Here is a 144,179-nt window from a genome sequence, read left to right as displayed (position 1 = left end):
TCGGGGTCTGAAAAATTGAGCACAACACAGTCCCCCTTGAATTTTTTTACCCTATTCCCAATCCACTCAACCCTTCTTGCATTCACCAGTTCTTCGGCTAGTTGCTCTTTGCCCCAAGGAGTTATGGCCATGTTGTTGGTTAGCCATGATAATGATTTGTTTAGCAAAGATGAAGTTGATTCAGCATCACCTGGGGCTAATGGAGGTACATTAGCAAGAACAAGAACTAATGGTGAAGCTTCCACAACAAGCTCGGATGATCCTTTCAAGGATATAGGTGCCACGTGAGATGAAGCAGACAATACTTCTCCGGAGGGCCTGTCAGTTGAGATTGTCAGAAAAGGCAGTGGGGGGTTTGGTACAACTGCAGGAGTCGGTCCGATAGATTTGCCAGATTGGATTTCACTCATCAATGGCTGGACACTTGTTGTAATAACTTCTGGAAGTTTCCTTACTTCCCCCAGAGCTTTTCCTAATAAACCCTCCAGTTTGCTTACCTCAGCAGTTAATTTGTCTATTTTGCTGATCAGTGGTTTTACCATCCCTTTAATTTTTGTGTCCATCAGACAGCAAAATTTCTGGAGTAGATCATCGGTCAGAGTTACATAAGTTTCCCCAGTTAAATCTTCCTCTTCATCATCGGTAGTTTTCCTTGGTGGCGTAGCAGTTTTATTTTTGGCTGATCTAAGACCTCCTCGCTTTTGAATGGCTTTTTTTTTACCCCCTGAGACCCTTGGTGCGGGAATAGGGGGAGCAGTGGAGATGATAAACTCACTGTTTGTAGGAAGCACAGTCAAAGCGTCGATGTCGCTATTGTCTTCGGCACTGGCTACTATGCCACTGGGCTGGATGCTATTTATGTCCTGGATGGAGTCGTGTGCCTCACCCAGGAGGCTGTTGTTTAGCAGAGCGAATGAATCCTCAGTCCCGATATCTACCAGTGGTGATTGTAAAGGGGATTCCAATCCCAAAGAAGCCCTTCTTTCTGTGTTAATTTTCGTCACAACTTGAACTAAATAGTTCTCCATTGTGTTTGAGACAGAGGGTGTTTTTTTAGCAGGCATTTGCCCAAGCAGTAGTACACTTGAAACAAAGCGTTGTAGGTGGCAAACAAAATAAAATGTGTATTTTACCTGGAAGTCAGTGCCCCTGTCGAGCTGTATCCAACAATGGGTGTTTAGAAGGAAAGGGCAGAATCCCTGGCCCAACCCAACCTTGGCCAACCTCGGACGGCCTCAGACGGCCCGCCCTTTGCCCGGGCTTCGCCCGGCGTCCCGCGAGACGGGGGTTGCAGCGGATTTATGCGCCTCCTGGCGCGCGATTGACGCGGCTGACGCCGCTGAGGCTGCTGGGACCTGTAGTCCTGAACCCTCGACCGCGCTCCGCTCTGCAGCCCGACTCCGGGATGGTGTTTGGAGTCCGGCAGCGGGAGGCGGGAGGGCAGGAATGCAGAAGTAGTGGCAACAAAAAGCTGTCGAGCAGGAGCCACTTTCTCAACAAACCAGGTGATTATTGCCATAACCACCAGAGCAACAACAAACCCTACAGCACAAATGATTCTTTTGTTATGCATTTTAGCAACAGCGATAATTGATCTTTCTACAAACTCGTTGAAACAATCATTTGAGCTCTTATTACTGGGCAGCCGTTGATTTCTTCACCACGGGCCAAGACGGGTGTCACTACACAACGCAGGTCTGATCCCCCCCCTTGCCACATCGGCGTTCCGTTTCACTAACCCAGGGCGGTAGCTCAACCAGTCTTTTTCGGCAAAGCAGATTCTTTCCTTGGTCTCAGCTGATAGCGGGATTCTCCAGCGATGGTGTGGTCCGGGAAGACTTCCGCAGATTCGTCAGGTTAGCTAGCTTGACCTTTCTCCATCTCCAGAATTTCTCGATTGTCGGTCAACACAGCAGGTTCCACCAAGGCAGGCGACACACGTTTGCAGTGTGTGCTATGGACCCAGTTCTTCTTGTTCGTCACTCGAACTGCTGTCCTTGTTGCTAGGAGCAGCTGCTCCGGTCCTCGCCACCTCGGTTCCAAACTCTTCGATCTGTCGAAGACCTTGACCATCACGTGGTCGCCAGGACGGAGTTCATGGGCCTCACCTGTAGATCTGTCAGGAAGAGCTTCTCGAACCAGTTGATGAATAGAGATCAAACTGTCGGTTAACTGTGCCAAATATTAATTCATCAGAACACATGGAACATCATGTATGGGGCGTGGCTTAGGAACTTCCTAAATGTCCATTGGTCTCCCAAAGACCACTTCATATGGGATAAGGCCAGATCATGAATGTGGCACCGATCTTATGGACAACAATGCCAAGGGTAGTGCATCTGGCCTCTTCAAAGACGTGGAAGCCAGTATTTTCGCCAACTTCAATTTCAAAGTAGCGTTGTACCTCTCCACTAATCCTGGTGATTATGGGTGGAAGACTGCATGGAATTTCTGCTTGATCCCTAATCCTTTCAGGACATGCTCAATAACTTGCCCAATAAAATGAGGTCCGTTGTCACCACAAAAGTTTACAAACACCATATCTAGGGAAAAACTCCTTTAGAAGGACCTTCGCTGTGGTGAGAGCAGTATTATCCTTTGTAGGGTATGCCTCTGTCCATTTACTGAAGGCACATACCACCACTAGGACGTATTTCAGATTATTGCAGCATTCAAGTTGGATGTAATCCATCTGCAAAACTTCAAAAGGTGCGGTTGGTGTAGCAACCCCTCCTGTAGGAGTCCGTGTCCCTTTACCAGGATTATACTGCCAACAGATCAAACGGGACTGTACTACTCTTTTAGTTGTGCTGGCAATTTCAGGATGCTCCCAAACTTGCGTAAGCAATTTAGTTATTGCTAGAGCTCCAACATGTGCCAGCCCATGTGCCATTTGAACCATAGGTTGTAAATAGGCTGCAGGCAATTTCCATTTATCCATGTCTTTGTTGCGCCAGCAACCCTCATCGTCCAATATTCCTTCTTTAGCCCATTGCTCAAGTTCTGCTACAGAAGCAGATCTCTGTACATCTAACACTTCCTGTCTAGCATCATGCCATCGCTCACCTTGAGACTTCACTACATACATAGAAGTAGTGCTTCCTTGCATTGCAGTCTCACGAGCTATGCGTTCAGCAAAAGCATTTCCTTGTCCTATCTTGTCAGTCACTTTCTTGTGTGCGCTACACTTCACTATCGCTATCTTCTTCGGATATGTCTGTGCAATCAAAAGGTTATGCACTAATTCTCCATGCATTATCTGCATCCCGTGGGATGTAAGAAAGCCTCTTTCCTTCCAAAGCAGGCCAAAATCATGGGCCACTCCAAAAGCATAGCGGCTGTCTGTATAGATGTTCACACGCAAGTCAGTGCTAAGTTCACACTCTCGTGTCAGAGCTATTAGTTCAGCTGCTTGAGCTGACTTCTGTGGTATGCGAGCTGTTTCCACTACTGTCTGAAGTGTCATAATTGCATATGCAGCTGAGGTCGTACCATTTGGTAACTTCAAACAGGACCCATCAACCCACAGTTCCCCATCTACATCTGGAAGGGGCGTATCTTGCAAATCAATGCAACCCTTTGTCTGTTCCCCAGTAAGGAATATACAATCGTGAGGCTCCTTTGACTGAGACTGAGTTGCAGGATATGGCAGCAAAGTGGCTGGGTTCAGTGTCGCGCATCTCTTCAAGGTAATATGAGATGCTAACCTTGTCAATTCATATCCTGTCAGGCGAGCACTAGTCAAGTGTTGTGTCTTAGTCTGATTCAAAAGGGCATCATCTACTGCATTGGGTACTAGCACCAACAGTTTGTGTGACAAAACTATCCCTGCATTCTGACGTATGGACACAGCTGTTGCTGCAACTGAACGAAAACACCCAGGCAATGCACGAGCAACAGGTTCAAGGACGGCTGAAAAATATGCACAGGGACGCTGCTTGTCACCGTGTGTCTGTACTAGAACTGACAATGCATATCCATCTTTTTCGTGTACAAAGAGTGTAAAAGGCTTCGTGTAATCTGGAGTGCCTAACACTGGTGCAGAACAAAGAGCTTGACGTAACTGTCGAAAAGCATTCTCACGTTCATCTGTCCATGGAAGGGGCACTGGAGTGTCTTTCGTCAAAAGCGCTAGCAGAGGTATAACAATGTGTGAAAAACCTAATATCCATTGCCTACAAAACGAGGTCAGACCAATGAATGCACGGACATCTTTCTGAGTGGAAGGTACTGGGGTGTCTAAAATTGCTTGAATGCGATCTGGTGTCAGTGCACAGCCCTCCTTAGACAGAAGGTGACCTAAGAAGGTTACCTTCGGTCTACAATATTGCAATTTCTTTCGTGGTACTTTATGATGGTGTGTAGCAAGAAAAGAAAGCAAAGACAAAGTACACTCTTCACACAGTTCAGGCGTATCGGCTGCCAACAAGATGTCATCGACATATTGTATGAGAGCCACTTCTTTAGGCAAAATGAAAGAATCAAGCTGCCTTTTCAGTGCTTAGCTATAGATACTAGAACTCTCAGTGTACCCTTGAGGAATTCTACAAAATCTGTATGATCGATTATTTAAAGTGAAACCAAGCAAATATCTGCTATCAGGATGAATAGGGATCGTGAAGAAAGCATTCTTCAAATCAATCACGCTAAATGTAGACGCTGTCGGGGGAACCAAAGTAAGTAGTGTCGTTATGTCAGAAACCACTGGGTATTGTGGTACTACAATATTATTAACTTCGCAAATCAATAATGAATCTGTAAATCCTAGTATCAGTATCCTTTTTCAAAATGGGCAGAATAGGACGTTTACAAACATTGTAAGGGACTTCCTCCACAACCCCCACTTTAATCAAATCATGGACAATGCGAATGAGTGCTTCTTCGCCTTCCTGAGAAATTTTATATTGAGGGAAGCGCGGCAATGAAGCGCCCTCCTTGACACTAATATGCACTGGTGGAATAACCATTTGTCCTAAATCAGTGTCTGAAGTAGCCCACAAAGCACTAGGGAGTGAAGCTAATGCAGTATCTTCTTTAACCAACCAAGATCTCTCAGTCATGGGGTAGTTGTCATTCAAAATAACACGCACTCCTTCAGGAGAACATCGTATCGTAGCCCTGAAATACTTGAGCATATCAAGACCCACAATATTGTCTGGTGTGTTCGGAGAGAGCAAAAATGGACATGGAGCAGTAAACTTATCAACATGGAATGCAAGTGGTTGTGACAATGTGCTAAGAGAAGGTGTTCCATCGAACCCTATCGATATAATTGTTGAGCCAGACAGGGGAGCTCTTGGAACCAATTGTTTAGATAAGGTGCTATGAGTAGCTCCTGTATCTCCCAGAAACTGATCAGTAGAACCCAAAACATGTGCTGTAACATAGGGACCCCTCTGATCTACTGGAACATCAATTGATTCCTTACCCCATCCTAGGCAATCCTATGCATACGCATAATCTTGAAAATCAGATGGCACATAGTCAGACATTTCATATTGGTTCCTTCTATCAAAAGTGTTAAACCCATCCTGCCCACCTGTATTTGCATCAAACCTAACGCAATCATTCGTGCTTCCTCCTAGGCCCTGAATATCCTGAGCGACTTCTCATTTGTCCCCGACCACGTGGACACTGCTGAGCATGGAGCACTGGACAATTAGAAATCCAATGTCCAAATTTCTTGCAGTACGCACACTGGTCAACAGACAAATTCGAACGAGTATAGGAAGGAAAGGACAAACCATAAGATCCATGTCCACCTCTATCATTACCTCGAGAAGGCGGACCATAAGCCTGAGCCAACATAACCTTCGTTTTCAACTCTTTAGTCTTTTTATCCTCATTACCATTCGCTTCTAATTCCTGGCGTTCATAATATTGAGCCATAGTCAAAAGAGAAACCGGAGAAGAGGTAGTCCATGAACTCTCACTGGCCTTTAGGCGACTAGCTATTCCTGGCAAAAGGTTTGCGACATATTTATCGACAAACAGATGCCTACCCGTGTCATCTGTCAATGACTGGCCACTAAAATCGTGGAATGCCTCTTCAAAGCGCGTAAAGAAATCTGAAACTGATTCATCTGCCTTTTGCTTACATGACGCTAATACAGTCCAATCTATCTTTTTAGGGGGAATAATCGTCTTTAACTTAAATAATATAGCTGTAGGGGGTTTCTAAAATCAATTTACATGGTTTCTGTGCAGGCTCCCGCTCTACATCCATTTGTTCTAACACTTTCCATAATTCCCCAAAAGTTGCACGATCATCAACTTTACACACAGTTCTCCACATGTCAGGCAGCAATATCAATCCGAAAAACAAATCAATATCAGGCAAAGTCATGGTACAAGAGCTAATAGCACCCTCAACTTCCTCATAAAAAGCTGCTGGATTTTTGCGCGGATCAGGCAATGCATTTTTAAGGGCCATAACATCCGCTCTATTCCCAGGAGTATAGACCCAATTATAAATAAAGTAACCCTTTGCATCAGCAGACCTTTTATCATCATCTGTTCCCTCGCCTCTAGGAGGAACATACAAAGGTGCGGCTTCCCGCATAGGTTTCGCATGAACTATCATAGTCTTATCTGTTCCGACGATAGAAGCTTGTACCATGCCGGTCTGAGATGTTAGTGCAGCTGCTGCTGCCTTTTTCTCCTCTCGCAAACGGACTGCATCAGCATGCAGTTTAACCAAACGCCTGATAGAGTCAGCCACCTGAAAAAAGAGAAAAAGACAATCACGCGTTTGCTTACAGTCATTTGCTATATCAACAGGCTCCAATTCCTCAGAATGTTTCCTAAACCGTTCAACTACTTCTGCGGCAAACACCTCTGTAAAATATACTTGCTCCCTTTCCTGCCAATTCTTCATGTCATCTTAAAGCTCAGAGGCAGAAGCAGTATTATGGGCGGCTTTGCGAGCAGCAGATCTAAGCATAGCAGAACGCGCAGTGGGCAACATAGAACGAGTTTCTCGCGCTTTATCCTGATCTGTAGAATATTCCTCATCGGACTTATGAGGAGGGGAAGGGAAAATATACGGAGGTGGAGAACGATCTAATAACATGAAATCATCTTGCGGTTTATGAAGGATAGGATAAAGAGGTTGCCTAACAGCGTATTGGCCAGTTACCTGTAAATGGCGCTCCCTGTCCTCTCTCTCTTTTAGTTCTTTTATGTCCTTGTTTTTCAACTCTAATGCTTTTGCATAAGTGTTCTTTCGCTGTTTCAATCAAGACTTGCTCACGCTTCATTCTTTCACGCACTTCTTTCTCCCACATTCATGCACTGTCAAACATATCTTGCCTAGTCTTTCGCTTAAACATACATTGTTCCACATACTGAATCTTTCGCAAATCAAATGACCCATGCATAGGCCAACGCAACTCAGGATCCTTACGAGTGTATTTATTCCATAATGTGCTGTACATTATAGAAGAAATACCATACTTAATATACATGTCCCTATTAGGCATCCTCTCCGGGGGGGCGGTTTTGCTTCATCGAGTCTCAAACTGGTACCTCTACAAATGCAACACATCCTACGAAGTGTGATAGAAACAGGCATGCCAAAAATAGTGCAAAATATACAGTATTATAATCAAAGTAGCGCTTAAGGTACTCTTCGTACGTTGCGCCGTTCAAACAAATTCAAATAGAGAAAAATCTCCTCATTACCTGCCTATATAAATTGCAATTTATATATACCTTACAAACAAATATACATATTGGCCAATCATTCAAATCAAAAGCCACAGTAAGTGTTACTAAATACCTTACCAATCCAAGGCATCAAAAACCAACAGCAAGTGCCGCAGAACGACTCTTACCAATCAAATGGTATCCAGGTTCCAACTGCCAAGTTCTCAAATCAACCAAATGGTCACTGCAAGGCGAATCAACAGAAGAGATCTCAGTCGGGGACCGGATGGTCAGATTAGAAAGAAAGGAAAAAAGTGGTTGCAAAGACTCAGGTATCCTCAGGCAGCGATCGCGTCCAAACCGAGATTCCAATCCTTCGTTTCAACCAGTCCTTCGGGCATCCGAGTCGCCGATGAGCCCCGCGTTGGAAGCGCCAATTTGTAGTAGTGGGCCTCAGCAAGGCCAACCAGTGTAAGGGGTTCTCCCTTCTCTGCACAGAGTTCTCAGACCATAGAATAGAAGTTGGCTCAGAAACTGGAATAGAAAATACAAGATGTATTAAAGCTCATGATGTAGAACTACATTCACACAGCACCCTTCGGTAATGTATGAAGTAGCACACTGAATGGAAGGAGCGTGGTCCTTTTATACCCACACAGGGGCTCAAATGAAGGCGGTACAAGTACAAAATGCTGGTTTTAGGTACATATAGGGTCATACAGAAAATGCAGAGTCAACAAGTGGGAGGAGCTAACTGGCTGTTTGTGGCAAACACATCCTGACAGTTACATTCTAGTGGCAGCTGCAAAGACAGCTGCAAGGTCAACTGAGCATGTGCGAGGGTGGAAGATGCTAAATATATCTTGTCTGTAGGCAGATTTCAAGAGCAGTTAACAGAAAGGTAGGACAGAGCACATGGCGAGCACATGGTAGCACATGGCAAACAAAATGGCTGACAGAAATACAAAATGGATTCCACAAAACGGACAAGATAGTCTCTAAATAAAGGATGGCTTCTGCTAATGCTAACCTAATCGCTGCCAAATTACAACAACAGTATCAGAAAGGAACACACAGCATCAGAGCCCACACCACTGGGAGGAACAAGCCTTGCCAAATCCAGTGGGTCACACATTATTGGCTCTGTCTATGTTGTTTGCTGATGCTGTGCTGCATTGGCAAAAAGATGCTTTTTGTCAATGCTTTGCAGTATTGTAAAAAAAAAGTACGAATAAATATGGTACGAAATATGGCACATGTGCATGTATCCCTCATAACGCTGTGGCAGCCTAGAGTGGTGAGGTATGCACACGCATTCATCACCATGCGTAAGCATATGGTTCTAAAACGGCAGACAACCTATGGAGCGGTAAATAAAAATATTTAAAAAAATAACATGCAAAAGTGATTTTCAGAAATTGAGAGGCCTGGCAGCAAATGATGACAGCTGCTGGCCCTTGATAACATTTAAAACTATTTTTTTTCAAGGACAACGCTGGGAGAAGTGGGAAGCAACAGAGGAGCGGATGAGGAGTGCACGGGGAGCAGTCACAATGGGGCGCAACGGGGGGTGTTGGGACCAACTCAGGAGCTCAAGGCAGGTATAGAATAAAAAATAAATAATCATAAAAGATCGCATGAGGAAGCAATGGATGCGCTGGGGAAAGAAGGACCAACACAAGGAGCGCACAGGAGCGGTGGATGAGGCGGGAAGCAGCACACGAGAGACAGCAAAACAACACATGCATTCTAAAAGAAACAAGCAGTCTTCAATTTTCAAGCACTCATGCTTGTGGCGGCACCCACCTTGTGGGAGCGAGCAGCGGCGCACAGGGGCCATCTGTTTGTAATTAACATGGCTGTGCTGCTGCTCGCTCCCGCAAGGAGGATGCCGCCACAAGCACGAGTGCTTGAAAAGTGAAGACCGATTCCTTAAGGCCCTTTCCTAGAGCAACGCATGCGCGCTGCCTAGGCAAGACCTGAAAAGCACAGCAAATAAATAAGATAACATTTTACTTAGTGATTGGAAGCAGCGTAAAGGCCAGAACTGCTGACCTTGTAACTGATTCTCGAGTCTGAACGTCAGCTAAACATCAGCTCAACAGCCGGGAATTCTGTGCAACTCACACAATCTGCCTGTGCTTACAAAAAATGGAATGTATGACATAATATCGACCACAAAAATATCGCAATACAAAAATATCGCAACAAAAATATCGAGGACAATAATATCGGGATCCTATCTTCATAAAGGTAAGGACAAAAATATCGAAAAATTAATATCGTAGTACAAAAATATCGAAATTAAAAATATCTTATTTTTGTATCTCATATACCTTTCATTGATTGAGTGTATTACATTCTGTATTTTTTGCTATGTTTTTGGTTTCAATAAACTTGAACTTAAAAAAAAATATATATATCGTTTTTTTAAATGTATTAATAATAATGTAAAAATAATGTTAAAATACATATAGTTTAACAAATATTAAATAAAAACATTAAAACATAATTAAAAAATTAAAAGTAATACATATACATTTAAAATAAATTAAAAACTTAATAATTTAATGTAATTTTATTTTTTTAATTTCATTTAATTGATTTAAATTAAATTTAAAAGTATTTTATTTTTACCCTGTACGCCTGTACCCCAAAAACCCAAAACTGACCCTGAACCCTAAAAATACCCCTGTACCCCAAAAACCCAAAACTGACCCTGAACCCTAAAAATACCCCTTTACCCAAAAACTGAAAACTGACCCTGAACTAGCCACTAGCCTTCATCCACACAGGCCAGTGATGTTGCCTGTCTGCAGTAAGGCTCGTGCTAACACTAGCCCAAGTATGATTATGGTGATGTTGTGATGCTGCATTCTAATATTTGATTTGTGATTTCATCAGCCCAAGTATAATTATTGTGATGTCAGCTCCCTGCATTTGCACATTAGTGATTGCCTCAGCCCGCATCTCTAGACTTGTGATATTGTCAGCCTGCATTCCCTGTTCCCATGCACATGCTGTCATCGGCCTCCATCCCCATTTCGTTTATGCCATTATTCGAAGTAGGATTCTTCTAGTGTCATCACCCAAGTAAAAGTTTGATGTCATCATTTTGCTTTAACACATGAGTGATGTCATCCTCGTTCCCTGCTTCCCTAAAATTCTCGTGCCATTAGCCGCATCCTATAAGTGTAAAGAGGGGTTGGCCTAACGGCTAAGGCGCTCGACCTCGGACCTGGGGAACTTGGTTCGAGTCTCGGTAACGACGCCAAAAAAAAAACCCCTGTGATTCTGGGCAAATCACTTAATCTGCCCGTGCCTAAAAAAAAATGAAAGTGTGTCCTCATGTAACGTAACTGGTGCTCTGTAAAGCGCTCTGATAACTGATTCGGTTCGGTTCAAGTTCGCGCTATATAAAACTCTCTAAAAAAAAAATTTAAAAAAAAAAACCCTAAAAATACCCCTTTACCCAAGAACTGAAAACTGACCCTGAACCCTAAAAATACCCCTTTACCCAAAAACTGAAAACTGACCCTGAACCCTAAAAATACCCCTTTACCCAAGAACTGAAAACTGACCCTGAACCCTAAAAATACCCCTTTACCCAAAAACTGAAAACTGACCCTGAACCCTAAAAATACCCTTTTACCCAAAAACTGAAAACTGACCCTGAACCCTAAAAATACCCCTTTACCCAAAAACAGAAAACTGACCCTGAACCCTAAAAATACCCCTTTACCCAAAATTAATTAACATTATTTAATTACCAATTAATTATTAATTAACAATAACAATAAAGTAAATATATTAGCACATTAGCTATAATTAATTTAATGTACTAATTAATATTAATTTTTCCCAAATAATTAATTAACAATAACAAAAAATTATATATATTAAAAAAGTAATCTAATTAATGTAATTAACTAATTAATAATAATTAATTACCAATTAATTATTAATTAAAAATATGTACAAAATTATATTAATTAATTAACTAATTAATATTAATTAATTACCAATTAATTATTAAATAAAAATATGTACAAATTTATATTAATTAATTAACTAATTAATATTAATTAATTACCAATTAATTATTATTTAAAAATACTTACAAACATATATTAATTAATTAACTAATTAATATTAATTAATTACCAATTAATTATTAATTAAAAATATTTACAAACATATATTAATTAATTAATTATTATTAAATTACTTCCCACCCTATTCCCCTATAAACCCACAACCCGCTCTAATACTAAAACGCAAAATGTTAACAAAATTACTAATTTTCAAACATACATTTCTAAACATATTTAGCAAACATATAAACAATAAAATAAAATACATAACACTAAACAACAAAATTTCGATATTACTAACATACATACCTTAATCTCGATATTCTGTCTGTCGATATTATGGCACATCGATATTCTATACCATCGATATTAAAACCTCGATATTATTGTATATCGATATTTTAATTTCGATATTTTGTCTGACTACCCAAAAAATGATTGGTGCTCGGGAAAAGCACTGAGTTACCGCTATAGAAAACTAAAATAAGTTTCAACCTACAAAACTGAAAACTTTGAACACAGACCTTGAACCTCTTCAGAAAAAGCCAAACAAAGGCGCTTTTACATTAGAGACTTTTAAGCTTTTAGAATTGCACTTCTCTTGTGTTAATTCATATGAAATCTTTTTAACATGTACTTTTGAAATGGTTTTAATTAACCAAAAACAATAAAATAGCATTCGTTCTTTCTAGAGATGCAGCCCGCTGGTTAATATCACTACACTTCCTCATTACACCATTGTGTCACACTAATTAATTGCTGAATTTAAACAAAGCCACTTTAAGGCAATAAACATTTTCTAATTTAGTGGCTCTTCACAGTCTTGCTTGCGCTGAACACTTGAGTATTAACACTTTTATTGCGCCCTGGACCACATCACTTTGCAAAATCCTTTCTCAAAGTGGTACTTCTCATTCACACCCCATGCAGACTCTTGTAATCAAATGAAGCTCGCAGTCATGAATGATAAAGACATGTTTATTCATCGCAGAGGATAAACTGCACTTGGTGATCCCTCTCCAGCCAGCAGACAACTGACTCAAGAGGAATCCACCTGGGTCATCGAACGTCATGACTCCAGATCTCTGGAGATAGTGCATTCTCTGTTAAAGATATATACATACTTATAACTCATTAAGCTAAAGACAACAGATCTTCTCCCTTTTAATCAAACACAGTATTTTCCTTTTGCTAACCCAACTAGAACTAATGACGCCATGCCCAGCCAAAACGTCTATACATCTAACTATACATTAAATCTTACCACTCATGGAATGAGCATTGAAACTCTTTTGCATCATGGTCTTGCAATACACACATAATCTTCAAGATATCTGGGCAGAAATCTGTGTCTTTGCAAAACCGTACTCTCGCATACACCTTCAGGCATCCTTGTTCCATTTGCATTACTACCATTGACCCATGTACTCCAAAACCTACAACCTAACATCCTCATCACTCATCAGCATGGACCTACTGCATCCTAGCCCTTTTTTTCACATACAATTTTGTCCCACTCAGACCGCTTTTTCCCATACAGTGCCACTCTCCTCAAATTCCACTTCTCACCATTGTCCAAGACTACAAATCCTTGATGCACACTCTTCACTTTGTACGGACCATAAAACTTTGAAAGACTACTTTCAATGTGTCCTGGCTTGACCTTCACCCAATCAGCTTTCTCTATCCTATTCCCTTTTTTTGTCTCCACCGCCCTTACTTTGCAAACCTGACATCGCCGTCATCCATGCTAGCAACATCTTGGTACTGGCTCTGCACCCTCCTCATCACACAGAAGGGTATTGCCTTCCTGACTCCATTCTCCGTGGTGCGATATGCCCAGACCAAATCATCAACCATATCCTTGACACTCTTCCTACTTTCCACTGCCATCTGGATCTCCCCTTTCACCATGTGGTTGGCCCTCTCAACTATACCATTCCCTTGTGTGTTATAAAATGAGGTTTGTGAGTGCACAATGCCACAACTCTTCAAATAATTGGTAATTTCAGCAGATGTCAACTGTGTCCCATTACATGTAATCAATTTGACTGGATACCTTTCTTCCCCTAATATCTCCTCCAACACAATGATGGTATTGTTTGTGCTAATTTCCCACATGAACTTCACAATGAGCCACTTGGAGAAGACATCGACCATAACCATACCAATCCTCAACTCCGTGGCTACACTTTCCAAAGGTCCTATGAAATCCATGCACACTGTATACCAAGGTAGCCCCAGATGATCTATTTCACCTATTTCTGATTGATTCCCGACTCTTAATCTTTTTCCACCTTCTCTGCAATCTACACACCGTTCCACCCATTCTGTGACGTGTTGATCCATCCCACGCCACCAAAAGTGTTCTTGTATCCTTTTTTTTTGTAAGTGACTGTCACCCTCATGGGCCAATTTAAACATATCAAATCTTTATTCTTGCGGAGGAACAAATTTGTTACCTCTGACAATCTTTTTTCTCCACATATGGACAACTCAGGGCTCAAGAAATCATAAAAATGTTACTAGACCTGCAGGTCTAGTAACTTTACTAATCTACTCAACCTATTTCTAATGTAGTTGCCCATGAACTGGTCTCAAATTGTGTGATCCTAGGCAAATATTTTGTCTTATGGAGCCGCCTTTTAGTTTATTATCACATAAGATAGCACCTTCAAATATGCACGTTGACTATTTTTGCTGTACAAAAAAACTATTTAATTACTATACTAAATGTTTGATCCATGTATAACAAGAATCGAGTCCATAAATCGGGTACACATGATTCCGGGCTTGCCTCTTAGTTCACTAATAGTATTGTCATCTGGGGAGGAGCAGTAATAATTCCCAGTTCATGTTAAAAAACTCACTTTTCATAAATATATTACCGAAGCATGATGTGGTAGTGCATTGTCATTTACAGATAGCATATTTTGCATTGAAATGGCCACAAAACCTTCCCACTAACATGTAGATTTACTGACATTAGCGCCTAAACAATTTTGGGAAATTGGGTTTCATCAAAAATATTTAGAATTTGCACATCAAGTAAAGTGTTCTAATTTGTTTTGATCCTATAAAAATATTTTTTTCATGACAGAATTACAAAAATGGGTCTTCATAACGAGTGAAATGTATTTGAAAATTTTGAACAGCGACCTAGCTATTTCAGTTTTGTGTTAAAAAAAAGCCTGATATCTTACAGTCTTTAATTTAACATACTTTGCACAGTTCAATTGTCACAGGGTTCACTTTACAAAATCCTCTAACTTAAGACATAGTAAGAAAAATAAATGTAATAAGATAAGCTGACTTTTGACCTCTTTCTTTGAAAGCCAGTAAATATGGCAAGATAAGATTTAATGGCATTTATAATTGCTCTTTCACTTTGTGGGCAACAAAGATGCCTTCAAATCTTGTCACGTTAGCTCTGCTTTCAGAAGTCAAAAGACAGTTTGTCTTCCCCGAAGTTGGAAGATTTTCAACTTGCCTGAAAGGGCGAGTAATCCCTAAAAATATCTTGTCAAATGTGAGTGAGCAAGTAGATTTTTCAAGCCCTGCAACTCATCCAAAACTTTCACAAAGGGTCTCACCGGAACTGTACTTTCACGCCTGTCTCCCTTCACCACCATCTCCAGTACCTGTTGCAAAACAGCATCCTTGGACCTAATTTCCTGCCATCGTTCCTTGCTCATTTCTCCACTGCTTACTTCTACCAAACCATCCACACTGGCAACAATCCTTCACTGTCAAACGATTCCACACTCTGCTTGTCTACCTCTTGCCATGGTAACGGCAACCTGGACAACCCATCAGCCTATCCATTTCTCCACTCAGGTATGTATTCAATCTTGTACTGATACTCCTGCAAACGAACTGCCAACCTTGCTCGTCTCGCAGATCCCTTTCCTGCTCCTCCTGGGGACAGGATCTTTATCAACCGCTCATGAGCCGTAAGTAACACAAAGTAAACCCCCACAAATACATCCTGAAATACTCTGCAGCCCATGCGGCAGCCAAAGCTTCGCACTCTATGACTGAATAATTCCTTTCTGATTTAGTCATAGAGGATGAAGCAAAGGCTACAGTCTTCTCCCATGTCTTATGGAATTGGTCTAGAACTGCTCCTACTGCATTATTGTCCACAGTAAGAATAGACATCAATTTTGTATCAAACGGAGTTAATACAGTTGCTTCAGATTTATCTTTCTTTATGCTCTCAAAAGCTTTGTCTTGATCCTCTGACCAGACATACTTGCAACCTTTCCTTAGAAGTCTATTAATTTGTTCTGTTTTATCTGCAAAGTTTTTAACAATTTTGAGTAGTACTCAATAAGCCCAAGAAAGGATCTTAACTGCTTGTTATCCATAGGTGTGGGTGCCTTCCTTATAGCTTCCAAGAGATCTTTAGTCTAAGTCTATTAATTTGTTCTGTTTTATCTGCAAAGTTTTTAACAATTTTGAGTAGTACTCAATAAGCCCAAGAAAGGATCTTAACTGCTTGTTATCCATAGGTGTGGGTGCCTTCCTTATAGCTTCCAAGAGATCTTTCTTAGGTCTGACCCCTGCTGCTGATAGAGTATACCCCAGTTACTCCAATTCCTCCACACAAGATATATGGATACTTATACCTCATTAAACTAAATACAACGCAGACTTTCTGTAATTTCTACATATTTCCCAGGAATGTAAGGAGACATTTCGAGGAAACCAATAGTAGGTCATAAGAGTACCTATCTTGCATCGGTAACACTAATTCTTTTCTCTGAAGTGCCCATGAGTTCATGTCTTTCATACAGCCTCATGATTTAATATTTACTAGCATTTTATCCCCTTATCCTTTTTATTTCCTACATCCACTGCTCGGAAATCCTTTATTACTTCATAACCTGGCCTGGGAATTGAAGGACATAAGGTGTAGAAAAACCTTCCTGAACCACAGGTAGAGGTGCTTAGGTGAGAACAGGAGAGACTGTTGACAGCTGTGTCTTACCTCAACTAAGTTTAGGGTTATGTTTTTGCTGTACTTTCAACAACTGATTTTTTGATCCACTTTCCTTTATAACAGTTATGTAGCACTTTATTGCAAGATGTTAGTTTTTTCCATAGGTGTGCTGCTAGGCCAGAGAATCGTTTGCCAAACTATAGATGGGCAATCTTGAAGACTAGGCTCCATCTCATTCATAAGGGTGGCTCAGATTGGTGAATTTGGATCTCTTTCAGTTGTGAATTCTGTAAATGATGCTGGAGCATTCATTTTGCCTCAGTGGTTTATTGGAAGCCACTCTATGACAAGTACTGCAGGAGAGATCTTGTGGTGAGCTCATTTAGACATTCAAGAAGATCCACAGAATCATGAGAAGTAATTTGTTTATTTTTTGTCGTAGGCATAATCATATGCCTGCATGCATTTTCCCCTATGTGCCCCTGCTCTGCTCCAACTGTGGTGTTCTTGGCCTATCATCACCATATTAAGTTGTTTTCCTTGGCTCAGTCAGTGCCTAGTGGTCTCTGGCCAATCTGGATTCGTTTCCCCTCTTCCCCATGTGCTCAGAGGGATTGCTTGGACTGGGGCCCTTGGGGCAGCCTGTGGCTAGGCAGTCAATGGCGGCCGATGCATGTAAACAGTGGTGGGTGGATGGTGGGAGAAGCACAGGATTAAAAATAAAGAAACAAAACTTAACTGATGCTGCTTCTGTCGTCTCGCACCTTGGAGCTCTTCTGCTTCCTGGTCCAAGCAGCCTCTGGGACAGCATCAGAGACTCCCTGTGCTTTCCCCGCGCTGCTCTCATGTAGCAAGAGAGCAGCACTGGGATTGGCCTGACCTGGCTTGTTTAACGCTTCATCAGGCACAGGGAGTCTGTGCCATTTCTCCAACCCAGCTGTGAAATGCAGCTAGTTTGGAGAAACCCAACTGCGCATGTCTGTTTGGCCAACCTAAGATGGCCAGCCAAACAGATATGCATAGTTAGCAGTGCCCATCACTCCGCCCCATCTACCATGGCCCCTGCCCCACCCATCTCCACACACGCTGGCTCAGCCAGCAGCTGGACAATAAATTATAAATTTAATTTTTCAGCTGCTGGCTCTGAGTCAGTGCGGTGACGCTCCTCTGCCATTGTGGAGGAGCTGCTACTGTAGGTAATGCTTTGGTGTGACCATAAGAAATGTTGTCTCTAAAGGTATAAGTTCCTATGGCTGAGTATTGGGCAGGGGCTTTCTGTGTGTTCTGGCATACTCTGTAGTCTTGTGCCTATTCTTGGCACCAATCTCTGCCTTATGGAGCCCATCCATCCAACTCCTGCTTTCTTTTCATGTTCCTTATATGGCATATTTCCTCACTTACACAGTATGGGTAACTGGTGTTTGGGAGTGGTATCAACATCCATTAAACTCACATTGTAGGTCAAGTACAACACATTTGCAGCAAGGGCAACAGTTGTGAAAATGCCCATTGTGCTTGATCACCTTCAGTTTCTCGTTTAGGGGCCCTCAGACCACCAAAGCCTCACCTGCTAAATCGCTGTCCCTCTCTTCTGCAGGCACAAGCTCCCAGAGTGCACTGCAGCCAATCCTGATGCTGCTTTCATGCTGCTGAAAACCCTGTCAGGATTTGTCTGAGTCCCGATGATTTGTGCTCCAACTTAGACTGGGAGCCTGTGCCTGCTCTCTCCAACCCGGCTACGCAGCTCATGTTGGAGAGAGCTTCAGTGCGCATGACGGTATGGCTGGCCTGAGACAGCCGGCCAGACCATCAAGCGCACTGTATAGCAGTGCAACCACTCCTCCACCAGCCTGTCATCACCTTGGCCCCACCACCAAGCCTCAGCTTAGCATAATTTTCATCTTTTTGGATGCCGGCAGGTGGTGCGACGCATTTTTCGCTATAGCGAAGTAGCCGCCGCTGGGAAAGCCACCCCTCATTACTACACCTAGCTGCAGAGGTGTACCTTTGGGCAGTTGTGGCTGCTGCCTGTAAGCAGCAGTGGGGTGGGTGATCACTTTAAAAAAAAGGAAAATGCTACTTACCACAGTATGCATCTGTTCTCGGCATGTAGAGCTGTAGATTCACAAGCTGTGCATAGCTCATCATCTAGTGTTGGTCCGGATGTATGCACTTTGTTTTTCTTTGAAGAAGTCTTTCCAGTCACGAGGTAGGTGACTCCTCCTTTCGGTGATTGTATGCATGGCCATCAACTGCATTTTTAGATTGTTTTACCACAGAGGGTGATGAAGTTGGTAAGAGTAGTAAAGAGAGATGTCCATGTATATTGTATCTAAGTAAGATAGTACTGCAACAGGTATAGGTACCCGGGGAGGTGGGTGGGCGCATGTGAATCTACAGCTCTGCATGCCGAGACCAGATGAATACTGTGGAAAGTAGCATTTTCTGTTTGAGGCATGTGAGCTGTAGATCACATGCTGTGCATAGAGTATATTGCAGTTATCTCCCAAAGCGGTGGCAAACCTGTAGCTGTTGCAGCTGTTTGAAATAGTGTACGTAAAACTGCTTGGTCCACCCTAGCTTGCTGTCTAGCTAATACATCTACACAATAGTGTTTTGTAAATGGTGTGGTGTAGACCAAGTTGCAGCTTTGCAAATGTCATCTATGGGTATATTTCCTAAGAATGCCATAGAGGCCCCTAGTTTGTGAGTGGGGTGCGCACTAGGGGGGATTGTTAATCTGTGCTTTGCTTTAATATAGGATGTTTGAATGCACTTGACTATCCACCATACAATACCTACTTTTGATATAGTTTTGCCTTTATGTGGTGTAGCAAAAGCAATAAATAGTTGCTTGGTCTTACGGAAAGGTTTTTTCCTTTCAATGTAGTGGAGTAATGCTCTTTTCACATCTAAGGTGTGTAGAGCACGTGCTACCACAGAATCTGGTTGAGGGAAGAACACAGGCAACTCGACAGATTGGTTGATATGAAAGGCAGAAATGACTTTAGGTAGGAACTTTGGGTTGGTCCGAAGAACCACTTTATTTTGGTGTATTTGTAAAAAGGGTTCTTCTATGGTTAGTGCCTGAAGCTCACCAACTTTCCTCAGTGATGTGATAGCTATGTGGAAAGCTACCTTCCAAGTGAGAAATTGCAGTTCACATCTATGCAATGGCTCAAAAGGTGAACCCATTAGTCTGGTAAGGACAATGTTCAGATTCCACACTGGAGCAGGTGGAATACTTGGGGGGGAATGATTCTTGTAAGTCCCTCCATAAATGCTTTAATAGCAGTCACTCTAAAAAGAGATTGATGTTGCAGCAAGATGCAAGCGTATGGATGTGTCATGTGTACGCTAAATTGGTACGCTTTTGATATAATAGATAGCAAATTATGTTTTGTACTGAAGCATCAAGCGGGTTTATTTGATTGTTATTACAGTAGATCACTAACCTCTTCCACTTTGCTGCATAGCGTGCTCTTGTGGTAGAGGCCTAGCCTCTTTGATTATATTCATGCAGTCTGGCGGAAGATTGAGGTAGACAAACTCTAAGATTTCGAGTGCCAGATCAAAAGGTTGAGGTGACCGAGATCTGGATGCCGTATATCTCCATGGCTCTGAGTGAGGAGCTTGAGAGTAAGATGAAGTTTTTGGTGAGGAACTACTGATAACTCCAACAGGGTTGTGAACCAGAGTTGACGCGCCAATGTGGGACCAACTAGGATTAGTGTCAGGTACTGTTGTCTGACCTTCAAACCATTGATGGAATGAGTGGGAGAGGAGGAAAAGTGTAGGCATATATCCCTGACCAAATCATCCATAGTGCATTGCCTTTGGACAATGGGCGTGGATACCTCGATGCCAAGCTTGGGCATTTTGCGTTTAGGTGTGTGGTGAAGAGATCTATCTCTGGGAAGCCCCACATTTGAATGGGAGGAGAACCTAAGGGTGGAGTTACCATTTGTGGATCTGTTGTCATTGACGACTGAGCAGATTTGCAATCTGGTTGTTTACTCCTGGAAGGTGTTCTGCAAGGAGGTACATTTTGTGACTAATAGCCCATCTCCAGGTGGTCTGAGCTAGTAGTGACAGCGGGAGAGTGTGTCCCTCCCTGTTTTTGTACGTAGTACATTGCTGTCATGTTGTCCATACGAATTAGGACAGCCTTGCCTACTAGATGAAGTTGAAACGCTTTGAGCTCTAGAAAAAGAGCTAGCAGCTCTAGATGGTTTATGTGGAGCTGCTTTTGTTGCAGAGTCCACATGCCTTGAATGGTAGGTTTTTGGAGATGAGCTCCGCAGCCAGTGAGCAATGCGTCTGCTGTTAGCACTTCATGTGGAACAGGGTCAACGAAGGGCCATCATTTTAAAAGGTTTTGTGTATTCCACCACTGCAGAGAGAGATGGGTGCGGCCGTCCACCAACACTAGATCTGATAACCGACCGTTAGCTTGGTTCCACTGACGTGCTAAGCATCCCTGGAGGGGACGCATTTGAAGTCTTGAGTAAGGTAGGATTAGGATGCAAGACACCATCATTCCTAGTAACTGCATGAGCACTCGAGCTGGTAATGAGTGTTGGGCCGAAATGGAGAGATTAGAGTCTGCATGTTGTGGATGCTGGCTGGGTTGGGGGCACGCTAGAACTTTTTGAGTGTTTACTGTGGCTACTAGATACACCTGTATGTTAGATGGTTGTAGATGAGTCTTGGTCAGGTATACTGTGAACCCAAGGTCATGGAGCAGTTGCACTGTTTTTTGAATGTGACATAGGCAGCTTTGTTGCAAGCTGGCTTTTATGAGCCAGTCTTCCAGGTATGGGAAGACGTGAATGTGGTGACTTCGTAGATGAGCTGCAACTACTGCCAAGCACTTTGTGAATACTCTGGGTGCAGTAGTAACTCCGAATGGGAGGAACTTGAATTGGTAGTGCTGGCCCTCTACCACAAACCTGAGGTATTTGCAGTGAGCAGGGTGTATGGGAATATGGAAATAGGCGTCCTTTAAGTCCAGAGTGGATAGAAAGTTGCATTGTTGAAGTAGAGGGAGCACTTGCTGGAGTGTGACCATTTGAAAGTGGTCCGACTCAATGTATGGATTTAGTTCTCTGAGGTCTAGTATAGGTCTGAGAGAACCGTCCTTTTTGGGAATTAAGAAGTACAGGGAGTATACCCCATCCTTTGGTATTGTAAAGGGCCCGGTTCTATAGCATGTTTTTCCAAGAGAGAGAGAACATCCTGCCTTAGGAGGGTGATATGTTCTTGTGACATTGTTTGTAATCTTGGAGGAATACTTTGGGGAATGTCTGTAAGTTCAACCCACAGCCGCTGACAGATCGAGGTAAGCACGGAGATGGCTGCCGCGATGCCCTTACATGCTGACTCTTTATTCAGATTCTTCCGCCGGCAATGTGAGATTGATTCCTCATACCTCCGCATTACCCTATTTAATTGAACCAGGTGCTCCCTAGAAGCCCGCTTAGGATTTAACTGTGCCAGTTCATCCTACAGAAAAGTGCTCCACTGTCCTGAGGAAGACCCCGCTGAGAGGCCATCAATGACCCTCGTGTACATAGGTGTCGAAACGTAGACCGTCTTTTACGAACCTCTACATGCTCATGGATCAGAATGTACTTACTAAAGATGTACCCATGAGCAATGTATTATGGAACTAATTGACCTTGACAGGCTGGAAAGGCTTATTTGTATATAGAGTGTATTGTATCTATGTCACAAACACCTTTCCCCTGTCCCTCACTATCACTTCCCCATTTCTTCGTTGTGTCACTCCCCACACCCATGAGCACTATTTTTTGACGAATGAGACACAACTACCCTTTCAATGCTTTGAATTACGTTTAATTGTTTTTGGATCTCTTGGTGATCTGTCTTTTCGTATTATGTTCACATTTTTGATGTATATTTGAATGTTTTGCAACTACTCCGACCACCTACATAAACGTACCATCTGTAAGCTTTAGGCAGTAACAATATTGGATAATTTGTAGTACCCACTTGTCTGAGGTGATTGAATTCCAGACAAGTAGGAATTGAGAGAGACTTCCCCTGACAGGAGTGGAATGATCGGGATAACGGAAGGAAGTCACTGTTTTGTTTGCAGGGAAAGTGCATGTCGAGTTGCCTCTGCCTCTTCCCTTACCATTGTTTCCTAAAGAAAACCCTCTAAAATAGCCCTTTTGATGAGGGCGATTGGTTGTTCCCTTGTAAGAGGAGGAGGGAGTTTCAGTGGATACATTTTTGGAGCCACCCCTGTAAAAGGAGCGACAAAAGGAACCCCTATTTGTAGATGACTGCAAAGCCCCCATGGACTTTGTGATCTCTGTGTCTTTTTTCATTTTCTCCAGTGAGGCTTCGGGCCGAGGCTCTTTAGACAGAATATCTTTGTCCTTATTTTGGTGCCAAATGTGAATTCTTCTGTAACAATTGGATTGTCACCGAGAGATGTTTCGGCGCCAAAGGTGTTGGTTGGGCACCGATATGGGACTGGCACGAGCCCAAGCCGGAAGGCTTTCCTTTGTGTTTCGGTGCTGGGTCCGAGGGCAGGGCGTCTGAAACCTTTTGTCGGTGCCGACCTTGGTCCAAAGGCAGAGGAAGGACCGGAGCCTTTTTCTTTGTTTGTTGAGGGGGCAAGGGGATATCTTTACTCACGGTACACTGACCTGGAATAGCCTGCTCCTTTTCTTCCATGTCGGAGTTGACTTTGGACACAGAGATATGCTGTTCTTCTTCCTCGGCTCCCTGAGCGTGATGTTCTATGTCAGAATCTTCACCGAGGATATCCAGTGTGGAGACACAGCACTCAGCCAGGGGCAGTAGGGGTGGGCATTTTCTCCATGCAGGCTGTAATGCAGCCTGCATATAGAATAGGGAAAGTGTGCATGCCTCTTTTGGGTGGGCCGCCCAGTTATTGCGCACTTAGGAGGGTTGTATCACTCCTCCCCTGCTCTTCAGCCCCGCTCCCTCACGCAAGCTACCACAGCAGGAGGACAAAATAAAATGATAATAACATTAGTTATTATAATTTTATTTGTTCCTTTTATTTTGCTGCTTCGAGGCAGTGGGGGTTATGCTCCTCCACCTTAGCAAAGGAGCCGCCACTGCCTGTGGGGTTCCTCTGACCACTGTGCCTCTCTCCTTAGGAGTGATTTCTGAGGGACACTTATTGTACACCACTTATATGTGGCAGTCAGTGTGTCGCCAGATAGCTTCTTTGACTATGCCCAGGTCTGTAATATGGAGCGGGCACAAAGTAAAGTGCTATCCTAATATGCATGGGGCAAGTTCGAAGGCAAATAAGGAAACAGCCTGTGCTCACACAAACCTTTTAGATTACAGAAGAGGCCACACAAGCATCTACGCCCCGTCTATAATACGAAAGAGCCCAGGGACACAAGAAACAGTGCTCTGAGGGCCCAATTGGCATTTGTACCCATCTGTAATACAGCCCCAGAATGGGAAACAGCATAACAAGATCGCTGGGAAAGCAGGAGGCATTTTTGCTGCATAGGCACAAAAGATTAAAAACAGAAAATATAATTATGCTTTTTGTGTATACATCACTAGTAAGACCTTATCTGGAGTCATGTGCACATCTCTGAAGGGGTCCTAGATACCTCATCTGGAACACTGCTGTCACATAAGAGACCATCGCTGGCAAACCATAAGCCATTCTGGTAGTTGTTACTGCTGTGCCCAGTTCTGTAGAACCCATTTTGAGTAAGATGGCAAGTGTTTGAAGCCCCACTACGAGTGACATATCTAGTTCTCGATGCCTCATCAAACATACTGCTGCCTTCTTAGGAGCCCATACCAGGCATAATACCTCAAAATGTGAAGCTGAACCACACATCTGACTGATTGTGACTGATACTGGACTGTTGGCCTGTGGTTTTTATGCCCATTTTGTGTCCGGTTTTGATAGCATCATGAGTGTTCAGTACCGTGTTTCAAAGACCATCGCTGGACTCTGGATATTAGCTTTGTCAGCCACTTGTGGATTGTTACATTACACTTGGGGGTGGAGGGAAAAATTAATGGGGCATTGCGTTTGGTTCTGAAGACCTGTCATATTGTCTCCATCGCTGGTATGTTACACATGGCAGCATGACCATTTTGGTAGTACTGGCTTTCAAGTACATTTGAGACCTTACTCCATGTCTGCCTCTCTCTCAATCACATCCAGTGGCAGCCATAGCCACAGGACTATGCTTGCCAATCCCTCCCTTCGACCTGACATGTGTTTCACCTCATTCGACATCCAGTGCACCCTCTTCCCAACTCAGTACTTTCCCTCCATTCTATATGATGCACCGCTTGACTGGCTCTGATAAGATGTAGTATTTAATAAGACTGCAAAGTCGCAGTAAATTTGATTTTGGAATGATCGCAGGGAAGTTTGGGGCAGGGGGATGATTGGGTCTCTAGTGGGAGAAGTGGGGAGGCAATAGTGACTATAGTACATAATGGCATTTCATGAGGGGGTGGGCTCATGGTGGGTCAGGAGTGAGTGTTTTGAATAACAGAAGCACATTAAGAGGATTGATTGATATGCAAGTGTCTCAGAGAGGGGCAAGTGTTCTTCCGACGAGTGGACACTGAGAGGATTGCGTGCTGGTGGATCTTCGAGTTAATTTCCTCCAAAGAAATGACTTGTGTAGAGGGTGTAAGAAATGTTAACACGTCATCCAGGTCCTCGACCAATTTCCAGACCGCAGTGTGGGAGATGAATGGGGTGACATGAGAAGAATTCTACTCAAAAAATGATGGTAAATATAGAGTGTGTGGCTGTGAACATTTTGTTGAGGAAGCCTGCTCCTCCAGCCTTTTTTTGTTTCAGGGTGTATCAGAAAAGGTTGCTGATTGGGTATCGAGAGGAAGAGGAGGTGTTGCAGTGTCTTTAGGACAGATCAAAGTCCCAGGTTTGGCGGGGTGGAGGGTCAGGTTCGTGCCACAAAACTCTTATAGATTGATAGAACATTCCATAAAAAGAATGATACATACGGAGTTATGATTTTTGGGTTCGAGAGCTTACTTAGTGTTTGAATAAGGGGTGTCGACAGGGTGGGGGTGTAGCACCTGGGGAATGCTAGAGGTGCCTACGAAAACAGCCTTCACCTGAGCTTGGTCTTTATCTAATTCAGAAAGTTGCAACAGATCTAGAATGCTGCAACACATTTGTTGATGCATGTGAAAATAGAAGCGGCATATTTGCTTCACGGCCGTTAGGTGCACATATCTATAGGTTCTACCTTTTTTGTTTCCTTGAGACACTACGGTGCATCATACGGATCACATAGTTGCCAACATTTGAAAACATTTTTCAGGACACTGTGCAGCACAGCTATCAATTACATACTTGAAAATTGACCACACCCACTGCCCCAAAGCCTCGCTCTCTCTGCCCAACCCACATAATTAGCATACTTTAACTCCGCCTACTTAAACATTAGGTTCTGTGATATGCATGATACACATTCTTTGCAGGAGGCACAATTAACCCTCTGCACTACTGGGGCATATTATGCATTGGCATTGTTTGCGCTGGGCGCAAACAATGCGCCCTATGATGATCTATGAGTTGCCCCAAGGGCAGCCGCGAACTCGTGCTGCACTGGAGGCAGCGCATTTATATGAAAATACAGAGCAGCCGCTCCATGTTTTCACAGTGCAGGCGGCACCCTCCTGCACTTTCAAAGAAGATTAGAGATACGCTTGCAGGCAGGTGCAGTCAGTGACTGCACCCGCCTGCAAGGGTATGTCTGGTGGGTCCATTGGACCCCCTTTACCCCCTGCAGAGGGCTGCTGTCAGGAGGGGCACTGACAGTGCGCCACCTTTTAAATGGCGCACTGTCAGTGCGCCTCCCGAGGGCTTCTTTGACTGCACCCGTGTCTGTAATATGGCGCGGGCGCAAAGTCAAAGGTTTTCCTCATTTGCATAGGGCTCACCACTATGTAAATGAGGGAACACCCTCTGAAGGTAGCGCTGGCGCATTAAGTGCCGCTGCCCTATCGATATTATACAAGCGTCTGCACCCTCTTCTATAATCCCAAGGTGCTCCGGGTATGAGTAAAGCAGGCGCAAACGGCTGTGGTGCCCCCGCGGCACCTTCTGTAATACAGCCCCTGGTGAGTCAAAACTTGCACTAGACAAAATCCTTCTCCAGCAAGAACATTAAAAAACCCTAACTACTGGTGCCACACTTACCTGAGGAGACGACGCTTCTCTTGCCGCCCACCGCAGGACGAGTCATCTCGGCAGTCTTGTCGTGCCGGTCCCATTTGGAAGTGGAGAGCGCCAGCCGGGACCACATATCCCAGCATTCCAAGTGGTAGCACCAGGAAACGTCGCCCACTCTACGCCACAGCGCCAGGAGGCACTTAAAATCAATGCAGGGCTCCCGCAGCGCGGGAGTCCCTTTTAACCCTTACTACTGGTGCCACACTTACCGGAGGAGACACCGCTTCTCTTGCCGCCCACCGACTGAGGAGTCATCTGGGCAGTCTTGTCGTGCCAGCCCCGGTTGGAAGTGGAGAGCGTCAACCGGGACCACATATCCCAGCATTCCAAGCGGTAGCGGCAGGAAACACCGCCCACGCTACGCCACAGCGCCAGGAGGGACTTAATATCAACGCAGGGCTCCCGCAGCGCGGGACGTGCGCGGGCGTGCCCGGGAGAAGCCCGGGCCAAGGGCGTGCCGTCAGGGTCCAGAAGAGGCCGGGCTGGGCCACCCCTCTAACTTCACCAGAACTCTGAATGACTGCTCTGTTGTACAGCTACTTACTTGCCACTTACTGGAAGAGGAGGTGAGGACAAGGCAAAGGTGTCTAATTGCTGTCTCTTGTTTTACTAACAAACGTTTGGTGGTGGCCAAAAGGCCAGTTCAGACACTTTAGGCCCGGGAAAATACAGAGGGCCTCGGGACAGAACTCACCCTGTTTCTTTTAAGGTTCTGGACTGCCTGGACTGTTCCCTTTCCATTAGGTCAGCCAAAACGGTTATCTGGTGGGATGAGTAAGCGGAAGGCGAAGGATTCCATGGTGGGGGGGAGTGTAAAGGGGACCCTTGATGCCTTCTTATTGAGGGCAGAGTCTCTATTAGTGCATGAGATCCAGTTGGCCGAGAAGAGACTCTCATTGGACTCACTTGTGTCACAAAAGACGTCTTCAATGGGGTGTTTAGCCACAGCTAGGTCACCCAATGTCGGTAACACAGCAGTACAAGATAAATCAAAAAGTGGTCACATTGTAAATATCTCGATTCCTGCGGCTTCATCACCACAGTCGAAGGGACCGCCAATCCAAACCCTCGAGTTATCACATGATGATTTGTGTCCGACAGAGATTGATGTAGAAGATAATGAGGTGGGCTGTGATCCAAACCCTGTACTAGCATTTGGGGCAGGTCAGGTAGAGGGAGTCTCCGCAGCGGCCACGGCCCCGACCAGGGGCGAAATTGCCCTGAGGGAAGGCGGGGAGGTGGTAACCCGATCCAAAAGGGCGTTATTAGACAGAAGCGTTACAAACAGTGCTGTCACCCCTGCAGTTTGTCCCACGGCAGCAGTAAAGCGAACCCGGGGGTGGGGCGTCATATTGTTAATTGTAAAGCCAAGCAGAATGGTGCACCAAAATCGTCCCGGTCTAAAGACACAGAAGGTCCCGCAGTTAGACAACAGTGTCTAAATTGCGGAGAGGCAGAAAAGGCTCGGGCGGATTTGGAATTGTGGTTTAGGTTGGAAACAATGTTAACTACCCACCTAGGGCCGAGGGGCGTGGCATGGCCGAGCAGCAGAATGGCCGACTGCTAAAGCGGCTCTGCCGGCCAAGCGCATCAATCCACAATTAACCCGGCACAGAAGCGACTGAACACGGCCTCAAGCCCGGGCATCTGAGGCTGATATCACATGGCACCCACGGGCTAAATCTGGTGTCGCTGCCCAGCCTGGACGATGCCGCGACAGTGGACGGCCCTCAGGCGTGATCGCGGCCTGCCTGGAGATCTGGAGCCGGGCCCCCACGTGGCATCTGACTGTGCGGGAGGCCTCCGAGCCATCGAGAGCGGGGACGGGAGAGCCCGGGAGAGGAGCAGCTGTAAACCGAGGTGCCCGACCACAGAGACAGGTACGAGATGAGACCCCCGCTAACGCCCCCGGAGGAGGCGCAAATAGTCCCGGAGGAGGGGGGGGCTGTGCGGAGAGCGGGGCAGGAGGCTCGCACTGGGCGCTCTCTACCCCGCGGCAGCGGGATTCACCACCCCAACCCTCGGCAGCGGAGGCACGAATAACAGAGTCCCGACAGTGCCCAGCGTGGGAGGGACCGGAGGCCGCCCAACAACCGACGACCATGGGGCACAACCGGACCGCCGCTGCGCAGACACGGCGAAGCTAGCTGCACGAGCTGCCATTCTGCGTTAAACCAGAGGTGCGGCGCCTGCCCGCGGATTCGGAGGCGAGTCGAGATCCCCCCTACTACACCCCCGGAGGGGACAAGAAGAGACCTGGAGGCCTAGGAGGCAGATTTATTGAGAGCGGAAGTGGGCTCATTCAGAGCGATTCCTATCCCGCGGTGGCGGGTTGGCCACAACTGCGCCCTGCGGAGGAGGTGTGCAATACTGATTATTGGCAGGGCCCGGCGTGGAGGAGGTCGGATGCCATACAATTGCTGTTGGCCTCAGAGGTGGGGGGAGAGATAGACCCGCTTAACTTTGGACACAGCGCTGCTAATTGGGAAGGCGGTAATCCTGCATCGGATAGGAAGTGTGCGCCCCCACATAGCACGCCGCAGACTTGGAGGATATTGAAAGGCACGGCGCGACAGATTGCTAAAGAGTGCCCCTGCTCCTGGGGGACCGAGGAATCGCCGAAGTGGCCAATAGCTGCCGAGCCTGGGAATGGGCGTGAATATACATAGGCACAGCGCGGCACCTGAACCACAGCTTGAGAGTCCATGCAGTGTATCCTGCCCCCCCTCCACCTTCCCCCATCGCGGAGCTGATCAAGGTGGTCGGTAATCGAGCTTGCCGCTCCCGCTGGCCATAGAGGACACAGGGTACAGAGGTGAACACCTGTAGCTCCTCAGGGTAACGTCTGGAACCATTGACATACTGCTGAATCTCCATTTTGACGCCCTTGCTGTTGTGGGCGGAGGTCGCAAGGGCCTACTCTGCCGGACCAACTCCAACAGTGAACACTGAGAGGCGGTAACGATGGGAAAACCTGACACGCGCCAGCCCCGTATCAACTTCGAGGGGAAAAGAGGGAACAAGCCAGGAGAGACGGAAGATGGGGAACATTACCAAGCCGAGGGGGGCGCGGCGAGCCAACTCCCAGCGGATGACGTAAAGGCAATATTCCTGGAACTCAAAAATGGTTTGAAGGGAATAGATACCAAAATGGATGCCCTGGCTGACAGGATGGACAAAATAACCCAACGTATGGACAAACAAGTAGGCCGGGTGAGTGTCCTGGAGACGAGGGCAACCGAGACAGAAGAAGAACAGACGGAGGTTGAAAAAAAGATCAGAGGCACGGACAAGGTGCTGGACCTCATACGTCAAAAGAACGAGGATTTGGAAGCGCGCTCGCGCAGGAATAATATACGCATCACGGGAGTGGCAGAATCGCCGGATATGGCGAACATGGAACTCTTTGTGGAAGATATGATGAAGGAACTGTTTGGCCCCGGTCTCTCGTCCATGTTCCTCATCAAGCGAGCGCATAGAACACTAGGCCCGTGGCCTAAACCTGAAGCGCCGGCGAGACCAATCCTAGCCCGAGTTTTGAACTATAGAGACCACGATACGATACTACGCATGGCCCGGGAGAAAGGAAATAGACAATACAAAGGCAACGAGATTGCCCTGTACCCGGACTTCACTTTACAGGTCCAGGCGGCGAGAAGGGAATTCGTCCCTGCTAAAAAAATCTTTCAGCAAATTGGAACGAGATATGCCCTAATTTATCCAGCTAAGCTGAGGGTGCAAGGTCCGGGAAAGCCAACGTTTTTCACCGACGCCAAAGCCGCACTGAAATATGCAAAGCAACTGGCTAAAGATCAACGTTTGCTCCAGACGCAGGATGATGGCCAATCGCAGGATAGACTAAGTGATAATGACTGAGACTGAACATCAAAGATTGGCATGAACGAACTCAGTGGACGTCTTGGGTTGCTAAAGGCCTGTAGATAGCAAGGTTGGGGTAAGGCGACCGCCAGGCGGTGTTATATAGATGTGTTTTGATAGACTCTGGGTGCCGGGGGTTGCCTTATACAAATGCTTGTACACGTTGTTGGCGGACGGGAGGTTTGTGCCAGTTCGCCTGTTGCAGCTTGGCCACCCTGCCATGAGTGCAGGGGTTGTCGCCGGCAACCAGACGTACCCTCTAGGATGATTCCTCATGTTGGGTTATATCTTTTGATTTTGGGATATGTATGGGTGGGGGGTGGCAGGGGATCACAACCTGATTGGGGGGTTGGTGTGGGTAGGGGGAGGGCGGAGGGGTTGTTTTGGTTGCAGAAGTTGTCGTCAAAGGTCCAGACATTATTCCAGAAGTATTATGTTGAGATTGTATTATGTACACATATGCTATTGTGGTGCTGCCTGGGAGCGCCGAGGTGTGAACATGTTCAGGGTGCCGTACAGAATTCAGCATTAATAACGCCTCATGGCGGCTTCTCCAATGACGGAGATGGGTAATCCAGACACCGCCACATCTTTAAAATGTATGACATGGAATGTGCGAGGTCTCAATGACCGCAGAAAGACCAGACTTATACACTCATACCTCACTAGACACAAGGTAGACATCTGTTTTTTACAGGAAACCCACCTTATTGGCTCTGCGGCGGCTGCGCTGGTGAATGGACGCTGGGAGGTGGTCGTCACTTCCAATTACTCTAATTACTCCAGAGGGGTCGCTATCATGTTGCGAAAGGGCTTGCACTGGCGCTCGTACAACACATTGACGGACTGGGAAGGCAGGTATATAATACTAGTGGGGGCACTCTGTAACACACCCATAGCACTGGTGAACACATATGGCCCAAACACTGACAGCCCAGAATTCTTCCAAAGCTTATGGTATGAACTCAAAAAGCTGGGGAAGGAGTAGTTTCTGTCCTGTAACTCCAGTTCTGTAGTAGGGGTATCTCTGTTATAGTCATAATCTAGTGAATAGTCCCGCCCATGTGCGTGGACCCCGGAGCAATCAAAAATAATCTCTTAGAGTGTCGAAAAATGCAGAAATGCACAGACACTTAAGAGAGAATTTAAAGACAGATAATGCAGCCTAAAAAAGGCTACACTGTCCAGTACTTCAACTAGAAATTCCACCAAAAAAATCCACAAAACAGCAAAGTCTGTACAGATTTCCCTTGTTTAACAGCAAAAACCCTCTGGAATGATAGAGAGAAGGACCTGGACAGACAAGCCCCATAGGCTGCCATTATGTGGCTCAGAACAGGATACTGTGCCTTTAAGAGAACTTTCCAGAACTTCACAGTATCCCAGAATGCACTGCAGGTCCCAGTTACTTTCAGTTCTTTTTGAAGGCGTAACACGCCAGACCTGTAGCATTCCTTACATCAGAGGTCTTCAATCTGTGGGGCGCGACCCCCAGGGGGGTCGTGGAGTCCTGGGAAGGGGGTCGCAGATTCTGCCAGAGTGCAGTTCCTGGCGTCGGGCTGATCGAGGGTGCTCAAGGCGGAGGCCGCCTAATTCACACCGAGGTGTGAAAAACATCAAAGCCTCGTTAACAAGTAAAGGTCTTTTAAAGACCTGTGATAGTACTCTGGTGTGCCTTTGTGTGTGTCCAAGCTGTTTCAGCCAGGCTGACATACAGGAGCTGGGGGGGGGGGGGGGGGGTGGGAGGGGGGGGAGGAGGCTGTAGCCCTTTGAGTTCAATGGACTTAGCTGTGGGTTTATTTTTACTTTTAACGTTTTATATAGCGCTAGTTTAACCCGTAGGTATCAGAGCGCTTTACAAATACACAGTAAACAGCAGAAGGACATTACAATCATATCATTGGTTCAAGTCCCACGAGCCCTCATACCTGGCGCCTGTGCAGGAGAAATGTGGCTGAGAGTCTGTTCTTCATGGCTGCCCCCCCAAGCAGGGAGGCACAGAGATGCCCTCCCATGAGAGAGGAAGACGAAGCAGAGAGATACTGACCCCCCATGAGAGAGGCACAGACAAGATGGGTGAATGAATGATGGGAGGATGGATGGATGAAAGGGTGGACGGATGAAGAATGTATGGATGAAAGGGTGGATGGCTGTATGGATGGACGGATGGAAGGATGAAAGGGTGGACGGATGTGTGAAAAGGTGGGTGGATGAATGATGAGTGGATGGATGTAAAGATGAAAGGGTGGATGGATGAAGGATGGATGGATGTGTGAAAAGGTGGGTGGATGGAGGATGGATGGATGAAAGGGTGGATGGAAGGATGAAAGGGTAGATGGATGAGGGATGGATGGATGTATGGATGGATAAAAGGTTGCATGGATGAATGATGGATGGATTTGTGAAAAGGTGGGTGGATGAGTGATGGGTGAATGGATGGATGTAAGGGTGGATGGATGAAGGATGGATGGAAGGATGGAAGGATGAAAGTGTGGATGGATGGATGAAGGATGGATGTATGGATGGATAAAAGGTTGCATGGATGGATGTGTGAAAAGGTGGGGGATGAATGATGGATGGGTGTGTGGATGGATGGATGAAAGGGTGGGTGGATGAAGTATGGATGTATAGATGAAAGGGTGGATGGATATATGGATGGAATAATGAAAGGGTGGATGGATTAATGAAAGGTTGGATGGATGAAGGATGGATGTATGGATGGAAGGATGAAAGGGTGGATGGATGAAGGATGGATGTATGGATGGATGGATGGATAAAAGGTTGCATGGATGAATGATGGATGGATGTGTGAAAAGGTGGGTGGAAGAATGATGGGTGGATGGATGGACGGGTGGATAGGTAAAGGATGGATGTATGGATGGAAGGATGAAAAGGTGGATGGATGAAGGATGGATGTATGGATGGATGGATGGATAAAAGGTTGCATGGATGAATGATGGATGGATGTGTGAAAAGGTGGGTGGAAGAATGATGGGTGGATGGATGGACGGGTGGATAGGTAAAGGATGGATGTATGGATGGAAGGATGAAAGGGTGGATGGATGATGGATGTATGGATGGATAAAAGGTTGCATGGATGAATGATGGATGGATGGATGTGTGAAAAGGTGGGGGATGAATGATGGATGGGTGGATGGATGGATGAAAGGGTGGGTGGATGAAGGATGGATGTATGGATGAAAGGGTGGATGGATATATGGATGGAATAATGAAAGGGAGGATGGATGAAGGATGGATGAATGGATGGAAGGATGAAAGGGTGGATGGATGAAGGATGGATGTATGGGTGGATGGATAAAAGGTTGCATGGATGAATGATGGATGGATGTGTGAAAAGGTGGGTGGAAGAAAGATCGATGGATGGACGGACGGGTGGATAGGTAAAGGATGGATGTATGGATGGAAGGATGAAAGGGTGGATGGATGATGGATGTATGGATGGATAAAAGGTTGCATGGATGAATGATGGATGGATGGATGGATGTGTGAAAAGGTGGGTGTGTGGATGGACGGGTGGATAGGTAAAGGATGGATGTATGGATGGAAGGATGAAAGGGTGGATGGATGAAGGATGGATGGATGTGTGGAAGTGTGGGTGGATGAATGATGGATGAATGGATGTGATGAGGTCTAACAGGCGCATTTATGGTTGTCGATAGTTGTTTATGATGAGGAGTACCAGTTTCTAGAATCTTTTGTCGGAAGGGGGTCCTTACACCTAAAAAGGTTTTACAAGGGGGTCTCGGCATCAAAAAGTTTGAAGACCTCTGCCTTACATGAATATCTCTCTCCACCGGGGAGGAGGGCGGGCGCTTATGACTATAACAGAGATACCCCTACTACAGAACTGGAGTTACAGGACAGAAACTACTCCTTCTGTAGTAGGGGATCTCTGTGTATAGTCATAATCTAGTGAATAGAATGGCAAGCCCATCCCCACACCAAAGCGGCGGTGGAGAAACGAGAAATAACACCACTATTGTGCGAACAGATTTCGCAGCGAAGCCTGCCCAACCTGAGCGTCTCCCCTGGCATCAGAGTCCAGGCAGTAATGCTTAGCAAAGGTATGAACTGACTTCCAAGTGGCCGCCTTGCAGATTTCAGCAATAGGCACGTTACGAAGCAAAGCTGTCGTGGCAGCTTTACCCCTGGTGGAATGAGCCTTAGGTTTGACCCCTAAGGTCTTATTAGCTTTTTGGTAACACAATTGTATACAGGACACAATCCACCTAGAGATGGACTGTTTAGAGGTAGCAAGACCCGTCCTGACTGATCCGTAATTGATGAACAATTGGTCTGACCTACGAATATCTTTGGTTTTATCCAGATAAAACTTCAGTACCCTCCTAACATCCAGGGAATGCAAAGACCTTTCCGCTGGAGATGAAGGATTCTGAAAGAACGTAGGTAAAGTTATAGTCTGGTTGATATCAAAATCAGAAATAACCTTGGGAAGAAACTTAGGGTGAGTACACATAACAACCTTAGCAGCATGAAACACAGTATAAGGTTCTTGGCAACACAACGCCTGAATTTCACTCACCCTGCGGGCCGATGTAATGGCCACGAGGAACGCCGCCTTCCAGGACAGGTGCTGCAACGAAGCCTTATGGATAGGTTCAAAAGGCTCCTTCATCAACCTGGACAGCACCACATTCAAGTCCCATGAAGGCGAAGGAAGCCTGACAGGAGGGAACACTTTCTTCAAGCCTTCCAGAAAATCTTTGATCACAGGGATCTGGAAGAAGGAAGTCTGTGAAGGGCATTTCCTGTAGGCAGTCAAAGCAGCCAGATGAACCTTAATGGAATGGACATTAAGGCCAGACTGCGCCAGATGTAGCAGATAAGGAAGGATGACATCCTCCTTGCATGTCGTAGGGTCATATTTCTTAGACTTGCACCAGATGCAAAACCTCTCCCACTTGTAAGCATAAGAAGTCCTAGTGGAAGGTCGCTTAGCCTCCTTCAGTATGTCCATACAATCCTCTGGGAGATTCAGATGGCCATATTGCACTATTTCAGGAGCCATGCCGCCAAACTCAAAGACGAGAGGTTGGGGTGCACCATTCGCCCCCCGAACTTCGTGAGAAGGTCCGGCTTGCACGGCAGCTTCATGTGAGGAAGGAGAGACCGGTGAAGCAGGCAGTGGCGGCTGGTGACATTTGAAAGTGGTGGGCGTAAAATTCTGGTGAAGCATTTTTGTGCACATGCCCAGCCTCTGTGCAGCTTTGTGCACAAGGCCAACCTCGATACAGTATCCTACACACAGAAGGATGTTTGACAATGCTGGTGTAGGGCCTTCTAGGGCAGAGTAGACTGCCACTCCTTACACAGTACCGTGCACAGTCACCAGAGATACCACTGTAAGCATCAATCCCGAAACATCATTGCATGCACGACAGTGCAACACTGTGCACTTTTAATCTTCTCACAACACATGTGTATGCTATCAGACCCCTCACACCACCGGGCATACAGCACACCCCCACAGCGCTGTTCACTCCCCTCACAGCACTATGCTCAAAAGCAGCCCGGGACACCCTAGCATCTTTGGAACAACTGCGTATGCATTTTGTCACTGAACATACAAGTTCACACTCAACACTGCACACTTTCAACGCTGATGCAGCACTGGCAGTGTACACAATGTCTCCTCTCCTACTGCACACCTGGACTGTCAGTACAGCACTGCCTTGTACAGTCCGTGTACATTTTCATTGGCACACCATTGTAGAGATCGTTTACAAAACTGTGCATAGCGAGCCCACAGAATCTGCTACAAAATATATCGACCAGTCGCCAGAATACATACTACCAAACCACAATAGGACTACTAATAAAACAATCTTAAAGTATGTATGGATATGCACAGTAGACGAGGACCTCCAGAGTAATCAGCTGCTCATTTTTATATTTCACTTTTCCCTTTCTAGCTAGTTTAATCATTTGCTAACACGGGTAACAGGAAGCTTTAATAAAATACAATGCAGCGACTATAACATGAAGGTAGCCAGATCCATGCTGTCAGATTATAAATCCTACATCGGACATCGCATTCATTTAAAACAATTTTACAATTTCAGCTGGTTTACTGGTAACATCTTTCATTTTGAGTTAACCTGTATTAAATGAAAATAGCTTTATTTTGGCATGTATGGCAGCATCATTTTTCAAACATATTTTTCATGTATAATAATTAAGCCAGACTAGACGTCCCCGGCCCTGTGATACAAGCACGCAGCAAGTATTCACAGCTAACGGTTGTCCTCTGTTAAACAAACACAAGGATAAACCTGCATAAGAAATCTGCAGTGAAGCCCTTTGACCTTGATTATTTCTTCCCTTTCAGATTCTAACCGTGGGTCTTGATTTGCTTTTGCTGAAAGATGACTCAAATAGGGATGCGGGAGCAGCTACAACACCCTCTGGTAACACTGAAAGAGTTCAGACTTCAGAGGCAGAGTAAACACACACCAAACAAACAAGAGGCCCAGGAGAATTTTGTTTTTTCCAAAGACGGGAAAATATCACGCAAACTCTTTTGGCAAACTGCTGGCCTTAATTAAACACAGAACTCTGCATTTTATTTACCTTTCTCTGACTGCAAAGTGCACCTTGAAGTTCGAACACAGCCGTGCTCTAGAGCAGTGTGCGGAAGGGGAATGCCAGAGCATACCGCAGATTTCGAAACAAGTAATAAAGCCATAAATTAGATTTTCATTTGCAAACTAGACTTCACACAGTCGCGGCCGGCATTACGTGCGGGTGGGGGGGGTTGGAAATGGGGTCCCACTCGCGAGGGGATGAGGGGGAGGCGGGAGGGGTATGGAAACGAAAAATAAATATATAAAATAAAATACAGTACTCTCACCGTCCGAGACTTCATCCCGAATCCCGCCGTCCTCGATTTGAAGTCCTGCAGCAGCACGTCATCAGGAAGGCGGCGCTGCAGGCAGCCTCCCGCCCCTCCACCGCCTCGTTCTTGATTGGTGCGGCCGGCTGCCCCAGGCTAAGTAATTTTCTCGCTGAGAGAACAGGGAGAGTGAGTGGGTGGTGTTACTCAAGGGCAGGGGGAGTGGCTTGGGGGAGTGGCTTTCCCACTATTGTTAATACTGTCTGTGTGGGCGGCCTCAGGCAGCCCACACAGTCAGTATTAACAACAGTGGGCAAGCCACTCCCCCAAGCCACTCCCCCTGCCCTCGAGTAACACCCACTCTAAACCAGGAAGTTAGTTCTGCTTTCTCGCCGTGCGAGAAGGCAGAAACAAATGGTAGTTATAAATAACTACCATTTGTTTCTGCCTTCTCGCACGGCGAGAAAGCAGGGGGGGGCGGCGCCCTAACGCCCCCATGGGAAAACCGCCACTGGAAGCAGGTCAGTGAACCACCACTGTCTGGGCCATTCCGGGGCAATCAGAATCATCTTCGCCCTGGATTGGGACAGCTTGATGAGAACCGCCGGGATCAGGGGAATGGGTGGAAAAGCGTACAGAAAGCTGTTCGACCAGTTGATCCATAAGGCGTTCCCCAGCGTCCCTGTCTGGTAGTACCTGGAGGCGAAGTCTCGGCATTTGCTGTTTTCGGCGGTGGCGAACAGATCGACGTCTGGAGTTCCCCACCTTGCGAAGACTTCTCCTAGTACTTCGTCGTTTATGACCCATTCGTGGTTTTCCTGGAGCAGTCTGCTCAGCTCGTCTGCCTGAACATTCTGCACACCTGGCAGATGAGTGGCCGTTATCGACAGTCCTCGGGCCAGAAGCCAGTGCCAGATCGCTTGCGCCTCCTGCGACAGAGTGCGCGATCTCGAGCCCCCCTGCTTGTTGAGGTAATACATCGTAGTCGTATAGTCCGTCTGTACAAGCAGAGAGTTGGTCCGGAAGGACGGGTGAAAAGCCTTCAGTGCCAAGTGAACGGCTCTGAGTTCCAGGAAATTGATGTGGTACGTGGACTCTGTCGGGGACCACGTCCCTTGAATCTGTAAGTCTTCGGAGTGCGCTCCCCATCCCTGGAGAGACGCATCCGTCACGATAGTCTGTGTGGGAATGTCCTTGTGGAAGGGAACCCCTCTGAGGAGATTCTCCGCTGAACACCACCACTTCAGAGACTGAAGAGCATGTAGAGACAGTCGGATTTTGTCGTCCCAAGATCCTCTCCTCTGGTCCCACTGATCTTCCAAGCACTCCTGCAGCGGTCTCATGTGCAGCCGCGCATGTGGCGTCAGGAAGATACAAGAGGCCATCGATCCCAGTAGAGAAGACACCGTCCTCACAGTCGTAGATGGAGAGGACATGAGAGCCTGAGCCTTCCGAAGGAGTGATAATCGTCGTTCCTCCGAAGGAGACACGCTTGCCGAAAGCGTATTGATGGAGGCTCCCAAGTACTGAATGCACTGGACCGGAGTCGGGACAGACTTGGACATGTTGATGTGCAACCCCAGCTTGTTCAAAAGAACGCACGTCTTCTGGAAATGTGCTTGAGCTTCCGAGAAGGAGGAGGCCTTGATCAACCAATCGTCCAGGTACGGGTAGACAAACACCTTGTTCTTCCGTAGGTGTGCCCCTACCACTGCCATGCACTTCGAGAACGTCCTGAGCGCAGACTTCAGCCCGAATGAAGTACCGTGTACTGATAGTGATTGGCGCCGACTTGAAATCGCAGGAACTTCCTGTGTTTGTGTGCAATGGGCACATGGAAGTATGCATCCTGTAGGTCTATGGCGCAAAGCCAGTCCCCCTGTTGCAGCTGAGGATAAATCTGATGCAACGACAGCATGCAAAACTTTTCTCTGCGAATCCACTTGTTTGCCTGTCGCAAGTCCAGAATGGGCCTGAACTCGTTCTTGTCCTTCTTGCGAACCAGAAAGAACCGGGAGTACAGACCTCTTCCCCTTTGAGACAGAGGTACATCTTCAATCGCCCTTTACCTTAACAGGATATCGGCCTCCGCCTGGAGCTCGCGCAGCTGATACAGCGAGCTAACCAGATGAATCGATGGAGGAGGGCTGATGAACCGAAGACTGTATCCATTGCAAACAATATTCAGCACCCACTTGTCCTGAGTAATTTTTCTCCACTCTGCCAGAAAAAATTGAACGCTTCCCCCCACCGGAGCGGGTAATGGATGAAGGGGAAGTAACCGCTCAGGGGCGAGACCCGGCCGGGCCTTTGGTCGCGGTAGAGGACTGCTGTCCACCTCTACCCCTCTGATGTTTTTGGAAGGGTCTTCGGAACTGCTGCTGTTGTTGCTGCTGCTGTTGTCCAGAAGACTGTCCTCTTCCTTACCCCTGCGAGCCGAACCGCCGTTGGAACTGGCGGTAAGGCTTTTTGTCCTTGGGTTTCTCCAGACCCACAGCCATCAGGGTTTCAGCCTCGGCCTTCATCCGGGCCATTTCGTCGTCGGCATGTTTCCCGAAGAGTGTTTCACCGGAAAACGGCAGATTGGCCACCCGCTGTTGCGCCTCAGGCTTGAGTGACGTAAGCCTGAGCCAAGCATGGCGGCGCTGGTTGACCCCGTGACAGTAGCCATGTGCGGCCAACAGCGCTATGTCTGCAGCGGCACTGATGGCCTGGTTGGAAACCAGAATCCCTTCCGAGACCATTTCCAGGAAGTCCTCCCTCCTGTCGCGTGGTACAAGGTCCGCAAACTGTTCCAGGGAGTCCCATAGCGCACGGTTGTACCGCCACAGCAAAGACGAATCGCTGGAGGCTTTCATAGTGGTGGAAGAAGTCCCACAGGCTTTCCTACCAGCCGAATCAATCCAGCGGCTCTCTTTATCCTGTGGCACCGTGGAGGACGGGGAGGTAGAATGCAACTTCCTGGCCGCCGTCACTATCACCGAGTCGGGCACCGGGTCCGCACGTAGGAAGGCCGGGTCCGAGTCAGGAGCTCGGTACTTTTTCAGGAGTCTTGAGGGAGCAGCCTTCACCACCGCCGGTGTAAGGAACAGCACTTCCGCCGGTTCGACCAGTCCTGGGACCAACGGCAGAAGAGGGCGAGACAGGTGCTTCTTGTGAAGCGTCTCGAATATCACGGATGTCGTAGGTGTAGGAGCCGTCACCGTGATACCCAACTTCGCAGCCCCCCTCAGGAGCACCTCCTGGAACGTGCCAATGTCGTCGACCGGGGACACCCTAGTCTCCGGAGAATCCGATAGAGTAGGCGAATAGGAACAGGTCCTAGATGATGTTGTACGGGACCTGGACCTATGCCTCCTGTGGCGATGTCTAGATCTGGTGGAGGACCTGTGTCTGCTCCTCGATCTGTCTCTCCGTCTGGAGCGCGACCTTGACCGCCTAGGTCTGGGACGTTCTGCCGGTTTCCCCGGGGCGGACGTCTTGGGTTTGGGCGGTTCCTTAGACTTAGGAGTCTTCTTGGGAGGGGTCGGAAGCCTGGGCAACGGGACCGACCTCGGTGGAACCGGTGGCGGCTTGTCTGGCACAGGGGTCCTAGGTCCTGTTGGAAGTGGAGGCAGAGGAGGCAACGGAGGAGGGGTTGGAGCCCTCGGAGGTAGACCTCCTGGCAACGGAAGAGGAGGTGGAACAGCCTTCTTCGGGGTATACACCTCCGAGTACACCGATCCCGGTGACCCGCCATCCTGTCCGGACTGAGGGGAGCCCCCCACAGTCCTAGGCCTGTCAGCACGACCCCTCGACGCCGAAGAACGGTGACCAGGCGTCGAACGTAGGTTCCTCGACGTCGAGCGCCCCTTCGGCGTCGACCGTCTTCTATGCTTCGGCGTCGAACGGCCTCCATGCCTCGACGTCGAGCCCGACCATCTCGACGACGATCCTTTATGCCTCGAAGGCGATCTCTTGTGCCTCGACGGCGACCTCGACCGCCTCGACGGCGACCTCTTCGAACGCCTCGACGGCGACCTTGTCCACCTCGACGGCGGCCTCGACGGCGACTTCTTCCTCGCCGGAGATCTCTTCTGCCTCGACGGCGACCTCTTCCGTTTCGACGGCGGCCTCGACGACGAGGAACCCTTGACGACGACAATGTCCTGTTCGTCGACGGCGATCGGCGGTGTCGCCTCGAAGGCGAGCGCCGACGCCGGGCCCGTTGACGCCGATCACTCGACGTCGACGCCAAAGATGATGACGATGAAATCGTCACTGGGTTCGACGGCGGCCTGTGTAAGTCCCTCGACGTCGACGGGCGACGTTTTCTCGACCCAGAGCCCTGGAGAGACTGGGAGCTGGCCGTGGACCTCCCTCTCGATGTCGTGGTCAGTGCTACTGACCCAGACGGAGAATGTGGACGTTTGCTGGACTTCCTGCCCCTGGGGAGCCCCCCAGAGGCCTCAGCATGGGCAGATGAAGCCCCTCCAGACCCACCTTGCGCCTTCAGCCTCCTTTCCTCGAGGCCCTGAAGTCTGATCTTCATTCTGTCCTTCAGGGTCCTGCCAGAGAAGCCTTGACAGATCTCACACTCCTCTGGAATATGGGAAGAGAGCAGGCAGAGGATACACACCTCATGAGGGTCTGACTTTGCCTTCTTCCTGGAGCACTCCGGGCATTTGTCAAATAATGCAGGCATATTTGACATCAAAAGAGTGCAAACACCCAAGAAGAAAAGCCTAAAAGTACTTAGAAAGTACTCAAATCGATTTTACAGTGAAAAAACACCAATAAACCCTTGAAAAGGGAGAGCTCAATGCTCCAGGGTCCTGATTGCAGGAGCCGGAAAAAAGAACTGAAAGTAACTGGGACCTGCAGTGCATTCTGGGATACTGTGAAGTTCTGGAAAGTTCTCTTAAAGGCACAGTATCCTGTTCTGAGCCACATAATGGCAGCCTATGGGGCTTGTCTGTCCAGGTCCTTCTCTCTATCATTCCAGAGGGGTTTTGCTGTTAAGCAAGGGAAATCGGTACAGACTTTGCTGTTTTGTTGATTTTTTTGGTGGAATTTCTAGTTGAAGTACTGGACAGTGTAGCCTTTTTTAGGCTGCATTATCTGTCTTTAAATTCTCTCTTAAGTGTCTGTGCATTTCTGCATTTTTCTACATTCTAAGAGATTACTTTTGATTGCTCCGGGGTCCACGCACATGGGCGGGACTATTCACTAGATTATGACTATACACAGAGATCCCCTACTACAGAACATCGCGATTCTTTGGGGCGGAGATTTCAATGTTACTTTATCCACTGATCTGGATCGACAGGAAGCCTCTCGCGTGCACCACCCGCAGTCGGCGGATCTCCTCAGGGAGATCATGACAGATCTTCATCTGGTTGACTCCTGGAGGGCAATACACCCTGCGGACAGAGAGGGGACATGTGTAACACACCATAGAAATGCCTGGTCCAGACTCGACTACTGGCTGCTTTCGAACGATCTCCATGCCTGGGTGGTGGACGGGGTCCACCTTCCTCGCACCATGTCTGATCACGCCCCTGCACAGATAGACCTTGCTCTTCCACAAGAGTACATACAACCTTTTTCGTGGCGATTCCCTTCGGGAGCCCTGCGATACCAAGTCTTTAGGGAGGAGCTTCGGGGTCGGATTGAAGAATACTTCACTTTAAATGAGGGCTCGGTGGAATCCCCCGGAACTCTCTGGGAGGCTTTCAAGGCGGTCACGAGGGGAGATTGTATCGCCCTGAAAACGGGAGTACCGAGAGACATTCGCAGCACGCTAGAACGTCTGGAACGGGAAATTAGGGACCTTGAGAGACAACAGATTAACTGCCCATCACCAGACACGACAGCTAGCATTAGGTTGAAACTCACTGAATTCCAAACTGAGGCAGAGAGAGAGATTGCTTATATGCATAAACATGCTCAAGCTCGGCGTTATGGCGAAAGCGAAAGGCCCGGCAGGACACTGGCGAGCCTACTAAACGCGCCCAGAGGCGCCAACTATGTCTCTGAAATCCATACTGCAGAGGGAGAGGTGCTACAGGCCCCTCCTGATATATTGAGGGAATTCACCCATTACTATTCCAGGCTCTATACTTCTAGTGTAACACCGTCGCAAACAGATCTCGCTGATTATTTAGATGACATCGGACTGGCGTGGTTCAATGATGGGGCCCGTAAATATATGGAACTACCCATTACGGTGGAGGACGTAAAACAAGTTATAGGCGCCATGCCGGGAGATAAAGCCCCCGGGGCAGATGGTCTCACGGTGGCGTTTTACAAAGAGTATGTAGATATGCTGGCACCTAGACTGCTGCGAAAGTATCTAGAAGCCATGGAGACAGAGGAATTACCGCCAACATTACGCAAAGCTACCATTATCACCCTCCTGAAGCCAGAAAAGGATCCAACCAGAGCGGATTCCTACTGCCCTCTCTCGCTCATCAACCTAGATGCGAAGATATATGCAAAATTAATAGCGAATAGGTTACAACCTATGCTACCGCAAATTGCACTAACAGACCAGTCGGGTTTTATACCAGGCCGCTCCACAGCCCACAACCTGCGCACCATTTTTGGGGTTCTCCATTATTTGGCGCCCCACGTACAGGCCGTGGCAGCTCTACTTGATGCCACAAAAGCGTTTGACTCTTTAGAGTGGAAATTCCTCTTTACTTTGTTTACTCGCATGGGATTCAGCCCACTCTTCATTAAGCAAATTCAAATCCTCTACACAGACCCGTCCGCCAGAGTCCAAGTAAATGGCCAGGTGTCTCCACCCTTCCCCATAACAAGGGGTACAAGGCAGGGGTGCCCACTCTCTCCCCTTCTATTCGCCATTGCCACTGAGCCACTCGCGGCGAAGCTTCGACAACATCATACAGACAAAAGTATAGGCTTTACCACGAGAGGCATTCTCGTTTCGATGTACGCAGACAATATTACCATCTACCTCACCAACCCCTGTGAAAACTTCGATATCCTAATGCGGGAATTCATTAGATATGGCGGGCTGACAGGTATCCAAATAAATTGGACCAAATCGGCTCTGTTTCCATTGATTGATGAAACCACGCCATTTATCTCGGAGTTCCCGATCCAATGGGTAGATAGCGAGGTGCGCTATTTGGGCATTCGTATAAGTAGGACGATGCAGGACCTATGGACGGCTAATTATGGCAGGGTTATGGACTGGCTGGAAGTTAAGATAGCGAGATGGAGGGGTCTCCCCCTGTCCTTGACGGGACGAATAGCCATAGTCAAGATGGTAATCCTCCCCAAACTCCTTTATCTGTTTGTGAATATCCCCATGCCGCTAAATCAACATTTCTTCAGACGCTTGCGCACCAATATTTTGGATTTGATATGGGCTGGCAAACAACCTCGCGTTTCATGGAGGGTATTGACCCTACCTTTCACGCAGGGAGGCCTAGGCGCGCCCGATTTTGAGCTATTCGCATATAGCTCTCAGGCCCAATTATTACATTTTTGGCAACAACCTACCCCCTATCAGCCCCATGTGGCGATCGAAATTGACAGGATTACGCCACTTCCGCTCAATACAGCCGTATATCAGCCCTACAAACGCCCGAGAAACGAAATTGACACAGGAAATATCACTAAGAGAGCACATCAGGAGGTACTATACGCCCCGTCCATGACAATGAGTGGCAATCCACTGACTAGCCCCCTACTTGATAAGGCTATATCGCTAAGGGCAAATGCACATGAGTTACACAAAGGTAGTGACCTCTATCCAGCCGGAGAATTTTTAACGACACAAGACATGTGCAACTCACAGACCCCGACCGCCTCAGACATGCTACTTTACTTTCAGCTTAGAGCTGCATGCAAAGCCACATACCAGACCTTCCCACATGAGCCCCCCATACTGTCTAAGCCTTCGCCCCGCAAGCTCATCACTCGCTTCTACAGCACAACACAGAGGAAATCCCCAATCATCCTCACTACTTCCCGGGAGGCGTGGGAGGCCGAGGCAGAATTAACTATTACAGAGGAGCAATGGCTGTATTGTTGCACCCAGCTAGAATACCTGTCACCCAATTACCGACTAAGGCTTATACATTTTAACTATCTACACCGCTTATACCGCACTCAGACACAAATACACCGTATGGGTCTCAGGGAGGATGCAGGATGTTGGCGCTGTGGTGCACCAGATGCCACATTTACACATATGGCCTGGCTTTGCCCTTTTGTGGCACGTTATTGGCAGGATGTCTTTCAACACATTGGGACTATCACAGGGGAAGCATTGGAGGGTTCGGCTATGCTTGCTATGTTGGGATATGTACGAGATGTCCCCGTGAGGAGCCGCAAACTTACCGTAATGCTGCTGCTAATGGCTAAAAGACAGGTGGCCATCCACTGGAGAAAACAAAGACCACCGAAGGTGGCGGATTGGATAAGGGCTGTCACATACTGCAAAGACCAATTGGAGATGTTTTGGGAACAGATGCCTAGCAGATCCAGGCCGGTTGACATATGGGCCCCATTCACTGAATGGCTATGATTGGGGGGTGTCGATCGTCAATCCGAATAGGGATAGATGATGGTCGGAGTCAGGTACACCCATACGCTAGGGTGGCTACGCCGCGACAGAGTTGGCACCTGACGATAGTCCTATCGGGGCTGTGGAATACACTTCCGCACATTAGATGGCGCCATGTCTGCACTCTGAGACGACAAGGGGAGCGGGATTAGAGGGTTATTCTTTGGTACTAAGTTCATATTTGTATAACTTTATTTTGACGTAATGTTGATTTGTTATAAATATGTGCTGCTTTAACACTACGGATTGCCTAAATGTATCACTACACCTGCACCTGAGGTGGTTATGGAACTGTAAGCATAGAATAATTTTTGAATGATAGCCGCCGGCCCCCGGGTTGTAGGCATAAGGCAGTGTTCATCTTGAATTAACAATAAAACCTTTTAAAAAAAACAACAACAAAAAAAAAATACCCACCTAGGGCCCATACATGAGAAAATGTAATCGATAGAAGGGAAAGTGTCCCTGTTGATCGCTCAGAATAGCACCCAGACAAATGGGGTCACGGGGCACATAGCTCACAGCTTGAATGGTCCCATTCCTCCAAGGGTTGTAATGCCCCTAGAGAGAAAAGAGGGCGGGACGCACGCATGTGAACAGTTGGAGGGAACAAAGGAGGGTGTTGATAAAGAGCAAATGGTGGGGTCTAGGGACGCAAATGCCTCGAGACTAAGAGTTATTGTGGGAGACATTAGGCACACGAGGGGGGGAACCGCAGTACAAAACTAGAGCCCTAACTTAGGCCCCACAAATACAGGGGGCATTGCGGGTAGAGCACTAATTCCACAGGAAATCGCCCCGCGCAGGTGACTTCGTTAGGTGTACTGCGGGTTTGCCGATTCTAGATCTACCGCCGGCATCCTGCCCATACACAATAGTCTTGACAGGGGTTCCGGCCCTTAGTGGAAATAGAGAAGAAACCCTGCGAATGTTGATCAATAAGACGGCCCACCGGTTGAACAGAAATGCATATTTTAACTTCTCATACCATAGGCACATACTAATGGCGAGAAGGGTGTCCTGGATTGGATGTAGTAGGAAGAGCTTCCCGGGAGACACCGTGATATTAAATCTAAGGTTTCCAGGGCTGGTACATGATCTCCTCTCCCAGTGTAAGGGGTCCTTCCAGGAGGAGGGCGGATCGACTATTAGAATGTTACCACTGGGGTTTTTGTATAGGGACTCGATGGGAGCAAATAATCATGACAATCAGAGGAGAGATCTAGTAGGATTTGCTTGAGGGGGTCCCCCGGTCCCGCTAACTAACTGGTATGCCCCTCTTATTAACGTTTCAGCCCTAGACGACATAGATTGACGCGACAGGAGCATGTCAATCGGGGATGGCCACAGATTGGAGTGTGTGTCTCTCAATGCAGGCACGGGAGGGACACCCATGTCAAAGGTCAAGGAGTTTATCTCCCCTTCTTTTCCGGGAGACCCTGGCGGGCCCGCCATTGAAGGAAATACCCAAGTAACTACTGTATCTCCCAGGCCTAATATCTGCCCGATACTAGACAGCCCAGACGTCCTTAGACAGGGTAATACTGAGATAATCTCATGGAATATAGCTGGACTCTCATCGAAAATATCTATGTCGAATGGCTAGCTTACATAAAGAAATTCCGGGTTATCTGCCTCCAGGAAACATGGGAGATGGATAGTAGCATGTTCTCTTGAGGGTTACAAAATGTATTTTGTACCGGCACGTAAGGTAGCTGCGGGAAGAGCAAGGGGAGGCCTGATTACATATGTGGACCTGAGACTTCAGGGGAGGATGAACGATTTGGGTTGGGACTCAGATTTTATGCAGGGGATTAGACTGTGTAATAAGGGTTATAAGTTAATTTTTATTAATTTCTATAATGCTGTTTTAATGAGACAGCCCACAAGAAGATTGAACGAATTGGAGAGTAGGTTGGCAGGCAAACAAGATCACGGGGCACGGATGTCCCAGTTGGTGTTACCTGGCGACTTTAACTGCCACTTGTGCCCAAATGTGAAATTCAGAAGGGGGGATTGTTCTTCCTGCCCACTGGAAGGGGGTCCGCATTTAGAGCACACATGGGAGGGAAAAGAGTTAAATAAGGTGTTAGGTACTCATGCCCTCACACACACTATGGACCTGATTAAAGTAGGGGAGGATGGTTTGGTCCACCCAACCTTTAAAGGTAGAGGCTGTGATTCTTTTATTGACTTCATTTTTGTTTCTAATACGTTAAAGCAGTGGATTTTAGGTTTTGAGATACATTTAAGCATTTTTAGTGATCACAACCCTTTGGTCATGTCGCTTAGGGACCCAAATTTAATCAAGCACTCTGTCCGACAGGGGGAGAGTGGCACGATAAACGCCACTGATCAAGGTAGGAGGCTTAGATGGTCTAAGGTGAAGCCTTTTATAGAGCCTTAATGGCGGACAAGGAACAGTATGTGTGGAAGTGCCTAAACCCAACAGTGATGGGGCAGAACTGGTCAAATCCTTTGAGGGTGTCACCAAGCATATTGATGGTCTACTTAGGAGTAAACCTAACAAAAAGGGAAAGGAGGACCATAGGTGGTTTGACCATCACTGCTCCTTTGCTTTGAAGGAGTTGAAGTTAGCATTAAAAGCAGTCCCTACGGACAAGACAAGGGTGTCAACATGTAGGGCTCACTATAAACAGGCAGTAAAGTAACGCAAAACCTCTTTGCAACAGCAGGCATGGGATAATTTGAGGGAAGCGGTTGAGTCTAAGAACACGATCGCCCTTTGGAAGGTTATTAATGACCCCTGCTTCCAAGATGCTAATAAACCAAGGATAGTAAATCATATCCTGCTAGAATCTTGGTATGGGCATTTTAACGGCCTATACAATCATGGCATGCTAGAGGACCCACCAGTAGTGGAGGAAGGGGGCGAGTCTGCGGCACATACAATATTTTCCTTGGGCGAGATAAAGGCAGGTATTGAGGCCTCAACCGATTACTGGACTGGGCAAAGGAACACCATATAATCACTGACACGCAGTATGGGTTTAGGTCAGGACGATCAACTGCCGACCAATGTCTCAATTTATACCTACTGGTAGCCAAGTACACTATTGCTAGTCAAGAGACTGTGTACTTGGCTTTCATGGACTGGACGGCAGCTTTTGACTGGGTGAACCGCTGGAAATTGTGGGAACTCATGGGGCCTCTTGGGGTGGACCCTGGTCTAGTAAACATTTTAACATCGGAATACTTTCGCCCAAGTCAGATATAATGAGGAGGGTAGCACTACTGATCAATTTCTTTGCTCAAGGGGGGTAAGACAGGTCTGCATCTTGGCACCTTTCTTATTCACCCTGTATATAAATAGCCTGGAGCAGGCGTTAGACGCTCTTGGGGTGGACTCGCCAAGGAAAAGAACAAGAGGGATACCCGTTCTGCTTTAGGCGGAGGGTGTGGTGCTTCTCGCTGACCCCTCGAGGCCTACAATGCCTGATAGATGGCTTTGTCCATTTCATGGAGAGTTTAGACCTGTCTGCTAACCTCTCAAAATCATGTCATGGAGGTGGGGAAACCCCGAAAAGGAAATATAAATATATGATTGGCTCTCACTGCCTGGAAAAAGTACAGACTTTCTCATATCTGGGGATATTATTTGATACCCGTCTTAGTTTTAAAGCCCTGATAGACGAGAAATGTCGCACTTTAGTTAGCTGCTCCGGTGCAATTATGAATTTTGCGCGTAGGTTGGGCCGTTGGTCACCGGAACACATTTTGAGACTGTACAACTCGATGTGCTGTGCCAAAACCCTGTACGGCAGTGAGGTCTGGAGTTTTATTGACTAACAACATCTCCAAATTGAAGAGAATAAATACCTGCGGCGGCTGTGAAAGTCCCACATAGTACTTCGTCCCTTATTATTCACGAGGAATTGGGTGTCAGTCACATTAGAGACAGGCTAGAATTAAAACCCATTACATGTTGGATCAAAATTTGGACAACCCCTGAGGCCGTATTAACCAAGGATTGTATTGCTCGTGAACGGGGCAAGAACATCCCTTGGCTGAAGTATGTGAGGGAAAACCCTGACAGATTTGGGCTGCGCAGACTTTTTTAACCACCCCACAAAACTGTTACACCAGGATAAGGTTCATGTTAAGGTGGAATTCCAGAAGTATGTGGCCTCCAGTAGGAACACAGGGAGTTGATCAAACCCTCTGTGAGAGCACACCTTTTGACCAAATCTTGTCGGGGTATTGAGCCTTACTTGTCTTTTATCCACAATGCCCAAGACAGATTTTTAATGACACGCTTCAGGCTAAACCTATTACATCATAGTCTAGCGGTGCCGGCAGGTTACACAAAATCCTCAGAGTTGAAGGGCCCATGCGGCTGCGACCATCGGTCTCCGCAGGATACCCTTCACTTTGTTTTACTGTGTCCCTACTATGAGCACCCTAGGAAGCTATTTTTAAAAAGCATTTTAAAAAACGCTGGTTTTAAGCAGGCTAAGGTGGCCCTACTGTTTTTGAAATTGTCCACAGAGGTTTTAACACTTTGTTGCACCGTAAACTTTTTAAGGTCGGCACTGAGACTTGGAAATACAAGAGGAGAGGGGTGAATATACATGGTTGCAAAGGTCCCAGCAATGAATTGGGTGGGTGAGGGTATTTTTTATACAAGTGATTATTTATTTGTGTATCTTGATAGGAGGCTGTTTTTTTACATGTGTTATCCCCTTATTAATTCGCGTCGAACCTTTTGAACTCAGGATTATTTATTAATGACCTGCATAAGAATGATATAGGAGAAGGGGCTCTATTAGCGAACGGCTTGCATATGTATTTTTTGTCTTGGTCTTTGATATTGTGATATTTGTTTGTTTTTATAAATTGTACTTTTATGGTATTGTATTTTATGCCGAGTAAAGTATATATTGATTGATTTAACACGTTCTCTTTGACTTACCAACGGAGTCACTGACAGTGATTGAAAAATACCTCCTCCTACTCGGCCTGGCCTCTGTAGCTCAGCTGCATTCTGTGGAGTCACTATTGCAAAACATCTAATCTGCAGCTGAGCTGTAGACCCAAGTCAGGGTGAAGAGGGCGGCAAAGGTTGGAGACACTTGGTCTAGAGAGTGTCACCATGATTTAACCATCAGAATAGCTTTTGGTATGGACCTTCTTCAAATCTCATTCCTGTGAGCTTTAGAACCGTGTCATCTCTGCACCCATCAAATGTCCCTCTTCCCTTCCTGTATGCCCTTTGTAATTGGATCAGTGCCTGAAGCCGTCCCGCAATGCCCGCGGCATCCACGGGTCACTGCAACCGTCTGGAGCAAGCCAGTGGACATTAAGCTTCTGATTCTAATTTCTGACCCACACCTGGCCGGAAATAATTCTTTGGACAGAAGAAATCACCCGCCATCTTGGAATGGGTCTCGATAAGAACGCAACACGCAGGGACCAGAGGTGGAAAGCCTAAGCACTGTGAGCAAAATCGCAATCTCTGCCATCAGATTTTGAACCAGCATATTTTTTAAAGAATCATTTGCTATCAGGAAGCGCATTGTTAAAAAAATATATATTTAGCGAGATACAGTACCTGTTCGAAGATGTCGGCAGTATTAAAACAGAAAGTTATCGTCCAGGGCGCCTTTAGTGTGTATGGTTTGTGGCGCTTTGGGAATGTGTACTTGTTTTGTGGTGCTGAACTTATAGTTTCTGTTCTTTGGTGAGGAGCTGTTTTTTTTTTAAATAAACTAATAGAAGGCAAGAATAGACTTTCCTTTCCGGGCTTCATTACTAGGTTTGAATTGCCGGGACTGTCCCGGGATAGTGAATCACCCGGGACAGTGTCCAACTTGCCAGGACTGTCCCGATAAAAACTGGAAAGTTGGCAGCTATGGGATGACGTTTACATTTTCTCACTACTCATGTAACATAAGCAATATTTTGCCGGTATGGTATGGATGGTAGAGAGCAAGGTAAAAACACATTCATACATACAAACACACACCCCTCCCCCCCTCCCATGTAAAGGAGAAAAGATAATCAAGACACAGTACGCTTTTCTGACACTTCATTACTTCTGGATTCCCCCTCACTTAACTCTGACACCTTTTGGCAGACAAGGAAGCAAGACAGTCCAAAATAAAATGTTAGAAATAGCTTTGTCGATTTATTGATTTAAAAATACTCTCTACAAGGCGACAGGCGTACAACTGATTTTACTATACATTACACATTTCCCTTTGAAATATTGAAACATATCTACAATATAGAATTTCTAAACTTTAAAACAAACGTTGGCACCCTGAAAGAATAAAAAAGCCTAAAAATCCATTTGGACCTCAAGAAAAAAAAATCATTTATAAGGATCCAAAAGTTACTTTTGGACATCCGTGAGAATAAAAAAGCACAAGTATGTTCTTTAACTTTTTGATTCAAGCTCAGGTTGGCTTGGCAAGAGACAATGATGAACAGAAGCTGGTCTTGAGCTGCAAGCATCTGTCGTCTCACAGGAACGTTGTATACTGGACTTGTCCATACCAAAAACAAGATCACTTTCAAGCTGTTACGGGAATCTAATAGCAGGTTTATGATTTCTGCTAATCCATTCCTCCTAATCACCCTCAGAAAGTATAAGAACCTCATTCCAGACACCATCGGACTTTAGCAATCCATTTGTATTTTCTTTTGAGACAGTTACACCAAATATGTTTGCAAGGAAACAACAGTTATTATACCAAAGGTAACAACCCTGTATGCACAAGACAGCAAAGCACATTGACGTCTCTCATATGCACGTGCATGCACATTAGATTTTGGCAAACATTACTGGGGCTTTGTAAATGCTGCAGTGAATTGCAAAATACAATCTTTCACAGCAGGTCAAGCACTGGCACGTTTTAGTGCCAGTGTCACAACAAATGCTTTCCTAAGGTGGCTTGCACCTTATCTTATACTACCTGATACTAGAAATACTATGCAACGAAAACACAAAAAAGAAAACATGTTACTGTGAACATTATGCCTCAGCATTTTGGAAAAGGGCTTGAAAGATAAGTAGCCCAATTTAGAGGAGGAGGGTTCTCCTGTGGGATCGAAGTGTATGAGATGCTAAAATGACCACGCTAGGGCGGAACACAAACTGCGAGAACCTTTATCGTATGCAAGAACTCGTAGGCCAAACATGCCAGTATCTGCATCATCACCACCTTGGGTACGGAGAGCTTAAAGAATGCATAGTTTTTCCAAGCAAAGCTCTAGTTGAAGAAAAGCTCTTCAGGAATATTACAAATCATCAAGAAATAACAAACCAGGCTGAATTGGGTATAGACTGTTTTTCTGTTTGGTTCACTTCTTTTCGTAGTTATAGTACAACAGTAATTAGACCTGAAGGACCACACTCAGTCGTTGCACTGGCTTCATGATACAGTAATAACACCTTGGCTTTGGCTTACCAATGTAAGTATTAACAGCACATCTCTGAAGTCAAACAGTTTTGCTAAAAACACATAATCAATTGTCAAATGCATGTTATAAACATCACAAATTCTGACATTAAATTATCTTTACATCCTTTAAAATGTTGCCCACCTAAACAGCTCGTGCTTCACAAACCAAATTTTTGGTAGTGTTAACATGCAGATAACGCACAGAGGCTACCTCACTGGTCCAGCCAGTAAGTGGGTGGGGTCGGTAATGAGATCAACTTTAGCCTAGTAGCTGAAAGTCCATTGCTTTCACTTGTATCTTGGTGGGCTATGAGGCACTGGCATTGAAGGCAAGGTAGTAGAACACTCTCCCAAAGTAGGCTTGGATGACTGTTAGCCTTCAGCGCAGGATTCATTGCATCGCTGTACGAGTAGGCTAATCCCACAGCCATTTATTAGGTCGAGCCTAGGCACCGCCCATGTACTATCTGGAAGACCTGCAGTAATCACTATATGGAGTGTAATCCCGCCTGCTGCTTGCCATTGGTTCACTCAAGTCTCGCAAATAAGAGGAGACCTACTGCATTGCAAATGCTTTTTTATACTTTGCTGCTCGCCAACGGTTTATATTTCCTCCATGCAGGCCACATAGTTGAGGCCTAGCAAGAAGCATGGAAAGCACCATATAAATACAAAAACAATACAAGACATGAAAGCAGGAGACTACCCTGTCTGAACTGCTTTCTGGTAATTACTTACATAATGGTGCAGGTTCTGGCCAAGGGAAGAGAGAAGAAAACAACAGCCCTTGGGTCTTTAGCTATCTGGCATTTGCCACGTGTCAAGGAGGTACAAGGGGTCAGATGTCAGAAAATAAACCTACACCACGGTTCACCTCTCAGTCGTACAACAGAGTAGTAGTAGGGCACTGGTTCCAGTTTTAAATACAAGCATATGAAATACAATTTATCATCACTTTAAGGAATAAAAAACTCTGAAACATGTTGGACTATAAAGATGGCGCTCCCAACTGTACTGCAATATCTGATGCATCTAGGGGGACAACGCCTACCTGCTCAGTGGAATTATAGATAATGGAGCATGTACTGTGCTATATTGTCTGGGCTCTTGAAAGTATCAGGAGCAGTTGGTAAAAAGGAGAAGGCATGAGACAGTCATGACCTCAGGGTTCTGCCAAACTTCATATTATATGGATCTAAGCTATAGTTACAAAAAGCAGTTCCTAATTTGAGCCGGGAGTGCCAGGTGTTTCGCACCGCCATGTAATTGTCCACATCAGTACATATGACAGTCTATGACAAATATGAGAAATTAGACACATAGTGCCTAATTTTGATATGTCACAAGAGATGTTTATTACTAATTATACATTAAAAATTACTAATGCCTGCTGCCCAAAAGATTCTTGGGGCTTTGGGGGCCTGGTATAGTATGACTTGTCACACTTTTAGGAGTGGGATGGTCAATTGTTTTGTTTTGGCAGCGCTGGCAGGAGCAATGGGTGGTGCCAGCTCTAGTAGCATCCTGATGAGGGTCTGGCAATTGTTTTATTACAAGTTAAGCACTGGCAAGAAGGTATTTCATATGAATGTTTAATACAGAACTTTCTCAACTGCTAAAAGGAGCAAGTAAATTACATGATTTGAGAGTTAAGAATCCACCGCCTATTCGTCCTACTGAAAGTTGATCATAGCATTAACTGAAATATGTCAGGGAAACTGGTTAGCATAAATATTTCACAAGCGCAGTAACTAGAATGTTTCCCTGTAAAATACACAAAATACAAACATTGGTCTAAGCAAAAGAAATCTTCCAAAATCTATCAGCTTCAAAATAGGTATGTTTTAAAGCTGTATGGGGTTTGGGAGGTGCCAACCTAAGTGTCCTTCGTGAATATACATAGTCCCTACCATAGCTCCCTCGCCAGGGGTGTTTACGTAACTAATGTAGTCCCCGGTGAGGTTTAGAAGGGGTCTGGCTCTGCAGCTGGGGTTCTATCTACCTCCCTCTGCCCGGCGCCAAACTATTTTCAAGAAGCATTTTAAAATTACCAGAACCTAACAAATTTGAATTAAAAGTCTCAGCAAAGTCAAAAAGGCAGTGGTTGTCTTTATTTTTGTAATAAAGGATTGAGCTCCCCTTAAACTAATGTGAGAGCACAACACCAGAACGGCCCAGCTGTGTCTGCTGAAATTCCTATTCGAAAGTTACTCTGTAACTGTTGAACTTTACCCCTGCACCCCTCTACCCCCCAAAGCTATGCAAATTGTCATAATCCCACTGCGAACAGATTAAAGCCAACCAAGTATGTTTCCAAATACAATAACATTCTTAAATACCGAATAGGCATAATAAATAAAAAACAGACAAATGGTTATAAATGCTGGTGAAGGCTGAACAGGGGGCTGCAAAATTAAGTCGCAACATGCAGCCGACATTTTCTTAACCCGTTACAAAAATGGGTACTAATTTTCTGCAGGATTACACAGTCCTCAATTGTACGGTTGATGCAGTTACTATACAGTGAAGGATGCAAATTAATTTTGGGGCACTTGTGCCTCGGTGGTTTGTTTCTATTCGTTTTTGTCTCAACAAAAAAGCAAATGGTGTTCAAGCAAGACAGACAACATGCACACAAACCGGAATTATGCATAAAAATGAGGTTTGTGAAAGCAGAACCTTTGCCCCTTAAAAGATACACATAGGACAATAATCCTTGCAATCAGCAGATAATGAAAAGAGAATTACTTTCCCTTATGGTAAGGCATTCTTGGCCAACAGTACATGATTATGTAAGCAGGTGCATGTATAAGACCGACATGCATTGCTTACTCCTGTTACAGGATGCATATGTTTTAAGGTGCTTATTATTTGTGGGTGCCGTTATGGAATGTTACTGTATTACATAGGCTGTAGATACATATATATATTAAGGTAACATTTTCCCCAACCTATTTATTTCTTGGGCGTCTATATTATTTCGTAATTGATAAAAATGTAATAAAAATAATCCATATAGCATATATACAAAAATATATTATACAATTTACACACAATAAAAATATCGGCAGTATTTGTTTTTACAATGTTTCATTCAACCTAGCCCACTTCGATTGCTCAGGCGTGTTTCATAGAGATGCCATCTGTACCAGGGAGAGTTTGAACAACTGCGCGTGATTGGACAGTTCAGTCACTCGATCCACCATTTCCTGCGACGCCACTGTGCTGGGATAATGCAGGGCGGCCATTTTGGTAGCAGCCACAATAGTCTTGAGCAGTTCACAGAGTTGATTACTCGAGTTCATAACTCGGTTGCGAATGTCCTGGGTGACCACCTGCCTTGACAGCGTGTCCCCGATGAACACCAGTTTGTGGGCACTTAAAATGACAAACTTGCTGTGAGCGACGAAGATCCTGGGAGGCTGTGACGCGCGGACGCAGTTGAAAAAAGCGTCAATAGCGTTCAGGAGGCAGATGAAGTGAGTTTCACACTGGTTTGAGTAAAAGGAGAGCAGCTGCTTGTCTTGTGAGGCTAAAGCACTGCTGTTCGTGGGGTGCAAGCTCTCCGGAGACTCCCATTTTGAGATATGTTCAACGGGTGTGATGATTTCCTTCTCCAACTGCTGGATCTGGCTGACCTGAAATGGAGACAAAACAATCTCTTGAGATTTCTTGACACCATGTGGGTTTAAGAAACACTTGCTGGCAGAGAGCCCTACTTTTATCACTAAGTTCTCTGTTACAGTTCTATGTTCACTGATAAAAGGGCATTGTGCTCCAGATTCCTACACTCCACTCAGCCATTTCCAAGCACTGTCAGCAGCAGTTACATTCCACACGTTACAGCAATGCCACAGATGGAGACTCGACAGCTTAGCAAATTCACAGAGCTTTCAGAAGCGGTTTCGGCGATAACTTTGTACTTATGTTAATTTTACACCGTGTGCAGCCTGTGAATTCATGCGAAGATCCTTCACTAATAGAAAAACCCTGCAATTTTGCAAGTGGTCTACGGTTACCCAGCAACCCGATAGCAGGATTACTGCCTATTGGTGGAGACAGCTGTCTAAGACAAACTCCAGAAATTATTAAACAATGGAAGCAAAACACACCGCAAGAGGGTTTAGTCTGAATGTGAAGGAGTGGCCACAAGCAAGGTAAAAGGAGAGATTCTTTCTATTTGATAAAGAAAATTTGAAAGCGCCTGGTGCTGGTCCAATCAGAAGCACAGAAAGCCATATGGTAGTAGGAGAGTGTAACTATGCACCTAAAATATGGAAAAGACAGTGCTGTTCTAGAATGATACTGAAATAAAGGTGGACAGAAAAAATATCTATATTAATGTTATGCCCGAGTTTTATTTTATTGCATTAAGCAGCACACATAAAAGTTACAAAACACAATTTAACCCCTTCCGAGCGGCGCACATTCAGAGGATGTTGCGTGCACTACTTCGGTAGTGCTGCGCACGTCCGCTGAACGTTCCGGCACCGCCCGCGCAATAGAACGTTCCGCACCAGCGTGGAACGTTCGGCGCAGCGGAGGGGTTAAAGATTGTTTATGTGCAGGAAGGGTGACCTTCCTGCGCATAAACATTCTTCCCCTCAACGCAGACTACGGTGCAAGGGTGCATGCATTGGCTCTAGGCAGCTCAGTTTAGTGCCAGCGCAGATGGATACGCAGGGATGCACCATATTGCTGTAAATAAGGTGCAGCTTGCGTTTCTGATGTGGCGGATCATGGCGTAAAGCCAAGGAGGGGAACGCCCCACTTCGCTGTAAATATGCTCCTCTGTTCCTTCCCCTTTATAAAAGGTTGCTCTCGTCTGGACCTTTCTTCAAATTTGAGCACTGTGGAAGAAGATAATTTGCCTAAATGTTTCTGTTGTCACCAACAGGAAGTCGCCACCATGCCTTTCCTATGGTCCTTTTATCTGTTGCACTTGTCAGAGTGAGGCCCTAACTGCTGTTCTCTTCCTTTCTAGCACATACAAGGACTGCAGGGACGGGGCAACCAAGATGGTGCCACACGACTGCACAAGGGTCGAATAAAGGAGTGACTGCGCGGCTCGAAACAGCCCCAGCAGGCATATGGCAGCCAGATCTAAGGTGAACAATCTCCTTCTCACAACCTTGGAAAAAATCGCCCTGAGAGGGCACGGGAGAGGTGTTGTGAAGGATGTCATTTTTACATTTCTAGAGGTGACTTCTCGTTGAAGTTGCGGACAGTGGAGTTGCATTCGGACATTTTAGATTCTTCAAAACAATAGATGTCAATGTGCAGGCTAATCTTCTGTGTTCTGCTTTGATCTTTACAGAAGGTAGACGTTCTGCAGGCTACAACAGTGAAATACGTATATGTACGAGTGCAAAACCGAATGAGCAACTCTGTGTGAGCCATCAAGGTGGCTAGATAGCCTTCTTGTTAAAAACAAATCCACCAATGTTCTAATTTACTCTTCTGTGGTAACTGCATTCTGACGAGTACCAAAATACCATGCAAGCCCAGAGTCGTCACATGCATTTAACATGTAAGCGTTGCATTGGTAACATACAGTCCAAGACACCAAGAACATATTTACATCTACAAGTCCTTCTGAAAAAATGGCTATTTTTTTTCCATGCATGACACTCCACGTGAAACTGGTGGGTGGATGTTTTTTAATTAGGGTTCACTTATTCATTCGAGTTAGTCTCTCTGTTGGAAATCAAACACAAGTCGGTGCTTTTATGTGGAACTTAAATTACTTCTTGGAACGTTTACGTATTAAAAGGCTAGACTGTGCAATCATTGTTCGCAAGCTTACAAGTTCGCAGGTCAGACCTCTGTTCCATGAAAGACGAGGAGGCAACAGAGAAAGGGAGTGAAGCAGAAAGAGTTCTTTGCAGGCGACCTGTTCCAATTCTTTTCTTTTTAGCTTGTGGAAGATATGTGAATTAGCAGAACGAAAAGTTTCCTGCAACAAAGGTTTTGGGGCTTGAAGATGTCATACATTTGCATATTTCTGCCACTTTGTGGCTTCTACCATGCTACCTCCCAGCTGACGTTCACCAGTCTTTCATGATACCCCATATGTCTGTGCCATTTTAGGCAGTGCTGCTGCAGAAAAGTACACTTACATGGAAAGAACTGCTCTCTTTTGCCGTAATAATTCTTATAGAATAACGTATTGGGACGGAAGTAGTATTTCTGTTGGAGAGGCAATTGAGATGGAAGTATTAGGAGATAAGTTGTTCAATGCTGTGTGTCAATTCCTTTGAGTCCTGTTTAATAGTTTTGGCAAATGCATGCGTCAAATTTTAAGTTGTTCCCTTACAAATGTTGGAGTAATGTTCTACATAAAGGTTATGGTCAACTTTTAGATCGAGTGGAGGGTGTCAAAGGCTTGTAATGTGATGCCTGCCCCTTGTTCTTAGATAATATACAACCACTCTGTCTGGAGACATCCACAATGTGGTGAGTCCTTACTTCCATTGTCGGAAAATCCAAAACAACTGGCAATATTATACACCTGATTAACAGTGAATAAGGACTGACCTAAAATGTGAATCTGGGATCTGTGCATAGTTGGATATATTTTCCTTTATAATTTAAAGGAATTGGGCACCTACAACTCGCACTTGCAACGAGAAAAATCAACTTCCTTGATAGATGGTCCAACGCACATTTGGGCACTGGCTCAAAAGTACTTATTCTTATGAAGCCACAGGAGCTTTTATTATTTATCTTTCAAGAAAGACTTGAAAAATGGATTGTTGGACAGTGACCCGTTAAGCTTTTTTCTACACGTTGGAGAATTGCCCAAGAAAAGCAAATGCAGCATCTGAGTGCAAGAGGTGATGTGGAGTGGAGGAGGTAAAATAAAATACATGCATGAGAGTGAAAATACAGTGCAGGAGAGGACTGGGAGAGAAGGTGAAATATGCATTTGGAAGGATTTCTGAAAGATGTACGGGGAACATTCATTTTAAGTGACTAATGCAGGGAACGAGATTTCGGAGGAAATGAATGTAAGGGGAAGAATGTGAGCTGTTACTCAGTCAACTGATACTGAATGAAAATCAGTGCTGACCAACATTGGATCAGCTGATAGGTCTGTATTGTTTCAAGTGTACTTGCTTCTTGTTGTTGTGTAAAGTGTCTAAAGGCACTAACAAAAAACAGAGAAAGAGAGGCACAGGATTCTAAATCACATGTTTTGGGCTAGGTCCATAATTACAGAGGCTACACTTTAGTAACAGGATGCCAAGTTAAGCTTCTATGGCCGCACTTCTTGTTAAGTCTCCCCCTCACCCCCTTTTTCTTTGAACTTAATAGCAATGCTGCTGCGCCTGTGATGTGACCCGTGCTGCCTGCCATGCACAAACATCCAAGGCAAGCAACTCAATCAAGACTGCGGAGTGCTCTCAGACCGGCACCAGCCCCTTGTGTGACTGTTGTGAACATGCCTACCTGGTGCTGCTCCAAGAGGGCCTTGCTTTGCTTGACAAGATTTTCCTTTTCTAGGAGTTCTCTCTGTTGTCGTTCGAATTCTTCTTTACCCTGTGGGCAGAACACCAAAAAAGGCAAATCAGCAAAGCGTTATCAGACAGTCCATGGCTTCAGAGTGCACACTTGACATGAAATTATGGCAATGGAGGAGTCAAATATGTTTGGAGGTCGAATGCACTATTTCACACACTCCTCAGAGACAGCTACCCACTAAACTGAAGAAAGTAGAATCGTTTTGAGTGAATGTCCCACCACCAAAGTCTCCGTCAGTAAACTGATTGCTTCAGGCAAAAACACATCCCTCCCCATATTTCTTCCCAAAGGCTTTACATTGAATGGGGTATACATGAAGCTCTTTTTGGAATATGCCACTCAAAGCAATGCATCGATTTGTGTTTTTTGTGCTCCACATGTTAAATCCCCTGGCCTCTTGTGCACTCTAGATCCTCAGGACCCAAGTCCTCCCGACTTTGTAACAGAAGGCCGCTTAAAGGATCAGGATTTTAAAAGGTGGGGTGATTTCTTTTTTACCTCGCACCAACTTGTGCAAGTGTTAATCATGCCATGGTTTTCCTTTAGGGTCTTTCGGGTGCCGGGAGGGCCATGTTAAATGACCCCACACCTGATGACTGTCACTTATGGCATTAGTTTGCCCTGAGTTTGGAGTCCCTTCCATATGACCCAAGAGGATGCGTTTTTGTGATTTTGAAGTGCAAGGCTTGCGACTGTCACATTCTGGCCTGGGATGTTGGGTCATTTACATAGGTTAGATCAGATGTATGCCTGTTTCTTCTTGTTTACACAGCTCCCTGTGCTCAAGTCTGACCTGTCCTCGCTCATTCAGTCTGCTCCTGTTCACAGGTCCACTGTCCTACTTCTCTTGCATCTTCTGTTTTCCTGGTATGAAGCCACTCTGTCAGTCTCCCTGGCTCTGTCTCAACCCCTGCGTGTACTTCTCTGTGTTTCCATGTCTCAGAGACTCCTAGTCTTGACTACCAGTCCCTGAGGCTAGGGGTTCCCCGGCTCCATGTCTGGAGCTTCAAAGCACTGAGCGCTCCTTTATTCGAATCCTGGGCCTGCATCTTTCATTTCCCCTTGTCTCCCTGTTTCTGAGTCTCCATGGGCCTCTAACTCTTGTGGTTTAATTTGGCTGGTAGTGGATTATAGGATGACAGTACATTGGTGCAATGGTGGAAATCTCGGCATGCAATTCTCCATATAGGCCTCAAGACTAAACGTGGGCATGAAGCGTTTCCTGGCACATGGTGGAACTCCATGGGCAGAGGCTGTGAGACTAGCTTGCTGAAACGTGGCAAGGGAGAGTGGGACTAGGGTGCCTGGATGAAAATGGCCATTGGCATAAAGGTGAAACATGGGTGTAATAGGCAGCACTTCTGTCTTGGGGCGTGCTGCAATGACAAACTGATATATGGAGATTGCTACGTGATTTCGGCTATAAACCTGAATTCAGATCCCTGCAACAGGAGCATAAAGGGCAGAATGATCAGTTTTTGCATTTCTACTGCTGAATGTGGGCAATGAACTGACAGAGGTATTTTCTGGGGTCGTCAGAGGGAGACCTTTGTGAAGGTGCCTGGTATATAACTGAAGGGAGAGCGTCACCCATATCACAAAAGGGTAGAGGTCAGCAGGGGCAGCTCCTCCATTAGGGCAGAGGTGCGCCGCCCCACTGCTTTCTCGCAGTGCAAGAAGCAGAAACATAAAATGGTATTTTAAATACCACTTTATGTTTCTGCTTCTCGCGCTGCGAGAAAGCAGATCGGTATACCTGGTTCAGGACGGTGAGTGGGTCGGGGTGGAGTGGCTTGCCCAATGCTGTGGGCCGTGACTGATCGGCCCTCTGGGGCCGACCAAACCAGTCATGCACTTTATGCATTTTCTCTATGTAGGCTGCATGCAGTCTACATAGAGAAAATGGCCTCCACACCAATCACAACGCTGCCATTGCAGTGTTGTGATTGGTTTAGGGGAGGGGAGGGAGGATGCCTGTTCTTCTTCCTGGAGAGCAGCAGGAAAACACCAAATGCTGACTCGGCCAGGAGCAGAGGAGGCGCGAGATCCGGTCAGGTATGTTTTTTATTTTAAAGTGCCCCCTCTACGCAAACCTCCCTCCTGCGAGTCATGCGAGCCACGACTGGAGGTCAGTGCCTGCAGAAGTGTAATGGTGTACTCTGCTCCCACCCCTGGGCTAACATGAGATCACTGCATGCATATTATTCATGACAGTCAAGCTGGAAGGAATAGATCTACCAGAAGGGTAAGATCCTTGACAAATCCTTAATCCTATATCACATTGGCTTGAATGATCAAATGAAACTGCAGTTACGCCAGTGCTTAATGAGAAAAAAATAAGCGCAGTGGCCCAAAGTGTTTCTAGGGAACTTGCTGTGGTGCTACCGGATGGGGCCATCCAATAACAAGGCTTTCTTCTTATCTCTTTCTCCATTTTCACTGTTTTCCTGTCTTCCTCCTACTCCTCTTTTCTCTTTCCTGCTTTTTCTCTCTTACTCCAGGTCAAACTCTAATGATACTTTTATTTTTTCATTTTTTTTAAAGATAAAAATGAGTGGCGGTGCCCATCACGAGCAACCGCCACCACAAACTGAGCACTGATCTCAACACATGCATTTCTCAGAACAGAAATGCACACTATGTATACAGGTGTTCGGTCTCTTTACAAGCAGTCCCAATCTGTAAGGCAGGGGAGAGGCAGAGGCATGAACAGTTCTAAAGGTAGAAATGTTTGTGTGACTACTGACATGTTGCACAGTTCAACAATCAATAGATTGGAGTGATCTAATTTTACTCACAACCTCACAGAAATTAAAAAAAACAGCTATCTCCATGAAGAGACTGGTGGCAACAAGTGCAGGAAAAACCTGCAGCAACTTGGGTACCCTCTGGCTATTCACAATTTCTTTACAAAGAAAATAAAACCCAAAGTTAAGAGAATGCCTGGGCATAATTGCAGCTCTCAAGACACCTATTGGTGACACTGCTACTGCCATTAATTTGTAGTAAAGGAACAGATGGGATAACGTTTGGACAGCTTTCTTATACAATGAAGGGGTGAAAATGTGTTTTTCATAAATATAAAATGTATAGAATAAATTCCTAATTACATACCATGGCCACATGCTTACACCTACTCAATGTTGACTTACCTGCAAATGGACATAGTCGTAATCATCCATCCAGCTTGACTTTGAGCTGTCGCTACTGTTACCATTGGGATGCTGATGTTTATTTGATGTCCTGCAATGGCTCTGAGATGAGTCTGCATTTATTAGTGGGGCTTGAGGGCTGTTGTAAATATAGTCAACTGAACCTGTGGTGTTTTCCAATGTGCTCTTTAACCCCGAGCTTTCTTGGGTTCGTTTGAACAACAGTTCTGAATTTGCCGCGATTGTGGTGGTTAGCTGCTTAGCATCATCTGGGACAGTCCTCGCCACCATGACAGAGCGATCCAAATTGTCACTTTTTTTGTGCGTATTGGTGGCGACCAACACATTGAGGGACCAGTTGCGGGAGGTCACCTCCTGATTGGTCTGAGTCAGAATCTGGTGCGAGTCCTCCAGCCGCTGCAGTTCCCGCCTCATTTTGTTGTGGAGGCTGGAATCGGAAAGGCTGCAGGCATTCACTGTTGCTGCTTTTGCAAAATGGATGTAGTCAGTGAGGGATTGCTCCACCTTGTCCATTGCAACGTGGATCTCATTTACATGCTTTTCCATGTACACATAGGATCGCCATTCGGAGTTGACAAAGGCAATGAGCCTTGCGATGGAGGCCTCCACTGTCTGCTGGAGCCCATACAGTCTCACTAAGGCTGTGTCGGGGTCAAGCAAGAGCATTCTGTCGAGTGAGAGTGAAGCCGACACAGAGGACTCTTTTGAAGTTGTGGATGAAGTGGACATATTGCTGCGACTGCTCCCGGTACTGGAGAAAGACAATCGGTTCATCCCATCGGTTACATCCTGGAGCACTCCCTTGCCTTGAAAGATCTGCTGCGGTACGTCATACACCCCGTCATCTCTATCTGGTGTCAATCTTCCACTAGCACCACTTTGCTGACCAGGAAGTGGTGCCCCTCGAGGAAAATCATATACATCCTTCTGGAGAGACAAGTCTTGGTCATACAGTTGTTTTCGAGATGCCCAGTCAGCCGCTCCTCTTAGGTCACTGTTCGTTCTTTGGTTTTTCTCTGTCCCAAATCCTTTATTGGAAGCAGGAGGAGTGTTGTGAGCTTCTTCGAACCTTTGTGCCATTGAAGGCAGGAAGTCATAGGTCTCTCCTTTAATCCCTGCATCATCGCGGAATGTAGGTGGTGGGGCCGCATAGATCTACAAAAGATCAAATGGCAAACAGTTATAAAAACACAAAAAATTGTGGGTGTGGTCTAAACAACATTTATGCTCATTACAGATAAAAATAAGGAGCAGATGGTGTATCATACCAAATAGTCTAAGGAAAAGCGAGGTTCTAAATGGGTTCAAAGTGGAAGGATGCAGTATAATTTCAAACATATAACTGATGGTGAAAGGCAAATAAATTAACCCCAGGGGCCCTCGCCCCCTTGCTTTCAGTTTTGCCATCCATATGCTGCACCCTTGTGATACTTCCCCTCCCACACTGTAACTCCTGTTTGATTCAAACCATGCCCATTTTGTGTCTCCCTCCCCCCCCTTTGCAGTCCGAGGCTCTACAACAATCACAAAACTGCCCGTAGTGCACTTTTATTTCTGACGGGTGTGCGGAACCAACATGGGCGTGAGGCCGTCTGTTATTAACCACATGATGGATAGCAGGCCTAGTCTGAAGACTACATATTGAGCTCAACTCCATTTTTAAATAATACACCAGTCGTTCATCTCTTTTTCTAATTGGGGTGATCACAATGTGTATGTGAAAAGTTTAAATAAATAATAATTAAATAAATAGATCAATAATAAACAAATACATAAATGAACGAGGGCTCATATTGTCCCCTGCTGCACTTTTAATATGGCCTCCCTGAAAATATGAGCAAAGTTTTTGGGCAACCAAAGTCTTTCACACCCCTACAGGACAGAAAGCGAGCATTAAGAGAGTGCGACAAAAACCAAGACTGTTACCATATCTGCTACCTGACGGAACTTAATTCCCCTTGTGGTCGGGCTGTTACCCCAGTTAAAGAAAGAGCGTTCCTTAACTGATTACTTGGATGGATGCCTCGGCAAATTTCTAAAAATATTTTATCAAAATTTTCTTAATTTGAAAGGAACTATTGGATGAACACCTATTTCTGTGTTATTGTACAGATACACCGAACAAAGCTTTTCTATTCTAGGTTATTTTTTTAAAGCATGGTGGGGCGAAAAAACCCTTCTCCCAATACTGAAGCAATTGCATGTCCTTTATGTGCAAAAAGCTGGAAGTCAAAAAAAAAATATCAGGCATGTGAATGGTCTTCCTTAAATCTGAGCTGTCAGGGAGTATCTGAATCCACTTCTGCAGATGTACTCAATACCAGACTGGAAAGGTGAAACTGAAGACCTCGAAGCAACCTGCATCTGCTAATTCTTTCATCACTACAAAGATGGCACAACCTCACCTCACAGTATCTGATGGGGAATGCAGGGACTGAAGTTGGGGTGCATGGATCTAGCCTGCTCTTTTCATTCCTTTGTACAAAAAAATCCATTCCCCAGTTGTTGTTTACTAGTATATAATTTACCATGCTCATCGCCCCTCCCTTTCTAGACACCCGTCGTGGTGAGTCAAGGCACAGACTAAAAGAAAACACACCCAAAATATCTACCACGCAAAATGAACTCCTCGCACAAATGGTGGCCTTGCACCTAAATCCACAATAAGATTCAAACTCTCCAATGCACTCATTAAACCCTCATTACGAGTGGCCCGTAAATGTCAGTACCCAGTGGAAACCCCTGTCTGTGCAGGGTTTGTAATTATTCTAAGATATGCAGAATGTGTTGATAAAGATCGATCACCAGCAGGAATGGAACATCAGAAAAATGCATGCTAAGTACCTGAACATGTGATTTTTATGCACTAAGTACCAAAGCCTGCACGTTATTACCCACACATACGGAATAGGTTCTGTGCATCACAACCAATACATTCTGAGCCTCGCAGAGCTGAATATTATTGGGAGCACGAAATAGCACACCAAACACCTGGCCTCTCATAATGAGGGCCATAGATCAGTTACTGAACATGGTCATACAATATGTGAGGAGTTCGTTTACGGCGTTAACCAAGGCAATTACACATTTTCGATATTTTGATAGTCCATACTGTTGCACCATGTTTTTATCAGCCTACGATTGCACAGGGAACCCCTTTGTGCAGGTCAGCAATTTCTGTCATCTACATGCTCCCCATCATTCATCCGGGGGTAGCGGAGAGAAGACCGAGGGAGATGACAGTAACTATGACCTCTCTGTGTCTATACGACCCAACAATATGAACGTTGATGCAAAAGAGGGACACAGTAATTGGCAACTGGGTCTTCCATAAAGATGCAAGAAGACCCTCCAAATATACCAGATTTGGATCCTAAAGAGAGAGGGAGATAACCTAGAGAGGGACACTCCAAGGTATTGTGGTCATTCTTTTACCACAGGGTGTCTGTGTCCACCAAAACTGGGGAATACAAGACAGCCTCCACCACTTCAGCAGCCTACACACTGGAAATTCAGAGTCATCACATACACGACAACATCAACATCAAAAGCCTTTAAATCTTTTTTAAGACGGGATACAGACAAAAAATCCCTTGGAATGGAATTAAAAATAATGTGGTTGCACATGACTTACCCCTTGTGAAGGAGGGACGTCGTAAAGCTCCTGAGAGGGAGGGATATCATACACGCCTTGAGAAGGAGGGATATCGTATATGCCTTGAGAAGGAGGGATGTCGTACACTCCTTGTTGAGAAGGAGGGATGTCATAGACGCCTTGTGCTGTCGATTCATCAAGTGGACCTGAATACCGGGAGCCCAGAACTGGTGGGGTATCGTACACCTCCTGCAATCAGATAAACAGTCTTGTTAATACACGTTTTTTGCTGTAACTATTTTAGTGGAGATCATATTTGCAAACTAGTACACGTCAGGAGACTGTCCATACATATTTGTGATATAGATACTGTGGCAAAGTCGTAGTTTGGCAGTGAGACTTAACGAGTTACAAGATAACGAATATGGTGTTTATTCAGGGACCTAACATGCGAAAAGCCTGGCCTCTTAGAAGCCAATGATTAGCTGTCTTTAAATGAACCCAGATACTGATGTCTGGAGGCAAGGAGAGAGGATTTTGTTACGCGAACTCCAAGCACAATTCGAATTGACGGAGAGTCAATCCTTCGATGCAACCAGGTACAAAATATCCCACATGGTTACAGTGACCTTCTCTGCAACATTGTGGAGGAGAAGCAGTTTGAGTTACATTCTGGAAGCCCCGCTACATGAACTTGTGATCCGCAAATCTGTGCAACTTTGCCTGTGAATAGCGTTCTACTCCTTGATGCCCTATGAAGTAAATGGGAGAGTGATCTAGGGAGACTGGAGGATGACGCATGGGAAAAGGACATTACATAACACCGGGAGGTGGCTATCCGGTTGGGATTCTGGCTGGTCCAGCTGGAAATTCTTCATAGGGCATACAATGCAAGAACCGATCTATACAAAATGGGGAAACCGGTCAATGACCGCTGCCTAAGGGGCTGCAGACAAAGGAGAGCACTAATTCACATCTTGTGACAGTGCCCAAGCATACAGGAAATTGGTAAGAGGCAGGATATTCTCAGTTACGGAATGCTCCTTAATGCTTACCCAACAACTGGTGACACTGGGCATTTGGAGGAGCAGACGTTGGGCAGGTACACACTCCTCCGTAACATGGCACTATTGGTAGCTAGGAGAGATATAGTGCAATATTGTGGAGGGGCAAAGATTCCAATGGTGTCTGAATGGGCCTGCAATGTACAATGGAGCATGAAAGCGCTGGAGGTGGTTTATCAAGCTACAGGGTGTCCACGTAAGTTTGATAAGATTTGGAGAGCCTGGAAAGGGAGAGAGAATGGCTCAGACTGAGAGGCTCCAAATGACAGGAAAAAAGTGGACAGCAGAGGAGAGAACAGTCCCACTAGGATGCGTCACTAGGCTTGTGGCCCAAGAGTTTGGTCAAAGGAGAGCCGGAGCAGATCTCAGAACTTGGACGTGGTGGAAATACAGATAAGGGAATTACTGTAGGGTATTGTTTCCATGGGCCTTATTGCAATTACTGTATGTCTGCATGGTGTTGTATAACCCAATAAACAGATCTAAAAAAAACAAAATCCAACTATGTGAATTAGGAAAAATTCAAGCTCGTGCATGGCTTTAAATTCGGTTTAGAGCCCAAGAGTCAGGCGTTTAAATAATGAGAATAATTAACAGATTTTGTACAGGAATCAAGAGACACAACAGTTAAAAACAAAAGGAGCTCTCTGGTGGTAAAATGCTGCTTTCTTAAAATGAGGCTTCTAGTACATTTGATCTCTCTGCCATATACGTACTTGCTGGGGGCGCATGGGAGGGACGTCATATGTGTCTGATTGGTGCTTGGGCGGGAAGTCGTAGGTATAACCTTGGCCTACCCGGATGGGAGTCACCACCTGCATGTTCCGAGAGAATTAGGGAAGAAAAAACAAAGTAGGTATTAATTATTTGTATTTCATTGCTGAGAAGCCTTTTCTGTTCAGAACACAGGTTTTCACTGTTAAATAAAAAAAAAAGGAACATCAAAATCCGCAAACAAGTACCACTCGGTCAACTGTCGCTGTTCATCGGATTACAATTCAGGGATGACGTTTAGAAATCGGTTGGTTTTATACAATTCATTGCCCCCTCCCCCACATCAAGGCTGTGGCAGTGAAGGGAAATGTTCACACTATATTTTACATCAAATTACCTTCCTCGGACCTCTGCACGCCCTCCATTAAATTGTTTTCGATTATTGAGATTCCTGGGAAAGGAAAATTGTCCAATTATTCAGAAAGCAGAGGCTTGGCCCTGCTCGGCCGCCCCCGGCTCTCTTTGCTGCATTTGCAGATAAAAATAAAGGCGCCTCGTCGGTAATATGCACCTTAGGCAAACCCTACATACAAACGCCTCGAAGGGAGGGAGGCAGGCCGTCCCCTGCTGTCTGCCCCCCATGTTTTTATGTACAATGTCTACTGGTAATCGACTTCTTCCTGGCTCCTCGAAGGTCCTGGGAGGGTAAGAGGCAGGGGAGGGTAGGGACGTTTTGGTGTGAAAGTAACTTTGGGTGGGAGCTCCTGTATGGCCAGGTGTTTTACTCTGGGGCCTGAACATTTTCAAACTTCTTTTTGCCGGTTAAATCAGAACTGTCCACTGACTGCATTTCTGGTGTAAGACGTAATGGCAGACGCTAAGAGCCCCTCTAGTCTGAACCAGTGGTCCTCACTCGTCAGCACTACAGTTTGCACAAGTTCTACAGCGTTTGCGCTGAAATCTCAGGAAACAATGCCCTCTCAAGATGCCATGCCACAGTCCTCACAAATCCGTTCCAAAATGGCATCTGATTGGTCTCTAGTGCCAACGAGCTTGGGAGTTCTGCCACTGAACAATTTACTAGATACATTGGTATCAACGTACTGTACACTTCAGCTAGGAACCGACAGGGAGAATGGCGTGACCAGCCAGCACGCCTTGAAGGCAGTCATGATGGCAGCACACACTAGGAGTCTGCCTGGTCAGGACAAATGTTAGCTGCTCTTACTGGTAAGGCCTGCACTCCAGTAATATTAGAGGGTTCAGATTGAAGTGAACTGGGAATAACTATGGGGAAGCGAGTGAAGGGGCTGTGAATCTTTACCAGGCTGTCTCTTGCCTGGTTGATCCCACAAGTCTAAGGGCACTCAAGCCAACGGAGAGGAGAAGACAGGATGTGTCCAAATCAGAACCAGGCAGCAAAGTCAAAGCAGCTGCAGTCCCCTTCCTCTTCCTACATTGGGCTGAAAAGGTGACCCAAAAGGTGCAGCTAGAGGTGTAATAAAGAAAGTCTATTCTTAACGTTTGGAACCCCTCCACCTGCCCCTGGAATCACTGTGCCACATTCCTGTGGTGGCTGGCTCACAATGCGACATTCAACAAGGCCCCGATGAATGCCAAGAATGCGGCGCCAGAGACTGCATGCTCACAACAAGCAGAAGCATCGAGAACCGCTGGCGAGAAAATGGCCCCTTTGTACTAAAGTGATTATTCTACCAGGCCAGCGATGGGAGAAACGCGGAGCGACCGATGCTGCCGTGAGGGATCCATCCTCGGGAACATGGTGAATGAATGCGCTTAGAGAAGCTCGTCTGCTCTTGGGTTGAGAATATTGGTGCCTGCCATTGCAGTGGCACGTAGATATTAACTTCTTTCGGAGACTTCAGTGGTTACGGGAGTTCCAGCAGAGTCCTCCCTTCCGGAGAATAATTTACCACAACACAGCCCTTGCTCCATCGAAGGACGGGACATTGACCGACAGCTGGGCCACGCCGCCACAAACAGGCCCAATATGAATCCTCATTGAATTCCTTCCCACTAAACGTCCATGTAATCTAGAGTGAAAGCCATACTGGGGGGTTTATGTTGGCATCAACTTTCTGTTAAGGAATCAGACAAACTGGCAACAGAGGCTCAGGATTCCTGTGGTACAGCACCGCAGAGGATGGGCTATCGGCTGATCTTTAACCATTTCTTGCCAGCACCTGCCTTCTGACTTTTGGTGCTAATTTACCGCTAATTTACCGCAACACAAGGGGCTTGCGTCTCTGGCCAACAGGACATGTGAAGAATCGATACCTGTACTTTGCAGCCACCAGGCTGGCACAACTAGGTCTAAACTGAACTCTCATGATGTTCTTTACAAGCAAAGGATTGCTTCACCCACTTCTGGTGGTAAACAGATACAGATTCTATCAGAGATATTTAAGTGGGCCATTAATTGCTATTCCTGATGTATTTCTGGTTTGTATTTATCTGGTAGAACAGCATGCAGTGATGAACAGATACGTGCCGACACTTTGTTACCAACACTTTCCACTCTTCTGTACCACAATGGGATCTGCATCAGCTCTTACGGCAGTAATTCGCAGCTGGACTGCCCTCGCAAGAGCAGATCCAATATTAATGCTCTTCATGTTTTTCCCTACAACCCATTTAAACCAGCCTCGGAAAGGAGGTACATGGAGACTTTGCCAGAGACAATTAAGTAGCAGTGTACATTCTGAAACGCAAGATGGTGGAAAACTGCACGAGAGGCACTGGATCCCTGTGGTACCCAGCGCAGTGTCAGGATGTTTTTTTATGCTACCATGTATTTATAATTTGCCAGCACTTATCGGCCTTCAGGGACTAATTGTCCACAACACTTGGCATGCATCTTTGGCTAATAGGACATTGAAATGGCTATACCGAGGAGCTCAAACACTCCACCACAAATGGGTCCAATATGAATGTGTGATACCTTCCGACCCAAGTAATGGGTCAAGTATGAGCCCTCATTATGTTAATTCACAGAAACTGCCTTTTGAAACCAGTTCTGGGGAAAAGCTATACAGACTATTCAAAAGACAGTTAAGTCGGTGTAATCTTGCCATTTATGTGCTATGTAGGATGTCAGTGGCGAATGCTCAGAATTCCTGCACCTAGCCAGGATATGATCTCTGCTCATCCTTACCATGAATTCAAGAAAGTGCTATATAAGGATCTATGCACCAACTTAGTTCTTGCTAACAAGTAGGCTAATGGATCAGAACAGCAGAAAATGCTTAGTTTGAAGTGAGTAGTAATGCTAATGATACTCTGTGAATTTCTGCAAGTCTATTGATGCAGCTTCTTTGTAGGTGGGTAACAATAACACACTGCAGGTTTCCTGGGAAAACAACGCACTGTTACTTTAATTCCTCTGTGCCGTGTAAGGAGATACAGAGAAACCGGGTGGTTATTTGCGCACTGGTAAGATCGCTGGAGGTACAGCCAGGATCAAGGGCTCAGGATCAGCCCCTTTTACCTGAAAAGACCCAAAAGATGGTCAAATTTGGTGCCTCAATAGTTCTCTTTGCATTAAGAGCCATTCTCCCTAAGTAGTCTTTGTTTGGGCACCAAATAGAACAGTCGATAGATCTGCAGATGGTGTGGACAGGCGAGATGGCGGAACAGACATGGAAAAAAATGAGGGATAGAGAGAGTGTATCCATTGTTATGTTATGTTATTTTGAATTTGTAGCACGCACTGTTACTCTAGAGTGTCCTGGCGCGGGCATTGGAAGACACAGCCAGATTTGGCATGGTTTGGCGATACGAAGAGTCTCTCTTCTATCACAGTGAGAGACGGAATGGAGTGCAGATCGTAAGAGGAAATTGTGATTGGGCAAATCAGACCTCAGAAACGCCATTGAAGCTTCAGAGCACTGGTAATAGCCCGTTTTAAACCGCTGTCAGCGACGTGACATGCCGCGTTACAAAACAGGTATGATGAAATGGGCGATGAACTATCTTACATGCTCAGTTCTTGCACGGTTAGAATCCCACCACCATGTGTTAACTAGAATACCTGTATTCCCTTACTCACAGATTATCTAATTGGAAGTTTCCAATCTTCCTCCTTGGGTTCCATGCTGCTAATCACGATATAATAACTTCCTGCCCCATTTGTGTCTGATTTCCTGCCTCTTATTCCGATTATACGCCCTCAGTGACTTCAATTACTCCCTCTTTGCTTATTTTCTATTCTGATTTTTCTGATTTCTTGTTCAGTGTGCTTTTTTTAAATTATTTTTTCCCTGGGCTCCGGTTCCCTGCCCCCACGGCCACTTAGTTAATGTGAGCAGCAGCACTATATTAAATTAATTCCGGTTCTCTCCTATATGGAGAGCTACCTCAGCTTAAAAGTATTGCTGTTTGGGTTACATTTCCATTTGAGTCACGTATCAATTACTTCTAGCCCGGTTACCATGACAACTTCAATTTCTGCAGAAATCTAACTAATCACATATAAATGTACACATCGTTTATGCACTTCTTTTGTAAAAAAAAACTATTGTCGCCTCTACGCTTACAAACGCCCGTCGAAATAGTAACTTAGAATATTTAAAAAAAGGAAAAATCACATAGTTGTATTAAACGAGAACGCAGCAGTAGGCAGTATCAAATGACCCTGAAAGAGCGGACAGCAGAGCCGGTTCCCAGGGCACACATCAGCGTCGACGCCCATCTTTGAAGTAAAAGAGGGCGGTGTCTGGCTTCTCGGAACACAATGAGGGGAAAAGGTTTCCTAGTACCAGAATGGAAGGGGCTTGGAACCCGGCCAAAGCCTAACTTCACACACACCGCCCACCGGAAGCACTCTGTGAGCTGCTAAGAAGGGCCGTTCGAGTCAGCAAGGACAACACTTGCCTGTTCGCTAGCTTTTAGTTATATTTTGGTCGCATTCCGAGTGCCCCGCTATTAACAGAATTATTTTATTCTAATTCCACGACCTCAATGTAGGTTCATGTCAAGTAATCTTGATCCACTTGCAGACCAGGTTTGTGACGGAGTAGGGACTGCAAGTAGTGTGCAAACTTTGGACTTTTTTCAGCCAGGTAGACCTCGAAAATGTGCTCTAAGGAAACCATAAAAAATTCGGCAGAGCTCTAAAACTAGCCCTTTAGATCAACACGAGGAAAATACACAACATTCGATTTGATTTCTGAAGATTGATGCTGATTACGTTTTTTAATTGGAAGTTACAGTTTTTTTGGTGTACGCAAAGCATGAATATACTGTATTCTTCTGCTGACTTTGTCTGGTATTGCTAGAATTGACAGATTCCACATAACTGTTTTTTAGTCTGCTATAACACTGGAAGTGGCATATGCAATTCAAAGGCTTTATCAATGTGTTGGGTGATACCCGTAACAGTTAGATTGAGAGTGAGACAGTCTTGGTTTGGTTATAGTGATATGCCTATGTGTAAGCATTGCAAAGCATACATTTAGGATGTGCGCCAGGTCAGATGCAAACAGCCTGCGGGTAGGAAGAGGCAAGAGCAGTGGGTTTCTAGAGAGGGGTCAGATGAGGCCCATGCCACAGCTTCATTTAGTCTGCCCTGGGACCCCACCACCGAGGGACCACATCACCGAGGCTGTTGAATGTCACAGAAAGAAAAACACAACTTGCCACACTATTTTATCCAACAACCTTTCTCTCCGAAAAAGAACAACTTTTTTAGGAAACACACAATCTTGCATGTTTACTTAAAATGTTGAAATAGGACAATGTACATGTGTATAAAAAGCAATCGCCTTTAGAAACGCCATTGGGCAAGAGTTACCAGGGGACGGACAAGTACTGAGGGGGGTGGTGTCGCACAAATCTCCAGTTTTACAGACATTTTAGCTAGGAGCCTATATTCCAGTGGTTGGTTGACCAAAGAGCAGTTCCCTGCCCTCGCCCTTTTTAGAAACAGTAATTTGGAATAAAAAAAATACAGACGTCTGCCATTTTGTTGCTGTGGTCTTATTTGCTGAATCACACCACCCAGAAAGGAGAATCGTGTAAAAATGCTGTTTCCCCTATAATCAATAACGCAATGCACTCATTTTGGTTGACTAAACAGTGTATCATGAAGAACGGCTGTATGACAACCCTTTCATCCCTGTGTAATCCCAGGACTCGCTTTCCTGAAGTTTTGGAGGGCACTTCCCAAGACACATGACCCAGCTTACTGTCAGGCAGACATGTATCTGTGTTGTGGTAATTTGGGCTTGAATAACAAACCAATCTTCCAAACTAATAATTTTCCCTGTTTATACATGGAAACAGGCAGATGGTGTACCACAGACACACTGCCCGCCATTTCCCAGAAAAGACTGGGGACAGTGGCAAAATTGTAGCTACACACAGGGACGGAAAAAACAGTAATCAGCTTCTTGTCCCAAAGACCATTCCTTATGTCAGTTTCTGCTGGGGAGAGGTCAGCAGCGTGCACATTTCTGCTGCACGAGGAATGGACAGCTGGGAGCTCACCTCTAAAGGTGCCATCAAAGGGATTCTACATAATTGAATTTTCTTCTGTGCACCCCAAAAGATATTTTCCAAGCAAGAAAATGAAAAATGGATCCCTAAATTATCATTAAACAGCAACTGCAACTTTACATGGCTGTGTGGGCCCCGTTACGAGCCTAGGAAACGGCATATGCTTTTGTAGTGGGTTCCTCTGATAGAGTTCCCAGCTGTTCATTTTTAGACTCTTCTGCTGAGGTCAGATGGGTGTCTGAAAGGGCTAGTGTTGGATTACGGCTCTGAAAAAATGGCCAGAGAATGGAGGGGTCAAGTCTTGTCTGAGCCAAGTGTGGGATTCCCATCTGTGCAGCTCCCACTGGTTGGGTGAGATTCTACTAGTACGCATGATTAATACTTTTTCGATTTCGAAATGTTTCAAGACAAATATGGAGGAGACCTGGGTGGTTAGAAGTTAAATATGCGTACAGCGGTATGGTATAGGCAGGGTCAAAGAGACTACGCAAGAATTAAGTAAAAAAAGAATGCAGCAGGATTGACTAAATTATGTGTCAAGGACAGGACCGTTATGAGGCATGATGCAGCACATTATATTATGCAATTTTAACACATTAATAGTGTATGTGCAAAGCTTTCCCCTCATTACCAATTACGTGGCGGAGGATGCTGTCACAGACCTTAAAAAATGTATATGGCCCTCAATATAGTCCCCTTCAGCCACGGGGCGGGAAAGGCATGGGCACCATCCAGTGAGACCTAGAAGATTTAATATCTTCCAAGTGGACTGGCTGAGCACTCAATAGGTTCAGTTGGGTGAGACACCTCAACACCCCCCTGTCAAATTTTGTAGCGGGTGTACAGCATAACTTCGCATTATACTTCAGGTGCTACGGTAGACAAAAAAGTAACCATGCAGAGGTAAGGAAGGAAAGTACATGTGTCACCTTGGGTCATAGTAAAAAGAGAACATGCCTCTCGTGTTCAGTTTGACGGTGAAATACAGAACAATATGACAAGAAATAAACTGAAAAGCCGGAGTCTGGCAAAACTGGTACATGCGAGGAACTCCAGCACTAGCACAGATCAGCACTTCCTGTGAGAGGTACACTGACCTCTAGACAAGACCTGAGCCCTCAAGTGGGCACACAGGTGTCTTGATGCACACAGGCAATCTGTTCCAAGACTGTTGTTCCATAATGTTTCAGTGGCAGAACACAGACGAAAAAACAGTGACTGAAAATAAACGTTATAAATAAATAAAGCCGAAAACATACTTTTTGACTTTTCACTGATTGGAAAAAATGTAGGCTGTACGCAGAAGCCCCTACTGAGAGGTATGTAGCATCTGGATACTGAAGCAAGACCACCTGTTTGACAGTCAGAGTACATAGAGTTAATTCCTAGGGTCCTGCAAGGACATCCGTTTGCTCATACGGCACTTTGAAAAACATGATGCTTCATCTAACCCAGAAATGGTAACACTTGCTCAGTGTTTTAATTGAGGTAGGAATTGGACAGGAGAGTAGTTACTGAGCTTACGTGCATTTCACCCCCACAAGTTTTCCAGAAAGTGGTTTCCTTGAAATATAATCGCTCAACTTCCAATCCATTATAGCTAGCCATTGCTAGTTTTGGTGTATTTCGAGCATGCTGTGTAGAGGCGGGAAAAAGCAAGGCTGGCAGTACTTATTAAGCAACCAGAATGATATAGTGCTCTCCGTTGAGGTCAGCTCATCAAAGAAAGCCTTCTGCTGTCTATGTATCTGGCCCATCACACGCAGTCTCCGGCATCTTTGAGGTGTCTGTACGAGGCATTGGCGATAAGCGGATGTATTTGCTTGTAGCGAAAGGAAGAACATAGAATGAAAATAGGGTTTGCACTGCTGTTCGACGTCCGCCCTTTCATTTTACCTACAGCATGTCATAATCTTCAATTCTGGCAGTGGTATAAAATCAAATGAAGCATATCGAGGGGAAGGAGAGATGGTGGCATGGTACAAACAATCATTATTGCTCCTGGTTACCATGAAACAGTGGCATAAAGATGGTGGTGGGGTCTTGGAATATTTAGGAGAAAAGCAGACAAGCACGAAGTGCCAGGATATTCACTCTACGAGTCCAAAAATATCATTATGTCGAGAAATTGTTACCATTTGGCTTCTTGGATTTTTAAATTCCCACAATCAGTGAACACCTCCTGTTTGAAACATGGGATTCAGCTCCAACTCTAAACCTGAACTAGTCCCCTAAATGTAATGCAATTGTAACATTTACAATGCACTAACTAAAGTTTGAAAGAAACACAACTGCACACTTTCCTTCTTCCAATGTCTGAACACATCTTCTCTTTAATCTTTGAGTCATCTTCAATTGATCTCTATAACCGTTCTGGCAATGCCTGTGAAGGAGAATAAAACTGAAGGAGCTACGCTCTTCGATTTCTGGGGTGGGCACTCTAGGATATCCCCAAATGGACGGTAGGGTGATCAGTGCCTAGAGAGGGTCGATCCAGCGAACGATGGTTCAGTAATCAGTGCTACTGATACATATACTGCCTGCAGATCATTGAGCCTGTGGGGGAAACATCCTTTACAACGCAACTTTTACCACGCAGTGCTATTACAACGCAGGTTTTACAACAAAAACCATTACAACGCATTGCGCTGGGGGGGGCGCTCTAGGATAGGGAATAGATTTAATTTACTATCCAACACCTTCCCTAGTGTCCACGGGGACTGGAGTTGGAATAGTAAATTAAACTATTCACTATCCAGCACCCCAAAGCGCTATGAGTTGTAATGGTATGCGTTGTAAAAACTGCGTTGTAACAGCATGCGTGGTAAAAGCATGCGTTGTAACGTCATACATCCAGCCTGTGGTGTGTCCCACACTGAAGGGCACGCTTACACATAAAAAAAAATGAAGAGGTTTCTTGTCTTTACCCAGCAACTTAAAATAAGAGCACACAAGTGATTTTTGTGTTGTGTGTCATGAAAAATGCCTTGGAGTGGCACCACATGCCGGGCCTGGATCGCTTTCACAAGACTGTTCCCCGTTTAGGAGGAACGAGGCTGGAAGAGTGTGTCAGCTGCAATGCATGCAGTGCAGTGATTCACCCCGTCTCAGTTTCTAAGAGGGCTCCACCACCACTCTTCAAAGCCCGTACTACAAACTGACTGGGGGAGGAGGTTGGCTTAGGTGGGGAAAGGCCGGTGAGTCAGAAGTAAAAACACACTATGACTGGCTCAGAACTTACAAGAATAGCTCTCTTTGTTTAGTTAGATTACAAACTTCTCAGGAGAACAGGTATCAAATTGCACAACATTCGTCACACACTTCAAAGGCCACAGTGATCTGTGCTGCCCAAATGGGTAAATAATCTACATAGACATGAATATTCAACACATAAGAAACTTGCTACCACCACAGAAAATGACCACACATTCACAGTCCATACAGAACATGAGGGCACAACATTGAATCACAAACACACAGAAAAATTCAGACTCCAATCACACACATGGAATCAATGCAAAAATCAACACGCAGGGACACACACAAACTCAGGCACCTAATAAGAAGGCAAACAGTTCCCTAAATATGTAACTGTACAGCACAATCTTATAAAGTATGTTCTACTCAAATTCCTGCGTGGTGTTTACTTGCTTTGTTCTTTTTACTGTTGCATTAAAGCTTACAGGGTGTGTTCACTTCGCCCAAACATGTGTAATTAAAATGTCGCACACTGAAAACAGAGCTATTCATACATGTACAAACAGAGCAAAAGCTGAAATATTGCCACTTGACTTTCACTGGAGAGAGGGATATTTTAAAAGGAATAATGCATATACAAAGGGAAAGTTAACTATGGGAGAGTTGACACGTATGATACCGCTCGGCATCCATTAATGGCCATGGTAAATGTTGAGGAAGAAGTCCTTCACGTGGATATAAAATAAATTCTCTTCAGCTCAACAACGTGCTCAAGATGTTGAATAAACAGTACCCTTAATATTGATGGAGGGAATGTGAAAGGTAGGCGGTAGTGGCTAGCGTGCAACACATCTCCCTCCCCTGAGTTCTCAACGTTTGTCAAAACTCTGCATTCCCCTCCATTCTACATCATTACCACAGTGAAAATAAACACCAAGTGGCATCTGACCAGGCTTTGATCTTCCCCAGTTCTGCTACATATTGCCGCTTTCCCACCCCATGTCTCGTTTGAAGGACACATCCTGGGTGCCACCTGGAGCTGTTTTTCTTTCTTTTGATAGAGGAGGGCTGTGGGGCATGGGGGAACACGACGTGAGAAAAGTTGCATGAAACAAATCCTTTCTTTCCACCCTGTAACTCTTCCTTGACAGGATGGCGTTGAGCCCTCAGCAAAGGAGCAAACAGGGCTGACCTGTACGGCCCCCGCCTCCCTTTTCGCCCCCTTTATAGACAGGGGCAGGTGGACTTCGCCTCGCTAGGAACAGAAGTGCCAGTAAGGACTTTGAAAGGATAAGAAAAGCCCCCCACCTCCCAGCATTCCCCTCCGAGGCCTCATTACCAACCCAAGCTCTGCGCTGCACGCACACTGACTGCACCAACGAATCTAGAGTGGGCGAACTCAGGAAATGTCTACCCCTTCACATTGCTGTAGCCAACTTCAATGAACCAATGTATATGGGTGCACAAGACAAGGGTGCAGGAGAAATACTGAACTTCTCACAAAATCTTAAGCCAGCTTCCATTAAGGACCATATCACAAATGACAAGCAATCGTGACAGCAAATTGTGCACCCGTTAATTAGCAGTTGTGTGGAGCGCTATAAATGCCGGGTGCGCAGTTTGCAACAGATTATGATTTGTAGTCGTGCAGGTTTTCAAATAGTCCAGGCTGAGCAACCAGGTTTTTGCACTATTTGCTCCGTAATTTGTTCCAGGTTTTTCCTGCCCAAATTTCAGATGCAAACACCCATTGCTACCAAAATTAGATTACTTGCCCCCTTATATAAGGGCATTAAAGGGCAAAATGAGGTTCCTCCTTCAAAAAGACTACGGGGCATATTACCAACGATTAGCGATATTTATAGCTAACTAGGCTTAGCAACAAATTTTTTATCTCTAAGCATTGCTGGAAAATATCGCTGAGATAACGTGCTATTAGCAACGTTTATCTCCAAAGCGATAAATTTTCCGGCGATAGCGTGAATATCGCTGAGAATACAGCGATATTCACGCATTAGCGACAAAATGCTCTTAGCCCTGTTGCCATTTTATCCACCTCCCATTGGATAACATGGCTAAGAACTGGTCTGAGCAGGCGTTAGTTTTTGGAGATATTCGCGCTTAGCGAGAACATTTCCAACGTAACGCCTGCCTTGTTAATAGGCGATAGCAACGTTATCGACTGCTTTCAGTCGCTAATGGGTTGGGTACGCCCACTTTGCATGTCATTAGCGATAAACATCGCTGACATGCAAAGAGGGCCCCAAACCGCTCGCTATCGCCTACAAGCTGTCGCTAAAATCAGTTAGCGACAGCTTGCAATAGGGCGATAGAATTATCGCCGCTAAATCGGCGATAATTGTCTATCGCCCCCCTTGGTAATATGCCCCTACGTTCTTCCATATGGCTGATTCTAAAGTGGGGTGGCATGGTGAGCAAAAGAATGATGGATTTAACCCAGATCTCTTGACTGAGGGTGCGGGGAAATGTTTGATTTGTTCTGAATTCTGTCCATCATTTGTGTCTTTTGCTTTGCCCTTAGTGCACCAAGTATGCCCAGAAGTGGGTCCCTTAGGATTCAAGCTAGCTTGGCTGATATGGGGTGATGCCCCGAAACCGGTCCTACGATACTTGTTTCCAGTCCAGAGAAACCTGGCCTGGCAGTTCGGGCTGGAAGGTTCCCATGAGGAGCAGGGTCAAGACTGATGTGCATACGGCTGGTACCACACTCGGGTGGCATGACAAGCAAAAGAACTATGAATTTAACCGACATCTCTTGACTGGGGGGAATGTTTGATTTGTTCCGCATTCCGTCCATCATTTGTGTGTCTTTTGCCATAGAACCTTGCATAGCATCAAAGCGTGCAAGTGTTTTGGGACAAAATGTGGATACAGATGCAAACTCGACAAAGGCACTATTGAATTTCTCCTTCAGTTAATTTCGATTGCTCAATCGAAATCTCCGTTTGTCATTTGCAGTTTTGCTTCAGAAGTGTACAGACTTCACATGTTGACTTAAAAGCTGTTCCAAAACCCCATAATACAATTTCTGAATTTTTTGCACATCTGCTTTCACTCGGTCTTTTGGCCCCTGTCCATGGCTGCCAGACGCTTTCTCCGGTGGACCACAAATAAAAGTGAGTCACTATTAGGTGAGCCTACGCTGTCTAGGCAGAATATATCCCATCTAAAAAAAGAACGGGCAGACATGGGCTGAGTGTCAGTGCTGAGGTCATTTATTTACGCACATAGCAACAGTCTGACGAAAAAGAAAGGTTTGGGCTAAAACGGTATGCTTCCAAATCACTTCCAGGTTCAGCCAGCTCTGCCTGCTTCTGTCTGGGACCAAGGTGAGCCTGTGTCCGAGTGCGTGAGCCTGAGGTGTGCGCATATCCGAGCCCGAGGTGTGTGTGTGCCTGAGGTGTGCGCATATCGAGCCCGAGGTGTGTGTGTGCCTGAGGTGTGCGCATATCCGAGCCCGAGGTGCGTGTGTGCCTGAGGTGTGCGCATATCCGAGCCCGAGGTGTGTGTGTGCCTGAGGTGTGCGCATATCCGAGCCCGAGGTGCGTGTGAGCCTGAGGTGTGCGCATATCCGAGCCCGAGGTGTGTGTGTGCCTGAGGTGTGCACATATCCGAGCCCGAGGTGCGTGTGTGCCTGCCTGAGGTGTGCGTGTGACTGTGCCCAAGCCTGACGTTTGCATGTGCATGAGGTGTGCGTGCGTCCGAGCCCAAGGTCTACATGTGCCTGACGTGTGCATGCGTGTGCCTGAGGTGTGCATGTGCCCGAGCCTGAGGTTCAAGTGAGCCCGAGTTATTAGTGTGCCTGAGGTGTGTGTGGGGGCCCGAGCCTGAGGTGTGTGCGTGTGCCCGAGCCTGAGTTGTGCCAGAGCCTGAGGTGTGCTTGAGTAGTGCGTGTGCGTGTGCCTGAGGTGTGCTCGTATCCAAGCCTGAGGAGTGTGTGTGCCTGCCTAATGTGCGTGTGTCTGTGCCTGAGATGTGACTGTGTCTGTGCCCAATCCTGATGTTTGCGTGTGCATGAGGTGTGCGTGTGTCCAAGGCAGAGGTGTGCGTGCACCCAAGATCTGCGTGTCTCCTTAAAGGAAAACAGGATGCATTTAAAAAAGAAAAATGGAAGCTTCCATTTTATTTTTTAAGGGCAGCGGTGATTCCTGGGACTACTGCCTGCTCTTAAAAAAATATGTTCACACACTCACAAAGGGGGAAGAGGTCCCCTGGGGACGCCTTGCCGTTTGAGAGTGGTTTACCACCTACTTGAAGTAGGTGGTAAACTGCGAGTGTTTTGCAGCCGCAAATGCGTTTGCAAAACAATAGTACATGGCATTTAGACTAGCTATTAGGAAAGGACGACCCTTCCTAATAGCGAGAGTCGCAAACGCTATTTTGCAAGTCAGTGACTCCTAAAACAGCATTTGTACATGCCAGGACACTTTTTTGAGGTCGCAAACGGCCGATCTTCCGTTTGCGAGTGCAAAAAAGGTCATACATTTGGCCCTAAGTGTGCAAAATAAATAACCAACAAGGTCTTCCTCCCCTACTTAGTCTTGCAGAGGTCTAAAAACCTCTTTATGATGCACCCGCCAGATTCCCTGGGAGAGGCAGCTCTTTTGACAGTCCTGATGTGCAGATTGGGTCAAGTCTACCTTGATAGATGCCACGACAGCCCAACTGTAACCAGGAATATTCTCTGGAGTTCAAAATGTGGTTGATGCCCATCCTATTTTTGGGTGCTCCTTGCAGGACAACCATGATACAGAGTAAGACACAAACACACCCACACTCTCTCTCTGGACAAATAACCCTTTGGCAAATGGTAGCACTTCATTGATGCTGCAATTGTAAAGGGAACCCTTCCCACATCTCCACAATCAACTAATTTTCACTCACTACCACTTCACCCTCTATTCCATTTAGGGTGGGTTAAATATTTATAAACAGCATGTTGTTCTCCTTATCTATGCCTGTCTTAACTGTGAAGGTCATGTCTGGATAGATTCCCGCGATAAGTCAACTCCATAAATCTCTATTTGTTCAGGGTCTAGATGGCTGCTTCACCTTTACTCTACCATAGATCCTACATCTGCTGTGGCATTTCTGGAATGGTGAGACAAAAAGAATAGGATCCTAAACAACTTCTGAACCAGCTCGGTGGTCAATCATTTTGTGGAGGAACACAACCATGCCCAAGTAGATGAAATACCGTTCTCCCCTTCACTTGCCCCTCTCTTTGCAATGAGTGCTTTGGTAGATCTTTGGAAACCAGGCAAGAAGATCAAAAATGTAGGCATTGGTTGATTTGTCCATGTAAATCCATACTCCAACATAGGAAGCCAAGATAGATAAAGATCAAGAGATCCTTCTTCTGGCTTTGTCTGAAAACATGGACTCATCTTCAGGGTGTCAGTGGCATTTGATCGATGGCATAAGGGCCCTTTGGTTTATGTGGAATGATCTAAACCCTTTAGGAGATCAGATAATTTGTTTGTGTCCTTTGGGGCTTCTAACAAGGGGGGAAGTGCATCTTTATTGTCCATCAGTCGCTGGATTAAACAAGTGATTTCTTTGGTGTACTTGTTATAGGGAACGGTGAGCATGTGCTAAGGACGGCCAGGGGCCGTCCGAATCCCGCCCACTTATTAATTCTGCCACACAGCGGGAGAATTTGCGCAGTGCCAAAGGTTAAGCAGAGCAGAGTGATGTGTCAATTGCTGACATTTGTCTTACAGCTACCTGGGCTACTCCTAATACTTTTGTGAAACATTATGGTTGCAGCATGTGTTGCATGGAAATACTAACTTTGGATTGGGGGTACTGAATTTGGTTTTATCATCACCCTGTTGTGTTGTTCTTTAATAAATCCCTATTGAGTGTTGCTATGTATGGTGATTTTCCTGTGGTTTGTTTTCTGTGTCTGTTTTAATATGAAGGCCTTGTTGGAGATGCTTTGGTATGCCTCATTTAGTGAGGAAAAGGGGTACTTGGAGGTAATGTCTCACTACTTACCAGTAATTTTAACTACTGTGCCTCGTTATCCTCATCCCATTCAATTAGCCCGTCCTTTTCTCTCGGACTGTCGGCCTTCATACTAGCAAGGCTTGGTAGTACAGGAGGAAGGCTTGATAACTCTAGCCTTCATTGGCGTCCTCCTAAGGGGGAGGGGATGTACTTAGTGAATGCTTCTTGTTCTTTTTTTCTGACTGGCTAAGTGAATGCATCTCATTTAGTGATGAATAGGACGAGTACAACAGAATCAGGAGTATTTACTGGTAAGTAATCAGACAATCCGCAACAGTGACATCTTTTAAACTTATATGGTCATGGCCACAAATCTGCCTCTACTGGAGCATTGCTGCACTTTTTCATCACAGCAGCATTCCAACACATGGTGATAAAAGAAAGTAACGATCAAACACTTTTTGGATGCTCAAATCCATCTCAAACACAGATTTCCCCATTGCAACCCTCACATGGTACCAAATAGCTGAGTCCAGTGCCCAAGACTAGCTATTACACACATACGCCTGACTAAGGTATGTGTGTGCATATTTATCAGGGTCTGAACAGGTGCGCAGTTGGGTTGGCCAATAAAACCCTTCAGGAATAGGAGAGCTTTCTACAGGAGTGCACCAGAAGACAGCAAGTTTCACTTGAACCAAAAAAGAAAAAAACACTGAAATATTTTCTCTTTTAGTATTAAAATCTCCGAAGCCCAGAAAGTCACCAACAATGCTAATAGAGTACTGGGTGACAAGTTGATAAAGGCAGCTATCATTCAAGAAGGCACACTCTCTCCCGTAAGCCGAAAAAATAATTAAAGACCCCATTGAGGTTGGGTAGAGGGGGAAGCTCAAGGCAGAAGAAAACTGTGCTGGAGTGGGTTTGTACCCTGGATCTGCTCTGACAAGAGCAATAGAGATCACAGATTTAACTGAGCTGTCCCGCTCTAACTGCACCGTCATGATGTGCTTCAACTTACCTCAGGCTCAAATCACAGGCCTAGTAAACACCTCAGTCTGCGGTATCAATGCATTCCACTCCACAACTAATAATTACCACCAGAGGCTAAGCTATTACGACATTTTCCTTAAAGCCAACGGTGACAAATAAGCAGGGATATTTACGTTTTAAAGTCATCCAAATTCTTTCTCACAGGCAAATATTGTTGTGGTTTGAAAGGGAGAGATGGGAAGGTGCTGTGACTCGACTCAGCTGGCTCGTGATGCGAGAGTCTGGGCCAAGTACGTAGGACCACAGATGCTACTGGACCAGAGAAGAAATTAATCTCCGACAATGAGACCACAAGGGCAGGTCTTGAGGAACACAACTGCAGAGTTTCTGATTTAGATGGATAGAGAAGTTAAACATATACCCAAAGGTTTCAAGAGGAGCGCACTTTTTTTTTAAGGTAGCTGAGGTAAATCATCTCTTCTGTCCCCTAGAACATCTGCACATTTTAAATGGAAACTTAGAAACAGAACACAGTTGTGACCATCGCCTGCGCCACATTCACTAATCCAGACTTTTCTCTAAGACTTGTTGGCTGTATAGCGGTCCAAGATTACCCCGTCATGCCCACGAAATTAAATTCAAGAGAAGAAGGCAAAACCCATAGATTCCATTTGTGTACATCTAAGCCAACAATGTGCCACCAAGTCAAGTTCATTAGAGAGGGTGACGTTCATGTCCTGAATATTCACAATAAAAATATACTGTCAAGGGACTCCACAAATGTCTACAAAGGTAGCACAACAAAGACAAATAGACCCATTGTACTTTCGTGGCAATATTTGCTATCAACTAAAATACCCCAACCTCTTTACTGGGTACTACACCAATCAAGGCACAAATAAGTGAGTTTTTTAACATGAACTCAGTGTCAAAGAATTAGTGAGGAATAATGCATTTCGAAGACCCTCTTGATGGTCTAGTCAGCTGAAAAAGTCCTACATCAAGTCTGACTGATCCCTAACTGACTGATCCCCGCAAGCCACAACTTGCAACTTAAGCTTGTATGCATTGTTCACAAAATCATCTATGCTGACAAGTCTAACATCTGGCAGATAAATGAATGATCTCTGGTGGTGCCTGACATCTCCTCACTCTGATTCTCTAACACTAGAATTACTGGCATTCAAAGCACACATACCATAAGCCAAAGCTTCTCTGAATGTGCTCACGAGGTTTGGCATTCACCCCCTCCAGCCAATTGCACTCCCTCTTCTCTGCCCCCACTGTTAAAGAGAAATTAAAACACTTCTCAACGCAGCCTTGTTCTGCACGGTATAGAGACCCCTCATCTTCTGGATGATGCCGCCCTGTAAATACACTCTATTACACCCACAGCCCCAGTTTCTTTTGAACCTCGCCTATGCCTGAAACTGCCTTGGTTATGAACTATCGCTTGGTTAGCTCCAGGTATTTTATGATGACATGAAACCTGCTGCACCAGGGGATTGTTACCTTCATCTCATGCAACCAGATTACAACAACCACACACTATTTGAGGGTCCCCAACCACAGCTTGACTCCTGCTTCCAATTCATATCCATTTCGGAATATACAGTTCCAGTTTACTGATTTAAATGTGCTGTTTTGTATTGCTACTGATCTTAGCTATGTAAAGCCCAACTCTTGGGACTTTTATGAACCATAAAAAAATAATAATAATAATACATGATAATAGCCGCTCTACTACCAAAATGTAATCAGAGTTGACTGGTTCAAAGCCTGATTTCAGATTTTTGAAGAGGGAAAAATGTTTGAAATAGATTTGAGCATCCAAAAAGTGATAGAGAGTTCATTTTTTTATAAGCACATGTAAGTGGCGTAACACAGGCCCCTGCAGCCCTCGAGGTGCGAAGGGGCTCCAAAGTTGCAGGGGGCCCCCTCAGCACAGTATTCTGGCCTGACAGCTTCGGATTAAATCCGGAGCCGGGGCACAACCTAGTACCTTGCAGGGGGGGCCTTCAAGTTTTTTTTACCCCACTGGCACGTGTTGGAGTGCAGCTGTGGGGAAAAAGTGCCACAGTGGCATGCTCCAGTAAAGGGAGTTTAGTGGCCTGTACCACATACGTTTAAAAGACCATCACTGTTGAGGATGGTCTCATCACTAACCATTGAATTTCATTACTCCTGGATCTATTGTCCTCGTCCCATTCATCACTAAACGAGGAGTATTCACCTCACCAGTAAAAAAAAAAAATAGAACAAGAAGCATTCACTAACTACACCCCCTCCTTTTAGGAGGAAGTCAATCAAGGCAAAACATTCCCAGCTTTCCTCCTGTACTACCAAGCCTTGCTGCTGCTATGAAGGGAAAAACATAACAGCAAATGACAGTTGTGGTCTGTGATACCAACTTATTCAAGTGAGGACTAGGTGGGTATAAAGTAGAATGCAGCACCTCTTTAGGTCTGACCTTCAAGACTCTTGTAAGACTATTGTTTTTCCCCCAAAAACATAATGCACATACAGGGACTTTTGGCCAGTGGGCTTCATCTATTGGTCAGTTAAATTGTCATTCACATTTTGCATCCACCAATCACAGCTTACAGCACAGGGAAATGTGTCAGCCCATTAGCTCTCTTCATTTTGAGTGAATGCACAAAGCCTATGCACAATATTCACATCTTCTTAAAAATTGTTCATTTTTCTTCAGAGGCACAGCTGGTTCAAAATGCACTTTTATTTTAATTTTTTTTTTAATCTTTAAAATCCCACTGTTTATTTTGCCTGTGCTTTGTTTGGATGCTCAGTCAGGCAGCAAAATATTTTCCATCTCCTTTTCAAAGTTGCGGTTATAAAATGTGTGAGTAACATTGTAGCTGCCTTGAAATGGAGGGCTAGGCTAGGTCTTTGTTCTTGTCTTCATCACAACTAATAATAACAATAAAATGCATCACATAACGAATAGACTCGGCTTTGTAAAAACATCACTAGTATATGGGCCACATCAGTGAATATTTTTTTAATTTCACATTTTTACTGCAAATATATGGCAGCCAAATTTATGTGCAGCATTTTTTTCTTGTTAATTTTTGAGTATATGCTTCCCACAAAAACAATTTAAAAGAACTAACCAGTGCGCCAACTGTCTATGGCCAAACCTTTGGGCTTTGCCAGTTCTGGTTTCATCAGCATGGACGCCACTTATACAGGATGCTTGTAAACAAAACATGTTATCCGCTTTGCTGCGAGCGGGAAACTGCTGCTAAATGGATGACCTGTCCAAGCGTCAGACATGCCACATGTGGCAAAGCGAATGAAACCTAGGTCAGAAGCTGCCGCGTAATGGAACTACTCACAGTTTGCAGGCTCTATACTAGCAGACTGCATGGCTGCGGCTCTCAGGATGGATTGCTTTTGCTCAGCATCCCTCACGCCAAGCTCCACGTCCCATAACCTGGTAATGCTATTTTCACTCAGCTATGAAAGGATTTAAAGCAACTTAAAGCCATTTCCTCCCCCAAAAGTGGTATTTTGTAATGGGAAGAAAAGCTGACGCAGCAATGTCCTCGCAACGGAGGAATGACTGCCTTGGCCACAATTACCTGTAGGCTGCTGAAGGGAGCCTTCCTACTCGACTATGTAATTTTAGTGAGACAAACATGCTACCTCAGCAAAATGGCTGCTGCCTTTTCATAGAAAGCAGAGGATGTAGCTTGTGTGTCAGTACTTTCAACAGGCAGTCCCCAAACACCAGTCCTTTGCCCTGGGCTTAGGCCAAAACTGTGCTGGGGCCTGTCTTAAAGCTCGACATGAAAGAGAAACTGGAGCAGAGACAAGCACATTTTATCCATTATAAACCCCTTACTCTTTTTTTAGGACATTTTTCAACATGGGAAAACTGGTTCTTAGCTAAGCATGATGTGTATGTAACTGAGTGATGAAGGGCTATCTGGTACCGCTCTCCCTCTGTAAATCGGAAACAGGCTGTGGTGGCTTTCTTTGGAGGCTGAATGCTACAGCACTAGCAATAGTCCCTGTAGGTGGTGGTGTGAAGGCGCTTTCATAGGCATCACTAGCTTACTACTCTGAGAGGTAGTCACTGGAGAGTTTCTTGTTCTTGTCCACAAGGCATTTAACCTTTTTGCAGGATTTCATTTAGAATGGAGACAAATGCTGAAGGCCTCCGTTGACACATCCCCACTTGGAAAAGACCAATTTTAGCTATTTGACATAAGCAAAGGCTGGAAGAGCTTGAGATCCTGAATCTATTGAATGACAGTTGCCCCAATATTCCCAACTCTCAAAGAACGCAGCAATCATAAAGTACTACACATGATATCTGGCCCCTGGCCACCTATCCCCTCTGATCAATGATGGAGTCTGTGCAGGGCAAGTGCACCTTCATCAATATCTTCTGACAACTCCACTTAGAATGACAAACATTGGCAAAGCAAATAGGTCTCCCTTTTATACTGTGACCGCAGAGCTGTTGGCTCAGCCAATGTTTGTCTGTAGTGTACTTTTTTTTAGCAAGAAAAAACATTTTCAAAATACTGGAGCAAATGTAAACATGTTATGGTTTCACAAAATTCTACGTTGAATTCAATGGCTTCAATCTTTAAAAAACGCATTGTTTATTTTTCAAATATTTTTAATTTAGGAAACGGAACAGAGTTAAAAAAGAAAAAAGGACGTGTCAGAATGTAAAGGGACATGCTTATCGGGGCCTAATTTACTTTCCACAGAATTTAGAGATTAGGGGCCAGATGTATAAAGCCTTTTTACAGTGAGAAAACAGCCCGATTAGTCGTTTGCTGATGTACAAAGTAAAGAATGCGATTTGGTAACTTTCTTTAAGGAAAACGGGCTGCATTTAAAAAAAATTGCTTTATTAAAAAGCAATCACAGACATGGTAGTCTGCTTACCACTGCATCTCTGTGATGGCTGCGAATCCTAGTGGGTCACGAACTGTGACCTTCCTCATTAATATGCATGACCAACAAGGAATCATTAGTGAAACTCAAGAGTTTTATGCATTAGGAATACAGATTTCCTAATTGCGAGTCAGAGACCATAGCATTTAGGAAATCTGTATTCCTAATGTTTGTACATCTGGCCTTTGGTACCCTGCAGTAGTCCAGGGAGCAGCTTTATGGGCCTCCTGTAGAATTGTAATGCTAAATTCACCCACTGCCTGAGTGGGTGAAGCAGATTACACCTCCACCAGCACCATAGAAGACATTGTGTGTCTAAACTTGTGCTTTCATGCAATACAAGAAATGCATGACATAAAAAATAAATTTAAAAAAACTAAAGTCTGCTTAAAGTCATACTCCAGTAAGCATATCCCTGATGCTCTGCTGGGGATTGTGGGACCAACACAGCGTGAGGCAGGTGTTTGAGAGGAGAAGCAGTGGACAAGGTAGAGAGCATGAAAACGCATGCACCTCCATGGAGTGCTCAATATGAAACAAAACAGTAGTTCCCTGAAAGTGAGCTGTGTAAAGGTACTAGCCAGCCAATCAAAAGGATCTTAAAGAGGCTATGCTTCAAGGGAGGAACAAACACAAGACGAAGGCAATAAATCTAATGAGACACAAGTAAAGCCAAACAACAGTAAGCAATGGGTAAGCACACTGCAAGTTCACAATAGGTCTTTCACAACCGGACAGCTTGTGCTGCTAGTAGGAGAAAACTAACATATCTCCACATGGCTAAGGGATGTTATGGGACGCTATCCCCATTGTCACTTAAATCCTTCTTTTAGGTGTTCCAATTCCCAAAATATATTTACCCTAGGTGCTTCACTGAAAACGCTATTGCACCAGAGGCAAGTAGGCTAGGCCTAGCTTATCGACGATACAAGTCATCTACCTCCCTGGGGACACAAGAGCAAGGGTCAGGATGCAGTACACTAGAACAATGACTTACGATTGTAAGTCAAATTATTTCCTACTAATTAAACTCTCTAGTGTGACAACAGCAACTCTGCAAGTGAGACGAGACTCGAGCAATTGTTCTTCTGTCCATGCAGGCACCCAGAGATACTCGTCCGCCCAATTAATCCAACTACTTTAAGATGCAGCCAGGGCTGAACCCCCACACACTGCTGTTACATGCCAATCTTGATCATTCTATCATCACCATCTTCATCTTCATCATCAATATGCACCCCTTCATAAAAATATCGTATTTTTCTTTAATCCATTCCTACATTAGAACAGCAGGTGTTGATTTATTTCTTGGGTCAAAAATTAATCTACAATTACTTGGGGCGCAGGTGTTTAAAAATTTTATTTATCTAGTCAGCTTTGCAATGAAAAGTATATATGCTGCTAATCTCTTGGTTGTGACTAACATCGAAAATAAAAATAGTAACGTACCATTGTACACAACCTCCTTCTCCTTTCCTATACACACTCTTTTTTTCCCATCTTTTCGCACACCTTTACTCCTATAGTAGGACAGTACTAAGGGGGTCATCCGATCATATAAACCATATTGAGTACCTCAAGCAGGTACGACCACGTGGGGGTGTCACCCCGTGAAGTCAAAGCGATGTTTAAATGTATGTGAAAAATTCTTAATAAAAGGCTTTGAAATAAAAAAAAACACCAATTTTTTAGCTTCTGACCCTGAACAAAACGTCAAAATACTGTCGAAATCTATAAGTAAATATTTAGTCATAACTGTAGGCAAAACACCAACGTCTCTCAAAGGTGGTCACAATAATAGCCATATTTTACTTTACTTGTGTATGTGAGTGTGTGGTGTGCATGCTGCATTGTTGCCCTGCATCAGCGTAATAGTGAACATGCATTGAAAACATTGCAGCACGTAGAAACTAAGTACAGACCTATTTCCGCGCTATGTGCAGCACAAAAAAGGGACGATTAATTCAATACTGTGAAGTAAAAAGGATTTGATTCACATCAACATTCTCACTTCTGGCAGGAGGAGAGATTGGTTTGGAGGGTGCCAAGATGACCAGGGTGCTGCAATTCAAGAGCAAGATCTTTGTACTTTCGCCCTAAGAAGTGATCTCGCACACATGGATTAATTGTTGTATTTAGTGTTTTTATAAAGTGTTCAACATGCCTGGCGTGGAGCAGTGTGTGTCTTTTGTTGGTATTCCTGCTCTCTCAGCCAGATCGGCAGAAGAACCTATAAATGCTGATCTGTTCCCTCTTCCCAAGCTGCCATGGATGAGTGATGGTGGCAAACACATGCCCAGGTCAGTGGGTGCATTCCTTTGCAAGAGCAAGAAAAGACCACAGGCCTTGCAGTTCCTTGTTCAACAGACCAGGGATTGTTTTCCAGGCACCCACAGCCCATAACCATGTGTTCCAGGAACCTTTCCCCCACCACATCTTGTCTCCAATTCTCAAAGGGATGTTGGGTCGATTTGTTGCTGGCAACAGCCCTGCCATTCTTACTGTAGATACAACTGCAACCAGCGAGTTACGCGGTGCAACAGCGGTGGATGGACGTTGGATAATTTCCCACGCCTACCACTCAACAAGTAATTCCTTTATTAAAAGTGTTATGGCCTAAAGTTCTTCTTAGCGCTCACCACCTGTTCTGTCATGTGTTAGGATTGGAGAATTCCAAGGCTGCCTAGTCTTCATTTAATTCCTTTCAAAGGATAACCTATCCTTCCTGTTTCTTTATCTCACGCCTGCAGGATCTTTCTCATCTTTGTTGTATCCCATTACTTCTGATTTTCTATCTTTCGCTTCCTCCTTCTCCCTTTTCTGAATTTCTATGTTTTGCATTAGGTCGAAGACATGATGAAAAATAAGTTTGGTTCCCCAAAAATGAACGCCAGTGTCTACCACCTGCAGCCACTAGCACAAATTAAGTACTGGAGTCTACATCTGCTTTTACCGATTAGGCCCCGTCTGTCACATTTGCAGCTGCCAAATGGCGCCTTGCTATTTACGACACCTAGAGGTAGTTCTTATTTTTAGCTAAGACCCTTTGGAGTACTTAAACTTCTATGCCCGTTCTTAGCCATCGGGGCATGCAGTTTTGCTTTTCCACTCTGAGAGCTAATGGCTGAAAAGCAGTGCTTAATATGAGCCAGTGGTTTCCGGTGCTCGGCGCTGGCACTTAATTGCTGAAACCTGCACTTATGACAGCTGCTACATGGTGTCGCTGTTTGACTAATTTAAAGATGAGCAGAAAAACAGTTGTTTGTTAATTCAATATACCTTAAAAACTACTAATACATGCCACCCAAGCCATTCTTAAAGCTTTGGCGGCCTCGAACAGTCTGAACTGTCACACGTAGAAGTGTGATGGTTAGTAGTTGTGCAAGTACAGTGGCAATGAGTGGTGCAAACTGTGTGGCCTCCTAACAAATTAAACACTGTTGAAAAGCCTGGGTGGCTGAAGGTGACATGTGGGAGGGGCATCTAAAGGCATTACCAGAGCAGCTACTGCCTGGTAATTTCTTCCCCAGGTCAACATTTGTGCTCCAGTCCTCAAGAAGGTAGCCTAATGGCCTGTTGCAATGCCATTCCTTTAGCCAAAAATTTGAAGGAAAAAAGAAATTCAGGAAATCTGAGTATCAATGGCACTGCCAACACTATCACATAGAAAACTGGTACAATTGTTAACTGTTTTGACCACACAACAATTTGATGAGGACAGGGAACATCATCGCCCACTGAAATAAGAAAAGACAAGAGGCCCCGATTCAGCAATGCTATTTCTTTTAAGTGATTAGCAGGAGTCTGTGACAAATCAGTTCAATCTGTTCCTGGCAACTGCGTGGATGGCTTTGAGAGATGATGTTCAGAAATTCCAGAGCATCCTGAGAACTTGTAATGTGTAGGACACTACTCACTTCTATCGCTGAGAGTAGAGCACAGAACCTGGCCTTTCAAGTGCCATGGGGCTAAACGACAAAGCGGATGGATGAAATTGAAATGAGCTAATCTGAGAGTGCTCCATCCATTAGAACTGAACACCAGCACAAAAGGCACCAACTTTCCATTACACTGGCATTCTTACTTTTTCCCCATTTCCTTCCTACAGTCAGGTTGACATATTGCCCCTTAGGTCCTCTCAGCTGCAGGTCATAGATTACAGTCTTATGTATGCAAGTTGTAACTATACGCACTTTATCTTTCTTTATTTTGAGGTGCATCTGTAATGCTACTGACTGTTTTGCTGTTAATCTGTCGCCTAACAGCACGTTTATGCCTTCCATCAATCACTAACTTTGGAAATGTTACCCACCCAATATGCCCACCTTCCTACGTACCGTTATTGCCCTTTTGCACAATATTTCTGCTGAGAATGTTATGAGTAGATGCTTTTTAGGTAACAAAGTCAGGTGCGGTTTTTTCTTGTAAAGTGAGTCTGGTCCGCTTGCCTACCTAACACGATCCCACCATCTCAAACTGTACTAGACTCGGATAACAAGGATTAAGTTTACTCCTGTATGGGAGAACAGTTTTTTTCCTCTTGAAGTGAAATTATGCCTAACCTAACTGATGCTTTGTTAAACTAAATGGCTGTACAAAAAAAAAAATTCTTGCTAGAACTAAGGTAAACTGACCTCTATGGGAACATTATGAATTACTTTAACTTTTTTAAATCTTATTTGTCCATCTACGGTTTTACTGGCTGACGACCTGCCCTCTACCATTAGTCTACAAGACTAACATGACCATGTCAAGGTAAATTACCTTGCAGATCCTAATCAGCCAAATCTATTGACTTTTGTCCCTACATGATCAATAATTTGGATATAATATTAAAAAACGCCTCTACCACGCCTTAGACACATGGCCTAGGAGTATAGAGCCATTTGCCAGAGGCCTGACCACATGGTAGCTGTGAGAATATTTAGTTTGCATATTATCAGCCTATTCATGTCAGTCATATGAAACCAATCCATCAACAGCCTTGAAAAAGCTTTGGCCCATATAACCTAGAAGTGGCAAACAGGTCTTGGCTGTGCTCCTAAATCTGCAAACTCTGTAAATTCCATGAACAATACAAAAGCTGAAAAACAAGGTTCCAATTTTCTGAATAATGTGTACAAGACCAAAGTGGAAAAAACATATGAAGGAAGAAAACCAGATGTCTTTTTTTAAAGACAATATTTTACATGTTGAAACATTGTTAATAATTATATCTGAATGTCTTGTAAAATGCGATAACATATGGCCATTATCTAAACTGCAAACGTAAAGATCGTTCCTTGTCCACACTTGTCCTTGTCTTCTATGTAGCCTGACACTTTCCGAGGATTAGTGGCTTACCCGCGCTCAGGGGGGGGTGTAACAACAAACGGACTTGATCTCCCTTATCACCAGGTACTGGAGTGGAGAAGGAGCAGAAGAAAACTGTACTTTTCCACTCCTTGTGTCCCCAAATCCCTCAGCAGAACACAGGAGCTTTGCCGTGAGGCTAATGGTCGGACATGCAACATGTGACATCATGCGGTCTCAAAAGGTGTCCGTTGTCACTTTCTCCACGCATGGCAATTTGCTGAATCAATGGGCAGCAGACGCACGAAAGTTCTCGAAAAGAATCTGTAACTTTGTCTTTCCTGGGAGGAAAGCTGAAAGTGCGTCACAGCTCCTGCCCAGGACTTCCTGCTGAGGACTCCTCCGGCCTCTGCCCCACGAGCCCTCCTGTGGGAAGGCCCTTTCGGAGAGCAATGGCCCCGCGGAGTGCGCCAAGAGCGGTCCAAAGGGCTCGTTCCATTCGCACTTTTCAGCGGATGCGCATCGGGTGAAGCGCTCAGCACTTTCCCGTGCTGAGAGGCGCATTCCTGAGCTCCGCTCCTCTGCTCGGGTAATTAATGCAGTGCAGCCGGCCCATAAAAGAGCAAATAAATGCCAGGACCAAGCCTGCTTTTTATGTGGTTCCACTGCAAACTATTCATGCTGCCTGACTGCACTTTAAAAAGACAAGACAACAGCAAAATAACAAAGATGCAAAAGTAATCACTGAAAGCAGCTTTGACTCCATCCCTAACTTCAGGGAGATTAAAATGTAAACACAACAACAAGATTAACCCGTCTGTAATTGAAATCAAACGTGAAAGAAATGCTCCCTGGTGGTTTTCCTCGTCAAATAAGTAGCAACATTTTAATGGAACACTACGTCAGTAGGCAGCAAACCCGGACGACTCCGAAAATGTTTTAGTTGCAGTCCCCATTCTCAAAAATAGAAGCTACAGCAAGGCTAAAACACTAAAGAAATGTCTGTGCCGCACTGCACTGCAAAAACATCCCACTTGAGTTCACCGTTGCCCCCGACCACAGAATTTAAGAGTGCCACTGTGTAACCCATGCACTTGATACAAACTCCTGCTTTGTATCCATAAGGAGATAACACGTTAAAAAGACGACCAACACTCATTTGGTAGCAAAGGTCGCAGTTTATGCAACAGTTTAACCCTTGCTGTCTACTAGCAGGCGACCTGTCAAAGTTTATTCATGGCGATGATCATGATGAGGTAATATTCTTTTAAGGCCTTATTGGGTGTGGGAACCAGACCCAATCATAGGTAAACTCAACTTGCTTATTTATGCATGTATGTCATGAGATTGTAGGGTGAGCAGAATTTTAAAGCCAAAAACCGGGACATTTCACGAAAATAGAAGAAGGCCTACCGTTTTATTTCAAGCAAGCGCACAGAATGACAGCGCTCCTCAGCAGAGAATTGCAGAACAGGCATTTAGAACATAAATACAATGCAATTTTTAAACCCAGAAGCTTGCCTGTTAATCAGATTGCTTTCTTGAAAGAACTGCTAACTATCCCTGCTCTGTAAAACATAAAAAAGCACCTCCCACAGCTTTCTGTCGCTCTCTCTAAAAATCGGGACAGGAGCTACATTTCCTGAAATTTGCCCGGACAGCAGGTGAAAAACAAGGACCGTCCGGGTAAATCCGGGACGCCCAGTCACCCTATGTGACTGGCCATTGGGCAAGCTTGGGTTGCGAGTGTCGCGTCTTGCATCAAGATCACCTTCCCTGTGTGACCATTGGCTCCTTTATTTGGCACACTGTGAATAATTGGTTGGCCCTTCAAGAGCATCATTCAAACTTTGCACCAACATTTGTTCGGTGCTTCGCATCCTTGAGGAAAGGAAAGGTGGGAGCAAGGAAGGAGAGGGTGAAGTGCAATCCGTTTTCTTATTCTGCCACCCCATTTTGTGTGCGCCAACCCTCTGTGACCTCGGCCAGGTAAACCTTAGCCCACTGAGGCCGGTTTTGCGGGCAGGTCTCCACCAGTGCCAGAATTCCCATGCACGGCAGGACTTCATCACATAAAGCTGTATTTGACTAAAGGTTTGTTAACTATCAAGCAAGAAGGGCATGCTAATTTCTGCTAAAACTATATTTCTTTTCTGTTGATCAGCTGCAATGACCTCTCTGAGCAGGTGTACCACCAGATGGTAGGTGTCTTGCATATGAGGAACTATCTGGGTGTGAGGGACGTCAAAAACTGCCAAAAGTAGATCAGTGAGTCTCGCGTCTTTTTTAGAGTTCATCACATAAGACGTGATGAAGGATTCTAAGAAACATATTGACAACTAGCTGAGCCAGCAACGGTTAATTACAATCAATGAGCACCAGTTTATAAATAATAAGTTTTAAAAGGAACCATCTTACTTTACTAGAGAAGTTAAACAGAACTGTGGATCTAGGAAAGGAGTTGGATATTTTAAATTGGATTGAGCAAAGTTCCAGCGCAAATATACTTCAAAAAGTAATCAAATGGGATCTGAAGTAGAAAGGTCTGGCACAGACTAAGAACAGTGAGCAGGCTTGAGTTTCAGCTCTACAATATTCAGAATAGGGTCAGATTCTTTAACATTCTCTGGTTAATGTGAAAGAGCACAGTTTCAACTCTTGCTGAAGAAACAGTAAATAGCAATCTAGTGTATACACACCAGGACATACTGACATGACAGCAGTGACCATCCTTGAACCGAGGGCAGGCCAGGTGAGCTTGGAGTGGTTATCAGCCTGAGAACTCACTAGGGTTACAACATTACACCGTGTGATACTTCACAGCAGGAAGAGCATCTGGAAGCGCTCACAGGTAACAAGATGAACGCAAAAGCGTGTTATGATGCTCCGGCCTTCCAACCAAGGTATTTATACTGCACTTAAAGGAGCTGGGAAAGAAATCCCTTGAGGAGATAATAGGTAGATATCAGACTCATATGACAAAAAAATTCATTACAAAAAAAAGAAAATCGCGCTGCCACCTAAAGGTGGCCACTGCATGTCTGCAATAAAAAATTTAAAAATATTAACTGGTAGTGGTGTTTTACAAGTGATGTTTTCCTATAAAAAAAAAAACGACCTCATTCAAATTTTGCCATCCATTTTACTAATATTTTTTGTGACGAGATAAAAAGAAATCATCAACTAGCCTAGCACTCAAATTCATGTAACTATGTCACAATATCACTTAAACATGATATAACAGCCATTTTAAAAAGGAGACAGTAAATAACTAATTAAAAGGGCACTCGAAGTGGAGGCACAGTAAATAGCCCTTGTTTACAGATAACATAAAACATACAATTAAATAGCCACACTTTGGAAGCTTTGTCATTGAAGCAAAAGGAACTGGTTTAAATGGATGTGGAATGCAAACAATGTGTACACACTTTTGTGCAGTCACTCAGAGTAAAGGGGGGCAATGAATAAAGTGGGCCGACCCCTTTCTACATGCTGTAAACTGTGATGGGTTGAAGCAAAACGTGAATGACAATTCAATGGACCACCTGAAGAAGCCTGCTGACCAAAAGCCCCGCTGTGGATGAATATCATGTATCATTTTTTTTTTTTTTAAAGCAGTCTGGCGGGAAAGCTAAAGCAAATTAAAAAAAACAGACCTGAAAAGGTCAATATTTCTACAACAAAAATGTTAGACTTTCACCAAAACACTGCCCTTCAGTGTTATGCTTCTGAGTTGACGACATTTAGGCTTGAGGAATTTATTTCCACGGTTTTAAAAATATACCACTTTCCAAAAGTACTATAGTGTCCGCACTCACCAGTGAACTCCTATCATCTCTGATGTCGATATCCTAGCCATATATTTGAAAACATGGGTCACGTTGTGTTTGCGTCAATAACATGGCTGTGTTATCACAAAACCTAGCACAGCTTGATTGGGGTAGACTTCTCTGCTCTATAGTAAATCCGATACAGTGCCTTCCTTGGTCCTTACTGATTCAGGCACCCCACTCTACCTGTAGAAATGTCAGCCTGGATCCATGAGGTCCTCTAAATGGCAAACACGGAGCTCAACATCCTGTGTCAGCTTTTAATTTTGACTTTGTTAGTCCCTCCCTCAGAACCAAAAGCTGAAACAAAATGACCCCAGGGAGGGCAGACAAGAATGGCACAAGTTCTCTTAAGAGATTTCCCAATTAAGAAAATGATAGCTCTGATACCAATCACGATTTCTAGTCAAGGTCAACTTTTCCAGAGAATCGTTAAAATTCACCAAAATTGATTTTTCATAGATTTCATATATATTCCATGGAAAAAAACATTCAAAAACACAGTCGGAAAAACTTCAGACAGAGCACTCACCTTGCCTTTCAGGGGAGAGCCATCCAAAACACGTGCTGGCATCACCGTTGGCCCCTGCAGTGTATCTTGTCCCTGTGGAGTCAGACCTCTAGGTACCTGGTAAATTCCATGGTTCTGCTGGGCAAGTGGAACCTGGTAAACTCCATCAAGGTAAGAAGGAAGGGAGCTTGGCACCTGGTACACCTGCTGCTGCTGAAACGCGGTAGGCGTTGGGCTTGCATTGGACACCTCATGAGTCGGCGATGTATCCACTGGTCCAATCAGAAGTTTCAGACGGTTGCCAGGAGCAATGCCCTGCCGACCGTGCAAGGAGCAGAGCCACCATCCTTCCAAACCTTCAGTATTTTGTTCAATCACAGTCAAAATGTCTCCTTTCCGGAAGGCCAGCTCCTCTGCGCTTTCGGGTACATTATCGTACAGGGCCCTGGCCATAAGATTCTAAACAAGACAAAAAGTTGTGAGTTAGAGACAAATTGACATTATTGTTTATATTTTGAGTTCATGTTTTTAAAGCGGGTGTAACGTTAATTCATTTTATTTCAGTGTTCTGGTGTTCATTTGGGACAAACTTTGACTTACTACGTCAAAGGCAGTATGGTAGATGAAATCATTCTGTTCTATCAGACAAGAAGCCCCCCCCCCCCCCCCTCGCCAAACAGTGAGGTCCCACAGCACCGGATTAGAAAGCAAGCATTCCTGGAAAGAATAAACTAAGCCTTCTCTACCTATGCCCTCAGGATCTGGACCAACACCCCCTCCAACATCAGAACAGCACCAACCTTCCCACAATTCAGGAAGAAACAGACCGCATGTCCTAAAGAAAAAACTTCAGATATGCAGATCTCTCTTTTTAAATTTATCTTTACTATTCTATTTTACTATTCTATTTACTGACCTATTCTTCTACTAATTCATAACAGATTACTACAACAATGTTAACATATGTAGTAGAAAGGAACATTATTTTGATTAATATTATAAAGATGTGTTGCCTTAGTTTTAACTTTGAATTAAAATATAGGCGTGAGAGTAATTCATGCAAAAAAATAAAAATCAGTTGTAAAATCATACACAAGTCAGAAGACAAACTTAAGCAATATAACTGACTGGTTCAATTGCAAGGCTATATACATTAAAGAGCTCACACATTTACCTCAAACTAAACAATAAAACATCTTCTACTCGTTACTATATTGTAAGGGGGCCAGGGACACTATAGTGTAGACCTATCATTAGAAAGATGCACTCGGCATGCACTGTTAGGGGGGAGGGGAAGTTACTTTACCTCAGCTGTTCCCATGCACATGGGTATGCTGACCTTTCACCCCTTTCACTAGCACTGCTCCTCCCTCTGTCCCCTCCCCCGCCCTGTGTATCCCGCTGTACAGTGTTCCCCGTTGCTGGCTAGCTATTAGAAATACCAAAACATACACATCGGGTCAAGCGATGTGTCAGTGATCTGGACTGTGGAGCCTTTTCCACTTCAATGGTAACCGACAGGCCACAAAATGTAATTTCAGTTGCCATGGAAACAGAAAGGTTATAGGTGCACAGAGAAACACAGAACAATTACCGTGTGCATTCCCAATGAGGTTTCATCTCAGACTGTGTGATTTTTTTCTCCCTAGCACACATACTCGTGCCAAAAATGCATAATGTTTATGTCAAGCTAATGCTGGATATTCTGTAAGTTAATAGAAGCATGGTAATGTTACAACGGGAATCACAGCTTAGCTAGCAGTTGGGAGATCATTAAAAACAGGCTCACCTATCTCACTGTCTGAAGAGTGCTGTGAATAATATGTGTCACAAATATTTTGCGGGTTCGTTGCAGAGGAATGAACACGTAGTGTGATACATTAATAGTAAACATGACCAGTCCCTCAACTGGACATTCTTTTTTGAGGATCAGAATGCCCCTTGCAATACTGTAGCATGACATAACCGTGCCTAATTGTGTAAAAGCATGTTGCTGTGCCGTTCAGTAGTTTCATCTTTACAAGTGCATAAGGCACACACATGAAGTAGTTGACGCCACTGTTGGTTTGTTTGAGGAGGTTCTTTGTTGCGATGTTTTGCATCGTACTTAAGTATGGCTAAATTGTACACCTTCCACCTCCACCCCCGAATAAGTACAATCAGCGATTTAAATGGGCAGGTACTGTCCGATAGTGAGTACCTGCACTTCTTTAACTTGAAAGGTAGAGTATCTGCACTTTAACTTGAAAGGTAGAGTGCCTGCACTTCTCAACACTGCTGAAAACACATTTAATGAGAGTACCAGCACATCTCAAAAGCAACAAGGTACTCTATATTGTGGGTACCTGCACTTCTATCATTGAATGTAAAACACCGAGTACAATCCAATCAGGTTTTCAGGCAGTGTAAAACGAACATGTATGAAGAACATTCACATGAATCAATTTCAGCCACGCTTATTTCCGAACTTCTGGGTGCGAAATCCAGACTGTGTTTTACTATTTGCTCGATCAACAAGACTAGTTCAACTCTTATGTAACATAATTCAACATGGGCATTTCTTAATTGTCAGTTGTTGGAATAAGATACAATTTAAAGTCAGCTCTCTAGTTCACCAGGCCATACACAGCAGCAGCCCACCTTACATCGGAGACCTGGCCAACATCCCTATTCGGGCAAGAAGCCCAAGAGGCAGAATCTCCCAGCAACTAGAAGTTCCAAAACTTAGATCTTCCACTCCCCAAAAGCAATCTATCTCACGAGAAGCCTCCTCTGGGTGCAAGCAACTCTCTTCCACCTGAACTGCGAACTCCACTCACTGCCTTCAGGAGATACACGTCTACAGACAACTGCTAAACTATTCAGGCTCCGGGGGGGGGGGGGGGGGGGGGGTTGGGGTTTAGACACGGAGCCATTCTTTTCTATGACGCTGCCCCGGTCTCTGCTTCTTTGTCTGTTAATCTCCTCTCCTTTTGAAGAGTATTCGTTGATCTTGAACTGTTCTCTGTAAGGCGCCCTAACAGCCACTATCACAGGCACAATATGTAAAACGTATAAAATTAAAAAATAAAAACAGAGGGGTCTGCTCGGCATCTGATAGCAATTGTGGGCGCCTCTCTGACCTATCCTCGGAGCAATCATCTCTCTGCAAGGCTTTAATTCGTCATTAATGATACCATATGGGGCTGCAGTATAATCAGTGACTCTAAGGCAGGCCAGTAAACAAACATCTACAAAGCAAATGATAGCAGGCAGCCTCTTGAAAGAGATCTCTTCCTTACAACAGTCTGCGGGAAAGGAACAAAGCGCCGAACTGGGTTGGCCTAGGAGTAGATACAACTTTTCATATCAAAGCAATTCGTGCGCGTCCTTTTATCTCAGTCCCCAGTGACCTTCTAACCACCTGGCATTATGCATGTTAATGGGTTTCTGGGTCTGCCACAAGCGCTGCCTCGGGTATAAATATCCAGGCCCCTGCCCTCAATTTATACCACAGCAGCTGGTATCCTTGGCTGCTGCAGACATCGGTCCCTGGAAATGGCATACAAGTTTGAGGTTCAGGGCGCAACAGCAAGATTCCGGCATAAACAGAGCACAACCAAGCATGCACCTAAAAGTTAGTGCTTAGACACACAGGCATGGTAGCACTAGAACACTTTGTCAGAATATCAACTGACATGAATATCGTCTCCTATAAACCGTTTACTAAAATATCACTGTACTGGAGGTAACAAGAGAACAGCTACAAACGATAATTGGGAAACTATATTTATTACAGACGATATTTTTCAGAATGATAATCTGACACATCATCTCAACTTCTTGGTGCACATCTGTCTCCAGATGCATGTGCGTTCAAGTAATGGCCACTTAATCTCTGTTATGCAATTGCACTTTAAAAAAAACACCGGGCGTGAATACCGATATGGACTATAATGCCCAGGCAGTCAGTCCAATGTCCGTCTACTTTTGATAGACGGGTGATACATGGGCCCTGCTGCGCGGGATCCTGCTTCATTAGAAGCAGGCGAATAGTGTAACTACTCTGCATAACATAAGATATGCACACTGGCAGTTGCTGTACACGGTTTGCTTTAGAGTCCAGGCTAGGAAAATGTTTGATAAAGCAACAGACCTCAGGGCCCATAACACCCCAAAGTTGTAAATTACGAAATTCTAGTTCAACTTGGACTTTCCTTTCGAAGTCAGTAATGAGCATATTGGTTTGGGAGATCACGTCACGAAACAGATATATATTTTTATCTTAAAAGAGAGTGGTGTCATAGTTAGGTGAGTGTCTTGAAAACATGAGTGCTTTATTTAAATCCACGCATCCTCAAGAATAGCTGCTCGGGTTTACCTTTCCCACAGAAGAAAATGTTTGCTACACTCGGCTGACCTCATGGACTTTACAATACCGTCTAACATTTCTGCTAGAATAACTTTTCCTCCAGAACCCTCAAACATTGCACTCCTGCGCCCTCTTTCGCTAAGATTAACGAAGCCAACAGACTCTACTTCTGACTTATGCCCTTCCCGCTGGCAGGCAGGCTGGGGAGAAGGTGAACATACATGATAAAAGAGTTATATTTGGAAAAGTCTAGCGTTCCAGCGTTAATCTGTGACAGCCTAAACACTGCTCGCTCGAACCTTCTGGAACCTCTTTCAATAGTGAGCTCAAGGTCTTAAGAATGAAATACACTTCCCCTGACTCTTTCCGTTTGCACAGCACATTGGAATGCATGAGTAAGAAAGATGCCACGGGGCAGACTGTTTTAATTCTTCTAAGGACGTTTGTTCTCCAGCTGATTACGGTTGAGACCCAGGTACTCGTGTGCAGTGGGGGCACACAGCACGTATTCAGATTAGTCACGCCGCCAGGATTGTAGACAATATCACGTCCAACATTATGAAAGGCCACGGAGCCCGTGTAGGTCCGGGAAGCACGGCGAGGCAGCCTCCTGTGACCTGTTTTCCTTGGCAGGCAGCTGCTGCTGACGTCACTGCCGGCGTCTGACAGGAGCTGAGGCTCGGCCGTCTGTGGGATAAACAGGCGCAGTGACGCAGGTGACGGGGCAGCGTCACGGGCACGGCCGGGCACCTGAGGCGCGAGCCGCTGCAGCCATCGCGAGAGCTTTCCGCGCGACTGGCGCATGACAAGGCGGCGCTGTGGGCTTAGCCTCAGCACCGGCCGTGCCCGCCGGGCGCCCTGCCGGAGCGGCTGAGGCCTGCGATCCCACACGTACTCTCTTTGTGGACTCTGTGGGCCGGGCCACGCCGCCTACACGGGAGTTTACGACGTCGGTCAGGCTGAGGAAACGACGCTTGTTTCCGAGCGCAGTAGGGTGTAACCTCTCGTATCCAAGAGCGAGTCAGACTCTTCAAAAGGCCCAAACAATGACGTTCTTTAATGTTTAACTATCAGCCTGAGCAGGAAATACACCCCACCCTCTTACCAATGATAAAGAGTACAAAAGGCCAAGACACGCAGAATAGCAACTCTTATTTTTTTTGTTGACTGGGCAAAGTGGTGTGCATCTGTCAATCTATGATAGGTTATTTCGAATATTATGGAAAGCGATGTCCACAGGCAAACATCACTGGATAGCATAAAGGGCATGTCTAGTTGATTAAAAAAAAAAAAAAAAGATTAATGACCACGTTGCAGACTTTGGAACTGGGAGACCTCAATCCCGGCCATCAAACTTGACAAATATTTTAGGTGTGGTTCAGGGACACGTTTGCCCCCACGAGGAAGCGTACTTTACGTCCACATGCCAGTTATACCCTAATAAGGAGGAAGACGCACCCAGTCCTAGAAAAAGCTGTGTGAAGCAGGTCTTTGTGGTCCAGGATAGCATCACATTTTTGCATTGTTGCCCCCTAATAGACAAATAAGTGTACAAGCAGACACAAACCTACCTGCAGAACATAAATATATATACACATAACCCTTAGATGTGTCAACATTGAAGAGAATTCACGGAAAGAATGGGTGTGCGGGAAGCTTGATATATTCATTTGCACGCCAGAACATTGTAACATACACAAGATGTGTGACTTACTTTATTGTAGATGACCTATTCTCCCATAAAGTCCCTATTAAACACTTGATTCAAAACAGGCTTACACAGCTACAGAGATGCACAAAAACAAGCAATACAGTAAGGTACTTGTGTGGGTGGATGTAATGTGGGTGATCCAGAAAATCCTGCCCCTATCCCCACATCAAGAAATTAAATAATGTGTCATGGAACACAATGGAAGGAAGGTTGAAATACTCAGAGTGGGTTGAACAATAGCAGTAATTCTGTGTATGTTTTACAAAGCTTGTTACCTCATTCTCAAACTTAAAACTTATGGAATGCCTCTGTAGTTCTCCCATCCCAACCAGAGTTGGGAGTGCATTATTCTACTAAGTTATTAATGTTCATTACAGCTATTTGGAAACGGCAGTACATTTACCACAACTGATATAGCAACAAAAGTCAAGCCAAGTCAGAGAAGTAGTAAATATTATAGGGGTGGAAGGGTTACGGGGAGGAGAGCGGTAATAACCCCTCCTGAATGAATGATATAGGGAAATACTCGGAATGTCAGCTTTTCCCTTGAAGTAGACCCTAGAGCCTGCAAAAACATTCTTCCAGACTTCTAGCAACCCCATCATGATTGTAAAAGCTAACATACATAATGCCTGCGTTCTATAGCGCTATTTGTCACTGTACAAGGAGGTGGTGCAGTGCACAGAAGCATGCTTCAGCCCCACCTTCAACATTAGAAGCCCTGTAGTACCGCATGCATTTTAATGTGGGGAGCAAGGAACTGCTATTAATTATACAGACAGGTAAAGCCTCAGATCTTAATTACAGGTTGAGCTTGAAGAATGAATGCCCAGAAGGCAAGACTATCTTAGAAAACACCTGCGACCACATCTTACACAAAAAGAGTTGCCTTACAGCACAAGAAAAGCTTTTAGTCTCCTAAAAATCTGCTCTTTCTTTCTGCCCTCAAGTGTTTGAACCGGGAAGAGTGCAGGTACTCTAAGTCAATGCTTTCTGGGTGAGGCTGGTTACGTCCTATTACAGATCAGCAGGCCCTCTGAGCAATGCTGGAACTGTTGGAGTTATAGTGAAACAGTCCGGCTTAAAAGCGCAGGCCCAATTCAGTATTTACGTCTGGCATTAACCAAGACCTTTTGATTTTACTAATATAATATAAGTATACCTACACCCTTAGTTATAGAGGCTTTCAGCCAGCCCTCCCCTCCATTGGCCAGTTGTTTTGTCACACTTATCTTTCGCCCACTACAGCTTGGGTAAATGGGTCAGCCAATTTACTGATGGCTATTTTCACTGAGTAACTATATTCTGCTTTTTTACAAGAATATCTGCAGACAAAATTGTCCTTTTCAGTGCCAGGGAGTACTATGACAATATGTGCCTTTTGAGGCCAAAAAATATGTTTGCCTTTTGCTAATGTTCTTTTTTATATTGGCATGGAAATGGCATCACCACAACAATAAAGTTCTACAAAAAAATTACGAAACACAACATGTATTGACAAAGAAAAAAGGGTGGCAGCCAACGCCAGACCTATTGGCCTTGCACATGCTTGTTTAGAAATGACTACAGTACTGCGCCCTTTGCCGGCACTCAGAACCTGCCAGCACTTGCCCATCATGTTTTTCTGTGGATAGCCTTTAGCAGCAAACATCGAGTCTCCTTCCACTAAGCACTTAATTACAAACCCAGCCCTGCGGGTTGACTGTGGAAAATAGGTTTGTCTTGAGGCACATTAGGGTGGTGGCATGTCAAGTGTCATCATATTGAGGACGGGAGAGTTTACTGTTTTTTGGGGCCGGAATATTTCTTCTCTTCATCTACACCCAAAGTATCTTACATTAGAGGTCATGTTGCTGTCATTTTTTTATCTTACAATTCTTACATGTTGAAAATTTACTACAATCTTGCCAATTTGTTGAAATAAACTCACTGTTACTTTAAATGCAGCAGAGATTCTTGAAGGCAAATGACTGAAAGCATATTTTAGAAAGGACCACACAAGTAGGAGGGTAATAGTTAATTTACATAATGTATTCATTCAGAGGCTTTCATTTTGTCCCGTGAGTGTCCATAAACATCGTGGTGCATTTTAGAGCAGACCAGCATACACCCTTAAATATATAAAATGGGACTGCTGTCATACTCAAGTCTGGGTGAAAGGATGAGTAGGGCCGGATTGGGGAGGGTTGGTGCTTGGACACACACACACCCTTGAAATTTGAAAAGAGTGACCTGCACCAATAGACAAATCAAGTTTAAATTGCTCATGGACACTTACACAGAGTCTGTATATGCCTGATGTACCTCTAAGGAAATGAGAAAGGTCTACGTGTTAAAATATAAAAATACTTAGAAAGTGGATGACTGGACAGTAACCATAATGGTTAATGTTTCTTCTGATTTGGGTAAACTGAAAATTCAGGCAAAGAAGAACACCCATGTTCGTGCAATGAGTCAGTGGTGAAAGACAATGAGATATTCTCGAGCCATAAATGTGGAAGTGCAGCAATCTCGTCCACATGAAGGCATACTGTGGTGGTTTCATTTTGACTACAACATACCACTGCGGTCAACAATGGACGCCGCTGCTGAGGAGCATCGGGTGATACTTTTACCCGCAGCTCAGCATCAAACTTCAAACAATGTGCAGGATGGACTGGAAAGGTGGAGATTAGGGCCCCAGAGTCGACAGATCTGCGCCATGACTAAAATGATCCAGTTGGCATGGGGCAAACCTTTAGGTTATTTGCAATGAGGCCTTATCAGCCAAGTCTCAGTTACTCAAGAGCACTTGCTGCCAAATGGAGGTCTGAAGAGTTAACAGACAAACTCGCCATTGTAAGAGGATTGGGGGTGCTCGAAGATCATTGAAGAAATGCAGCTGCTGTAGGCATAATGACCACATTAAAAATGTCAAAAAGACAGAAGGAGATGCCATGTTTATTTACTCAAAGGCAAATCGGATTACTTTTGGATACAAATTTAAAATTTGGCAATTACAAAAAACTCCCTTTGGTTGACAGTGCAACTAACCTTCTTTCTTTTCAACTGAAAGATCAATGTGTGACCTGAACAAGCCACATAGTAATTTGCAAATGTGAATAAACTGCTTATAATTGGCAAAAATACTTTCTGGGGCCAAGTCTAATCGCGTTAAGGGCACAGATTTTGCCCAACTATCCTGGAAATTCATCATTATATCAAGGTTAAACAATAGAGTTAAGCAACCCTCATTCTATTCTTGAAGTGACTGTCAAGCAGTAAATACTACTGTAGATCCCCTGCAAGGGAATAGCTGGATGGACCCTTTTAGGTGAGTTTTGCGATCAACATGTATGGTAACACTGTGCATATTTTAATGAATCTACTTTGCTCTAGTTACTAATTTAAACAGGCATCCAATTAATGTAACTAATGTTGTCTTAGTGATATTGATGGGTTCTGAAGAGAGTTTGCACTTGCCTGGCATAGGCACAATGAAGACAGACAGAGGTCCTGGATCGAACCTGCAAGCTTCCCAAAGTGAGGTCCTGGTGGCGTTATTAAAATTAGAAACTAGATTGGTGCTGCCTTGTACCTTGGTGCTGTGGCTATGGATGAACAGAGCGTATCACAGAAGGGGACATAAACAGGCCTGGAGTCTGGTTTTCAACTGAGGCATCCAGGGATTCGAATTTCGCACATGAAAGATTTGTGTTGACCTCGGGTGCCATAAACCAGTGCACTGCATTAATGGATGAGATACTGCAAGCATGAAATGTGCAGCGTTGGGTGGCTGCCGGTATACAATGACCATATATACACTAGTATTAATTGCAGTGGGGAAAACATTCAGGCGGAGCTGTACTCTTTCTTGCCAAAACTGCTGAGAAGAGCACTTCCTGTAGAAGTGAGCAAGGTGTCTCCTTGCAGTTAGCAGAGCATTACATTTTAACTTGTCTCCCAACATCAATGGCATAACAAGAGCACCAAGAAACCTTATACAAGCCAAACAATGTATATGCATATACATACATACATTCATACGCACACATTTAACATCTCACTTTTTTGCCAGTGAGCACCAACTTTTTTTCAGTCTCAGATTTGGAAAATGTCGTTTTTCAATGTTTTAAAAAAAACATGCATTGTTTTAACCCCTGCTCCAAAGTGCATGAATTTTATATTCTCAAGGTGCGAAACTTTATATTGAGAAACCGGTTAAATGGTTTACACGTCACTCCTCTCACTGGCCCTAGTTTTCTTATTTTGAACTCTCAGATTGAAAGCACTCACTCCGCTCTGACTTGCTAGGATGCATGTCCTTCCATCTCAACCCCCCCCCCCCCCATCACCCCTCCCTTCCTGAGGAAAATGTCTCTGGCTTCGAACAGAGATTTATTCCCAAGGCATGTCAGCATCCCCCAGGGCCGCTTATTGTCTGCGGGCGATTGTCAAAGCTGCCAGCGCTGGCATGCCAGACCCCCCCCCCCCCCTCCCGAAAGGGGCACATATTTCGAAGGGGGCCCTGATGTGCAGATTGCATTCATGCCAGTAACTCATTCTCATCTCCCCACCCCCTCTAACAGCCCCTTTCAGACGCGGCCCAGCCAGTGTGGGGCTGTGTGAATGAACAATACCAACTGAAACAGGGCAAAAAGTTGGCTCCTTATCAAGGGAGGGAAGCAAGCACAGACATGGACATTTTGGCGACATCCATGAACACGCCCCAGTGTTTATCAGGACACAGTCTTGCGCGATTTGCCGGTTTCCTGGCGGAGAGTCTCACCAAATCGGAAAAAACACGTATAATGAAAAAAAATCCACGTTAGAAAATTCGGCAAAGCCTTTGCTTGTGGTGCGTTGCATATTACAATGTAAACATTATTTCTAATCCACTTCGGCTGGAAGCAAAGTGAGTTCTCGATATTATACCAAATACGAAAAGGAGAGCGGCAGCAGGTCAAACACAGCCGGGCGCAGGGCTGATCCCGATGGCACCTTCACAGCCATTTCATGTGACTGACCTCGGTGACAGCCCCATCTGTCAGCGGGATGCCCCCTGCTGCAAAGGGTAGCACTCCATTTCCTATCTCTGACTGGCGCGTTCACACCAAATAGACAGGCCTCTTTTCAGCCAAACTCAAGGTCACGTTGTGTGTGTGGGTGGAGCAATAGACAGGCTCTGCAGGTGGTGCAGCACGGAAACAGGAAGTACACCTCTTCTGGTGATCCAAACGAGGACGAGAACCATTTTAGGAGGGCGGGCGCAGGCTTGCTTAAAACGGATTGGTTTGTGTTTTGGACGTCCAAGGATGCACAGGTCACACCTTCCTTGCTGAGCGGCTGCATGGGGTTCTAGAATGGGGTGGACCTGTAAATAGGGGTGCGATCAGGGCATGGCAGGAGGGAAACGCGAGAATCAGAATAAACGGTTGACATATTTACAAACATGAAGTGAGTGCTACACTGCAAGTTTAACAATTCACAATCGTGTGCACCGGGGGCGAGGCCGTGATGTGCTTTCTGAGGCTTAGAGATGATTTCTGGGATTAGGAATTCAGGATCGTTCAAGCAACCCCCCCACCCAGTCCTTGCGGGTGGACCGACCAAAATCTAGGCAAATCAGCTTAATATTTAAAATGTCAAAAATGAGCTTCTAGCTCCCGAAAGGAGATGCTAGTGCTACACGCATGTTGTATGTTAGATGTCTACTGGGAGGTAAAAATACACCTAGTATTGTGCTGCTTACAAGGTTCAGGGACACATATTTGGCCAATGACATCACAAATCTCTGAAGTTATTGTATGGGTAAAGGCTCACATTCCTGTTACTTTGTGGATAATTTAATAACGTCACTGCCACACTCTGGCACACTATTTGAACGAGAAATAAAAGAGTAAAAAGTATCCGCAAGGCTTTTCTGCCATTGACCAGATGCTTCACCTGGCCTTGCTACTGCGTTCCCACCTCACAAAGTGGCTCACACGTCCATCTTGACTTTGAGCCACTTGCTGTCAAAAACTTCTGTAATCTTCTTCCTAATTAAATTTGAAGGAAGGATCAACAAGTGACCAAGAGGCATGCGTGATTAGCCCAGTTACTAACTTAGCCCAATTTCATTTAAGACTTAGGCAAATTTCTGACTTCAAGCTACACCATCCAGCATGACAAGTTATTTCTAGCATGGTACTTTGTAATAGGGAGGGTTATGTTATGAAGGTGGGAGTCAAAATGAAGAATACAATGCTGAGCTACAAAGTCGAGCTTTGCTGTCTTTATCAGATTGCCCTTCCAAATGTGGGGTCATTTTCTGGCACTCCTTTGGAAAATAGGAAAACATCCTACAATTCATACCGATGTGATGACAAGGATGCTCTGGGCGAGTTCCGGGTTATGATCAAGCATGACCCCTGCAACCAATCCTTTTTGATGAGTGACCCATCTTAAGTTAATAGAGTCAACCATTTCAGCCAGAATGACTTGTGTAGGTGAGGGTGATTGTCAGTGGAGTCTACTGGGATTTTGATTTGTAGGCGGGTGAACATCATTCCAATGGGCTGTGTGTGCAGGGGTGTCAATAGCCAACGATTGTGATCTGAGAGGTATAGCTACCTTCTATTCTCTTCACAAGCAAACTGTAATTTTTCTCTGACAACACATTTCTTCCCCAAACAGCATTTTTGAGTACGGCCTCTCTGCGTTGGGTCTGCTATGTTTACTCATTGCCTCTGCACTCTGAACAAGGCCTTGAATCCAGCAAGCTTTGAGACATTACCGTTCCTCTATTCAATGAAACATGTAATGTTTCTTCTACATATTACAACAACTTTCTTCCCCTCAAAAACATTTTTGAGTATGGCCTCTCCGCATTGGGTCTGCCATGTTTAATCATTACCTCTGCACTCTGAACAAGGCCTTGAACCCAGCATGCTTTGAGACATCACTGTTCCTCTAGTCAATGAAACATGTATTGTTTCCTCTACATGCTTCACACAGACCAAGTTCTTGCTTTCTTTATCTGGCTTGCACTGCTGCCTCCTTCCAGCGTTTAGAAACAGGGTCTGATCATGCCACCCAGGCACAGACAATGCACTGCATGAATTGCTGTCCAATGTCTCCTTCTAAAAAGTACGACAACCATGCCGTGGTCTTCCAACCAACAGAACTAACCATGTTAGCTTTATTTTTCCACTGGTAATTATTATCCTACAAATCCCACCATGCTTAGTATAGCTGATTAAAAATAAAAACAGAAAAGGCTGCAAGTCTCCTGTGTGACATGAAGCTGCTTGACAACTACACTGCTCTGGCTCCAAAGATTAGGACACACTAATAAATATGGCTAAAATGCTTTTCCCTGAACTGTATCATTGAAGAACATATTACCGTCCTCACATTCCACTAGCTAGCCTTTGTGCAGCAAGCTGGTATTATTACAGATTGAGCCAAATGTCAGATGGCTACAGAATCCAAACCATTTAGAACTGTGAACCTCTCAATTTCCAATTCAGATTGAGAACGGACAAGAAAAGCCACTTCACTACTTTAACACTTCAACACCACCCCAAACCAAGTTTGCATATGTCCCAATGGTTCACCTTCCAAAACCCCTACCATGGGCCATTTAGCAATTCCTTTCCGGAAAAACTCAAGAGCTTCAACTCTGCTTACCCTTATGTTTTCTTCCAAGTTGTTATGCACTTTTGCACTTCTAAACAAATTTGTACGTTTTTGTTATTAAAAAAAGGGCACCCTATAAATATCCATGTCTCATTTGACAATTATCCGGCAAGAACACAAAAGAAAGTGTTCTGGAGATGGCGACATTCCATCCTGCTTAATGCACTAAGGGGCCATAGCCCCTAGATCTGTGCATCCCCAAGATTGCAGTTCACTGGATTGTTTTTACATTTTAGGTGCCAATCCCAAAAGAGAAAGCACTAGAACATGCAGAGCCTCCATATTGTCCCACAGAGGACAATTCATGGCAGAGCAGGTGAATGTTAGGCCACAGTGACGGATGAACAACAACTGAGCAACAGCAACATTTCTTCACATTGACATTCTTTAAGGCTTGAGTAACAAAGGACGTCTCTGAGGTTCTGCCGACATTAGCATGACCCGGGTCCATGAATACAGAGGAACATTCAATTTGTTGTCCTTTCCACCTCTGAAAGTGACCTTGGAAAGCTGGGGCCCTCAGGAAGTAGTAACTCATAAATGCAGAATGTTTGATGGACCTTATATCAGAATTTGTCTTGATTCTACTTAGGAAAGTGTGAGTCAAGAGTGATGTGGTTCGCATGTGTACACTGGCATTCGACGAAGTGCCTCAAAAGTCTTATAAAATGTCTTGTGGAGGGGCGGTAAGGAGCCCCATATGAGCATCTGCCGACCAGTTTCGGAGGGACATTGGAGTAGACTTGAACTGTAGCACTCAATTCTCAGAGCGAGTGGTGCATCAGTGTCTGGCGGCTTTATCCTAATGTAAACCAATGGAGAAGATTGCGCCGCAATGCTGCTAATACCCCGTATTATGAAATCTACCGGTGTGTGGTGTAGTAATTAATTCACAGTATGTACCTTAAGAAGCGTTTGATACAGACAAATGCAAGCAGCTATGACAAGCACTGCCACGCTAAATTCAGTTCAATAGAACCTATTGGCACTGTCTCTTTAAATACCTAGAGGGTTCTGCTCATCCCTTGGCCTCTAATAACTGCCGTTATTGGCTCTTTTATAGAACCATGTTTCGTGGCACTGTATTTTGTTTAAAGATGAAAGGTACATATTGTACCTCTGTTGAAGGAGAAATGACATTACTGTGCCATTCTAGCAGTGAACTGGATGGCCTGTACAGTGCCAGGTCACTGTCTGCACTACCCAATGTTGCTCAGGAAAGTGAGTCAGAGCTTTGAACCAGACACACCACAAATCCAAACAACACACTCTGATCTCTGCTCGTCCTACCACGTATGCTTGTGAAATCCAGCTTTAGAAGTTTTATTTACTTATTTTCTAGTCCGAATTCTTGCATCAATGCTACATGGTTATATGTATCTCCGTTATTATGCTTTTTATTTCTTATTCGTGGCAAAAGGGCTTGTGAAATCCAGCTTTAGAAGTTTTATTTACTTATTTTCTAGTCCGAATTCTTGCATCAATGCTACATGGTTATATGTATCTCCGTTATTATGCTTTTTATTTCTTATTCGTGGCAAAAGGGCGCATTTCTTCGAAAACCTAGCCGGAGGAAAAAATATAATCTGCCTCATATGTATGTGGCCAAAATTGCCTGTTTAGCTGAAAAACACACCCCGTGTCTGGCACGTTAAGGTATAATCCTGAGTCCTCGCCACAGGGCTATGGTTTAGGCCTCTGACGTGATTTGAGGTAAACCTTTACCATACTCTTGAGACAAGTCTTATTTTCACCTAGACAGCAGCAGGATAAGGCCAGGAATGCGAGCTGTAAGCAAGTAATGGGGCCGGATTTTGGTCTGCAGGGTACACAGAGTCCCATTTCGTGCTCCGGGCCTGGCATTGCCTAGCAACAAGCAGCTTTCCTCCAGCCAGCCCGTCGGTTTAGCGGCAGGCCTTGCCTTGGCACTCGCTTCCTGGATGGCAGACCTCGTCATCAAACCGAGGCTTGAATGTGCACGGACGCGGTACAAATTGTGTTTTTTTTTGTCTTGAGGTCTGTTTGTTTAGACTTCTTTTAAGCTCGGATAAGATCTATAAATAGACCACCGCAAACCCTGTTTTGTGTTCATTTCTACGTCAAAGTAACTGGCTGAAATATGAGAGGGCTTGAGGTCATCCCTGCCTCCCCCCAAAAAAAAACAATAGGAGGCTGTTCTTTTTCAGCTTTGCTGGTCCCATGAAAGCCCGGCCTCTAATCCCAGGGTTGTCTGGGCGCCTTTCAGGCTGGGGCCGAGGTAGATGCCGCAGCGTGGCCGAGCACCCAATGCCGAGATGTGTACAACTGTCATGTCACAGCTCTGAATATGAGCTTGCATGGGTCTGCCTTCTTTTGCCCAGTTGGCTCACCCTTTCTTCCTTCAGTGGTAAAGAACATGAAACCGCTGTTGTCTCTGAAGACGCATCGTGTAGCGATTGCTCGCCAGCAAGAATATATGAAATCTTTACACTTGTCATGTGCTTACGTAGAAAGACTCTTGCCCCCACGCTAGGAGCACAGGCCTTCACCCTGCTCAGGGCTCACGTGTGGATACTCTGCACAGTACCACATGCGCACCACTGATGCAACGCCCACACATAACAGAACTGCACATTACAGGACATGCACACCTCCGTCCTTAAAGGGAAACACACACAATCATCCACACCTACCAACCAAAGACCAAACACAGGAAAATGAAAAAAGTATTCCAAATAATATCACAGGCGACCATCTCAGACCCGGTTCACAAGGCACAACTCAACCCACGCTCCTTTGTTACACTCAGGAAGTGTGCGTCACTCAAACGGAGATGGTTCTCATCACCAGACAAGGGAAACATTGGGTACATTCAAACAGCATGCTGCCACCAAACTAGCCACAATAACAAATAGTGTCTACACTGAGCCTCACAGCTATTCAGTGTGGACTAAATCTGAGCACTGCCTTCCAGATCCAGCCCTCCCACCACAACGACAGAGTACCCTGCACAATTTAACAACCACACAACTTCACATCTTAAAAAGCATGCTATGAACACACACTCACATATAAACATGCCACTGACTGACAACATGGGACACACGCAACTGAACCAGCTCCTTCCCATAAACTGTTCATCCCAGCATCACACAAGCCACTTAAAAGTGAAAGGAAAACACCAACTTCAGCAAATGAAAGTGTCATGTAAAATTAAGTCAACCCCGAATCCTCAGGTACCATAATGCACAGTGTATGCTACTTTTCTCTTCATTGTTGACTTGTCCTGTCAGGGCTAACCACAAGTATACAAAATTGTGATTCACCTTCAAAGCACCAGCTAAGCAGTTCCATTGGCTCGTCCCTTTACATGAAAAAACATCTTTAAAAACAAAAATTACACACAGTACATCCAAAATTCACTGCCTTCAAATAAACAATGTTACAGTTCCTTTCTTTACAAAAACGGTCACGCAAAGACCAAGAACCGGTTGATTCACATCTTATCCTTCAACCAATTTCACGGTACCTAACCTCCACCAAATAAACGAGTCCTTTCATCCAATCTGCCCTTCAAAAATAAGAGCTTCGGGAGACTCCCCCGCCACTCATTGGCATCCGTTGCTTGGAAACGCCTTTAGCCATCAGCCAAGAGTCAGCATCATTTTGAGGCAGCACACACACACAAAAAAACCGTAGATCTTCCTAACTAGTGATGAGAAAACAAGGTTTGGGAAACAAAGAGAACTAACTTGAATCACAAAACTCGACACGGCCGCAAATAAAAAGTGAGTAAACATCCTCCTATCCAAAAAAAACACAGTATACGCACGCCCACTAGAACCTCTATTCACAGGAACACCACCACAAGATGCTGAGAAACCACTGTGCGCACCCAGAAGCGCATACGTCACGGGTTCACCACCGAGTCAATTCTATATGTGTGAGTACAAAAGATGCGCCCGCAAACCGCACCACTCAGACAGCAGCAATGTTGCACAGCACTAGGCGACAGCCTCGTGACCCTTTCAACTGTCGCCATCAGCTCTGTAGGAACACGTGCACCGCCATATTTACAACTCGTGTGTGCCAACGGAGGAAAGTAGATAAACGTACAGGTCAAATAGCGTAAACACTCCGTGAAGTGAAAGTTGTGCGGTTATTGGGAAGGGTGTGTGCCGTGGCAAGGGGGCGCAGACCTAGCGCTGCATGGTGCCACAAAATGGCACTGGGGAAGTGTGCATAATCCCCATAAATATTTCAGCTCGGTGAGGATGCACTCTTCACAGCCAGGCTCATATACATTGCAGCGGGCCCGAAGAGCCCACAGACACTTTCCTGCTGTCTACCGACATCTTCCTGTCAGTGTCTCGGATGGGACTGGCACCAGACCTGCTAGAAGCTACAGGATTGGCTACTGGATTTGGGAACTATGTCTCTCCCTGTGCCTTACTCAATTCTCATATTTGTCAAAACGGGGAAAAACAAATATTTGTATACAAATACATTTATTGACAGAATAACAATGCACGTGCAGACCAACTGAGTGAATCGCCTTCCAAAAACGCAACATTTAACGTTTGCACACGGGAAAAATGAGAAGGTGTGGACTGTCGTGTGACCCACTCTAAAATGTCACCACCGCAAAACATACAGTGTACTGCGAAGCATGCTGCGTGCCGCGTGCATGCAGCCATCAGAAACACGCTGTACCTGGTTTGAAAAGCAGCAGAAAGGCAATATGAAATAATGTAACCAATCAGAGGTTATCTTGCTTTAGGCTTCGCGGAAAACATGGAGCTTCTCTGGCATGGAACACACCCGGCATGCAACAGGCGGATACCTGATACACACACACACTGCTAACGATTACGAGGCCCCAAAAACAGATTGGTTGGCCTCGAATGGATTCCTAACATTATGCAATTTTACAGAAATCCAACCGTGACCTTTGAACGGGAAACAAGACTTCAAAGTCTCGCAGGAAGTAACCACTTCGGGTGCCTAGGACAGCGGGAGGAGTGGGCTGGTTCTTTCATTTAAGTGTGGGTTACCAGTGCACCGAGGACTAAGATTCATAGCTTTACATGGCTAGATAGCACAGTGTGTTCAGTGCATGCAGCAGGTGTGTTTGTACAACCTGCAGGTCGCAGGTTCAAGTGGCTGTGCCCAAGGTTGAAAGATGGATACCAAGTTAGTGGGATAACAGCTTTTACACACTTCCTAAAGCTCCTTGATACTAGGGCAGTAATAAGTGTCACATTAATGCAACATTATTATAATTCATTTAAACGGCGCCAACATGCGGTTGTTTACTAACAATGTGACAACACTGCACTGGCCCTGTCCATTAACACTGTAGCAACACTGTACTGTGGCTGTCCGTTAACAATGTGACAACACTAATGGGTCGGTTTATTAACAACCTGTGGTAACACTGTACTGAGCCTAGCCCCTGACACAGTGGTAAAACTGTACCCGGCCTGTTCATTAACACTGTGATAACACTGTGTACTTGGCCTGTTCATTAACAATATGATAACACTGTGCTGGACTTGTCAACCAACACCAACAGTGTGGTAACACTGTACTGGGCCTGTCTAGCAACACAGTGGTAATACCGTCCCGAGGCTAGCCTCTGAGACTGTAGTAAAACTGTACCTAGCGTGACCATTTCCACTGTGGTAACACTTCACTGAGCCTAGCTCCTCACACTGTGGCAAAACTGCACTAGCCTGTCCATTAACACTGCCCTGGTCACTAACACTGCGGTAACACTGCCCTGGGCCTGGTCACAAACACTGCGGTAACACTGCCCTGGGCCTGGTCACAAACACTGCGGTAACACTGCGCTGGGCCTGGTCAGTAACACTGCGGTAACACTGCGCTGGGCCTGGTCAGTAACACTGCGGTAACACTGCGCTGGGCCTGGTCAGTAACACTGCGGTAACACTGCACTGGGCCTGGTCACAAACACTGCGGTAACACTGCGCTGGGCCTGGTCACAAACACTGCGGTAACACTGCGCTGGGCCTGGTCAGTAACACTGCGGTAACACTGCGGTAACACTGCGCTGGGCCTGGTCAGTAACACTGCGGTAACACTGCGCTGGGCCTGGTCACAAACACTGCGGTAACACTGCGCTGGGCCTGGTCACAAACACTGCGGTAACACTGCGCTTGGCCTGGTCAGTAACACCGCGGTAACACTGCGCTGGGCCTGGTCAGTAACACTGCGGTAACACTGCGCTGGGCCTGGTCAGTAACACTGCGGTAACACTGCGCTGGGCCTGGTCAGTAACACTGCGGTAACACTGCGCTGGGCCTGGTCAGTAACACTGCGGTAACACTGCGCTGGGCCTGGTCACAAACACTGCGGTAACACTGCGCTGGGCCTGGTCACAAACACTGCGGTAACACTGCGCTGGGCCTGGTCAGTAACACTGCGGTAACACTGCGCTGGGCCTGGTCAGTAACACTGCGGTAACACTGCGCTGGGCCTGGTCAGTAACACTGCGGTAACACTGCGCTGGGCCTGGTCACAAACACTGCAGTAACACTGCGCTGGGCCTGGTCACAAACACTGCGGTAACACTGTGCTGGGCCTGGTCAGTAACACTGCGGTAACACTGCGCTGGGCCTGGTCAGTAACACTGCGGTAACACTGCGCTGGGCCTGGTCAGTAACACTGCGGTAACACTGCGCTGGGCCTGGTCACAAACACTGCGGTAACACTGCGCTGGGCCTGGTCACAAACACTGCGGTAACACTGCGCTGGGCCTGGTCAGTAACACTGCGGTAACACTGCGCTGGGCCTGGTCAGTAACACTGCGGTAACACTGCGCTGGGCCTGGTCAGTAACACTGCGGTAACACTGCGCTGGGCCTGGTCAGTAACACTGCGGTAACACTGCGCTGGGCGCTCCCCAGGCAGTGGCTTAAGAAACTGTAGCTGTTGGATAACGCAGTGGCTTCTGCAGGTTGGCAAACGAGTCCCATGTGCTACTCGCTGTTTCCAGACTGTTAGCATTGGCTTCGCCCACATGAAGGAATCCAAATCCCCCTCTAAACGTGTAAATTAATCTTTCTGTCACTATTTAAAGAACTGCTTTGCTGGTAGATGTATTGGACGACTCTATTTTTCATTGCAGCCCATACACTCAAGCCAAGTACTGTTTTTCATTGCAGCCCATACACTCAAGCCAAGGCCATGAGGTAGTACAGTGGTTTGGGGCATGATATGGGCCGGGGATATGTGCGTAGTTTGCAAGATACTGCTTCAAGTGCACGACTAGCAGATTCATCCTGCAATGGTCCACAGAATGAACCCGAGCGAATCCTGTAATACTAAGACGTTGCTCTGTATAAGGCGCCCTGAAGCCCACAAAGTTCAGGTATAAAAGAATTAAAGTGATTATTTAAAAGAACCCGCACTGGCACCTGAAGCACAAAGACAAAGAGGATAAAGATAAAACACGTCTGAGCTGACTGGCAACGACCGTTTTAAAAGTTAAACCAGTCTCTGGCAGAGGAAAGTGCCAACTGGCCCTCGGCTTTTTCCGTCCCAGTGACATTCCATTCAGACATGGCTGGGGGAAGTGACAGTGGATGTTGAAAATCCCCCGAGATCCTCGAGGCATCCTGAAGGAGGAATTCCACTGCGTGGGGAGTTGGGAGAAAGTTTATTGGCGGGGGCTTTACAAGTATAGCGCTATTCGGGTGTGTTAGAGCTCTGGGCAAACAGACACCGAGCTATGAACTGACCGCCTCCAAACGCGTCTGGAATGTTACTTTACAATGACTCACGGTTGGTATCATTTAACCCAGAAGGGTACACATTCGCACACAGTTAAGAAACAACTGAATGCAAATAGATGGTTAGCTAAGGGGTTCATGTCTATTGCAAAGTTTAGCTAAGATATAGCGTATTTATTAAAAACACATCTAGAAAAAAATATATCGAAATCACCTTGACAGTTTTCTCTCCAGTAACAGAGATCTCCCACTTTGGGTGGGTTTATGCATCCCAAAAATTACAGAGCTCTACATCTCACTTCTGTGTCAGACATTGGACAGCACATTGTACAAAAAACTACACCGGGCATGGACGGTAAACAGTCTTGGAAAGGGTCCCAGGGGCAGAGATTGGTCCACACATTGGTCTGCAGTTTTTCGACAGAATTCAACAGTAAACCTGGAGATCAAATAGCGCCAAGTCGTGTTTCAGGGCGATATGAAAATGGAAAGCAGGGTCTCATCGCTTACTGTTTACCCAGTTAAGAGAATTTGTTTAGGAAAGAATATGTCCAAACTCCAGTGCTGCTGACAAACTATTTACCAAGCTGGTTATGAATGAATCGACTGGGGCCTTTACATATCTGTTCCCACAACCTTCCCCCACCTACCCCTCCGTCTCTAATAACATGTAAAATAAGGACATCCCAGCACAGACAAGGCAAGGGGGAAACGTGCAAGCAATTAATATCTGTGGGGAGGGGATGGAGCAGCAAGGGGTGAAACATTCCACATTCATGACTGTTCACCCAGACTCTGCTCGACCACCCATCCGGCTGCAACAGGCACAGTTCAGCAAGCTCACCAGTTTACTGTGCTTTAAGCGTAAATACAATGCTTATTGTTGAGACTTGATTACATGGTGTACTCAGCTACAAAAAAGAACATTTAATTTCAATCAGTAGCAATGACAAACAATAAAACCTGCTGCGATGCTTCCAACATAAACTGGGAAATATTGGCATGCCTCCGGATATGTATTCTGTGTTCTGTATTTAGTACGACTGTACCACACCCTCCCCCCATCTCCAGCAGCCGAGCTTCCAAGACCCACTCCGTCTCAGAAGAATGCAATTTCAACAACACGGAAATCCAGGTTAACCCTTGAGCACCCGCACCCTGCTGGTGCCATCAAGGAACAGCTGTGCAGCCTCCACACACGTATATATACATCGCTTATCCTTCAACAAGAATTATTCTCGTCGCTGCCGCCCGCGGATAAGAATCAGATCTTAGAGTAGTACAGACTTGTTACAAAATACATATTTTAGACGCCCAATACATTCTTGTGATTTTCATCTATTTCTGGTAGTTAGTGGTGGCTTTTCAAAAAAAAAGATTCTGGGGAGAGCTATTATTTTGTCCAGAAGTATGCTATAGGATGTTGGCGATTACAGTCGGGTTCACATGCACAAACTCAGCAGCAACAACAGATAGGGACTGGGAGATTCTCATAAGTGAGAGAAATCTGGTGGAAGGTACCTCAAAACGGTACCACAGCGACAGTCCTGTGTGCAGGACGAGGACACACTGATAAGTTTAGTCAGCATCGCTAACAAGGCATTGAAAAAATAACAAGCATGCAGAGTAATTAAGAATATTTTTACATAAACTGTGACTGACTGACTGAACATAACTGTAAGAAGCAAGCCCGAATCTGTATTCTACACAGCATTACAGTCTTCCAGACAGCAGCGGCAGAGGCGGAGAAGAGCCATTCCACAGGAATGTGGGGTTTCGCTGGGATGTGCCGGTCTAGCGGCCACACATTCCACAGTACGGAAATCTTGAGAAATCAGAAGGGACCACAGTATGGCAACGAAACAATGCCAGGAAAAGCAGAGCCACAAGCACCGGGCAATGCTCTTTCAGTCACCAAAGAAGACTACCACTCTCTCAAAAGAAAAGCAACCAGGACCCCGTGGCATCGAATAAACGAGCAGGATCCGAACAGCGCATCACTGACATCCGACCCGGCCGCCTCAAGGCGCTTCTTCTTGAAATAAGGGATTATGCTCAATAGGGGTTTCAGACCATTCCAGCGCCCTACGGAGCGCTTTATCTTGTGAAAAGGGCCCCCCAGGGGCTCTTCCTCGCCCTACCCTGCAGGCAGCACCGCACACAAGGTACACCCCAGGAAACGGCGCCACGGCTCACCTTATACTTCATCATGGAGGGCTCGGGTGGAGGTGGCTGCCTGACGAGGAGCTACACCCTGCGGCTGCTGCACATGGAGTCCGGGCGGCGACCAGTCTCCGAGCGACTCGAGCGAACCCTGCCCGTCTGCTGCTTCCCTGGCCGGGGTCCTGCAAGCCCTGCGCCCGCCTCCTGTCTGCGCACAGGGCCCGCCCCGCCGCTGCCTGAGCCCAGGGCCCGCCCCGCGCGCGCCGCGGCCCCCAGGGCTCCTTTGCATACGTCGCCGCCATTGGGGCCGGCCAGGGCCCGTCCCTCCCCCACCCCGGCCCTGTCACTCGAGCCGAGGAGCGCCGGGCATTATTACATCGATTGTATACCCCCGGAACAATGGAGGCAGAAAAGGACGAATTCTTTGACAGATTAGCTCGGATTTTTTTTTGCCGAGATTAAACCCATCAGCTCCACAAAGCTGTTTCTAAAAGTCCCGCGTTTGCTTCCTGTGACCCGGCGGCTCCACCATGAACCGGGTTCATTTCAAGAGACTGGCCGCCACCTCACGGGCCCCCTGTGAGAGGCTCGGAGTACAAAAGCGCCACTGTCTCCGCCGCCTTCTTCCCAGCCCCCGCGTTTTAGTTACTTTCTCTGTCCGTCAGTTGGCATTTTTAATTGAAATACGGCTGCAGCCTTGCCAGGGCTGTCACACGGAAGGGCACAGGAAGTGGGCACACGTCGTCTGGGGGCAGGCGGCTGGTTTCTAAGAAAGAAGACGAGTGGCGCTTGGCAAGCTTTCTCTTGATTAAAGATTTTCAGCAGCTCACAATGTATTCATTTATTTATTTAATGCGATTGTATATAGCGCGAACATTACCCGAAGGTGTCAGAGCGCTTTACAAAAGAACCACTTGCGATACATAAGGACTTTGGATTACATGAGTTACATAAGAGATACAAACAGAAAAAAAATGCAAATGTACAAGTTGTAAAGTCACTCAAGGAAGAGATACAAACAGAAAAAAATTGCAAATGTACAAGATATAAACTCAAAATTCACATAGGAATGTTAGTAAGTACAAAGGTCTACTACATATAATAGTGACCAGGGGCGTGGGATACCCTATTGTTCTGTTTTTTTTTTCAACCAGACCATTTGATGTCGGCCCCCTTTTCTTGCCCATCTCATTCTTGCTACGCCACTGAAGTTGTTAGAGAAGATACTCTATTGTCGATATATTTAACCCTTACTGCTTCTGACGGCGCCTCGAAGCGCTTTGTGGAGGGGTAGTACACTACTCCATGGAGCTCAGTTATTTTCTACTGCTAGTTGTAAGTGGGTCGCACCTGGGCTTGCTCATACTTGTCTACAGAATGACAAATACATATATATATCTCTCTTTAGGGAGGCCGCTATTGGGTCGCAAACTGCCCACACCCACATACTTTCCTATCACTTGCAAGTGTTCAAAGGAAATCGCACCACCCTTTTCCCTACGTTGGGAGTATCGTCACTGGGACTATCAGTGCAGACAGACTGATGACAGACAGATACACGGAAGATGACAAGTTCAGAAGCACCCTATGCAGCACTCTCAATTGTCACACCAACAACATGCAGAACATGGTTTACACCCCACTCCCGAGGCTTCCATGAGGCCATTGATTTGCTCAAAGCGACCCTAAACAAAACTGCATAACATAAAATAACCAGAGCTGCAACACAATGACTGGAAAAACAATTCTGGGGCAAGAATTGTTTGGAGCCTTAGGCAAAATCAGGTTTTACCATACATGTGCTCTTTTTACATATGGAATGCTACATTTTGTACATGAATTTACACCCCGTAATCCTCAGAATCTGGGCATATGTAATATTGAGAACATATAGATTATTTCGGAAGCACCTATACAACAATTTATGACTTATACAAAGGCTAAAAAATAGTCCTTTGCATACCTGATCAATTAATGGTTAAAATGTATTCCTGAGGTTTATTTTCTTTTCGTGCAGTTGCCAGCGGGCTGGAAAATATGTATGTTTCCTTTTCTTTTTAACACTAAGCTTTTTCCTGTCCTTTCGATCTGCTCGCTGCACTTTAAAGAGCACGCTCACACGTCCCAGGGCATTCTAGGGGGCAGGCCACTCCAGGGGCAAACCTGGAAATTCAAGGCTGCCCTACGTCAACCAAGGCTGCTCAGTTTCCTCTAGCACACCTCTTCTTCTAGCCAGGCAGTGTAGGCATATGTCTGTGGTCTCCAGCTTGCCTGCTCAGCCGTCTCCGGCCGTGGAAAGCAAGTGTAAACCGTTCTCATGAAGCCAGGGGGTTCTCTTCTCCTTGGAGGACACAGAATGGAGCTGGGGCTGCTCTGGCGGAGATGACGCTGGGGCGGAACCCACCTCCACAGGAGAGGATGATTATTTTAAATACGCACTGTGCTCCAGGTTCAACAGGGAGGACCCGCCTCCTCACAGTTTCTCCTGGGGTGATTCCCATGGTCCTGCTGAGATGTTTCCTCCATGGCGGGTGGCCCTCTCTTCAGGCAAGTGCTGCAGCATGGAAAATGCCTCACAAGAACAGCCCCTTCTATTGCTACTATCTCCACCTCGGCTACACCAAATTCAATAGAGGTTTTTAGCATTATTCTACAGGTGGTGCACTCCAGTCATCAAGAGTGCTCTTGAGGGGCTTCCAGGTGCCCCACAGTTTTTGTGATTATTTGCTGATGCCATCCTTAAATCCTCTAGCATTTTTTCTACCTTAACAACAACAAGATTTTGTAAACTGGACCTCTTATCCTGTCAAACCCCATGGTTTCCTCACATGCAATCTTCCTGGCAGTAGCACTCCAAGTTCCCCCCCAGCAGACCACTTTACTTGCCTGCACTCCCCAAACAATCAGGCCTTTAGCCACCTGAACGGTGTCTGTGTATCCAACAGGAGCCTGTCTTACCCACAGATGACCAGTCCACAGATATCCAAACAGGGGAAGCCCCTTCTCAGGAGCGGAGAAGCATCACCCCGCCTCCTGCAGCTCAGCAGGCACACACAAATAAATAAAATGGCATGGCAATGCCATTTTATTGCCATGCCATTTTATTTTCAACCTGCTCGCGCAAATGTGAGGGCGAGGCTGAATCTTGTATTGTAGGATTACAGCAGCCCCTGCAGTGCGCATGTTGGGCTGGCCGGCTCTCTTGCTACAGCTAGCCCGACAAACTCACTGTAGACACAGCAATCCCTTGGCTATGAAACAGCCAGGGAATTGCTGGCACAGGGCCCCAGCCTCAAAATGAGTGCTGGGTTAAAGTTCATACAAAAGGAAGGTGCACTTGATAGAAGTCAAGCAGGCGACAACTTTAAGATCCAGAAATTCTTCTTTTTATTTAAGTCTTGTTAAAAAACCGTCACACAACCAACTCATTTTGTTCCCTAGTGCCACGGGAACTTAGTCAGGGCTCATGGAATTATCAGTTAAGTAACCAGAGGGCTGAGATATTTCGCGGTCAGTCACGCGTAGGTGGTTGTGAGAACAAGTCCGATTCACGTAATCCTGGGTCAGATAGAGAATTTCCAGAAGGATCACAAGCAACTTGAACAGTACTCCAACTAGTATTTACGACAATTCTTTGCAAGATCGGTGGTAAAGTCCAATAATGATTGCCAAAAAGATGAAGGCGTAAACTTAGTTCAGGGACACCCGAATAGACGGGGGCCTGTCAAAGCTATCTTAAATGAATTACCATAATTGTCCCATGCTGGATTGTGAATTCAGGTATGACGATAAATAGCAAGAGTGCCGCTGTAGCTATCTCAAAGTAAGGTGTGACAGGTCACCACATGCGGCCACACAACTGGAAAGAACGGACTACACCAAGCAGAGGCTTGGTGTAGTAGGGTATGCTGTGGAAGCCTTGTTCACTCGCCACCCATATTTCTCATTGGTTTTGTCCTTAAATGCTGGATTCTGATCGGTAAATAGGCTTTTTAGTCCCTCCTTGGTAGCGCCTTGTCTCCATTTGTTACCTCCCATAAGGACTGGACCTTTTACTGCTCATGCTACACAGTCTGCTTTATCATGGCTAACAGCACTATTTTTTATTTGCAGCGCATCCCGCTTTCACTTTAGCGGCCGCCCTTGTTTATTTAAATCATTTGCAGCACTGTCCGCTCACTTTAGCAGCCGGGCATGGTTATTTTATTAATTTGCTGTTTTCTTCTGCATGAGGGGCACAGGCGGGGCTAGAGCCAGGCACGTCACGCGAGGCTTGTTCTGTTGTGGTGAAAGGCAGGCACTTTTACCTAAATAAGCATTTGCAATGCAATGGGTCTCGCATTTATGTGAGTTTGAGCTAGTGATATTGCAAATAAAAATTATTTTTATTTTTGTTTTTGTTTTTAAAACATAAATAAAAGGCATTGTCAATTACAATGCAATAGCTTAAACTCACATAAATGCAAGACCTATTTCATTGCAAATGCTTGTTTTATTGGTAGCTGCAACTGAATCCAAAGGGACCTCCTTCCGTCAGGATCCCCAACAAGTCCATACTCTACTGGTCCTGAGAGGGAGTCAGAGTGCTATTGCAACTTCCCTGGAGACAGAGACCACAAATGTCCAGTAGTACAAGTCCAGAGTGGGGTCCCCACACACCAGACAGGGGTTCTTTAACCATGCTGGTCCATCCTCTCTAGCTTTGCTTCTTCTCAAACCTTCTTCCCTGTGCAGGCGCTTAACATGGAAGTTGAGAGCTTTATAACTTGGAAGTTGCCTACACAGCCCATTGATGTCACATCACCCCTCCCCATCTGTCTGTCACTTCAAGGGATCAGACCTCTGTCTGTCCAACATCTTGCAAGCATTCTGGGTAGAAAGAAAGATTTTATCCACCTCACAAATATGCAACTTATTACTGTGATGAATGGAATGCTTGAATGAATTTCAGTAAATGATGTTATTTTAAACTGCATTCCAGTCCATCGTTTTTCTTCCACTATGCCACTGTAGGCAAAGCCTGCAATGTGCAAGTCAGCCTTGGCCCTGCTCCAAGAGGAACAGTCCATGCCGAACTACAAGGACAGGCATCTTTCAGCTGGAAACACAGGCAAGGCTAGACCAGTTTTGGTCTTCCTCGGCCTCGTCAGTGAGGTGGAGCTTGAGTCCTTTAGCACAACGAGCACATGACCGGTGTTTTGGCATACCTGTTGCTCTTAGGGTATCACCTGTAACAAACAAGTGATGGGTGCAATTCTTTGATTAATCTCAGATACTGGCAATCACTTGGGGCTGCATTCCAGTTTGTTGTTTCATTCACTGTTCCTTTCTAGGCAGAGATCTGCCATGTGCAAAACAGTCTTCGTCCAATTCCAATAGGAACAGAACTACCCAACTTATCAGGCCAAAAGTAGGCCACCTCCAAAAGTAGAGCATCTTATGGAGATTCCACCCTAGTTCCTCTTTTCCAGAAGACCTCTAATCCCCCAGGATGATATGAAGTTTAGGGCACCTCTCCATGCGCACAAAATAGAGAGGATCCAGAATAAATTAAGATGTTCATTTTTTTTACAGGTCTGGGTTTCGGCAGTAGTCTTAGGCTAAGAAATGGAACAGAAGTTGGTGACCTACTGCATCCATGGCCTGGAACTTAATTAAAGCTAATAACACCTACTCTAATGGCCTAGATATTGAAGATATGGAAAATGAAACATAACTCTTATCAAACCACTATGTATTTCTGGTTCAATCACACAAGAAAGATTATTGAAATTGGGGCAAACCTACAGGCCAGAATCTAGGCACAAGTCTTACATAGGAGATGCTTTGGTCAGCAAGGCAATGGAACTGAACATGTCCCCACATAGTGATTTGTATAAATTCTTGAAAATGACTACCCTTTTATTGCATAAACAAGGTCCCATCAGAGACAGCATAATATGTGGATATTATGCATTCACCAGAAATCTGTAAAAGTTTGTCAGTTGAGATTAAATTACCTTCTCTGGGAGACAAAAACGTACAAATGGAAGCGTGCATGTAATAACACGGATTGTCAGGACAAATGCACATAACAGAAGTTGATCAGTTTAATTCACATTATGTGTAGGTCCATCCGTCTTCTTTCTAACTGTCCCCTCTCCCCCGTAACTCTATCACTACTCTGCTGCAGTGATCCAGGAGCCTTGCAGAACATCCATGCAGCTCGACCCACAACAGAAGACCCTTATAACATTTTCAAGAAATAATTGTGCGGATCCATTTTAGTGACCACAGACTAGTAGACAAGGTATTGGAGTGCATGCACCCACCAGAAAGGAAACAACATGCATAACCCACTGAAATATCTACTTCTTGACAAGCAGTGCAACTGAAATTATGTGATTGTGCAGCCACTGGGATTTTTGCATAGTTATAGATTTGCTGCATTTCCACATTCTCCATCATCTGCCGCATAATCTACAGATTTTGACAAATAAATAGATTTCCGTGCAATTGGTTCAAAAGTTACTAAAAATGCAGTGACACATGTTGCAGTGCAGAGGAAGGCCCTTTGCAAATCTGGCTGGGTCACTTTTCTGTTGCTTATTGCTATATTCGGGTGTAAAACTGGCTCTAATGAGGTGCAACCAATGATTATACACTGTTACCAAGTTTAAAAATGATGAAGTAATGAAGTAATACCATGACAAAATGTGCAGCATAATTTGCCATTTCCTTGCAGCATAATTTACTAAATTCTACAGTGTAATTTGGGTTTCTCCTGCCGCATAATTCCAGTAGCCCTGAATATAAGAGCCATATTATATAAAGAAAGTTTGGGAAGTAGAACTGGAAGGCCTGTTCTGGGTGGTATTTTTAACATAATTATACGGAGGGGAGCACACCTATTTTACAATATGTAGGAGTGATATTGGTTGTTTCATACTAAAACCTTGATGGAATGTTCTGTTTTGGATTGGAAATGTGGCATTTGCTGAAGTCTGTAAGGGAATCCTCAACACCCCAAACTATAGAACGACAGCAGCAACACAAAAGAATAGCACAACATAAGACAACAACACAGTAACACCACAACAAAAACACCACAAGACAACGCAACAAAACAAAACACAGCAGTGTACAACTCAAGAGCAAGAAATAGCAGAACAGCAATAGACCATAATATAAGCAAACAATAACACACCACAAAACAATGCAACAGCACAACACAAAACAATATAACAAAACGAAAACACAACCCAACAATAAGAGAAAAACAGCACAATTTTAAACGGTAAAAACAACACATTTGTATGATTTTTCTAATATATTGTTTTGGTTTGTTGTGTTGTAGTGTATTGTTGATCACTGGTGCTACCTTTAGATTGTGTCTGTATTGTGCTGCCGTCTTAATGTAACGTGGTATTGTGTGTTTGTTGCATGTTTGTTTTTTGTACTGTGCAGTTGTACCCAGCTTGTATTCTGCCTATTTAAACATGTACAAACACTTGTTACAGGAACACACACGCACCTGCTTGATATGGAGCGGTTTACCGTCAGGAGCTGTAAGAGGAACAAGTGAAAGTGTTTGTGATCGATCCTCACTGTTGGCTTGTTTAGCAGTTTTCAGCCTTCTGGCACTAATCATGAGAACCCAGTGTTGATGTCCCCGAGGGTGATTGTCACAAGTTGGGTTATGTAACCAAAGTTTGAGATGCAAACGAGCATGCAGCTTCCATGTTCAGGCAGCATTGCATCTGGGAGTTCCACAACAGGGCCCTGAACCTATTTCAGAGAGCAGCAGCAGATACACTGTCTTCCTCAAGTGTGTTGCTCTCCAGGAAGGTTACATCTTAGCACTAACCGACCAGGTTCACAAAGTAGGGAGAAACAAAGCACTTCTCCTGAACTTTTTTGGGAAACCAATGGCAGACCATCTTCTCTAAGGCGCTGTTTTATACCAAGGCTACATCCGCGACTGGATGAAGGACTCCCAAATAACCTTGGATCATAGACTCCGCCCTTGCATGGCCCTGCTGGATTGGCCTCCAATGGCCACCAGACTACTGAGTAGTCTGGTAGCCATTAGAGGTCCTCCTTACTAGAGTAGTCACTACTCTAGTAAGGATTACTCCCCCTAGATTCCCCCTCCGCCTTAAAATGTTATTTATTTTCACGGTTCGCCTGAGAGACTTTTTTTACTTTCTCAAGTTGTGAGATTGGGTCTGTGCTAAAAAGGGATGAAATAGGTAGAAACTAAGGGATTTTTAGTATTGGCAGTACTAAGGGAAGATATACAGGCACAGGTATATACACTTTTAAACATTTATCCAGGGAGATACTTGAATGGTGGTTTAAGAAATGGTGTGGTGTGAGCTACCAGAAGAAGAGTTTATGCAAATATATGGTAAAGTGAGGTCCAATCTAAGACTCTCAATTTATTTCACAAACTCTAGGTTACAAATAATGTCAGACAAAATACATCAACAGTTGCGAGAAACTAAAGATACCTGCTGGCACTGCGAAGGGTGTGTGGCGACGTGGGAAGTTATAATAGTAGATTACCCTGAATTGGGAATAAGTGGCAAAGTGTTTCTGATTATCTGGCTTAGGTAGCTTGTTTAGACATAATATTAAGCCACATAATTTTGCTGTTGAGCTTGCCCACAGTATATAAACCTATGTGATCATATGTAGGCTGTGTGATAGATCTGGGGTCCCCAGCAGGTCGAGCCTTTATCGCTAAGAAACGGAAAACATCCCAGTTTTCGTGAATGAGCATAATGCATTGCTTTGGTTGAGTATGATTCCACAGAAGAAATGAAGCCTAATCAAAATGGGGAAATTATAGGGAAATTGTTTACATGTTATGGCTAAAAAGGGAAATGCATTAAGTGGGTAAAGGCTTACAATGTCTTTTTTTTGGTCCTTTTTCTTGACAGGTTTGGGGATCGACACGGAAAAATGAACACAATTATTATTATTATTATTCTGAGTTTTGTATAGCGCCTGGTTACCAAATAGGCATCCCAGCGCTCGCCAGATAATAACGCTACCAAAGAATAATGCAGGGTTAAACAGAAAACAGGAACGTCTTTAAAAGTTTGCGGAACCGGAGAAGACTAGCTTCCGAGCGAAGTTGTAGGGGCAGTGAATTCCACAAAGTGGCCACATTTATCGAAAACCTTCTGCCACCGGTTCTAGCCCTCTTCACCCTCCCGACCTGAAGAAGAGAGCGAGAGGCCTTGTAAGGCTGAACCATCTCCCCCAGAATAGGTGGGCCTACCCCATGCAGAACTTTATGGGCTATACAGAGTGATTTGAATTTCACCCTGTCCCTAATAGGGAGCCAATGCAGAGCCCTCAGCGCCGGGCGAGCAGACTGGCGCCTGGGGAGACCCGTGAAGAGCCTGGCGGCCGCATTCTGCACTTGCTGCAGTTTGTTCAGGGTAGATTCGGGTGCACATGTTGAATATATTGTAATAATACATGCATACCTCGAAGATGCATAAGTTTTGTACTATTACGCATTTTTCAGACAATGAAAAAAACAAATAAGTAAAACAATTTCTGGTCAACAGGTTAAACCACTGTTCCAAAATGTAAGCAGCAGTGTACAAATGTAAACCTTGCTATAGCCATACCCAGTACTGCATTAAAAAAAAACTCTTGGTCAGTGGCGTAACATAAGCCCCCGCAGCACCGGAGCAGGGTGGGTTTGGTGGGTGGTGCCCGAGCTCCAGGGGCCCCCACAGCAATTATGCTAGATGCTGGGCCATGGAGGGGGGTTCCTCCGTGCACTTTGCTGAGGGGGGTCCCACTCAAGTTTCGTTCCACCACTGTTCTTGGTCCAGTGGTAAATGGGTTAGGTCACCCTTGCAACAAGAATATGTTCCTTATGTCACTAATGCGTGGGCCTAGATTTTAGAATTCAATGCTGTTCGTCTATATTTCACTCACAGAGATACAGACGGGTACATACCTTCATTATTTCAGCAAACAAAGCGGTAAAGTCCTCTAGTGCACAGACGTTGCGAGGAGGAGTGGGAATGGAAGAGTGGGAGGGGCTTCTCACCAGGAACCCTTCCTGTGTGACACACTTGCATATCTTGAAGCACCGTCAGTGCACAGCAGAGCAGCATAAGCAGCACTGGCCCACAGTGCACACCTGCACATGGTAAGAGAGATGCCCACGGTTGGCAGTGTGCCAGCAGCCGACGGCCTGAGAGCGCCAGTAGAAATGCTGCAGCCAGCATGTGGGGAGCAAGATGTCTGCTGGGTCTGCTGGTGAGGTGGAAGAGGAGTCCCCTGCACTGGTGCTCCCTCCCCAGGATTGCTGGCATCACTCAGGTGTGGTAACTGGGAACCCGAGGGAAGCACTATGGGCAGGCAAGGGGGCTGCCAGTAGGGTAGGGACTCACTGGCAGGTTGAGTAGAAAGCAGTTTCTCCATGTTGGAGGGCTGCAATCACCTCCTTCTATTACCCTGTCTCCTAGACCATATCTTTGACCAGAAGGCACTCTCCCTCATGCTTTCCATCTCAAATACTCAAACTCCCATTTGAAGCATAAAATTGAGGCTTGGGTTATATCTGTGATGCACAGCTTAGCACACCCACTACATATTTACTCCGTACATGCGCAGACCCATGTCTCCCTCAACAAGTGTGACACAAACATCCCAACTAATGTCTTTTAAGAGGCAGACAAAGGCTAGCTGTCGCATACAGGACATGCGGGACACCACTTCTGAAGACCCAATGCAGTGACCGGTAGACCCAGGTAGGTGCTGAGGATGGATTTCCCCTAGATATAAATCCCATGATCTTCCCCACACGGTTTCCAAGATCAAGTATTACCCCACAGGCAATTTCAAGAAAATGCTATGGCTACCCCTATGTGTCTCACTCTTGATTACGCCGATTCATTGACAAATGTTAAGCCTTTAGCTTGTGTTGAACGCTGAATATTGAACGCTGGTCATTAGTCTAGGCACCCCCTCATCTTTCCCATCTCCTGATTCCTGGTCGGATGGGCTTACTGTTATCAGATTTCGTTAGTCTGGCCGTAAAGTTTCCAACAAATTGCAGGTCAGCGACCATTTTCACTGCCCTCCTGGTCACATCACTCCTAAAGGACTTACAGAATGGAAGGGACAATGAAGACTGAGTAAAAGACAGGCTATTAAGCGCTGAACACTAGCTGATCCATGCACCTTAAACTGCACTCTTGCCCAATGTTTAGCATTCCTTTCTATACCACATGAACTTTCTCTAGTTTTCAGATCCAAAATGCCCTAACCCTGCCAGAAATAGAGAACCCACAAACTAAACATGTGCAATTTGCGCCTGTGCAAACTGCGCATATCAGGCTATTTGCCCACAGTTTCCGCAAGGTAAAACCTGGCCAGAATTATTTTGGCAAACAGTGCAAAATTCCAGTTTGTGCACCCTGGAACATATACAGGCATTCTAATTTGTGCACCTTAGAATGACCATGCTCGTCTCACCATGCAAATAGGAATTAAATGCTCCACCAATGAGCTTTGCGTTAAAATTATGCACACAGCTCCACCATGTGTAGGATTCTCATAAATGTGTGCATGTCTTTACATATAACTGATGGCGCTGAGCGCAAGCAAATACCAGCACAAATTAAGCACTGGCAAAACCACAGGGTTTGAACTGCAAACTGGCTTTTTCAATGTACAAAAGCTGTTTTATGAGTCAAAAAGGGTTTCTAACTCATTAAAAGTTTTTTTCTAATCCTAAAAAAATCCTAAATAGGATTAGGCATGAAAGTGCGCACTGGCTTCTACTTGCGATTCAGGAAGGTATGTATCAATAGTTTGTGGCCACCTTTGCCCCATCCTCATTGTTTAGGTATTGACCCCTGAGTTGGGGGTAGTAATTATTCGCAATGGGGACATTGTCCCCGGGGATTACAGCTTCCCCTTTTGGAAATTCTGTCTGCACCGTTGGGGGTGGACCTGGGGTCGTATTGCATTCTATGCACATTTTCATTGTTTGTGCCAAGCGCAAACAATGAAAATGTGCTGCATTATGGGGAATGCGCTGTCCCCAGGGCAGCCTCGAAGTTGCGCTGCCCCCAGGGCAGCGCATTCCTGTGAAAAACGGAGTGGCTGTTTTAAATCAGCTCTAATTTTTCGCAGTGCAGGTGGCATCTGACTGCACTTTCAAAGGGGATTAGAGAACCCATTGCAGGCGGGTGCAGTCAGCGGCTGCACGCCCCTGAAAAGGGACCCTCTTCCCCCCCTCCAGAGGGATGGTCTCAGAGGGCGCACTGACACTGTGCCACCTAAGGTGATGCACTTTCAGGGCTCCTCATTACAGCTTCTTTGCCTCTGCATACAGCGCGGACGCAGAAACAAAAGGATTCCCTCATTTGCACGGGGCATGCCCCCTTGCAAATGAGGGAACACCCCTTGCAGATGGTGCTGGCGCTATATGTGTACCAGCGCTATAGGTATTACAGAAGGGGCCGCCCAAGCATCTGTGGCCCCTTCTGTAGTACCAAAGTGATCCAGAGGACCACTACTTGCCCCGCCCCCATGTCTTCCCTAATGTGAAACACTTATTTTTAAAAGCATCACATAGCTTTTTAAAGGACGTGCTATTTTTGAAACAAATGTTTCCCATTTAGGAACGCGACTACAGGACCAGGGGTCTGCTTTCCTTTGCAGGCCTGCATCCATACATTTACATCCAATCACATGAGGTTGCAATTTGCAACCTGCCTAATTAATATTCATATAGCATGTCACTTCACGACTCCCTGATACTGTGAATTTTGTGACGTAATCTTTTATCACAAAGGGTGCATCGCAAAATTACAGGCAGGGTGCAAAAAAAAAGTTGGTGTGCAATTTACACCCGATATTTGCAACCTATGTACATGCTCCCTGAAGTCTCTAAGGGGTCGGTTACCCGCCCGCCACCATAACGGCAAAAGGGAACACCCGCCATATGTGCGGCGGTCCCGTGATGCAGATTAGGATGCGCCCGCCACACAGGCGGGAGCATCCAGCATTTTCTACATTGCGGCGGGCGCTGCTTTCAGCAGCACCCGCCGCAATGCAAGAATGGCATGCACAACATGGCAGGCCTGCCGTGCCTGCCATGTTGTGCACACAAATCCAGGGGGGTGCCAAAGGTACCTCCCATGTGCACCCCCCATCCCACCAATACCTTGGGGGCCCGCAACGGGCTCTCGCATGCAGACACAGCATGCTTTTGCATGGCGGCAACGCCATGGAAAGGCACATCACCGCCTGCATTATAATAGACACCGCCACCATATTATACCCATTTTCCGCCCTGCCATGGTAATATGGTGGGGGGGGGGAATGGTAGGCAGGCGGGGAGGAATGGTGGACCACACTCTGCCTGACAGGACACCCCGATAGGCCAGTGTCATGCTAAGGATGTTGAGTGCCCTGGGAAAGACATATTTTGTGGGCCCCTGTACGGAATTTAAAAAAAAGGTATTACCCATTTCCTGCAAATTCAAGCCGCCGGGGGTGAGGGGGTGGGGGGGTAGGGAGGGGGAGAGAGAGAGAGAGAGAGAGAGAGAGAGCGAGAGAGAGAGATACACGTAGGCAGAGAGGGAAAGAGGTTTAGAGGGAAAAACAAAGTAGACAGATTTAATAGAGAGAAAGTTCACTTTCCCTGGGAGATTCTTGGAAGTTGGGCAACTGCCTGATCCGTACCTGACTCTGGCCAATTGCCCATTTCCCCGCCCCTTAAAACGTCTGTACGAGAGGCCAGCCTCCGTCATCCGTTTCTTCTGCACTTGTTGTGTGCTACCAGAGGGTATGCTGAATTCCCAGTCTCATTTCTTTCCTGAGTCTCCGACCAGAGAAAATGTATCATTTTGCCGCGCAGGAATTTTGCACTCTTGCAGGGTGGCAGTGTGAAAAATTATTTTCTTTTAATAAAATGACTGCTCGTTTAACCTAGCTTGGAAATTGCAGTTTGAGTTTGAGCCAGTGTGTACTATGTTACAGCACACTACGCAAAGCTGATTATTCGGTGGATGATTCAAAAGTGTGCCTCCTGAGTCATTTATGGCGTTTACCATTTTATGGTCCTGAAAGCCCCACATTTCGTCTTCAGCGTTCACTGGGTTTCACCTTTGCTCTTATTTTCTGGCAGAAGTAATTAGCTAATAACATCCCTATCTCCCCAGGGTTTGTTATAATGTGTGTTCTGTTTGTAATTTCACGATGACATCACTTTCCTGTTTCGTGGTCCTTGGAGACAGGAACACATTAAGGAAGATTAGTGAGACATGTGTGTGTGTGTGTGCCTACCATTTTTTTTAGAATGACTGAGTTTTTCATTTATACATGAGACTTCTTGGATGTTTAATAGCAAAACACTCCTTTTCAATCTAGAAAAGTATATTACGGTTTTATTCTTTGCAGACAAGGCACATTCATATTTCCTTCATATTTCCTTCAGAAAATATGGCACACACTGGCTCTTAAAGACATTCTGTTAACCAGTGTGCAGCACCAGATCTGACAATGGAATGAGCTTCCCTCTTTTCCACATTTCATCACCCCATTTAGGAAATGGTTATAGCCTCGCAGTATTTTAACCATATTTTCGTGTCTCTCAATAATCTTGAAATTTAATATATATAATAAGATAGAGGTATCTGTCAAAACGTGTTAACCTTTTATATATATATACATTGGGAGTTGAACTGCTATGACCAGAAGGCACTTGGCTACAGAAGCCGAGTGAGGCTCTAAGACACCCCCAGGAAGGCGGAGCTAATCAAATTAAAGCAGGTGTTTCAACTCTAAGCAGCCACTGTCTTTATTTCCTGGTGGCTCGTGATCAACGGCGGTGTCCCGAAACGCGTAGAGCCGCATCTCCGGAGGGATCGCTGTTTGCTGTGTTTGCTGGGGCCCTCGTAGTAAGATGTCATACTCTGGGTGGCCTCCTCACCATGGGCAACCTGTAGTGATTTTTGTATAGCGGCCAGGCTCGGTCGCGAGGAGTCCCACCGCAGCAGCGGATCTTGGCACCTTGAAACTCGAGGTGCTCATTGGAACAGAGGTTATCGCTATGAGGGGGTGCGGAACCTAACAAATTCACCTTTCGCTTTCCCTTCGACCCACTGGGGTTTCTTAACAGTGTGGACTATGGACTTTGGCAACCCACTGGGGGAATACATTGGGAGTTGAACTACTATGACCAGAAGGCACTTGGCTACAGAAGCAGAGTGAGGCTCTAAGACACGCCCAGTAAGGCGGAGCTAATCAAATTAAAGCAGGTGTTTCAACTCTAAGCAGCCACTGTCTTTATTTCCTGGAGGCTCGTGATCAAGGGCGGTGTCCCAAAACGCGTAGAGCCGCATCTCCGGAGGGATCGCTGTTTGCTGTGTTTGCTGGGGCCCTCGTAGTAAGATGTCATACTCTGGGTGGCCTCCTCACCATGGGCAACCTGTTGTGATTTATATATATATATATATATATATATATTACGCTCAAAATTTCCCTTTCGTTATTTACAGGAAAAAAATAGCAGCACTCAAGAGGATTCAGGAGTCCACATATTTATTTTCGTGCAGGAGCTACACATATATATATATATCCTCAACGTCCCTGCTCACAAATAAAAACAGGCCCAGGCTCACTTAAGATAGCTTTATTGTGGCTACAAATACAGAAAACTCGTTTCTAACGGCACAGAGGTCTCTGTAAAGAAAAAATGGCCCAGATGGCCCTGCTGCTAAAAGCGTCCCGGACTATAACTGGCAAATCATCGCTGCTCTGCAACGATTTTAAGGCTCGGGGTACCGAGAAGACCGGTGTCCGCCACTTTCCCCAGGACAGCGCAGGCGGAGTGAGATATTTTGCCTCCATTAGGACGATGTGCCGCAGTATGGCTGTCCCTGCCAAAATGCTTACCTGGTGCGAGTGGCTGCAGCAGTTCGAGGGGGCCCAGGGAAGGCCTTGTGGATGTTGGGAGTTTCCTTGGGATTACTTCGCCCCCCAACCGCACACTCCTGACGACCCCGGTGGAAATCTACCCACATCCCCCACACCGCCGACCCGGATGCATCGGACTACTGCATTCTGGGAGTTGAAGTCCGGGTATTCACCGCGGCAACTGACAGGTGTGTTTCATCAACAAGGGGGAAGAGCACGCAGGATTCATAAGTTTGAGATGTTGGATTGGACATTATGGTGAAGAAATCGCTGCAATACAGGGCGCTGAGGAAGGCTATAGGCCGAAATGCATCCGCCACTATTGCTCACGCTGCCAATTAAAGCTTGGTTTTTCCCTGAACTCCCCCTCTGGCCTCTGATTCTTCTACCTGTGTAGGGATGCTTCGTTATATATATACATATATATGTAAATAGTAATCAGTGATGTCACTGACCATATCATGAGTGATGTAATATGTTAGGTCATAAGCAGTGCATTGTGGGGGTGCAAGTTATAGCCAGCTCACTAACTATAATAGCTAATTTTCTCTCATTTTGTACGAGTAAAATGTTAACCTAACTATAACGTCCCTGCAACCTTTGTTTTTCTCACCTTTTACATCTTCGTTTAACTGCAGTGCCTCAAAAAGAAATCATTCTATTATGGAGAAATCCTGACCGATCACAGCCCCTGCAAAGATCTGCATAAGAAATAAGAAAAAATGAATGGCGCATTCCATAAAACGTTACTCCAGCAACGTAATACATAGTTTGCTACTTATTCCTTTCTGCAACATACCAAACCAGTAGGCTGTGGGCAGGCTTCACAGTGGGTCTCCGTTTGGGAAAACATAATCAGACTGTGGACATTGTTATTTTATGGTCCTTTAAAATGGAATGGGGTCACCAAACTGACGGAGAGTCCATCTGCACAAGAATTGAAGTACCCCAAAAGCCAAAAAAGTATACATTTAGCAAACTTCTAGGCATCCTATGTGCATATGAGGGGGACTAAAAGTGTCATGCAAATGGCACAAGTATACATCGAGGTGACGCAGAAGACATATGTAGAATGTAAGTTGCTAGCCTTTCCCACAATGGCTTAAGAAGCGCAAATGTGCAACATCTCCGACCCAGTACCTAATAGAACCGCATAAAAGGCTTTTTAAGGAGACAGACATATGCCAGAACAGCTCAGTTGTATACATCACCAAAGCCTAAGTATGACATAATGTCTCTCATCTTACCCCAACCCTCTCACGCTTCATTATGGTAGATGCAGTTCAGTTTACCCACATTTCAGTTATTTGTTCAGTCAAATACTTTCTCAATTATACTGGACATATCCCCACACGTGTTTCTTGATTTGTGCCAGCCCTCAGAGGAGGATAGCCCTTCCTCGCAGGAGTGCTTACATACCTATGACATATTACTGTGGTGAAATACCAGGTGAAGCGTAGTGCATGCCACTGGCTCACACAGCCGTTATAGCACTTTCATGCCACTCAGAAGGAGCCCTTTATACATCTCACAGAGTGTGCTACAAGCCATCAAATGTACCACCAGACCTGCAACATTGCACGATCATAGATGGAGTTACTAAAATGTGAACACGCCATTAATGCCAAACTTTGCAAAGACGTTGAACATTGTAATGTCCTCCCTCCTTGAGTAAGCTTTACGCTCCACAGACTCCTACACAAAAAAGCAAACATAGCAAAGATAATAGTGCAAAGTCTAGATGCAGAGGAAGCACCCATGAAACTTGATCTCTGATTGCAGTCACTAGAATACATCATGGAATGACAAGGCAGTCAGAGCTGAAAGAAGCATAAGCAGCAGGAAGTGCAGAGCAAAGGTTAACAATATTTACCCGTGAAGCTTTGCAGACGAAAAGAAGAACAACGTTCACTGAAACTCCTTACCACGCCCACCACCATAACTGAAACATGATCTGTGTTAATCTTCCATTAAGTATATGCTCAGTGATATTCTCAAGATTAAACAATTTGGGGGTATATTAACAAGCGGCAGCGATAATTATCGCTGGTTGCTCTTAGCGGGAGTATAATTATCGCCAGCTATCGCTGGATTATATCGCAGAGATAGCGCATTATCATCAACTCTTATCTCCAATGCGATAAAAAATCTAGCGATAGCAGCAAAATGTGCGATTTTCACTGGAAATCCAGCGATAAAAGCACAGCAATAGGAAAATCCTTGTAAATAGGGCAGGGTGGGCTTATCCTTGTAATCCCCCTCCCATAGGATATAATGGCTAAGTAATATTCAAAGCAGGCGCAATAAACCTGCGATAAGCGCGGTTAGCGCTACTTTTATTATCGCTACGCAGGTTAGCGAGCAGATTGATAATAGGAGAAAGGTATGGTAGCGACATTATCCACGTTATTTAATGCAGGTACGCCTACTTTGCATTTCATTAGCGTTGCAAAGCTGGGCGTTAAGGAAACGGACTCTAAAGCGGCGATGATTATATCGCCAGCCCTTGATAATATGCCCCTTAGAGGTCACATTTTGGCACTATTTCACTAGTCACAATGCCTCTCTCACCCCTAGCTTGTCCACGCGCCATCCATGCAGATGTGCAATTATTGTCAATGCATCGCATAGAAGCCTTGCCAGTATTATGAGCGCTGCTGTGCTGTAAACATCACTAGAACAATGTAGACAGACTTCGGCATCAGACAAGGAGAATAGTACTTGCTACTTACACAGAATGGTGAGAATGGCCTCTAAGCAGTTCATACTATTTAAAATAAATTTGCCTACTCACGAGGAACATCTAAACATTCAGGCAAGTCTGAACAGATTGTGTGGTAATATGGATACCTTCAATTCACAAAAGACCTACATTTAGCTTATTTCCTCTTTATTTTTCAGAAATATTTATAAATAATGGTGGAGTTATTGACTAATGTCACTGCCACATTATCTATTAAACTGTTATTCACGATCTCTTCTCCCATATCAATTTACCCATTTGGAAAATTTAAATTTTCTCAGCTTACTCATTTTAATTCATAACAAGAGTGATAATTGTTCAAAGAATGATCTGCAATCATCGGCTCGGAAGTTGCTTTTTAGATTTATTTATTGGTTTTGTTCTTTTTTCTTTCTTCCATTTTATATGTTTATGGACGTTTGTGCTTTTTTATTCCGTTGGAATGTACTCGCTCCTTTAAATCGTGGTGTAAAGAGGACAAGGAATATTGAATGAAAACCACATTTTCTTAGCACTAGTAAACCCACCAGTGATGTTGTAGATTCAAAAAGAGATGTTTTCTGTTATAATGCCAGGATCAAATCCTACTGTGCAGACCATGAAGAAAACAATATATCCTTTTCTATCAACGTCTATAAAAAAGATTGTGACTGGGAAAGTCGCGAATCCTGAATATCAACAGGACAAAATATCATTACAACAATATTGAGAGAGAAAATATCGAAAGGTAAATGGAGGTAAAGTATATATATATATATATATATATATATATATATATATATATATATATATATATATATATATATATATATATATATATATATATATCGCGCTCATCCAAATCCAATA

The 144,179-nt window shown here is 45.2% G+C and overlaps 1 protein-coding gene across 1 annotated transcript; it reads right to left on the bottom strand.

Annotated features, from left to right (window-relative positions):
• Positions 1-52,399: 52,399 nt before the first annotated feature.
• On the bottom strand, positions 52,400-124,854 carry NEDD9 (neural precursor cell expressed, developmentally down-regulated 9). Its single transcript, XM_078687843.1, has 7 exons — positions 124,676-124,854; positions 101,045-101,482; positions 69,778-69,876; positions 68,037-68,246; positions 64,382-65,557; positions 61,158-61,247; positions 52,400-57,343 (listed from the first exon to the last, which is right to left on the bottom strand). The coding sequence occupies exons 1-7, from the start codon at positions 124,688-124,690 to the stop codon at positions 56,834-56,836; spliced, it is 2,538 nt and encodes an 845-aa protein (XP_078543969.1). The 5' UTR covers positions 124,691-124,854; the 3' UTR covers positions 52,400-56,833.
• Positions 124,855-144,179: the final 19,325 nt, after the last annotated feature.

Source organism: Lissotriton helveticus, chromosome 4_1, assembly GCF_964261635.1.
Source record: "Lissotriton helveticus chromosome 4_1, aLisHel1.1, whole genome shotgun sequence".
Classification (NCBI taxonomy): Eukaryota; Metazoa; Chordata; class Amphibia; order Caudata; family Salamandridae; genus Lissotriton; species Lissotriton helveticus.
The sequence above is the reverse complement of the archived record's forward strand: the minus strand, read 5'-3'. Positions and strand labels throughout refer to the sequence as shown.

Excerpts from the sequence above, each read along its gene's own strand:
- NEDD9 (XM_078687843.1), bottom strand. Across the intron at positions 65,558-68,036 it reads ACGTCCCTCCTTCACAAGGG|ATCTATGCGGCCCCACCACC; the intron begins GTAAGTCATGTG and ends GATCTTTTGTAG. Across the intron at positions 61,248-64,381 it reads ACGACTATGTCCATTTGCAG|GGTAAAGAAGAATTCGAACG; the intron begins GTAAGTCAACAT and ends TTCTGCCCACAG.